The sequence below is a fragment of the Taudactylus pleione genome, unplaced genomic scaffold (genome assembly GCF_031769625.1).
Source record: "Taudactylus pleione unplaced genomic scaffold, aTauple2 ptg000842l, whole genome shotgun sequence".
Lineage (NCBI taxonomy): Eukaryota > Metazoa > Chordata > Amphibia > Anura > Myobatrachidae > Taudactylus > Taudactylus pleione.
In genome coordinates, this window is record NW_028285244.1 from 1,365,800 (window position 1) to 1,509,978 (window position 144,179).

Genomic DNA, 144,179 nt, shown 5'->3' on the forward strand with positions numbered 1-144,179 from the left:
CTGCCAGCTTGAGTCAGGTCATTCCCCTCATCAGGCTTTTGCAGAAGCAGCTGGAGAAAGTGAAGGAGGAGCTAAGACGGAGCGATTCCGCTCGGCATGTGGGACTTGTGGATGAAGCCCTTCATTCGCTTTGCCAGGATTCCAGGTTGGTCAATCTGTTGAAATCAGACCACTACGTTTTGGCCACCGTGCTCGATCCTAGGTTTAAAGCCTATGTGGTGTCTCTCTTTCCGGCCGACACAAGCCTGCAGAGGTGCAAAGACCTGCTGGTGAACACACTGTCAGCTGAAGCGGAACGTGACACGTCAACGGCTCCTTCTTCATTTTCTCCTGCAACTGGGGCTGCCAGGAAAAAACTTAGGTATCCTAAGCAACCCGCTGGCGGTGATGCAGGGCAGGCAGGACCAAGTTTGGACATCTGGTCCGGACTGAAGGACCTGGCAACAATTTCTGACATGTCTACTGTCACTGCATATGATACTGTCACCATTGACAGAATGGTGGAGGATTACATCGGTGACAGCATCCAAGTAGGCATGGCAGACAGTCCATACCTGTACTGGCAGGAAAAAGAGGCAATTTGGAGGCCCCTGTACAAACTGGCTCTATTTTACCTGAGTTGCCCCCCCTCCAGTGTGTACTCCGAAAGAGTGTTTAGTGCAGCCGGGAACCTTGTCAGTGAAAGGCGTAGGAGGTTGCTTCCACAGAATGTGGAGAAGATGATGTTCATCAAAATGAATTATCAGCTCTTCCAGGGAGACCAGCCTCCAGAAGGTACAGAGGGACCTGTGGTGGTGGATTCAAGTGGGGACGAGTTAATACTTTGTGAGGATGAGGATGTACACACTGAAGAGGGTGAGGAATCGGTGGATGAGGAGGATGAGGATGACATCTTGCCTCCATAGAGCCAGTTTGTGCAGGGACACATTAATTGCCAGCTTGTTTTGTGGGGGCCCAAACGAACCAATCATTTCAGCCACAGTCGTGTGGCAGACCCTGGCGCTGAAATGATTGGTTTGTTAAAGTGTGCATGTCCTGTTTATACAACATAAGGGTGGGTGGGAGGGCCCAAGGACAATTCCATCTTGCACCTCTTTTTTTTCTTTGCATTATGTACAGTTTGGGGCCTAGTTTTTCAAACTGCCATCCTGTCTGCCACTGCAGTTTCACGCCTAGATGGGTCACGTGTTTGTGCCGCCCACTCGTGTCGCTTAGCATAGTCATCCAGCTACCTCGGTGCAACGTTTTGGACATAAAAACACTATTGTGAGGTGTGAGGTGTTCAGAATAGACTGGAAATGAGTGGAAATTAAGGTTATTGAGGTTAATAATAGCATAGGAGCAGAAAAACCTACAAATTCTGTGATTTTAGCTGTTTTTATGCTTTTTTAAAAAAAATACAGATCCAAAACACAAAACCCAGAACCCAAAACACGGAAGGGTGGTTTTGGCAAAACCAATCCAGATCCAAAACACGAAGAAAGATCCAGATCCAAAACCAAAACACAAAACACGAAAAGTGGCCGGTGCACACCCCTAATACATACACACACTGCATACACACACAGAATACTTACACACACACACACACACAACATACATACACATAGCATACTTAGACACTCCCTAAATGCCGGGCTGCTGCTGCTGGGCGGTCGCGGCGTGAGCCTCCCTCTTTCTAGCTCTCTCTGGGAGGGCTGTGATTGCGGCACACCACCCGGCCACTGCCGCTGCACCTGCCAGCGCTTCCGCATCAGGTGGTATGAAAGCCAGCTGACGAGGAAGCACTGACAGCTGAACAGGCAGCGCCCAGGTAGCACCGATTGTGGGTGGCCTGAGGATGGTGCAGAGATGGAGACAAGGCTGTCTCCATCTCTGAAAAAAATATTTGGTTGGCCAGGTGGGGTTTCTGGGTACTTAGAACCCCCCCTGCGTGCGATAGTGCTGCTTACACAGCTCTCACACGCCAGTCTCTCCGTATCACTCAAGGATATTCCCAACACCATTCCCTGAAGAAGCTTTGGAACATTCTCAAAACCCAGGTGGCCTAGCCGTCTGTATCACAGTTCCATAGACTGACTTGTCTCAGAGGCCCTCATCGTGCAACACTCTGTGTCTAGGGTGTATAGCTGCCAGCACCGGGTTGATGTTGCTATCACTGTTCTTCTTATTTTGCACAACACACTTGATCTCTGCAAACTTGACCTTGAAGCCTTTATTTTCTAGGATGCTTATGTCAATGAGGTTGGTCCACAAGTCTGGTATAAATAGCACATCCAAGACATAGCGGGCGTGCAAATACCTTGCGTGCGATCGCCGGATTTGAATACTTTGGCAGCTGACGGCTGCGTACGAACGCATCTAGCGAGCAGGTCTGAATCAGGCCCTGAGGTCGGAATTGCACATTGTGGAATTATTGCATTCCTGCTCCAGTGCCCCCAAAGCAGACACTACTGGAGCACCACCCGAGGGCATGTACATGGATAGCTATGAGGATCCCTTCACTGGCAATCCCAACAGGCAATGGACAAAGGCACGTGTGACTGTGAGGATGGAGCCACACCAGCAGCACCCAGCGTGCATCCCACAAGTAGCAGGCCTGGAGGCCAGCAGTGCGACTAGAGTGGGTCTTTGCCAGTATGAGGGACAGAGAAGGACAGAAAAACAGAGGCTGAGAAAATAAAAGCTAGGAGGGAATAGAAAAATATATAACAAAAAGATGAAGAGAATTAAATAATGAAATTGAGGAAAATAGGGATATAGATATAGAATAGAGGAAAAGAACAGATATGAAATCAAATTCTCAGTCAAGAACTGCGCAAGTGCTTCCCTGCAAGATGTCCAACAGGCAAGAGAAACTATAAAGTTCCACAGAGCATAGATATAACTCAAAGCACGCCTACACTCCCCTCCTAACTATATCACCAATGAAAATGCAAATATACAAAAACATGCGAACTCAGCCTAGCGAATGGGTCTGAATCGGGCCCTCTGTCCAGTCAGAGTCTGCTGACCCATGCCTCGTGTATAAGAAAACACGCTGGGACATATTAAATGCCTTCTGTCACTCATCTCAGGGCTGTTCACTGTCTGGATCCTTGTGAATTTAACAGAAGTTACGTATCGTTCCTGTATATAAATAAACCTGTGATTTTTCACTTTAACTATTACTGCAGCTTCATTGGATCTCCAATGTACAAATTCTTTCACCTGTACATTTAATAACAGTGAATGGGTCCAGGGGTAACAATCTAAATGAGGAGCGAGTTAGTTTTTTGTTTTACTACTGTATGTACTGCCTTGTGTACAATATACTTAGCAAACAAAATAGATTCCCCTGGAACCCAATTTGCTCAGAAAAGAATTTCATCCAAAGCATTGTTTATGTGCTATGCTCTCTCCTGGGCAGGCTTCAGCCCAAACAGCAGGAGAGCCATGTAATATAGAGGAAGCCGGCCTGGGAGTCAGCTCCTCTCTAATTTACCAGCTGTGTCCAGACTGTACTATGAGCTATCATGGGCCAGCTCCTTCTAAACCTCACAGTTCTCTTGTTTTGTGAACAAGCATCCCCAGGTAAGAGAATCCTGTGCTAAAATAAATGCTTCCAAGCAAATGGAGTTCTAGGGGGTATACAGTCACCATATCAACATTCAAAATGGTGACAATCGTAATGGCAACACGGCAATGATGACAGTTATGATGTCGACATTGTTGAAATGTCGACATGATTCATGTTCACACTAGGAGGAGGGTTATGGTTAGGATAGGGGCAGTGTACTCACCAGTGTTGGATCAGCTGATTGCTGGACCAAAAGATACGTCTGCATCGCTGGAGCCGCTACCAGGTAAGTGATTGCCGTACCGCCAGGACACATAGGGGGTCTAAGTACTAACCCTTGGTTAGTTAGGAGTTGATTGGGTGGTACTTTATCTCCAACCACTTTATATCTCTCTAAGGCTTAGTACATAGACCTCATAGTTTTGTCAACATTCTAATCATGCAGATAAGTCATCGTTGCCGACATGATATCAACATGGTCATGTCGACTCTATGACTGTTGACGAAACAAACCCAGCCCTTCTAGGGAATACGTGACGCACAATGTAATAACTTTGACATGGGAATACTTTTCCACCAGAAGGCGGCAGAAAACTTAATTATCATAACAGGAGTGAACACTTGAATTTTAATTTTTTTTTCAACTGCAGAGATCTCTTCTAATTGATCCCGGCGATATTAATACTGTGCCATTATTATATCAGTTTCACAGCCAAACTTTTATATTAACATTCAGTGTCATGTTTTGTATAATTCAGCTCTGCCTCCTTGAAAAGAGCAGCTACTGTACTTTAGTTTTGATTAATGATTTCAGGGACAGTACACAGACGGCATGCAGGTGTAGATGTCAGTGATAAGGACTCGCTGTACCAAGAACAGCAGAACACAAACTGAGGATGTTCTTTTCTGTCATATGATGTTTGTAGACACAAAGAAAATGGATGAGATAGATGACTTTGCAGATAAATTGAATTCTCCGTCTGCTAAAACTCCAGTGTCTATGTGTCGTATTACCGGCTATATTCTTCAAATAGCTTGTAAAATGTATTGTTCCTTTTATCCAGCAACTCTTGTCCTTCATAGCGTTACAGAGTCAGAATTATACAGAAATAGAGCCAGTATAGAACACTGCAATGCTGCTTCTGGACAGACACAACAGCTCCTAGCAGGTGGGCTAAAAATAATGATAATCTAAAAGCATCTGGCATCCCAGAATCCCACGTCATGTAAGATTGAAGCTTATGGGGATGTTGTAAAACAAGCAAAGTTAAAGACTCAGGAGCCTAATTGTGCCAATGTATCACAGTGCTTTCAGATTTCTTCTAAACACATAGGGTCCTACTTACTACAATCTGCATTTAAAATGCAGATTGTAGTGTGATATTTTCGCATTGCGGATTTAGGAAATATCACAGGGATTTATTAAAAATCCCTTGCCATAAAGTTCTGTCCCTGTGAATCCCCTCCGCAATCTTTTTACCGTATTTTGAAGAAAAAAAACAGTGCGAAGGTGCTGCGCATGAACCGGCCAGCTCGCCTATCCCCCCCCATGACTGCAACTCCCCCAGGGCGGGTAGTGGTTCCAGCAAGCCTTCACCGCACGCTGGTACTTGTGGAACTACAAGTACCAGCATGCGGGGCATTAGGGCCCACTGGTGCCGCTGACCCTCCTGTAAAAGAAATATTAAACAAAAGACAGGACACACATACCATAGGATTTAGGGGGTCTTTTTACTAAGCAGTGTTAGGAGACAGAGTGAAAAGTGATAAGAAAGTGATAAGGTGCCAGCCAATCAGCTCCCAACTGTCATCTCACAGGCTGTGTTTGAAAAATGACAGTTAGGAGCTGATTGGCTGGCACCTTATCACTTTCTTATCACTTTTCACTCTGTCTCCTACAGTAACACTGCTTAGTAAATAGACCCCTATGTCTTTTATCACACATTCACTCACTGATTCACTCACTCACACACACACACTCACACTACATACTTATCTTGTCCCTAGCGCCATTCTGTTCCCTTGTTCAGTAGAATCTAATAGCATAACCTGTAAAAAAAAAAACATACTCACCAACCCCTTGGTTCAGGTTTTCGTCTTTCCATGTAGGCATGTGAGGTCTTTGGAAAACAAAAAAACAGACACCGGACCCCACAGACAGAGGACCGTCCTCTAAGGTCGGTACTTCGCGACTGGCACTCCAGCTGCTGCATATCCTATAGAAAAGTATTGGCTGAACGTTCATTGGCTGAGAGGGGAGCTTGAATTCAATAGTGGGAACCGCAGGGTTATTCAAGTTAGTGACAGTGAGATTCATTCCATCCTGCAATTATGGTACAGGAACCAAGACATTTCCATAGGGCTCCATTGTTCATAAATGTTTTATATTTATTTTTTTCATTTTGTTTTCTTTTACATTTGTTTTTCTACTGTATCTTTCACACTACCCATGTTGTGCATATGGGATGCACAATTGCAAATGAATGGTGTTTCAAGGGCATCTTCCTTTTTAAAAAAAAACTGCACTATTATAACCTGAGCGACAGACTGCCAGGTGGGTTGTTTGATTATTATAATCAGCTATACTGAGGGGGTAGCAGCGGCAAAAGCAGGATTTTGAAAGATGGGGTTTCCAAATAATTAGTTACAGAACCAATGACAAAAAAGTCTAACCAGCATAAGCCTCTAACATTCACTTTATTGTGTACTTCAAGTGTTTTAACATAAATAACAATAAATAATATAAATAACAAAGCATCTGGGCATAAAACTTGCTTATGCACAATATGCAACAGTATGTAAGAACAACATTTAAACTACCAGTGCACTTTACACCACACAGTAGTCACATGTTCATGTTATGACACACAGTAGTGCCCCTTTTACACAATACCCACATTAGTGCCCCTTATACAAAATGCCCACAGTAATAGTGTCCCTTATACAATGGCCACAGTGGTAGTGTCCCTTATACAATGCCCACAGCAGTAGTGCCTCTTATACAATGGCAACAGCAGTAGTGCTCCCTATGCAGTGCCCCCAGCAGTGGTGCCCCTTATGCAGTGCCCACAGTAGCGGTGTCCCTTATGCAGTGCTCCCTATGCAATGCCCCCATTAGTAGTGCCCCCAGTAGTAATGCACCCATTCCTTTAGAATGTAAGCTCTCACGAGCAGGGACCTCTTCCCTCATGTGCTTCTCCTTACACTTTCTTCTACTCCTTACTCCCCATAAGGGCACCTAACACGTCTCTAACAGCTCCATGCTGCTTATTGTGAGTGTTTTAATCACTATTGCAGCAATTTATATAATGTCCTTCACTGTACTGTAAGTTACTTTTTTTTTTTTTTATTATTTGTTCACTTATTAGTTTTATGTACTATGTAAGGTGCTGCGGAACACTTGTGGCACCATATAAATAAAGGATAATAATAATAATAATAATAATAATAATAGTAGTGCCCCCATTAGTAATGCACTCTGAAGTAATGCCCCCCAGTAGTAATGCCCCCAGTACTAGTGCCCCCATTAGTAGTTCCCCCAGTAGTAATGCACCCATTAGTAGTGCCCCCAGTAGTAATGCACCCATTAGTAGTGCCCCCATTAGTAATGAACCAACTAGCAGTGCCCCCAGTAGTAATGCACCCATTACTAGTGCCTCCATTAGTAATGAAGCCAGTAGTAGTGTCCCAGTAGTAATGCCCCCTGTAGTAGTGCCCCCAGTGTTAATACCCCCTACAGTAATGCCCCCATTAGTAGTGCCCAGAGTGGAAATGCCCCCAGTAGTAAATTCCACATTGGTAATGTCCCCTATAGTAGTGACCGAAGTAGTAATGCCCCCATTAGTAATATCCCCATTAGTTGTGCCCCCAGTGGTAATGCTCCCTATAGTAGATGCCCGCAGTGGTAGTGCCTCTAAAAAGATTAAATAAAATTAAAAATACAAATACAATACTTACCTTAAGCCCTGCTCCTGCATCCGCTGCCGTCCGGTCTGAGTGCTCCTCGGATCTATGGGAGAGACGTCATGACGTCTCTCCCATAGTGCTCACTGCGGAAGCCAGAGCTCAGGAGTGAGCTACATCCTCTGGCTGCTGCTGCGGGGAAGGAGCCGGGTGCCCGCTGGTAACGAAATCTCAGTGGGTACCCGGCAAATGGAGCCATCCTGCCACTGCTGGAGGGGAGGTACGGGTAGATGTAGCAATGGGCAGGGGGTGTTTCTAGGTACTCAGAACCGCCAGTGCGTGTATGGATAGCTCAAAGGTAGATGCAGTTACAGTAGTGGCTGTGAAATTTGCTGCAGCCACTACTACTTCTTAATGGCTGATGGGTGTCCTATTGATGCTAATCCCGTTGCCACTGTGTACTGTATCTGTTGCGCAGTGGTAATGCGGAAAATTGATTTTTGTACCCACCATAAAATCTCTTCCTCGTAATCCACCTGGGGGACACTGTAGTCTTGATTATGAGTAGAGGGGCTGGCACAGGAGTATATACACTAACAGGTTAGTATAGGTGTATAGAAAAAGGGTGTAGGCAGGTGCACTGGTTCCACTGTAAGGTGGAAAAAGTATTTATAAACCAATATATGAAAAGGTCAGAGTAGAACAAAACATATTCCTTGAACAATTTAGGGAAAAGGTAAGAAAAAATATAGGTATTGAGACCCGAGGTGCTCCCTAGAGCAGCAGTTAGTCACTATATGGAAAGGGAAAGAAAGCTCATTTTTGGGACACTCTTTTTGAAAATTGTCAATATTAAACTTAATGGACTCACAACACCGACAAGATTTACACAAAACACACTGGTTGGTGTGCCTACACCGATGGAGTGCTAAAATTGAATATACAATAGTTATGTGCTATGCGGTGGTGTGACCTTTGGTTAGGTAACCCTAGTATACATTATAATAACATCTCCATGGTGACCCTTAGCACACACAGAAATTATATTCAGGTGATTGACAGAAGATAGATAGGGCCTTGAGTAATTATCTATCAAGCACTATGAAATGTAGTAATAAAGGTCTAGGGGTATATTTACTACAGTGCAGGTTTTTAGAAGTGGAGATCAGATTCTACTTAACATTTATCTAGCACCTTCTAGAAGATAATAGACAGACTCTGGTTGGTTGCTATGGGCAACATCTCCATTTCAAACTATGAATATTACACTGTGGTACGGGTGGCAGCATCACAAATCACAATACTTGTATGAATATTACACTGCGGTATGACCTACAGCGTCACAATACTGGTATGAATATTGCACTGCCGTATGACCTACAATATCACAGTACTTGTATGACTATTACACTGCCGTATGACCTACAACGTCACAATACTTTTATGAATATTACACTGCAGTATGAGCCTACAGCATCACAATAATTGTATGAATATTACACTGCAGTATGAGCCTACAGCATCACAATACTTGTATGAATATTACACTGCAGTATGACCTACAGCGTTACAATACTTTTATGAATATTACACTGCGGTATGGCCAGCAGCGTCATAATACTTGTATGAAATATTACACTGCCGTATGACCTACAGCATCACAATACTTTATGAATATTACACTGCAGTATGACCTACAGCATCACAATACTTTATGAATATTACACTGCGGTACGGCCGGCAGCGTCACAATACTTGTATGAAATATTACACTGCCATATGACCTACAGCGTCACAATACGTGTATGATCATTACACTGCGGTATGAACCTATAGCATCACAATACTTTATGAATATTACACTGCGGTATGGCTGGCAGAGTAACAATACTTGTATGAAATATTACACTGCCGTATGACCTACAGTGTCACAATACGTGTATGATCATTACACTGCGGTATGAACCTACAGCGTCACAATACTGTATGAATATTACACTGCGGTATGAACATACAGCATCACAATACTTATATGATTATTACACTGCTGTATGACCTTCTACAGTGTCACAATACTTGTATGAATATTACACTGTGGTGTAACCTACAGCGTCACAATACGTGTATGAATATTACACTGCAGTACGGCTGGCAGCATCACAATACTTTTATGAAATATTACACTGCAATATGACCTACAGCGTCACAATATTACACTGCGGTGTGAACGTACAGCGTCACAATACTTTATGAATATAACACTGCGGTACGGTCGGCAGTGTCACAATATTTGTATGAATATTACACTGTGGTATGACCTATAGCGTCACAATAGGTGTATGAATATTACACTACAGTGTGGCCAGTGAATAAAAAGAATATTTCCAGCACCTGAAACTACCAATGTACTGAAACAAACCTGCTGCAGTTAGTGGAGGACAAAAATTGCCAACTCCACAAAGATACACATTAAAAAGTAAAAACTGCTAGATAGAAACAGTCACCAATTGACATACTATAATAATTTATTGTAACAATAAAGACATTTTGCTACACAGTAAAAACAACTGACTAGTCACTGCAAAAATGTATCATACAATGAACTAGCATATAAAAATAATGACAAATAAATCATACATACAGCATAAAATATGAACTATATAAATGGTGAATAAAATTCCAGCTGAATATATATAAATGAGGCAGATGAAATCTATAAGTATGGACCGGATAAGGAGAAGATGAGGATCATGTAAAATGTCAATGGACTGCTTAATGTCTGTGTGTAACATACAAGAGTTACCTTCCTCTTAGTTTCATAGCACAAGCTCCAGCTGCTTTAATAAATTCCTTCCAACACCAAAAAACTTTGTTAGTGATCATGTGTTGTTGTGGCGCTGTGCGGCAGCTCTCTGTGTTGGATCCGTCCGGGAGCTCAAAAATCCTGTGGCTCACTCTCACTGTTGGTTCCCACAGGCTATAGTACTGGGACCAAGTGCTGTAGTGGTTAGCACTAGGGCATGCAGTGTGCCAGGATCAGCAGATACTCCATGTCTTAGTGAATCGCAAACCTCAATTCAGGGTGCTTGGTGGGAAGGAAATACTCTTGAGCTCGGTCTGGACAATGTGAAGGTAAGTGAGGCAGCAACTAGTTTCATCCAATACTTTGGACTTTTGCAAGCACAAATCACAATACTTGTATGAATATTACACTGCGGTATGACTACACAGCGCCACAATACTTTTATGAATATTACACTGCGGTATGGCCGGCAGTGTAACTAAAAAATTTTTTAGAAGTGGAGATCAGATTCTACTTAACATTTATCTAGCACCTTCTAGATGATAATAGATAGACTCTGATTGGTTGCTATTGGCAACATCTCCATTTCAAACTATGAATATTACACTGCGGTACGGCTGGCAGCATCACAAATCACAATACTTGTATGAATATTACACTGCGTTATGGCCTACAGCATCACAATACGTGTATGAATGTTACACGGTGTTATGGCCTACAGCGTAACAATACGTATATGAATATTACATTGGTGTATGACCTAGAGCATCACAATATGTGTATGAATGTTACACTGCAGTACGGCCCGGGAGCGTCACAATACTACTAATATTATATTACAATGCGGTATGCAGGGCCGACTCTACCATTAGGCAGCTTTAGGCAGCTGCCTAGGGCACCAAGAGCCTGCCTAGCACAATATTAAGGAAGTCTCTGAGAGGGACATTCTTTTTGAACTAAATGCAGGTGACTGCTGTGAAACTTGTAAGATGCCGCCTCCTAACTTTCACCGGAGGGGCTGGAAAATGGGTCTTGGTGGTGGTGGGGGCGGTTCAGTAGGCTGAAGTTTTGCCTAGGGTGCCGAGGCACTGTGCACCGGACCTGGCGGTATGACCTACAGCATCACAATACGTGTATGACACTGCGGTACAGCCAGCAGCATCACAGTGCTTATATGGATACACTGGAGGGGTACGGCCTGCAGCATCACAGTGCTTATATGCATACACTGGAGGGGTACGGCCTGCAGCATCACAGTGCTTATATGGATACACTGGGGTACAGCACAAAAAAATATACATTTATTTTTTTGTAACTTATTATTTTTTTTGCTTTTTTATTGACTTTTTTTTTTTACAGCCTGTGAATGCCCTTGGATGGACAGCACACCCCTGTATAGCACACACCTGGATGGACAGTACAACCCTGGACAGCACACCCCTTGATGGACAGCAGAGCACACCCCTGGATGGACAACACAGCCCCCAGGACAGAGCACAGCACATCCCTGGATGGACAACACAGCCCCCTGGACAGAGAACAGCACACCTCTGGATGGACAACACAGCCCCCTGGACAGAGAACAGCACACCCCTGGATGGACAACACAGCCCCCTGGACAGAGAACAGCACACCCCTGGATGGGCAACACAGCCCCCTGGACAGTGAACAGCACACCCCTGGATGGACAACACAGCCCCCTGGACAGAGAACAGCACACCCCTGGATGGGCAACACAGCCCCCTGGACAGAGAACAGCACACCCCTGGATGGGCAACACAGCCCCCTGGACAGAGAACAGCACACCCCTTGATGGGCAACACAGCCCCCTGGACTGAGCACAGCACACCTCTGGATTGGACAACACGGCCCCCTAAATGGAGAACAGCACACCCCTGGATGGGCAACACAGCCCTCTGGACAGAGAACAGCACACCCCTGGATTGGACAATACAGCACACCCCTGTATTGGACAAGACAGCCCCCCTGGACGGAGCACAGCACAGCCAGACAGCCCGGGACTCGGCAAGGAAATGGCGCCGATCACCACAGGTAGGGACTTATATACAATTCAAATCCTGTGAGAATCCGACAGTGGGAAGATGATGTTGTGCCTCGTTTTAGATTCCGAGTCAGACGGGAAAACCAGAGCCAGACTCGGATCCTACTAGGATCCACTATGATCGTGTGGGTCCAGTTCTCTAAGAACTGGTCCCGCTAATCTCTACTAAAAACCTGCACTTTAGTACATATACTGTACCCCCTATTGTGTAAAAATCAATAGTCAATGCAGAGAATGGTATCTCTTTCCCCTTGCGAGAGGCAAGTGTACTCTTTTATAGAAATCAAATATTCAAGAGGCACATATACTAATCTTAGCACATAAGAAATATAAGGACAATACAAACCATCCGGAGAAAAATGTCCCCAAAATGTGTAGTATTTATATATTACTAGCACATATATCATATACACAGGTTTGTTTTTATAAAAAAAATCAATATGTCAGATATTGCTCACACAGTTATTGGCAATTACAGCAGCACATTATGCAAATAAATCAGGAGCGTATCTACAATGGGTGGAGGGTGTACGGTGTACACGGGCCCCTGCACCCATATTATCTAATACTTACCTCTCCGAGGTCCCACGTAGGGTGTCTCAGCCCTGCACAAAACGCTGGAATATGTCAGCCGCGGCCATTTTTCCAATGTTTTGTGAATGCGCAGTGAGGAAACCCCTGGGATAATGGAGGCTGCACCATTTTCCCGGCAACCTGCACATGCACAGTAGACTCTGGACTAGTGGCCAGAGTCTACTGATGCTACGGTTGCCGGTCAGCTGCGTCAATCTGCTGCCGGCCACTGGGGAGAGGGCCCTGGACAGGGAATGCACATGGGCCCTTTGCATGCTGCACAATGGGTTACTATGCTGCACATTAGACTATTACGCCATACTTGCCTACCCTCCGGGAGCCTCACGAAAATCAGGTAACACTCCCGGCTTCCGGAAAGGCAGGCAAGCCTCCCGGCAGCTACCGACCCCTCCGTCCCCCCCCTGCAGTTATAAGAGAAACCCCCGCAGCGTGGGAGGCCGATGACACGATTCACACTGATTCAATTAATTTTGACCCCACCCCCTGCTTCACAATGCTGGTAGTCTCAGCATTGCGTAGCGGGAGTGGGGCCAAAATGACACGATTGCATGGCCGCACGCCTGCTCCGCCCACAAATGCCGGGTAAGCTGTCCGGCCATGTCCCCTATGCTGGCCATGGCCCCTGCTATGCTGACCTGGCTGCTCCCTCCCGGGAGGGGTAGCCAGAATGTCCGCAACCCTGTATTACGCTGGGCATCAGTGCTGTAACACTATCATACAGTACTGTTAGTTGGCTATAAGTGGAACTGCCGGCTAAAAAGTGGACTTTAATAATGAGATTTGGAATCTACATCAGTAGTTGCTATGTAAAAATGGACTCCCAATGGGGATGATTCTCAGCAGGACGGATGTCTGCTAACTACATTATGCTAATGGGGGGAAATGAAGATGCACGCTCTAAGTATTAAGAATACTGAATATGAAAATATATATAATAAACTGTCAATTAACATGGTTTTCTATTAACCACTTAACTGACAAATTCTTTTTCCAAAAACCGCTCCAAAATTGTCGGTTTCTTTTATGATTGAATTAGGACACGAACATAATTTGAAACTTATCCATCACTATTTTATTTGAAAAAAATATTTTTTTAAAACACAGTATAACATAAAAATAGCAATTTTTATGTTATACTGTAGTGGTGGCCATTGACGGCTGTAGCATCGATGGTTCAACCATCGTTAGTAGCCATCAATTGTTTTGCGATTGGTCGAGGAGATCTGTGTAGACCACAACTGCCGATGTTTCCTAAACATCGATTGAGGGTTACCATCGATGGTGCAACATTGATGGCCACCAGCAATGACAAACCTCTTGTTTTCAGTCAGCCCATCGATGTTTTGTAACCCATCGATGGTCGGTTGCCATCCCTAATCAGAGACTCTGCGATATCCATCAATATCGAACATATATATATATATATATATATATATAAATATATCAAACATATATATATATCGAACATATATATATATAACTGCTGCTTACACACACATATATGTGTGTATACGTATATATATATATATATATATATATACACTAGGGGTGTGCACCGGCCACTTTTCGTGTTTTGTGTTTTGGTTTTGGATCTGGATCTTTCTTCGTGTTTTGGATCTGGATTGGTTTTGCCAAAACCACCCTTCCGTGTTTTGGGTTCTGGGTTTTGTGTTTTGGATCTGTATTTTTTTTTAAAAAAGCATAAAAACAGCTAAAATCACAGAATTTGTAGGTTTTTCTGCTCCTATGCTATTATTAACCTCAATAACCTTAATTTCCACTCATTTCCAGTCTATTCTGAACACCTCACACCTCACAATAGTGTTTTTATGTCCAAAAGGTTGCACCGAGGTAGCTGGATGACTATGCTAAGCGACACGAGTGGGCGGCACAAACACGTGACCCATCTAGGCGTGAAACTGCAGTGGCAGACAGGATGGCAGTTTGAAAAACTAGGCCCCAAACTGTACATAATGCAAAGAAAAAAAAGAGGTGCAAGATGGAATTGTCCTTGGGCCCTCCCACCCACCCTTATGTTGTATAAACAGGACATGCACACTTTAACAAACCAATCATTTCAGCGCCAGGGTCTGCCACACAACTGTGGCTGAAATGATTGGTTCGTTTGGGCCCCCACAAAACAAGCTGGCAATTAATGTGTCCCTGCACAAACTGGCTCTATGGAGGCAAGATGTCATCCTCATCCTCCTCATCCACCGATTCCTCACCCTCTTCAGTGTGTACATCCTCATCCTCACAAAGTATTAACTCGTCCCCACTGGAATCCACCACCACAGGTCCCTCTGTACCTTCTGGAGGCTGGTCTCCCTGGAAGAGCTGATAATTCATTTTGATGAACATCATCTTCTCCACATTCTGTGGAAGCAACCTCCTACGCCTTTCGCTGACAAGGTTCCCGGCTGCACTAAACACTCTTTCGGAGTACACACTGGAGGGGGGGCAACTCAGGTAAAATAGAGCCAGTTTGTACAGGGGCCTCCAAATTGCCTCTTTTTCCTGCCAGTACAGGTATGGACTGTCTGCCATGCCTACTTGGATGCTGTCACCGATGTAATCCTCCACCATTCTGTCAATGGTGACAGTATCATATGCAGTGACAGTAGACATGTCAGAAATTGTTGCCAGGTCCTTCAGTCCGGACCAGATGTCCAAACTTGGTCCTGCCTGCCCTGCATCACCGCCAGCGGGTTGCTTAGGATACCTAAGTTTTTTCCTGGCAGCCCCAGTTGCAGGAGAAAATGAAGAAGGAGCCGTTGACGTGTCACGTTCCGCTTCAGCTGACAGTGTGTTCACCAGCAGGTCTTTGCACCTCTGCAGGCTTGTGTCGGCCGGAAAGAGAGACACCACATAGGCTTTAAACCTAGGATCGAGCACGGTGGCCAAAACGTAGTGGTCTGATTTCAACAGATTGACCAACCTGGAATCCTGGCAAAGCGAATGAAGGGCTTCATCCACAAGTCCCACATGCCGAGCGGAATCGCTCCGTCTTAGCTCCTCCTTCACTTTCTCCAGCTGCTTCTGCAAAAGCCTGATGAGGGGAATGACCTGACTCAAGCTGGCAGTGTCTGAACTGACTTCACGTGTGGCAAGTTCGAAGGGCTGGAGAACCTTGCACAACACGGAAATCATTCTCCACTGCGCTTGAGTCAGGTGCATACCCCCTCCTTTGCCTATGTCATAGGTGGATGTATAGGCTTGTATGGCCTTTTGCTGCTCCTCCATCCTCTGAAGCATATAGAGGGTTGAGTTCCACCGCGTCACAACCTCTTGCTTCAGGTGATGGCGGGGCAGGTTCAAGAGTGTTTGCTGGCGCTCCAGTCTTCGGCACGCAGTCGCTGAATGGCGAAAGTGGCCAGAAATTTTTCGGGCCACCCAAAGCGTCTCCTGCACGCCCCTGTCGCTTTTCAGAAAATTCTGCACCACCAAGTTTATTGTGTGAGCAAAACATGGGACGTGCTGGAATTTGCCCAGATGTAATGCCCGCACAATATTGGTGGCGTTGTCAGATATCACAAATCCCCAGGAGAGTCTAAGTGGGGTAAGCCACTGGGCGATGATTTCCCTCAGTTTCTCTAAGAGGTTGTCGGCGGTGTGCCTCTTACTGAAACCGGTGATACACAGCGTAGCCTGCCTTGTAACGAGCTGGCATTTCTGAGATGCTGCTACTGGTGACGCTGCTGCTGTTGCTGCGTAAGGTGATACATCTACCAAGTGGGCTGTCACAGTCATATAGTCCTTAGTCTGCCCTGTTCCACTTGTCCACATGTCCGTGGTTAAGTGGACATTGTGTACAACGGCATTTTTCAGGACACTGAGGACACTTTTTCTGACGTTTCTGTACAGTCTCGGTATCGCCTGCCTAGTGAAGTGGAATCTAGACGGGATTTGGAACCGGGGACACACTACCTCCATCAATTGTCTAAATCCCACTGCACTAATGGCGGATACCGGACGCACGTCTAACACCAACATAGCAGTCAAGGCCTCAGTTATACGTTTTGCTTCAGGATGACTGCTGTCGTACTTCATCCTCCTCGCTAAGGACTGTTGGAGGGTCAATTGTTTAGTAAAAGTAGTGGTGTTCCTACTTCCTCTCTGGGATGATGAACGACTCCCAGCAGCAGCAACAGCAGCAGCGGCAGCAGTAGGCGTAGCAATGCAGGATCCTCCAGAGGAATCCCGGATAGGAGAGTCAGTCATGCCAGTGACATGGCCTGCAGGACTACTTCCGATCCTAACTAAGGAGGAAATTGACGAGGAGGGAGTTGACGGTGTGGTTTGCAGGCGCTTGGATACAACAGGACAACGGGATTTAGGTGTCCCTGGACTGCTTACGGTCTTAGCCAAAGTTTCTGAACTTGACAGTAACTTTTTATGAACGCGCTGCAGGTGCCGTATAAGGGAGGATGTTCCTAGGTGGTTGACGTCCCTACCCCTACTTATTTCACCTTTACATATGGTACATATGGCAAGACAGTTGTTGTCCGGATTTGGATAGAAATATTGCCAGACCAAAGAGGTGGAATGTTTGGTCTTCTGCCCAGGCATGACCGTGATGGGCTTTTTCATCCCACGGACAACAACTGTCTCCCCCGGAGCCTGATTTAAACAAACCACATCACCATCAGAATCCTCCTCGCCAACTTCCTCCTCAGCGCCAGCTACACCAGTATCCTCATCCTGTTGTACTTCAACAGTGACATCTTCAATTTGCATATCAGCAAGTGGACTGTGGGTGCTCCTTTCAGCACTTGCAGGGGGCGTGCAAATGGTGGAAAGAGCCACCTCTTCCTGTCCAGTGCTGGGAAGGTCAGGCATCGCAACCACCACCACACTTGGACTCTCCTTGGGGATTTGTGATATCTTCTTAGAAAGCACAGTTCTTCGCTGTGCTTTTGCCAGCTTAACTCTTTTGATTTTTTTAGTGGGAGGAGGGCTTCCATCGTCATGTGAAGCTGAACCACTAGTCATGAACATACTAGGGATCGACCTTAGCCGTTCCTTGCCACTCCGTGTCGTAAATGGCATATTGGCAAGTTTACGTTTCTCTTCAGCTGATTTAAATGTCTTTTTCAAGGTCATTTTCCTGAACTTTGCCATTTGGGATTGTATGTGCCCTCTACTATGACATTGGGCATCGGCCTTGGCAGACGACGTTGATGGCATGTTATCGTCTATGTCATGACTAGTGGCAGCAGCTTCAGCACTAGGAGGAAGTGGTTCTTGATCTTTCTCTATTTTATTTTTATCGGAGAAAGTTTGGTCCTCCATTTATGTTATATCGATTTGATATATACGTGCGGCTAAACACAGAAAATAATTTTTTTTTGGGTTTGGACTGGAGTGTACTTTGTGGGTTACAGCACCCTTTAACGGTCAAGCCAGCCGGCCCTTTACTTATGACACAGGCGCACGCTTGGCACTACTTTGTTGATGCACGTGCGGCTACTGCGCACACAATTCACAAACACAGAAAATAATTTTTTTTTGGTTTGGACTGGAGTGTACTTTCGGGGGTTACAGCACCCTTTAACGGTCAAGCCAGCCGGCCCTTTACTTATGACACAGGCGCACGCTTGGCACTACTTTGTTGATGCACGTGCGGCTACTGCGCACACAATTCACAAACACAGAAAATAATTTTTTTTTTTGGTTTGGACTGGAGTGTACTTTCGGGGGTTACAGCACCCTTAACGGTCAAGCCAGCCGGCCCTTTACTTATGACACAGGCGCACGCTTGGCACTACTTTGTTGATGCACGTGCGGCTACTGCGCACACAATTCACAAACACAGAAAATAATTTTTTTTTGGTTTGGACTGGAGTGTACTTTCGGGGGTTACAGCACCCTTTAACGGTCAAGCCAGCCGGCCCTTTACTTATGACACAGGCGCACGCTTGGCACTACTTTGTTGATGCACGTGCGGCTACTGCGCACACAATTCACAAACACAGAAAATAATTTTTTTTTTGGTTTGGACTGGAGTGTACTTTGGGGGTTACAGCACCCTTTAACGGTCAAGCCAGCCGGCCCTTTACTTATGACACAGGCGCACGCTTGGCACTACTTTGTTGATGCACGTGCGGCTACTGCGCACACAATTCACAAACACAGAAAATATTTTTTTTTTTGGTTTGGACTGGAGTGTACTTTCGGGGGTTACAGCACCCTTAACGGTCAAGCCAGCCGGCCCTTTACTTATGACACAGGCGCACGCTTGGCACTACTTTGTTGATGCACGTGCGGCTACTGCGCACACAATTCACAAACACAGAAAATAATTTTTTTTTGGTTTGGACTGGAGTGTACTTTCGGGGGTTACAGCACCCTTTAACGGTCAAGCCAGCCGGCCCTTTACTTATGACACAGGCGCACGCTTGGCACTACTTTGTTGATGCACGTGCGGCTACTGCGCACACAATTCACAAACACAGAAAATAATTTTTTTTTTGGTTTGGACTGGAGTGTACTTTCGGGGGTTACAGCACCCTTAACGGTCAAGCCAGCCGGCCCTTTACTTATGACACAGGCGCACGCTTGGCACTACTTTGTTGATGCACGTGCGGCTACTGCGCACACAATTCACAAACACAGAAAATAATTTTTTTTTGGTTTGGACTGGAGTGTACTTTCGGGGGTTACAGCACCCTTTAACGGTCAAGCCAGCCGGCCCTTTACTTATGACACAGGCGCACGCTTGGCACTACTTTGTTGATGCACGTGCGGCTACTGCGCACACAATTCACAAACACAGAAAATAATTTTTTTTTTGGTTTGGACTGGAGTGTACTTTCGGGGGTTACAGCACCCTTAACGGTCAAGCCAGCCGGCCCTTTACTTATGACACAGGTGCACGCTTGGCACTACTTTGTTGATGCACGTGCGGCTACTGCGCACACAATTCACAAACACAGAAAATAATTTTTTTTTTGGTTTGGACTGGAGTGTACTTTCGGGGGTTACAGCACCCTTAACGGTCAAGCCAGCCGGCCCTTTACTTATGACACAGGCGCACGCTTGGCACTACTTTGTTGATGCACGTGCGGCTACTGCGCACACAATTCACAAACACAGAAAATAATTTTTTTTTGGTTTGGACTGGAGTGTACTTTCGGGGGTTACAGCACCCTTAACGGTCAAGCCAGCCGGCCCTTTACTTATGACACAGGCGCACGCTTGGCACTACTTTGTTGATGCACGTGCGGCTACTGCGCACACAATTCACAAACACAGAAAATAATTTTTTTTTTGGTTTGGACTGGAGTGTACTTTCGGGGGTTACAGCACCCTTAACGGTCAAGCCAGCCGGCCCTTTACTTATGACACAGGCGCACGCTTGGCACTACTTTGTTGATGCACGTGCGGCTACTGCGCACACAATTCACAAACACAGAAAATAATTTTTTTTTGGTTTGGACTGGAGTGTACTTTCGGGGGTTACAGCACCCTTTAACGGTCAAGCCAGCCGGCCCTTTACTTATGACACAGGCGCACGCTTGGCACTACTTTGTTGATGCACGTGCGGCTACTGCGCACACAATTCACAAACACAGAAAATATATTATATTTTTAGCACTTGGGGGGAGCACCCCTGATGGACAGAGCACCCCCTGGACAACACTACAGCACCTCTTTAGGACTGGGACACTGCACAGGACTTTGGAGTGGACACAGCCCCTATGGAGAACTGACTGCACAACACAGTCCAGCCAGCCCCTATGGACTTTGAAGTAGTGGACACAGCCCCTATTAACAACAGCAGCACAGCACAACACAGCCAGCCCCTATGGACTTTGAAGTAGTGGACAACAGCAGCACTACACTACACTACACTACACAGCCCTAACTCCCACCCTCCCTCTTCACTGTCCACAGCCGAGTGAGAAAATGGCGCCGACGTGGGTACCTTATATAGGATCCAAAACCCGCGAGACTCGGAAGGCGGGAAGATGACGTTTTGCCTCGATTTCAGAATCCGAGTCAGGCGGGAAAAGTCGAGCCTGACTCGGATCGGACTCGGATCGGGGGGGCTCGGGGGGGTTCGGATTTCAGAAATCCGAACCCGCTCACCCCTAATATACACACACACACATTATATATGTATATATATATATATATATACATATATATACACATAACATATGTATGTATATACATATATACACACATATGTGTATATATATATATATATATATATATATACATATGTGTGTGTATATATGTGTATATATACAGTCAGGTCCATAAATATTGGGACATTGACAGAATTTTCAGATTTTGGCCTCTATTCACCACCACAATGGTTTTGAAATGAAACAAACAAGATGTGCTTTAACTGCAGACTTTTAGATTTAATTTGAGGGTAATTACATCCAAATCAGGTGAACGGTGTAGGAATTACAACAGTTTCTATATGTGCCTCCCACTTTTTAAGGGGCCAAAAGTAATGGGACTATCAACTCAAAAGCTATTTCATGGACAGGTGTGGGCTATTCCCTCATTATTTCATTATCAATTAAGCAGGTAAAACGTCTGGAGTTGATTCTAGGTGTGACATTTGCATTTGGAATCAGTTGCTGTCGACTCTCAATATGAGATCCAAAGAGTTGTCACTATCAGTGAAGCAAGCCATCATTAGGCTGAAAAATCAAAACAAACCCATCAGAGAGATAGCAAAAACATTAGGTGTGGCCAAATCAACTGTTTGGAACATTCTTAAAAAGAAAGAACGCACCGGAGAGCTCAGCAACACCAAAAGACCCGAAAGACCATGGAAAACAACTGTGGTGGATGACAAAATAATTATTTCTCTGGTGAAGAAAAACCCCTTCACAACAGTTGGCAAAATCAAGAACACTCTCCGGGAGGTAGATGTATATGTGTCAAAGTCAACAATGAAGAGAAGAGTTCACAAGAGTGAATATAGAGGGTTCACCACAAGATGCAAACCACTGGTGAGCCACAAAAACAGGAAGACCAGATTAGAGTTTGCCAAACAACATCTAAAAAAGCCATTACAATTCAGGAACAACATCCTATGAACAGATGAGACAAAGATCAACTTGTACCAGAGTGATGGGAAGAGAAGAGAAGGAAAGGAACTGCTCATGATCCAAAACATACCACCTCATCAGTGAAGCATGGTGGTGGTAGTGTCATGGCGTGGGCATGTATGGCTGCCAATGGAACTGGTTCCCTTGTATTTATTGATGATGTGACTGCTGACAAAAGCAGCAGAATGAAGTCTGAAGTGTTTCGGGCAATATTATTTGCTCATATTCAGTCAAATGCTTCAGAACTCATTGGACGGTGCTTCACAGTGCAGATGGACAATGACCCAAAGCATACTGCAAAAGCAACCAGAGTTTTTTAAGGCTAAAAAGTGGAATGTTATGCAATGGCCAAGTCAATCCCCTGACCTGAATCCGATTGAGCATGCATTTCACTTGATGAAGACAAAACTGAAGTGAAAATGCCTCAAGAACAAGCAGGAACTGAAGACATTTGCTGTAGAGGCCTGGCAGAGCATCACCAGGGATGAAACCCAGCGTCTGGTGATGTCTATGTTTTTCCAGACTTCAGGCTGTAATTGCCTGCAAAGGATTTGCAACAAAGTATTAAAAAGTGAAAGTTAGATTTAGGATTGTTTAGTTTGTCCCATTACTTTTGGCCCCTTAAAAAGTGGGAGGCACATATAGAAACCGTTGTAATTCCTACACCGTTCACCTGATTTGGATGTAATTACCCTCAAATTAAATCTGAAAGTCTGCAGTTAAATTACATCTTGTTTGTTTCATTTCAAACCCATTGTGGTGGTGAAGAGAGGCCAAAATCTGAAAATTCTGTCAATGTCCCAATATTTATGGACCTTACTGTATATATATATATATATATATATATATATACATACATATGTATATATATACACACATATATATATATATATATACACTTTATTGAACAGTGAACTTCATACACAGCGACAATAGTGCTAATTTAATAAATAAAAAACTTGCTAGGTCTATAAAATGTCAGTGTAAATGAATATAAAATATTGTGTATAAAGTGTCTGTGCAAAAGTAGTTGTCCTAAAAATAACTTCTAAACCTAATTTAAAAGTGAATATTCCATACAAGGATCAAATATAATTTATAACACACCCAATAATGATCCTTAAAACATGATAGTGAAAAGTGGCTGTGCAGTAATAAAGTGCTTATTAGATCTCCATATATCAATGGCTTATGAGATCAAAAATAATTATGTAAGACATGAACATACAGTATAAAAAGGGGGGTACAAAATGTATTAAATTAAAAAACATAGAAAACAAACCAAAAAAAAAAAGGGATAAGGGACAAGGGGCCTGATTCAGACCCACTCGCGAGCGGCTGTCCGCTCGCAAGTGGGTCGATGTTATGGACTGAGCATGCGCACGACGGAGGGAGCTCCGTCGTGCGCATGCGCCAGACGCGACGAGCGAAGGAAAGTCCTTCGCTCGTTGTGTCCGATCAAAGGGGGCGTTCTGTCAATGTTGATTGACAGCACGCCCCCTTTGGTGGGCGTGCCGGGGGCGTGCCTCCCTGACGGGGGCGTTCCCACGGGAACGCCTCCCGTCAGAAGCCGGCCCACTGACATCACTAGTGATGTCAGTGGGAGTGATTTTGGCTCTGATAGAGCCAAAATCACTCCGGAGCTTGCGGTTGAAAACCTCAACCGCAGGCTCCGGCTCGCAAATTCGATGGTCGCGATGGTCTCGACCATCGCGACCATCACAATGCACGCTCGTATAGCCTGTGGGTGGTGACCCACAGCTATACGAGCGTCCAGGAGGACGCTCCATGAAAATGGAGCCCGGCCCTCATTCAGAGCGTGCGCTCTGCTCAGAGCGTACGGCTCTGAATGAGGGCCAAGGTCAATAATAAATTCATACATATAGGGCCAAATGTAATAGGGTGAGAGTTTAGAAAATGTGAGAGTTTAGCAGTAAACTCTCACATTGGTGGAGTTTTATCTTCAAAATGGGAAAACATCTGAAAGAGATTTTAAATCGTGAGAGTTTTCTAAGTCTAAAAAAACATGCAAGGTCGCTCTGTTACTTCGTTTTTGGACTCTATTACATTGGCAAAGTTTAAAAAGTGTCAGAAACTCTCACTTTTCTAAACTCTCACCCTATTACATTTGGCCCTATGTCTCCTAAAAATTCATAAAGAATTTTTTAAAAAGCATTTTTTTAAAAAGCAATAAATATGTTTTTTGCAAAGGGAAATTAAAGGAAAATAAGTAAGAATAAAGTGCCAAATGCTTATCTTATTTAAAATTTCCCAGCAAGTTACCCTTGAAGAAGTCTAAGTGAAGGACGAAACCGTTGGAAAGCTCCACTCCTGCCCTATATGAACTTGCCTGGAAATTTTAAATAAGATAAGCATTTGGCACTTTATTCTTACTTATTTTCCTTTAATTTCCCTTTGCAAATAACGTATTTATTGCTTTTTAAAAAAATTTTTTTTTAAATTCTTTATGAATTTTTAGGAGACTATATGTATGAATTTATTATTGACCTTGTCCCTTATCCCTTGTGTTTTCTATGTTTTTTAATTTAATACATTTTGTACCCCCCTTTTTATACTGTATGTTCGCTTCTTATATAATTATTTTTGATCTCATAAGCCATTGATATATGGAGATCTAATAAGCACTTTATTACTGTACAGTCACTTTTTACTATCATGTTTTAAGGATCATTATTGGGTGTGTTATTAATTATATTTGATCCTTGTATGGAATATTCACTTTTAAATTAGGTTTAGAAGTTATTTTTAGGACAACTACTTTTGCACAGACACTTTATACACAATATTTTATATTCATTTACAGTGACATTTTATAGACCTAGCAAGTTTTTTATTTATTAAATTAGCACTATTGTCGCTGTGTATCATGTTCACTGTTCAATATCTTTCTATGCAATAGCAGCACACCACTGCTATGCCCATATCTCTTGCTTATAGCTGACACCCAGTACCAAAGGGGATAGTGTTATTAAATATTAGGTCTGTCCTATCTGTGTATAAACTATATCCAGGTGGCGCTGATTAATCTTTCATTGGTCTATATATATATATATATACACAATATATATATATATATATATATATATATACATATATATACACATACATATATATATATATATATATATATTTTTTTACAACTGTTTATATATATTTATTGCCCGATCACTGTGGCCATCTCATTGATCACTGTGACTATATTCCGGAGCCCCAGCGGGTGGGTGTCCCGCTAGCGGCCCGGAGACATAGCAGCGGCGCTACTGCTTCTGACGGTCCGGCTGCCCAATCACTGCTGGCCACAGTGATCGGGTCACAGCAGCAGCCGCGGCTACATTAGCCGTGGTTGCTGCTTCTAGGTGGGTGCCGCCGAGTCCCGATCACTGTGGCCAGCAGTGATTGGGACACAAAGGAGGGGGAGCCGCAAGTGTAGAGGAACCGGCAGGTCCCTCTGAGGTGGGCATCTGCTGGAAGTTAACTTCCAGCAAGCCGCCCACTGTGTGTTTCTCACTGGTCGTATCAGATACGACCATGTCAGGCAAAACCCACTCTGGTATGGTCGTATCTGATACGACTGTGCCAGGCAAGTGGTTAAGGTTCTTAGTACATATTTGGCCAAAGATGTTTACCCACCTACCACATTACGATGAACCTTATCAGGTGGGTCCCTAACATCCCTAATACTGACACATTGTATAAACTTATCTAGAACTTATATTAAATAGTGTCATTACAAGTGTGTACTGCAATGCACAGGACTCATACTAAACTAAAATCACCTAGGGCTGGTAGGAGAAGTGCCAGCCCAGGAGAAGGGTCTCACCTTCAAGTGTACCTTAAATACACACATACTGTACATATGAAAAAGGGGGTGGCTGGCCTGCACATCCTAATTTAACATAACAAGAGGTGCTACCATGCTGAGACCTCTAGTTCTACAGCAGAAAAAAGGGGGGAAATACAGATGCACACTAAGCACTAAGAAATAAGAATACTAAATATCAAAATATATATATAATAAGCTATCAATTAACATGGTTTTCTATTAAGGTTCTCAGGGCCTGATTCAGGAGCGCTCGCTCTGAATCAGGGCATTTTTTATTTTTTATTTTTAATTTCTGCCTCCAGGCCGCTCACTTAGCTGTGGGTGACCACCCACAGCTTGTGCGAGCGGCCTGGCGATGGTAGCGATTATCTCGACCATCGGCATTGCGAGGAGACCCTAAGGTAGGGTCTCAGCACTCGCAATGCCGAGTGGACTTCCTGCTCTAATAGAGTAGGAAGTCCACTACTGACATCACGAGTGATGTCAGTAGGGCCGCCCACAAAAGGCAGGCGTTCCTTCGGGAACGCCTCTGTTTGTGCAGCCATCCCCCCACCTGCTACAAAACGGGGCGAACTGTCGATCAACATCGACAGCCGCCCTGTTTTGTTGCGAGCCCCGGAGCGAGTGAAGTTCTCACTCGCTAAGGGGCTTGTGCACGCGCGCATTGCGTGTGCACTGGGCCACCATCGACCCAGTTGCGAGAGCTATGCGCTCGTGAGCGTGTCTGAATCAGGCCCTTAGTACGCTGATTTCAGTTGTGAATCTAATGGGTGCATGGGGTGTTTTACACATGGGCTCCTGGATTCAGGGGGAGCCAACACCACACACCTGGCACCCATGTTCTTTAATGTACCATTATCCCAGAGACCAGCATGTGCGCAGTAGACACTGGTACAGTGCGTCTGCTTGGTTGTGCCGCCATCTAGAAAGGAGGGGGCCTGGATGGAATCTGCACACAGATCCCCTCCTCACTTGGTACGCCCCTGGCTCATTGGCAGTCTATTAGCAGAAAATGAAGGAAACACGTCCACAGGTTCTCAAACTCGGTCCTCAGGACTCCAAACAGTGCATGTTTTCCAGGTCTCCTCACAGAATCACAAGTGAAATAATTAGCTCCACCTGTGGATCTTTTAAAATGTGTCAATGGGTAATTAATACACCTGGGCACCTACTGGGTGCAAAGGTGGATTAAGGCCTCATTGGGCCCTAGGCAAATTCGTCATTTGGGCCCTCTCTCTCTCTATATATATATAGTATATATATAATATATATATATATATATATCCCTATATATATATTATATATATATATATAAAATCATATATTCTAGTAATGAAGTCAGTTCAGCCTGCACCGTATCACCCCATCTGGCTGTCCTGTCTCAGTCACAGGTAGTGGAAGCCATTGTGGGGGTCTTTTTTGATGTTTTTACCTGCCTGAATTCCTATATTCCTTCTTCACTTACAGTACCTCAATATTTTTAACTCCCTAAACCCACACCTCATACTTGTTACCCTCTGTCTCTATAACTGTCTCATTTCCTTCACCACTCCTTTTCTGCCTGTAGTGCTTTCTCCTCCCTTTACACCAGCCTCTATATTTTACCTCCTCCCTCTTTACCTACATTCCCTATCTAGTCCCTCTTTACCTGGCAACGTCCGCCCTCATTCCTCTTACTCCTGTTCTTTACCTCACTAATTCCCTTTACCTGCCTAATTTTTTTCTCACCCTCTTTACCAGCATCAGTAGTTTTAGCTCCCCCCCATGTACTTGTCTCATTCCATTCAATCCTCCCACATTCCTATCACCTCCATCATCCATTTACCCCAGTGGCATAACTATAAATTTTGCTCCCCCCTGCCAAAAAAGTTTCTGCCCCCCCAGATGGCATTTTCGTAAAACAAAACAGAAAAAAAAATCTTGTGATAAACAAAATTTAATACAGTTTGCAAAATAAAAATGTGGGGTATATGTTAGATGCCGCTGGTCATCTCTGTATACAGTGTGTGGGACTATTATGGAACAAGGAAACATAAAATGGGAGTCCCATCACAGCACCACACAGTGCCAGCCCCATCACAGCACCACACAGTGCCAGCCCCATCACAGCACCACACAGTGCCAGTCCCATTACATCACCACACAGGTTGACTGTCATGTTCGGGCGATGATTGATGTTAAAAATTACCAGCGGGTCGTTTTTAACCTTTTACTGCCCGATTTGCGGGCGATTACCAAGCGATGGAGCGATAATGACCGTCGTTATCGCTCCATCGCTAGGTAGGTATGCAGCTTAAGGATTTAGAATTTAGGAGCGGTGAGTCGGCTAGTTCATATGGAAGTAATTGGGTGATTGCCCAATTGGACTCAAGTCCACTGATCCCCACGTGTTACAAAAGGCCTAGAGTTACCCTGGGGAACACTGAAGGGGACAAAACTTCTGGTTCTATCAAGATAATCTCTCATACAGCATAAATACTATTGACATTGATGCTACAAATTCATTCTGTAGCATCAATGTCAGTAGTATTTATATTTACATTACACATGCCTATACGTAGCTTGAGTTACTTATAACCCTTTTACACCAGAGCAAAAAACGTGGGTTTTTGTGGGTCTACCCGGGTCGCTGCTCAGTATAAAAGGGTCCCTGAAAAATAACCCAGGTCAAGTGATCCAGCAATCCAATCCAGGTATCTACCAGGGCCGGACCCAGGATGGACCAGGGTAATGCTGCATTGTAAACCATGCAACCCGGGTTACCCGACCTGGGTCATGCCTAAAATGAGCTGATTGGTGGTTGTCGAGCAGTCACTTCCCACTTTTTATGACATCATAAGTTTAGCAGGGCAGACCTGGGTTCAGTGTGAACAGGGCTGACCTGAGAAATACCCAGATTGATGGTGCTGTGTCTGACCTGGGTTGAACTTGAAACCATGTCTGGAAAACCAGGTCAGACCTGGGATTTTGGTCGAAAAGAGGTATTACTATAACATATGCAGAGGTGACACTGAGAAATTGGGTCCCATCCCAAGCAGCTACCCACCTGTCCCCGCAGCAGTCCGCCCGCAGCCCTCACCTCTCGCTGATTCAGTGCCACCTCAAGCCACCGGGATCAGCACTCAGTGGAGACTAAATGTTACCCCTCTGAAAAGTGAGACTCAGCAATGGACTACCCAACGGGCAGCAGCAGGTCGGGTGGGAGAAGTGAGGCAGTGGCTTGTTCGGGCAGCTAGTATGAGAGAAGGGAGGGGGCGGGGCTTTCCACCAACTTGGATCAGGGAGAGTTTTATTCCTGCATTCGTCTATCACACAGACGCTGGGCGCTGGCAGTGGCAGATGGCGCACATGACATGACTCCCTGGCTCAGCTTACCACTGTCCCTCCGGGCCGCTGCCACTGATCATACTCTCCTTCCCCCCGTGGGCCTTTAATATAAAATATCAATTTGATTGTAATGCAGTTTCAGGCCCTAGGCGGCTGCCTGTACTGCCTTGTGGATAATCCGCCTGAGAACCAAGTTTGAGAACTGCTGCGCTAGCCAATACCTGAGAGAAGAAACATCTATGAGGAGAAAGTAGTGAAGGATGGGGAGGAGATAAGTATGAAGTCTTTCTGAGGCAATATTACAGCTATTATTGTGCAGAGAGCACGGTTTCTGCAGCGTGAACAACATTTGTGCTAAATGCGCTCCATGGATTGGCAGAAGTGTGTTTTTATGTTTTTTAAATGTTGAAAAAGCATTATAGTTTAAAGAGATGTGCAGTTCAGTTCTCCAGAAATCCGGATCAACCTGAATTTTCTGAATCCGGACAGATCCGAGTCACAATTCTGATCTCCTGAGGAGATCCGGACAGATCCAAGTAGCGGTTCTGATCTTCCTGTGGTTCGGAATTTGGATTTTAAAACCGAATTTCGGATTGCAAAAATTACCTGATTTTAGCTGTTTTTAAAAACTTTTATACCATTTAAAAAAAAAAAAAATCCAAAAGCAAAACCAAAACACTTGAGGGTGGTTTTGTAAAACCAAAACCGAAACACAAGACGAATCCAGTTTCAAAACCAAACATGAGGGTCAGCGCACATCTCTAATTGTTTTTTATGTATCAATAGAGAGAATGTAAAGTTTGTGTAAGATTCCCATTTTGATTAAGTCAGCAATTTAGGGTCATTTCTATAGGTTGTGGTATAACATGTCCTGAATTTCTACATTCAGCATGTCAACATATTAAGAACGTCGACTTTTGATATGTCAGCATACACGTCAACACTGACATGTCCAAAATGTCCAGTTATGAATGCCAGAATGTAGACAAGCCTAACCCTGACCACAGACTAAGGAAAACTGCAGCCTAACCCTAATCCTAACACTAATTTCATGTGTCAGCAGTCTGACTGTTGCCATTAATAATGCTGATATTATGTCTGTATTGACATGTGTGAATGTCGACCTCCTGAATGTGTCAATATCCTGAATTTTGAAATTCAGACCATGTGTACATTATAGTGTTGATGTTCTGGTGGAATCAGTATGCAATGCCGTCGGATGTGTTCCTGGCTGGCATAATACCAACACCGGAAGCCCAAACAGTGGAGATCCCAACTAGGACTTATAAATACCCTAACTATCTCCTCTGCCACCCATAACCCTAACCCTCCCTTAGTGGTGACTAACCCTAACCTCCCCCCAGTGGTGCCTAACCCTAAGTCCCCCCGGTGGTGCTTAACCCTAACTCCCCTTCCCGCACCCTAAACCTACCCTCCCAGGGGGGCCTAACCCTGAACCTCCTCCCCAGTGGTGCCTCCTTCCCCTAGCCTAGCCCTAACCCTCCCGGGTGGGTGCCTAACCCTGTGTCCCCCCGGGGGTGCTTAAAATTAACCCTCCCCCCGTGGCTAACAGTCCCCGCTTACCTACGTTCAGGATGCCGGGTGTAGGGATTTTGGCGTCTGGCTCAAGATAGGCATTGGGATTTAGATGCCTATCTTTAGTACCAGGTCGGACTTCTAGCATCGGGATTCCGACGGCCGGCATCGGCAGAAAGTTAATATTGGCTCCTCTGTGACTCTATGGACATATATACCAATATCTGGATTTTGATCTCGAATCTCGATAACTACCATTTCTTATTGCCACATTGCGGCAATAAGAGATTAGGGGCCCCATTTACAAATGAAATATAACCCCTTTAGCGCTCGCTAAAGGGGTTATACCATCTTGCTGTAATTAGTAAACAGCGGTAATCTTAGATTACCGCTGTTTGCACAGCATCGCTCTCGCCATCTAAAAGATGGCGAGAGCGATGCGGGCCCCATTGCCGGCAATGGAGACCCGGCGGTGCCTTTCCGGCTTCAACGAAGCCTTCCAGGCACTGCCGGGTCTCCCTGTCATGTACATACGCAGATGGACCGTCGAGCATGCGCATGACCCTGGAGCCCCGTCGCTGGCAGCGTTAGGCTGCCAGCAGCCCAGCAGAGGACCTCGTCGAGAACAAGGATTCCGCTGGACTTCGCGGGACCTCGCCGGAGGGGTAAGTATTACTAAATACCAGTGGAATTTTCGTTGTATCACAGTGATACTAAACGAAAATTCCCGCTGGTATTTCCCTTCGTTTGTAAATGGGGCCCTAAGTATTGTTGGAAAAACACTGTACCTGTCTGAGAATAAAACTGATCCTTATTGTATCTTTTTTGCAGTTAATTGCAGGTATCATTTATCTCATGAGAATCCATATAATCATTATATATGACCAATATAGCTACATATGCACATGTAATACCCTGTATTGATAATAAATGAACATACTTATTAATTTTTCTAGAAATGCTCATTACATCTGCTGGGGGCAGAAACTCGAAGATGGTCAGGGGAGATAATCACTACTACTATCATTGATACATCTCCCCCTAAGTAATGAAATTTCTCTGTACAGATTGGTGAATGCAAACACTATTATACCATTAATTGAATTATACATTTGTAGGACAATAACTGACCTGCTATAGACTGTGTATAAAGAAAACTCCACACAGTGTAACCAGGAGACTTGGTGGTCTCACCAGTTCCTGAGGTAAATGATTCGCACAGACTCAGGAACCATTATTTTTGTTCACAAATATAGATTTCCACATCAATAGGTTTAGAAAAACCTCACCCAATATTAGACCAACCGCAGCCAATCAACCCCTGCCCCTATGTACAGCACTGCAGAGCTCTTGTGGCACCCTATAAATAAAATATAACAATAATAATAGTAATAGTAATACACAGACTTTCCCAGTGAACAAATTGCTGCATTTACAGCCTGGCTGAGGCTGCCCACACAGGCTAAGATTTTGGTTGGTTCATCAACTCACACGTAAGCATATTTTATCTGGTCATTGATGCAAGTATTAGACTTTGTTAGGGGTGGGCAGATTACAACTACATACATTCCAAGAGTCCCCATTTTGGACTACTGTCCACGATTAGGACATTCATCTGGATTTGCAGTGTGGTTGGGAGGTGTTACAGTGCTGCACACCATGGAGGCAGGTGTCTGTACTACTTGTGGTATAGACTAGTTGCAATTTTTCATGCCCAATGCAGGTGAGCTCAACACCCCACAGTGTGCCAAAGTCACGCCCCATCCCTCTGTCAGGACTTTCCATACTGACAGATATATTAGAAGTTATAGTAGAATGTAAAATATCATGGGGTTTATCAGGAGGCAAAATCCATTTTCACTATTTATCAGTTGTCTCATCACATTTTAACTATGTTGGAAATAGAAGAGCTCTGGTTGCTCTAAGTGCTGGGTAAGTGCATTATTTGTACAATATATATTAGTTCAGGGCTTCCCACATACCTTTAAACAGAAAAAAAAGTATCAATGTGTCTGGTACAACGGAGGAGTAGATCAGAAAATGGTCAGTTATTTTCAATTCATAGTTTTGTAATAATTGAATCCATTGATAACGTTGAGTTTTGTTTCCTTGAAAGAATTGTACACTTAAAACGGAATGGTATTGAAATACAGACGCTCTTTAGCCGCCGGTTCAAATACCACCTCCGGAAGCCCGACAGCAGGAGAACCCGACGTGACTAGGTAAGTAATCTAACCCTACCCTGCCCCCCCTAAACCTAACCCACCCTTAGTGGTGCCTAAACCTAACCTTCCCGGGTGTTGCCTAACCCTGAGTCTTCCCCAGTGGTGCCTAACCCTAACCCGCCTTCCGGCACGCTAACACTAACACTCCTGGGGAAGTGCTTAACCCTAAATCCCCCTGGGGGTGCCTAATCCTAACCACGCCCATCCCCTGGCTTACCTTCATACTTACCTGCCGTATGGACATACAGGATTCTGGTGGGATATCGGCATCAGCATTATGCCCACACGGCGGGATTGCGGCATCAGTATTTTGACTGCCGGCAACCCAACTGCATCCCTTTAAAAACATAGCTTTTATTTAATATATATATTAAAAAGGTACAGTGTATAAAATCCAAAATTTCTTCAGGTGAAATGAGTTTTAAAAATAGAATAAAGTGTAAAGATAGAATAATTGTTTTAGGCATTAGGGGAAAGGTTAAGGTTAGGCACTAGAGGGAAGGTTAGGCACTAGGGGTAAGGTTAGGGTTACGCACTAAGGTGGGAGGGTTAGGTTTAGGGTGTGGGGAGGTTAGGTTTAAGCACTGGGGCGACGTTAGGTTTAGGTACTTGGGAGGAAAGGTTAGGGGTAGGGAGAGGGGGAGGGTTAGTATGCCAACCGACATGTGTCATTATTGTATTCCTTTCGAGATGCCAGCATTGGGATTCTGGCCAGTGGGATCCCGAGTGCCAGCATCCCGTACCCAATCAGTTACAAGTGGCAATGAAAAACATCCTTCTGTTACATTAATGGTAGTTGTTACTAAATATTGATACTGTTGTATCCAAATCTCAAGGCAAATTCCCTGCTACAGGATGATCATGTTTTTCTTTCTTATCCACACTGTGTGTATATTTTTAAGTATTTATTACATGTGATTATTAGGATATAAATCTTTTGCCAATCTCTAAAATATATGGAGTATTAAATATAATATATATTTATTGATGTGCAAAAAAGATGACCCCCTAGTATATGCACATACATAGGGACTGATTCAGACCCGCTCGCAAGCTGGTCGACGGTGGGCCAGTGCGCACGCACGAGCCCCGGAGCGAGCACAAAAACCACTCACTCCTGCGCTCACATCCAAAAGGGGTGGCTGTCGATGGTGATCGACAGCTCGCCCCGTTTGGAAGGCGGGGAGGGGGGGGTGGCTGGGCAAACGGAGGCGTTCCTGCAGGAAGGTGGTAGGTCAGTAGGTGGACTTCCTGCTCTATTAGAGCAGGAAGTCCACTGGGGTTTGTGTCCACGAGACCTTACCGTAAGGGTCTCGTCGCAAGCATGGTCGTGATGGTCTTGACCACCCACAACTATTGCGAGCGGCCAGGAGGCTGCACAAAAAAAAAACGCCCTGATTCAGAGCGAGCACTCTTTCAGAGCGTCCAGCTCTGAATCAGGCCCATAGTGTGGAGGGCAGTATACAATGAGTTATATAGGGTTAAGTTGTTTGTCCCCCTTAGTATGTTTCTACTAATTGAGAGATGCTGTTACTTAGTCATTATTACGAATAGAGAGAGTCAGTTAGTTTGTGGTTAAAATGTTGTATAAAGTTGCCATTTTTAAACAAGAATGTCATAATTTGGAGGAGGTTATTTCAACATATACTTATGGTCTCAGAATCCCCCATCCTTTCTACATCCCACATACCTGTAATACCCCCATACATCTCAGTGTATCATCTGCAGTGGCAAATGCAGGATTTCTAGGGGGGGTTCCAAATGCTTGATTTTAGAGCGAGTTTGGCCAGTCCATGAAGAGGGCATCATTAACACTTAAACAGCTATAATATGTGTCATACAAAGTGCAGTGTATGTCATAATTCCGACATATACAGGGTCAGCAAACATAGTTAACCCATTAAATGTGGCACTCAGGCGACCCAGCCTGAGCTGAATGCTTTTATTTGAAATATGGGCATCATTCCAGAGCATTGAAGCAATTACTACATAAAAAAAAGGTATTAAAGGTAATATTATCATTACTGGTTGTGTTAATTATTTAATAGTAAAATTGAATTATGTACTGTTATAGAGGTCATGGTGTGGGTGGGGAGGGGGGTTTCCAGGCAGCCATAAACCCCCCTGCGTTTGCCTATGACCTGTCACTAATTCCCGGAGGCGGGGCCTGATTCAGCAGTGGACGCAATGCCCATGTTTACACAGTTTGAATCCTTATTTAGCATTTCTCATGCATGTGCTTCCCACTACGCACGCATCACTATTGCATTGTGATTACGTACTCATAGAGGATCCATTCGCAAAGTGATTGTCACCATGTCAGTGCTGTTTTATGGGTGTGCATATATAATCCAAAGCATTGGCAGCATGTGACCTCTCTGTGTGTAGGGAGAGTTGCTGTGTTTGCGGCTGCTCAGACCTGCCATAGATGCTGCATCACTGCTTTATGTGCATCGATGGTACCGACATTGGGTTGATATAAGAAGGCAACACTGAGCGGCTTTATGTCGGCTGTGCTTTGGCAGGCATTAGCATATTTTAGCAACTGTGATCTATAAGTGATTGCATTTGTGACCACTGCGGAATTAGGCCCAACTAATTAGGGAACAACTACAGGGCACACTAATTGAAGGGGCACAACTACAGGGGGCAGTGGGCACTACTTGAAGGGGCAAAACTACCGAGGCACTACTTGAAGGGGCACTAATCGAAGGGGCACAACTACAAGGGGCATTATTTTAAGAGACACAGCTACAGGGGGCACTGTATAAGGGGCACAACTACAGGGACACTACTTGAAGGGGCACAGCTACTGGGGAACTACTTGAAGGGGCCCAATTACAGGGGCCACTATTTGAAGGGGCACAATTACAGGGGGCACAACTTGAAGGGGCACAACTACAAGGGCACTACTTGAAGAGGCACAACTACAGGGGCAGTACTTTAAGGGTCACAACTACAGGGACACAGCTACAGAGGGCACTGCCTATGGGCACAATTACAGGGGGCCCTGGATAATGGGTACTACTACAGGGGGTATTGCATAAGGGGCACTATTACAGGGTGCATTGCATATGAGGCACAACTACAGGGGGCACTGTATAAGGGGCACAATTACAGGGGGCACTACTTGAAGGGGCACAACTACAGAGGCAATACTTGAAGGGGCACAACTACAGGGGCAATACTTTAAGGGGCACAGTTACGGGGCACTGCATATGGGCACAGCTACAGGGGGCACTACTTTAAGGGGCACAACTACAGGGGGCCCTGGATAAGGGACACTAATTTAATAGGTTATAAACTATGTTCCCAAAAATCTGGTTCTACATGGACATAAAAACTGTGCAACCTGTCTTGAGCTGAGGTGACAGACTGGCAGGAGCGGAGAGGAGGGTTGATGAAGTAGATCTGTCAGGGTGGGATGTAATGGGTATTATTGTGTGGCATAAAGTGTAATTGGCATTATGTGTTATAAGGGGAATAATGTATAAGGGGCATTACTGTGTGGCATAATGTAAAATAGAGGCATTATCGCATGGCATAATTTGTTATAAGGGCATTACTGTGTGGCATGTGTAAGTTGCATTGCTCTGTGGCATAATGTGTTGTAAGGGGTATAACGGTGTGGCATATTGTGTTATTGGGGCATTCCGGTGTGGCATAATGTGTTATAAGTGACATTACTTGGTGTGTCATGTGTAAGGCACATAACTGTATCATGAACATGAAACCGCACACCTTAAACGTCGTCTTTGGGTGTGTTTGTTTTTTGGGCGGGGGGGGCCTGAAACTTTTTTGGCATGGGGGAGCAAAATTTATAGTTATGCCAGTGATATAGTAATATATATACTATATATATATTTATATATCACCACAATGCCCCGGCACTCACTGTACCTACTCAGGTGCAAAGCTTGCTCCGGTGCCTTCCATGATGGTCAGCGCCCCCTCACATAACATTCAAAGACTAGAGGCGACACTCGTAATTAGTGTACCCAAACACGGGTGTTTATTGTGTGATTGACGGTTCGGGGATCGAATCCCCTTCTTCAAGCCACTGGTGGTGTGTTTGTTTTAGCAGCCAATGAGAGTCAGACAGACTCTAATTGGCTGCTGCACCCATGTCTGGAGCTGGGCTGGAGCTCACTCATGAGCTTTCCTTTCTGGCTCTCGCAGTGGGTGAAGGGAGAGATGTCATGATGTCTCTCCCATAGTGCTGAGCGGGAAGACGGAGGAGCGGACGGCGGCTGGCGCAGGAGTGTGGATTCAGGTAAGTATTGTGTTTTGTTTTGTGTGTGTCTGTGATATATGTAAGGGGCACTACTGTATAAAGGGCACTGCATAGGGGGGACCAATACTGGGGGCACTGTATAAAGGGCACTGTATAAGGGGCACTACTGGGGGCACTGTACAAGGGGCACTACTGGGGGCACTGCATAAGGGAGACCACTACTGGGGACACTGCATAGTGGGGGGTCACTACTGGGGGCACTGTATAAGGGGCACTACTGGGGGCACTGTATAAGTGAGACCACTACTGGGGGCACCACTGGGGGCACTGCATAGGGAGGACCTCTACTGGGGGCACTACTGGGGGAACTGTATAAGGGGCATTGCATAAGGGGCACTATTGGGGGTACTGCATAGAGGAGACCACTACTGGGGCACTGTATAAGGGGCACTACTGGGGGCACTGCATAGGTGGACCACTGCTTGTGGCACTGCATAGGGGGCCACTGTATAAGGGGCACTACTGGGAGTACTGTATAAGGGACACTACTGGGGCACTATTTGGGGCACTGCATAAGGGGGACCACTATTCGGGGCACTGCATAGGGGTACCACTACTGGGGGCACTGTATAAGTGGGACCACTACTGGAGGCACCACTGGGGGCACTGCATAGGGGGGGCCCTACTGGAGGCACTGTATAAGGGGCACTACTGGGGCCATTGTATAAGGGGCACTACTGGGGGCACTGCATAGAGGGGACCACTACTGGGGGCACTATATAAAGGGCACTACTGGAGGCACTGTATAAGGGTCTCTACTAGGGATACTGTATAAGGGGCACTACTGGGGGCACTGCATAAGGGGGACCACTACTGGGGGCACTGTATAATGGGCACTATTTCGGCACTACTACATGGGGCACTGCTTAAGGGACACTGCTACTGAGGACAATGCATAAGGGGCACTACTACAGTGGGCATTGCAATAGGGACACTACTACAGGGGGCATTAAGGTGCATATGAAATGGAAAGGAATGTTCCCAGAGAGAAGAGAAACGGTGGTGACATGTTGACAGTCAAGCCCCCATTTTTTAGTGGCCATGCCCTTTGTGGCTTGTGGCCATGCCCACTTGTTCAGCATGCGCACATTGTGGAGGGGCTCTATATTTCTTCTTGCCCAGGGCTTCAAATACCCTAGTTACGCCACTGCCATGGGCGTAACTATTGTAGGTGCAGGGGTTGCCATTGCTATGGCATCCCATAGTCTGAGGGGTCCGTGGATCCAGGTCATATAGTCTACCAAGTTCCCAAAGTCGAGTGCTAAACAATTGGATCTGTCTCATTTACTGGCCTAAAAAGGGGGATTTGTCAGCACTCATATAGGTGGCATCTATCCCTCTTCCTCTAAGTAAAGCTCCACACTGGTATGATCCATATTCCACACTCCCATTTAACCCTCTCAGACTAATCAGTGACTACGGTCCAGTTACAAAATATGCTTCTCCTTGATTACAGCTTTTGTTAAGTAGGCCACTACGATAGGGCATAAGATTAGCAACAGGTATCTCTCTAGAAGCATTGGGGCAGGGGCCCCTTTAAAATGTTGCTATGGGGCCCGCAAAGTTCAGGCTATGCCCCTGCATGAACCCCTATATATAAAGAAAAATGTTCTATATCTGCTGTTAACCCTCATGGGGAGACCACTAAGGGTTAATGAGAGTATAAAGAAAGAAGATGAAAAAAAAAAGAAAAAATATTGTGTGTCTACTGTATCTCCTACCAAAATTGTATATATTGTGTGAGTAAATTCCCAACAATAATGATTGGGTGAAAATATTAAAAACATATGATTCTAACCATTAAATATCAAATAATAGCATATGTGAAGGGTCCTAGATCAGAGCAAAAATCCACATATATAATTATTATAGTATTGCACACCACAGTATAACAGGGATAGGTCGCAGGAAAGGGCTCCTTTCTCAGGTGTTTGAGAAATACTTATGGTCGTGTGTCATATGCACAGTGAACAACCAATGAGAATGCTTGGACCATGATATTGGAGCCTAGAGTGCTTCTGCTGTTGGTTATGTTGCATACAACATTGTCCAATACATTGGGGTATCCGCCAATGAGAGAAAGTAAAAAAAAGGGGTTACCTTATGAGTGTACGTTTAGTGGTAGCTCTGGACACCAGAGAGAGGACCTTATTCAGAGTCGGTCGCGAGCGCTGATCGCTCGCAACCAACTTGATGTTGGTCCACAGGGCATGCGCACAACGGAGTTGGCTCCGTCGTGCGCATGCGCGAGCCCCCGCTAACGACAAGTGATCCGTCGTTAGCAGGCTCGAAGCAGACGGAGCGAGCTGTCGATGTTGATTGACAGCTTGCTCTGTTTGCTGGGCGGGCAAGGGGCGTGCCTGTCCAAAAGGGAGGTGTTCCCGCCGGAACGCTAGCTGTTTGGGGGCGGCCCCACTGACATCATCAGTGATGTCAGTGGGGAGCTTCCTGCTGAAACACCGCAGGAAGCTCCCTGGGGCTTAAGATTGACGAGACCCTACCCTAGGGTCTCGTCGTAAGCCCCGATGGTAATGATGGTCTTGACCATCGCGACCATCTCCCTTAGCGGTCATTAGAGCTGTGGGTGTTAACCCACAGCCTAACGACTGACATGGAGGCGGCCGTTCAGGATGCAAGTGGCCGCCCTGTTTCTGAACGACCGCTTGCATCCTACGACCGCCTCTGAATGAGGCCCAGAGTCCTGCCCGCACAGTGCAGGAGTCCCATGGTGTAGGCTGACGTGATTTGATCCCAGTGTCAGTCAGAGGTGGTATAGCCTAATAAGCGTTGATCACTGTGCCAGCCAGAGATGGATGCGAATCCCATTGCCACTGTGTATCCGTAGTGTAGCGGTACTGTAAAATATTTGATTTTTGTACTCGCCATACAATCCCTTCCTTGTAGTCCATCTGGGGGACACTGTAATCTTGACTATGGGTAAATGGGCATGTACAGGAGTATATGCACTACTAACAGGTAAAGTATAAGCTCTTCCCCCCTCTAACCTGAGTAGGAGGAGGACAAGAGGAATAATTTTCTCTTACATCCTATCTGGGGGACACTGTAGTCTTGACTATGGAACTTCACAAAGCTAACGTCCTTTTCAACATTCTGACTGTCAACAATCAGGACCTGTCTATCGACATTCTGGTGTCGACTTTCTGAATGTCGAATGGTCGTACCACACCCAGAAAAATAGGGACATGTCCAGTAGTGGATACCAGGAACAATGTACAAAACCTGAGAATTTAGAGCAACCAGCAACTACAGTATGTCTAACTGCAAAGTGTAACACAATAGGGTGGTGTTATATTTATAAATGTTAATAAATAAATGATAAGATGTCATCTGGATATGACAGAGGTGGCTGTTATGTGAACTGAGAACACATAAGGATCCCGAGCAATGTAAATATACCTCAAGAAGCCCCTTGCTGCTGTCATTATCAACACTGTGCATGACTCCTACAAAATTAATTCTGTAAGCAATATCATTTAAATAGGATGTTTCTCAAATTCATTTATAATAATTTATATTATAATATATTAATAGTTTTTTTTTAAATAATAGCTATTATAAGGAAAGTATTTTCATTAAAATCTGTGTGTTTTTATTTCTCCCAGAGGGCAGATTACTTATGAGACTGTCCCTCGGGCATAACATGTCATAGTGCTAATCTGTCTCTACATGGAGTGCATTGTGGATATGCAAACCCAGGTGACACTAATAGTTTTATTGTAAGGACAGTGGAATTGGATACAGCATGTTACACAGTGAGAGATTCCAATAGAACAATTTTATCTCTGAAAGTTGTAACCACCAGGTATAGCTGTGTCCCAGAGAATGAATGACTCCATTATCCACGATTCCCAATAAGAATCCTTACACGCTAGGGCTGCTGCTGCTGCTGGGTTTGAATCTTCATCACAGAAGAAGACTAAGAAGACTAGTAGTTTCAAACAGCAACTGACTGTGAAACAGTCTTTTGTGTGAGGAACTAAGTATGACAGCCGTCATCCTTTTGCACAGTGGATCACCAAAGTCTTTATGACTATGTTAGCAGGAGATTTCCATCCAATATCTGTCATCAATGCATCTGGTTTTAGATGGTTAGTTGATGTACTTGTGTCTACGCTACCAAATTCCATCTTGATTCTATTTTACTAGAAGAGTAATTCCTCACCTGAACTGGGACATTAAACAAAAAGTTATTATTAGCCTAGAGAATGCCATTGTACTGAAAATCCTCTTAACTACAGATATATGGACAAGCGGTACTGGTCAATCTAAGGACTACATGACTGTGGCAGCTCACTGGGTGGGTGTGAAACAGTAATTTGCACGAGGAATTAAATATGACAGCAGTCATCCTTTTGCACAGTGGATCAACAAAGCCATTATGACTATGGCCCTGCTTTGGAGGTACTCGCTATTCGCTTCTCCAGAACCAAAGGGTTTACAATTTCTTGCATTTGGATCACTACATTTTGGAAACTATGCTTGATCATAGGGTTAAGTCCTATGTAATGCCTTTCTTTCCAACTGACACTTATCTTAAAAGATGCAAATAGTTCCTTGCAAGCAACTTGTCAGCTCAAGTGGCACATGACATGACAGCTCCTTCTTGAGTTTCTCCTGCAAATGCTACAGCCATAAAAAATCTGATCTTTCCAAGGTGATGATGATGAGTCAACTCAGAGAGAAACATTATCATATCTGGTCATGCTTTAAAAAAATGGACACATGTATTGACACCTCTACTGTGACTCAATCTGATATAGTAAGAATCAATAGAATGGTGGAGAATTATTTTAATCATAATGTATACAATTAGCATCTGACACAGTCCCATTGAGTTCAGGAGGATAAAAAGGCAATTTGGAGCCCCTTGTACAAACTATCTACAGCAGGGTTGTCAAACATGTGGCCCTCCAGCTGCAGTGAAACTACACATTCCAGCATGCACTATCACAGTTTTGCTATTAGGGCAAGCTAAAAGTGTGGCAGAACATGCAGGGATATGAAGTAACACCCCTGAAACTAGCCAAAATCCAGTGTGTACTCAGAAAGAATATTTAGCACAGCCGGGAACCTTGTAAGCTTTCAGCATATGAGGCTACTGAAAAAAACTGATGTTCATCAAAATGAACTACAAATTGTATGAGGAAGATCTTAGTTGCCAATTAGAAGCATAAACTGTAACCATGCATTCCAATGGGGATTAGCTAATACTGTTTGATGATATTAACAACAATGATAAGGGTAATGATGAGTATGATGACATCTTGAACTGTGAGGATAATTAACACTGAAAGCCTTAAGTCCATTGGTAGCTTGGTTTAACCAAACTACCAAAATATTTTCTATTGTGGGAGCCAAAACAAAGCAAGCACTTCAGCCACAAAAGTGGCATCCCCTGTCACTGAAGTGCTTGGTTTATTAACTGTGCATGTCATTTTTAATATACAACATTCCCAAGAACTATTCTATCATGCACCACTTTTCATTATAGGCTTTGCCCACCTTGCTGTATTGGTGTAAAGACCACTAGCCTGGTACTTCATCTCCATTTACCTGTATTGGACTCGGGCCTTTTGATTTGCTAGTTTAAACCTATGGCAGCTATGGAGTAATGGGTTAAAGGGATTGCTCAGACAAATATATTTTCCCTCAATGTTCCAATTACTTAGCAGTATTCCACTAACCAAATGTTACTACTGCCTATTTTGAGTCTCTAGCCACCCTCATAAGGGTCCCAGTGGAATGATTCCCATGAAAATCTATGTGTGGGACGAGTATCTTGCTGCTAAATATAGAGCTGCAATCAGTTATAAGGCAAACCAGCCTTTTAACTGTTTTCCTCTTTAAATTTAGTAGCAGACTTGCCAAAATCACGCCAGTTCTTTCTTCTCGGAATCTATTACATAACTCCTTATATCTCTCATATAAGGTTATTCAGCATCTGGCTGAGGAGAGACCTCAAACTGCTGGCTCATTGTGATAGCAACACTAAATATAGTGAATGAGCCCAGCCGCCCAACGCCCCTTCTAATTAAGGTTTATTCGTTTTCGTTACAACCCATTTCACTTTCTTTGTTTCTATTGATAAATAAAGTTTTTTGGAATCACACACCCCTAAAAATGGAATCAGAGAGAATCCATATACTTTCAGTCATTGGTCCTAATCCTTAACAATTACAATACACCATGATTTTAGGATCTAAAATTAACATTTGCAGTATATTATTGCTACAGCACCTGTCCATGTAATGTTTTAACTGTTAATTGTTGTGCATTAAGAAATCTGCACTAAACTACAGTTTACAGAGTGACGGTGAGTTGCAATCGCCCTGTTATGGGAAAAAAGAGTATGTATAATTAACTCTATTTAGCATGACTGATTCCATTGTGAACTAATTACTCCTTTCAAGGATATCAATTTAATCCAGAAACACAGGGTAAGTATAATGGGAACTAGATCATGACAAGGGAATGGCAATGGTATTTTAAGCAAAGGTCACCAAATCCAGTGGCAAACACCGGTCTGCACATTTTCCAAATGTGGCTGCTAAAACATAAGGTCACAAAAGGTTCAGTTTGCTATCTTGGCATAAGGATTAAAATATATGGCTGTAATTTAGTATAGAATTATACCTTTAATTAGAGAGACTGAAATGTTATATATATGATCTTTCGTATCATGGTTCCTGGGCACATATATTTTTAAACTAGGATGACAGTTAGCAAAGTCAGTCATGTATACCTATTACTGCTTTATATTACAAAGTGGACTTCTTAATAAACTTTGACATACCCGCCAACATGACCCCTGCACAAGGTACAAAATGCTTCACGTGTAATTTATGAATGCAGTCACTTTTCTTATCAAGTAATCGTAAATAAAGTGGGAGGTCCAGGAGCAGAGCATTATGTACCTGGTGGAAGGGGTTTTGTTTGAGGGTCTGCTTTAGAACATACTGTACTTACCTACTCTCCTGGAACATCCAGGAGACCCACACATTTTCATTTAGTCTCATGGACTCCTGGACGAGTAGATAACCCTCCCGCATCTCGCAAACTTCCTACAGAAATGGGCAGGATGGGGAGTATAAAATCGTAGGTCTATGGGGAGAGGGTGGGGTCAATATAACACGATTCTATGAAGATTGTTATCATTTTGGCCCTGCTCCTCTTTATAGACCCGCGATTCGAGACCTACAGTAATAACAATAAGCTCCCAGCCCCGTGTTGGCAAGTATGTTTTAGGGTCTGATACCAACTTGTGTGCACACATATGCGGGAACCCAGAGTGGTTGGCATCTGACACTTGCCCCTCATAGGCCTGAATTGTGGAATGGGGAGGGAAGTAGTGGTCTAATGAAGGCTGAATACAGTAATGATGTGATCACGCAAATGCGTACAGATGCTTGGCTGATGCCACTATAACAGGGAAACTAGAAGGATGGGTTCCCCCTGATGATGTCAACCAGTTCTAGTCGAGGCTGAATTATCTAAATTAAGGTGTTTATTACAAACAAAAACACTCCCACGTACCCTCATCCAGCATCCACAAGCACTTAAGGCATATCAGGGCTTGTTGGGACCAAGAACACACACCAACAACAAAAAACCCCACATGTCACCATTTCAACTTTATTAATCCACACCTAATCTCACAAGGGGTGGAGGTATAATTAGTAAACTATTAATATGTGGACTGTACAATGATGGACTATGCAATGATGATGGCATAATGCCTGCTTGGTACGAATACTATTTAAAGAATTTTAACCGGGTGACATTATTGTCTGCACTGTAACATAGTTTGTTGCACTATAAAATATACGTGCTGACGACAGCTACCATAGTGTATTGGCACATTCTCAGAAACATATTTGTCCTCGTGAGTCTGCCGCTTATGTATAGGTCAAGTACGGTAATGGTGTGTTCAATTAATTGTGACCAGATGCATGTGCATCTGAGAAAGCTATATTACTCTGGGGCATATCTATTGACCTACCACAGCCAAGTGTTTCTCCCCAGGAGGCAACTAGCACATTGACCATGCCCATTTAATTTCTTTAACTTAATGTGTAGTCCAAAAGTATTTTTTCATTAACATATTCAAACCATTGTATGTAATCAGTAGCAGCTTTTACCTAGGGGTTGTAGGGCTTCAAAGTGTAAAATCCACCACCGCAGTGACAGCCTGGCAGTGGCAGTGACTTCCAATTGGAAGTGTTCCTTGCTAATCACATGCTTTCCTCCCGGAATGGGTATGTAATGCCGGCTGTCGGGATGCCTCCTGTCAAAATACCGACAGCGGCATCCTGATGGTTGGTATCCTGACAGGGGTTGGGTTATACTTACCCTTCCCCCTTCTCCCCTTAACCCTCCCTTCTAGTAGCCTAACCCTAACCCACCCCACCCCGCACCCTAACCCTCCCGTTAGTGACTAAACCTAACCCACCCCCCTTTGTGCCTAAACCTAACTCTCTCCCCTTAGCGCCTAACACCCCCAGTGGTGCCTAACCCTCCCCCTAGGGGTGCCTAACACTAACCACCCCCTCCTCAAAAACTAACCATAAACCCACTATGCTCCCCCCCGCATGTCTAACAGCTAAGGACACACCGGACTTACCTTTTTCGGGCTGCATTACGGCTTCAGGATTAAGATAGGCGTTGGTATTTGGACGCCTATCTTAAGTCCTGTGTCGGGCTTTCATCGTCGGGATTCAGACCGGCGGCATGCCATCCGCCGGTCTGATAACTACATCCCTTTCCTCCCCCTAGGACAACGTGAGCAGAATGCGTTACCAATGGGAAACCTCTCCGCTGCCCCATCAGACAACTAGAGGCAGCAGCTGATGCAATCCCCAGAAGCCTAAACTGTTGCAATAAATATCTTTTGTAACAATATCAGTTTAGTCCCAATACATTTGAGGTTGCTACAGTACATTACTTGAGACTGCTGAACAGTTTATCAGCATCCTTCCCCTGAATTAATAAGGTAATAAGTAAGGAAAATCTCTCAAGGAAAAAGATAGAATGCCGGCATAGTGTTGGGATAGTAAACAATATATTTACATCTAAACAGAAACTAACATTAAATATAATTAAAAAAATATTACAACAGACAAACATTTGAAGGTGAACCCTTGGTTTTTATTTTGAAACATCTTTATTTCATCTGCACTCTTTGATTTTTATTTTATCTCACTTTGAGCACATACATTGTTTTACATAATATTGCACTTTTTGTAACAAATATAAATATAAGTAAAATCTTAAGTACCATATCAGACAGTATCTTTGTTCACCATTCTTTTGGAAGTTGTGTGTCCCCAGCAGCCTGCCTGATTTGTGCACACGCATATGTCGATCAGCCCCCCGGCAAATAAAGGCAGGAGTCGTTGCTATAAGTAATTAAGGTGTTGGTGGGCATTTGCCGCACATGAGCACTAAATGGATGTCTTTTATTGTGTCCCCATTTTATACAGCACTGCATATGTAATTTCCTTAGGAGTTATGTGGCACATGCATATTATTTTGGTCCCTAGTGCACCAACTGTCCATTGTCATATTTACAGTTTATGCAAGCCATCTATAAAGCACATTACAAAATACTCTTTTGGGCATATGCAACAACTTTTCTCACCTAGGGGTACATTTACTAAAGTGAGAGTTTTTAGAAGTGAGATTTTGCCCATAGCAACCAATCAGATTCTAGCTATTATCTACTAGAAGGTGCTAGTTAAATGTTAAGTAGAATCTGATTGGTTTCTATGGACAACATCTTCACTACTAAAAACTCTCACTTTAGTAAATATACCCCTTACAGTGTTCTAAAATAACACATTATTTCTCCATATGGCATGTGCATAATTATACAAACATTAGAGTGCCACCAAATCATGCAGGTGGACACGTTCTCTCTTTCTGAATGTCTCCTCTGCAAATAACTATCATTGAACTATTCTCACTTAAAGTTTTTAATGTACCTTTTTGGTTTTTAAGTGATTGGGCACCACAACAGATATATAAATGTCTCAGATAGTGCAGAGCATTTAGATAATTAAGGGGGTTATTCAGCAAGGATTGCAATTGCAAAGCTGCATGCAGGCTATAGATATATGATGTATACATGCAGGCAGCTTTGCAATTCCATCCTGCCTATTATGTAAATGCAGCAGGAGATGTATGACACCCCCTGTATGACACCCCCTGCTGCATTTGCGATCCCAGCACTGCGACCACTGGTGGTCGATGGTCGCGATGATGGATATCGCCGGGCTGCCAGCCAGCTGAGAAAGCCTCAGCTTAGTCAGGCTGGCTGCCTTGTGAGGCCGGGACACTGCAATGGTCGACGCAGTCCCTGGCCTTGCCACTCCCGGGAAAACATTTCCGGGAACGCCGGCCGCCACCACCCCCATACTGCCCCTTAAATGCCTCTGACGGTCAATCAGGCAGAGACACAGAAGGGGCTACATGCGACTATGCAGGACCCATTCTGTACACTTGCTGAATGGGTCCTGCGCACGTGCAGATTCTCGATAATTGCTGCTGAATCAGCTCCTGTCCTGTGGATGAATGGTGTAGAGAAAAGGTACATCATTGTTATACCTTGAAGACAGCTTTGCCCCTAAAATTCTATTGATCTGGATTTCAGGTGGCACCAGAGACCCACTAAACGACCTAACGTCGAATGTCACATAGCTGAATGAACCACAATATAAGACCTTTCAATAAACTTGCTGTAAAATAAAACAAAGACATGGACAACACTGTGGTGTTTAATATGTGGTCTGTTTTTATTAAATCATAAAAATATGGTGTTGGCAGTTATTCAATGACCACTTGACTAATACATTAATGACAATCACAATTGTAAGGGGTGTGCATGTCTATGCTGAAAATGTCAATATTCACAATGTTGACAGCAGAAGGTCGACATTGATGGTGTCGACATAATTAACATGTTGACAAAATAATGTCAACACATGTACAATGTCAATATTGACAGAAATGTCGACATTGTAATAAAATCAACATTTCTTTCAGAGTTAGTGTTACCATTAGGGTTAGGGTGGAATTAAACTAACAGCACAGTGCCGACATTTCATCGATGTCGAAATGACAACATAATGAATGTCGACTCTCGTGACAACATAATGTCAACATTGTGAGGGGCCAACTACCCCTTTCTCAAAGGCAAATAGAGGGCATTACAATTTTCAAGGGACAACGATTCTGTATTGCAAATGGGAGGTATCCATACAACCCATACAAATTAACAGAAGTGCCGCTGACCCCAGTAGGGTAAAATTAGCCTACCCAGTGTACAGTACTTTTACATCTATATTAATACTACAGTATATATATATTGTGGTGAGAGGGCAGTCTCTCACCTGAATTGCCCACATTGTGGTGGGATCAGCTACCTCCAAGGGAGAGGAAAACAAGACTGGCACATTCTGCAGCTGCAAAAGTAATGTGGAACTCCATGTTTTCACAGTTGCACAGGCCCAGCTGCAACTCATCACTGAGCAGCAGAGGTAGAGTTTAAAACTCTCACATACCTGATGCTCTTTGCCCTGATGCAGACTAGCGGCCAGGTAGAAGCTACAGTGTTGTAGTGCCAGGGTCCATGGGCTATGCTGGGAGAGCATGGCCAATTGTGGCTGCAAGCCACTGCTGACTGCCAAGCTGGAACCTTTTATGTTTGTTTGCTTATTTTCTGTTATGTGCCTATGTGTGTCCAGGCCTATGCTCACATATGCTAAGGTGCAGTGTTTGCTGCCATTAAAGCCACTGCTTTACCAAGTACCTTCCTCTCTACAGTCCTGATTTCAACACCCCGTGTTACATTTGGTGACCCATACAGGGACAGCACTACTGTCTCGCAGTACATTCACTAGACGCCTATGGCATAGCAAAGGAACTGAAAAGGCAAAATGGTCGGTATATGTGAGTATGGTTGGTTGAACCAAAAAAAACGCAGTTATAATAAGGACATTGTGTAACCTGCTATGCACCGTGGAAAAACTGTTTGTGTGTTATTGAAAAAGTAAAAAAAAATTTTGCTCTCATTTTTATTACTGAGGTGCTTAAGATGCTGATTAGGATGTCCACCAGCTAGTATGTTGTGTAATCAAGTTCACCTGTTGATTGAACTGAGCAGAGCTCACATACATGTTTAAATAAACACTGTAGTGCTGAAAGAGAAAAATATTTTTTTCTGTGTTCTGTTTAACCCTTGCATTGCTGAAGAAACAAAGGCAGTGTTATCTTTTTCTGTTAAACATGAATAACAGTTGCTTTGCTGAAAGAAAAATATATTTATTTGTGTAAACTGGCTTGTCATTGCTCTTATCTAAGAGCCCCTAATTTCCTACTTATCCCTCCCACTATAAAAATGGAGGAAGTTTTTTGCACTATAGTAAATTTGTTGGCCTGTCACCAAAAGACAGGGGAACAAATGTTGCAGCTAGTGACCCAATCAATGAGCAGCACAGGTGCAGGGTGTCTGAAGAAAATGTCTGCTTCAGGTGACCCAGAGGCATATTTGTTAATAATTGAGAGGGTTTAAAGTGCCCAGCAGATACTTGGGCTGATGGACTTGCCCCCTATCTCACTGGTGAGGCTCAGAAAGCCTATGCTGGTTTGTCATCTGCTGATGCAGAGAAATATGACATAGTTAAAAGTGCCATTCTAGTTAGGTCAGATCTCACTCCTTCTTGGGAAGTGCAGCGCTTCCACGAATGGGCCCTACTACCAGGGGTTCCTATTCAGAAGCAGGTTGCAGAACTCACCAGACAGGGGTAAAGTTGACTCCAGCCATAAGACCGCACTGCCATTCAGATTGTAGGAATGGTGGTTGTTGACCAGTGTATGAGAATCCTAGGGCAGAATATGCAACGCTGGGTCATACACGCTGATCCTCAGAATTTAGAGGAATTAATTACAATATTGGAGCAGTTTGAGACCACAGGAAATATGCCAGAAATGGCAGAAAAGACACCAGGGAATGGGTGGCCTGTTAAGATGGCACCCCATTGGCCTGTGACTCCGTCTATCACTCCTCCTCAAGGAAACACAGCTGAAGATGCCAGGGTCATTTGCTATGAGTGCAGAGGGCCAGGTCAAGTAAGGCGGGACTGTCCCAGAAAAACAGAGCCTATGGAGTGTGGGGTTGCTAATAAGGGAGCTACATGCCCCGCTTTTTGTACAAATATACCCCTGGATTCCAGACCCCGTTAATGTAATAAACTGTGTTACTAAATGACTGAAACTCCCAGCTCTTATAGACTCAGGGAGTGAGCTATCCCTGATCTCAGAGGCTGTCCTGCCCAGGCCAGTGGAAACAGTGCCCGTTGAAGTACTCTGCATTCATGGATCCACAGAAAACTTCTCCCGGGTGCGAGTGAACCTCACCATAAAGGGGCACACTTATGAGGTGGTTGCCGTGGTTGGACCTAAGCTCCCCTATCCTATCATATTGGGACACAATTTCCCAGGATTTGTTGAGTTCTTAAAGGAACCACAGAGACAACGCCAAAGTAAAGTCTCCAAGGACCTGCCTCGGAAAAGGGTGGACAACAGAATACAGCCATATTGCCCCTAATCTATGACAATGGAATGTTGAATGAAATTGATGTAAGGAATTCTTTTATTATGTGAAAATGATGTGCTAACTAGAATTTATATATATATTTTTTAAAAAGAAAATATATCTAATGATTGGCATTTGGGCCCCTTTTGGGTGTTTTCTTGGGTGAGAGGGTGTTTTTTAGTATTATTTGGTACAATCCAGTATTAACAGCAAATCGAATAAAGAATCTGGAGAGAAAAATATCAAGTTCACTACAGGAGTTATATAAAGGACTCTGGCTCTATTTGCTATGAACATTGGCGTAAATTGCCTAGACTGATAAGGTTTCCTTCAATATTGACCCTTATAGGGTTTTTTACTAAATTGCGCCCCTTGAAGTATTTTTTGTGTATATATATATATATATATATATATATATATATATCTCTCTCTCTCCCATTTTCCACCAACAGTGAAAAATATTCCAAAAGGGCAGGGGGCATAGTTCAGTGGCGCCTGTAAATTTTCTGTTTATAATCATTCTCACCTTTACCTTCCTTTTCTTTGGTCCCCTGCATTTCCTGGTGAGCCCTATTTCCTTCCTGGCTCACTCCCCCTCCATGTGTCCACCTTCAGTCTCATCCTCCTTTATTTAATGCACACATTTCAAAATACTGACATGCCCGCCGCTGATATACACTCTTTCTGTACCTTCAGTCGGTGACCTACATTGCCGCCTCCAGACTTGCACACAGCTGTTCTGATGGACAAATCCTGCTGCAGGTGCAGCTTCATCAGTGCTCTACTACATCTAGAGTTGGTGCGTTATCAGGGCCGAAACTAGGATATCTGTCACCCGGTGCAAGGCAGCAATTTTGTGCCCTCTCCCTTTCCGTACCTGTATTTTGTCCTTGCTCCTCCATAAGGCAGTACACTAGTCAGACGTCCCTGGTACAGTGACATACGTTATTCCACACATAATAATGCCCATTACACATTATGCCACACATTGTAATGCCTATTACCAAAGTGCCACTTACATATTTGCCCGACACCATTTTATGTCCCACAGTAAGGCTTCTCATTACTTTAAAATGACCTGCTCGTTGACAGGGGGTTCCATGCTCGTTGCCAGGGGGTTCCATGCTCGTTGCCAGGGGGTTTCATGCTAGTTACTATGGGGTTTATGCTCGTTGCCAGGAGCTTTCATGCTCGTTGCTATGGGGTTTCATTCTCCTTGCCTGTGCTTTCATGCTCGATGCCAGGGGGTTTCATGCTCGTTGCCAGGGGGTTTCATGCTCGTTGCCAGGGGGTTTCATGCTCGTTGCCAGGGGGTTTATGCTCGTTGCTATGGAGTTTATGCTTGTTGCCAGGGGGTTTCACGGGAGAAGATGCAGTTTTCAGCATCTTCTCCCGGCACTTGCGCTGGCCTAACAGACACTAGAGGTCCAGTAGGACCTCTAGCATCTGTCTCCTCCTTGGCGACGGCCATTTTTGGATGGCCGTTTTCTGAATCTGCAGCCCTCAAGCCACCGTGAGTCAGCCCTCTTTCACCCCCTGCATTCCGGCACCCGGTGCACGTGCACCTCTAGCCCCCCCCCTAGTTGCGGCCCCGGCGTTATACAGCATAATTATTGTGTAACATCGCTGCAGCCATTGGATTCACACTGTATTTTCCACTGACACCTGCATAACGATGGCACAAAGAGATTGGTACCTCTTCATCATCATACAGGACAAATCAGATTTGTCATGCCCAGTGGCGTAACTAGGGTATTTGGAGCCCAGAGCAAATTTGAAAACGGAGCGCCCCCCTTAACACACCGATATGTGCGCTGGAAAAAATGGGCGTGGTCACATAAAAATGGGGCGTGTCAACATGACACACCCCTTTATTTTCACGCTGAACATTCCTATCCATATGCACCTTAACCCCAGTAGTACCCCTTATACAGTACCCCCAGTATGCAGTTGTGGTCCCTCTTATGCAGGCCCATAGTAGTGCCCCTTATACAGTAACCCCAGTAGTGGCCCCCCCAAATGCAGTGCCCCACGTAGTGTTCCCCTTATGCAGTGCCCCCAGTAGCAGTCCCCACAATGCAGTGCGCCAAGTAGCAGTATCCCTTTATGCAGTGCCCTTTATATGGTGCCCCCAGTAGTCCCCCCCCTATGCAGTGCCCTTTACATAGTGCCCCCAGCAGTAGTCCCCCCCATGCAGTTTTCCCAGTAGTGGTCCCCTTATGCAGGCACCCTGTAGTGATCCCCCCTATCCAGTGCCCCCTGTAGTGGCCCTTCCTATTATTGCCCCCAGTAGTGGTCCCCCAAGTGCAGTGCCTCTAGTAGGCCCCTTTCATAATGCCCCCAGTGGTAGTTCCCCCCCAAGTAGTAGTCCCCAGTAGAGTAGGTGCTCCCAATGGTGCCCCCAGTAGTAGCCACCCCTCCCCCAGTAGAGGTCCCGCCGGTAGTAGTCAACCCTGCCCCAGTAGAGGTCCCCCCAGTAGTAGCCACCCCTCCCCCAGTAGAGGTCCCCCCGGTAGTAGCCACCCCCCTCCCCCGTTGTGCAGATAGGTTACAAAAAAAAAAATATATATATATATATCTCTATAAAAATATACTTACCTGAATCTCTGCTCCTGCTCCTGATCGCGACGCCGCTCCCGCCCGGGCGGGCGCGCTCAGCATTATGGGACAGACGTCATGACGTCAGTCCCATTACCCACTGCAGGAGCCGGACGGAAGTCCGGCTCTTGCAGTGGGTGCTGCAGCAGTCAATGAGAGTCTATCTGACTCTCATTGGCTGCTGTTTAACACACGCATCGCCGCCAGCGCTGGCGGTGATGCGTGTGTTATGCACAGCCTGATCCCGCCTCCTGGGGGAGGGAACGGGCTCAGGCGTGCAGCACAGGACCGGCGCTGGAAGCCTAGCGCCGGTCCTGTGTAAATGTGTAGCGCTGACCGCACTCATTGCGGTCGGCGCTACACTGGATAACTAGGGTGGGCGGGCCGCTACCGTGGCCGGCGGTGCCCCCCCGCGCCGCCGGTCCAACGGCGCCCAGGGCACTAACCCCACCCACCCTGCCCTAGTTACGCCACTGGTCATGCCCCCTCCACATGAGGCCATGCCCCTTTTTTGGACGTGCCCCTTATGTTTCTATTTTAAAAATGAATGGGGGTGGGGGGGTTGCCAATGCTCTTTCTGGCCCAGGGCACCAAAAAGTCTACTTACCGCTTTGTACTAATATTATCTACTACATAACTTGTTTATGCAACATCCAGTATGCAGGCATGACATCACGAATCCTGAAGCAGACGGCCCTAGATCACATAGGCTCCATAAGGAATGCTGCAACAGATTTGCACAAAATGAAACAGCTAACGACCGTCACAAAGCATTTTCACTTCAACATAAAAATACATACAAAGATCTGCACATATTTGGCTTAGAAAGAATTAATTTATTAACCAGAGGAGGGGTCATCATAGAGGAACTTTTAAAAAAGGAAAGTAAGTTAATGACATCATACTTGTTGTTTTGTTGGTCGAAATCTCTCCGGTCTAGCTCATACCAATATTTCAATATCATCATGATGACTATTATTTAGATCGAACATAATCATCTTTGGCATGCAATTAAATAATAAATAACGAGCTTACAAGAATGATACACTATGATGCTTAATAGCCTTAATAAATATATAGTGATGAACAGACTAAACTATGAGCTATTTTTTTTTACCAGAAACCCTGCTTACTGGTACTGGAAACAATGTATCCTTATTACTAAGCCATTTAAGTGCTACTCTCTGTGGAGCAGCGTTGTGAATTGAACCCATAAAAGCCTCTCTGTATGGATGGGATCCATGTCAATCAGAATAAAAGCTTTTGATTGGCTATTGGTGCGTGTAAACTAAAAGCTAGGAGCATAATACATGCCTGTAATGTAACACCACTAACAAGTCAGCAATGATTGTAACAGATTAGTATATATTTATTCCAATATACCATTGGAATTAATATGAAACTACACAGTCAGCTACGAAGGTGCGTGAGGGCCGACCGACACACTACAATGGAGCAGCTTACCATCAAAATGAACCTGGGGACCACCAGATGTGTGTCTAAAATGACAGTGCAGTGAACCCTGCTGCGTATGGGGCTCCAAAGCAAACGGATGGTCACTGCACCTATGCTAACGAAGGTGCATCGAAATTAGACCTCCTCTGATTGGCGAAGGGTTGCCTTCTCCGATGAGTCACGTTTTCTGCATCATGGAATGTATGGACGTTGGCATGTCAGGCAAAAAACATCGGAAAGCAAACACCCTGCAACCATTTCTGGAAGAACACAAGCTGGTGGTGGCAGCGTTATAGTCTGGGGAATGTTTTCATGGCAATCTCTGGGCCCACTCATTCATGTGGAAGGTATCCTCAATCAATTTGGTTATAAATATATCCTTGCAGAGCACGTACACCCATACATGTTTATTGTCTTCCCTGAGGCGGATGGGATCTTCCAGCAAGACAATGCGACATGTTACATGGCTAGAAATGTCCGACAGTGGTTAGGACGAGCATGACCAAGACTTCCAAGTACTTCCCTGGCCCCCTAATTCCCTGCACTTGAACCCAATTGAGCATCTGTGGGACCACCTTGATCGTTGTGTTCTCTCTATGGATAATCCACCACGCACCCTCCAGCAGCTGTGGGATGCACTGCAGTCAGCATGGCTCCAAATACATGTGTCAACCTACCAGCACCTTATTGAGTCACTCCCAGCCCATCTAGCTGCTGTCTGTGCTGCATATGCCAGTTACTCTGGCTATTAGCTGGTGGTCATAATAATGTGAATTTAGCTTATAGCAGCTTCATGTTTGGACAATTTGAATGTCGCCTGTGCATACTAATAACAAGCTAATTGGCCTAGGCTACTGTCACTCATAACACCAAGACCTATGATAGGGTACATGCCACAACACACACCTAGCAAGTTTGCCTATGTCCAGATGTAGGGGAAACAAGGATTAGACTCTCTGTGAGCAAGCCCATGAGTGGGCGAAATGCGCATCAGCAGCTCTTACCAGCAACCTGTGGTGCACACACTGGACTTGACCAGCAGTCCCATCTCATCCACCGATAGCCACACCACACCAGGGACAAGGCACTGGTGAATCTATGCCATTACCCCTACAACTACAGTATTTCTCCTTCTGGTGCCCTCTCATCTAGCTGCCCAGCGGAGCCATCCCTGCAATGTCTTTGATACCAGGGAATGATTCCAGCCAGTCTCTTGGAAAGTAGAAGCACCTCTCACTATTTTCCTGTCTGTGCAGCCTGACACTCTCTCACCTTCTGTCCACTTATTAAACGGATAGGCAGTAGAAGTGCCAGGATCTCTGTACTTAGACTAACCTTGTCTTATATCTATTCTGTTTCACTCCATACAGTGCTACTTATGTGGTGCCTATATATTAATTATATTATTGATTGTTATGCTTGCTTGACAAATGTACTGCTGAGTTTTTATGTTCATACATATCAGGATAGAGGAATGATAAACTGACAACATTGCCATATGAACAACCATATGCCTGAAAGTTCTCTGTATTATCCACAGTATATGGTGGGAAAGAAACATAATGTGATATTAATGAATATCCTATACCATATATATTGCATTCTGGGTATATAGAAATAACAATTTCATACAGTGCTTAGACCAACTGAATTTCCAGCTGGAATTGGAAATACTATGGGGTAAATTTACTAAGAATCGAGATTGGTCGAGTTTAGTTTTTTTTTATTTCGATTTGCATCACCAAATCTTGGGTGATTTTCCCATTTTTTATCTCTCAAATTTACTAAGAAGTGAGTTTAGCTGAATGTGAGATGGCCGATGGTGAAGCAGATCGCGATATCTCCCCCAAGTTGCAAGTGAAGATGAGATTACTCACCCGAGATTGTAAGGTTTTCTCTTTGCAAATCTCTCCTGAGCTATCAGCCGGCACATACTGTATCAGTGAGATATGCTTGTGTGTGAAACCTGTAAAAGAAGGGTTACAAGGGTTCCCCCACCAAAAGCATAAACATCCCTGGACTGGTCAGCCAGTCCTGGCTCCAAAAATTACAGGGAACAAAATGAGTAGGGTTCCACCATAATTTAGGAACCAGCACCAGGCTGCAAGCCCAGTGCTGGTTTTAAATATAGGGGGAAAAAATGCATCCGGGGTGTAATGCCACAGCCAGGAGACCCTATTACCGGGTCTCCAGGACCAAAGCATTCTCACCCCAAGCGAGACAGGCCAAGCCGAGGATCTCAGGGGAGGTGGGGACCCCTGAAAGAATGGGTCCCCAATCTCCCGAAACCCCAGGCTTGGTCTGAAGCCCAGGGCTCTTCCCCGCACCCCTGGGCTGTGAGTACAGGGGTAATAAAGTGTAAAATCAAAGTAAACTATTGTATTTTGCAATGGAACTACAGGTGCCAGCATGCCTGCCCTTTGGCACTTGTGGAACAACAAGTGCCAGCAGGCAGCCGGCACCCGTACCTCCACTGTAAAATAAATAGTTATATAAAGACATAACACACACACCTTAGATAGTACAAGTTTATTATACACATACATCAATCACAAATACTTGCCTGTACCAGCCGGTCTGTCCTGCAAATAAGATTGTATACTCACCTCCATCCTGGCGCTGCTCGCCGTAGCATCCAGGGTCTTGGCAAAACAATAAAACGACTTACTCGAACCAAGCCGAACAGGGGTTAGTATATGCTGTTACATATACTTACACTTTGCGAAATGACAGATGACCAAAATCATCTGTAATTTCTCACGGGCCGCTAGCCAATCAGCGGCCGCTTTACATGTAGCGGCACTGCAGTGCTCGCAGTACTTGCGATAGGGTACAGTCATCCGCAAGCGCTGCAGTCAGATCCGATGGAACCCGATGTACCGATGGTTGTATATACTTCCTGGAGATGACATTCGCAAGTGGGCGGCTAAAGACAGGCTGGGGGACGTCTGTAAGCACAAAGTGATCGCTCACCTAGACATAGTGGGCGTGATTATGCCTTGCCGTGCGAGCGGCTGCCTTGACGTCACTTAGCTGAATTTCTATACGCTGGGAGCGAGCGGCGCATCTAGCGAGCGGGTCTGAATCAGGCCCACAGTCTGATCAGGGGGCAGTGCAGTCCCCATTCAAATTTACACCCATGTTCCCATAATAGTGGCTCTTGTCTAATAGACGCTTGTCACTGTACACCCATAACGAGGATATCCAGCTGGTTAAAAAAAATGCTGCACAATACCACCCAAAATTAAATTTTAAACATCGAGTCAACTTTTCCTTTAATGGACACAAAAACTTCCAAAATGCAGCAGATCTTTAGACCAAAAGTTTAGACCATGTTAAAGTTCTTATAATTAAATTGACTTTATAGATTCTTCACAGATGTTGCTGCAATGTAGATGTAAGATTCAGTTTATGCTCCAGGATCAGCAAGGTTGCCTGTTGTAGCACATTTCCTGCTGTATTTTCATGAGACTTGTTAAAAGAATATATCCCAATTTAGTACCAGCAGTTGAACTTCTAGCTGATGGCACGATTATAAGCCTAAATGTAACCTCGGGGTCATTACTATTTCTAATAGGATGGTGACATTTTGCTCTAAACAGCTCCTATTGATCTTCTATTGAGAAAGAATAGAAAGAAAATGTTACAAAAGACATAACCCTTTATCTAATAAATTCTCATAATAAGAGAACATGACTTTTGGTTTTTACTTTATCTTTTGAATTTATTCTTTTATCCAACTCTGACATATATTCAGGTAGTAGTGGCTTATATTATACGCTTTATATAAGAATAACATTTACAACAGTTCTTGTCTTCAATCAGTGACTTTCTCCAACCTTTCAGTGGGACAATTAGAACAATGTAGAGTAAGAAGTACAAACATAAAATCCATCTATATACACACACACACACATATATATATATATATATATATATATATATATAGTGCACACAAAAATCGCACACACCACATAGTAATCAAAGAATGTACATGTCATGTGCCAGGTTTAGATGAATAATGTATATCGCCATCCATCCTCTGCACTTGAATCCCAGTATGGTACATATCCAGCACACTTTCTTTAGATGCAAAAAAAGTTTGAATTTATTTCACCATAGAAAATATAGGGGGAACAAGCCATCCAATAGTACAAAAACATGAGAAGGAATCAGTAGTTATCCCAGATAAACATATTAGGGGAGCAGCGCTCAGTAACCCAAGATATCCATATTCTCATTTAGCAAGGAGCATATATACGTATATATATAAAAGGTCAAGAAGTGCACACTCCTTATGTAAACACAGTAGATGAAGAGTGCTTAGTCATATAAAATTCATAGCATAATCCAGTTTTGTCAGAAAAACCAGCACACCAATAACAATATCGTCAAAATAATTCATATATTGTGCAAGTTTTTCAAAATGGCATCCAAAATACACCTTCAGTCACAAATCCTAAAATGCCAAGTGCAAGCAAAAGTAGCTGGTCATCACGAGTATGGAGACAATCACGAGTATGGAGCAGTTTAGCAGCAAAAACAAAATGCATTGACAGCCCATATATATATATATATATATATATATATATATATATATATATATATATATTAGGGATGTGCAGGCTCGGATAGGTTCGAGTTTGCACGTGGAGTTTGGATTTTTCCCTCCAAAAAAACGGAACTCAGAAAGAGGCAAAACGTCATCTTACATGGACGAACATCATCATTCCTGGACAAAAGTCCAGGAATGATGATGTTCGTCCATGTAAGATGACAAAAGTCCAGGAATGATGATGTTCGTCCATGTAAGATGACGTTTTGCCTCTTTCTGAGTTCCGTTTTTTTGGAGGGAAAAATCCGAACTCCACGTGCAAACTCGAACCTATCCGAGCCTGCACATCCCTAATATATATATATATATAATTGTAATGATTAAAATAAATAAACTCCAACAATTAACATGCTTTTTAAGTAAAGTTCTTAGTACATATTTGGCCAAAGATGTTTGCCCACCTACTTTAAACTATAAACTATGGTAGCCCCCCATTTTTCTTCAGGTTCCATATTACACCAGAGAACAGAGCCGTAACTAGACTTTTTGGTGCCCTGTGCCAGAGAGAGCATTGGCGTCCCCCCCCATTTTTTAAATAGGGACTTAAGATAGTGCACCTGAAAAAGGGTAATGGCCTCATGGGGAAGGGCCAGGGAAGAGATAGGAGTACTCCTATTGCATCCAGGAGATGCTGGGGATAAAAGAAGAGGAAGCTACAAGTGAGAGTGATACTAAACAGGAACATTGACAGGCCCAAACAGCGTCCCCTGCCCTGCGGTGCCCTGTGCCATGGCACTAGTCGCACCACCCTAGTTACGCCCCTGCCAGATATATCCAAGGTTAAAGCATACAACCTTAGACATATTTACATTTTTAATACTAATTTATTTATGTATGCATTTATTTATTTTTTACATTCCCAACCTCACTCCATCTTCTGTATTCTAACAAAGGGATCAGGTACTCACTACTGTTCCGTATAAATTAAGCAATCTGGAAATTATAGTGTTAAAATTGTAACTTGCTAGAAGAAAATCTCCAAACTTGCAGACCTCTAGGGTGGGTCCATCATTGATTTACCTTTGAACTCTTTCCTTTTTGAATTGCTTAGCTTAAAAGCAATTCGACAGGTCCATTGTATGGCATTTTAGTAAGCGGAAACTTTATTTTACTTGGAAGATTTAATTTTTGCATTTTGCATTGCTAAGAGGAAATAGATCATTGCATCTGTTTTACTTTGCCTATAGGCACACAAAAAAAGAGCAGACAACCTTCACATTGCATATCTATCCCAGTATTTTAAAATCTTGGGAACAATCAGTGTTATGTCTATGTGATTTTATAATGATCGGTTATGCTGACATTTCATGGAAATTGATCAAATTGGCAAAAGGACACAGATACATTTTTACTGTTTCACGTCGTTATATCCACAGTGTTGAGGCATCCATAGCTGGTAGCTGCAAAAAAGACAGACCAGGATTCCTTCACTCTTAATTTCATATTAACCATAAACAAGGCGAAGCCTAACGATGTGATGTTAGCACTTTTGAAAAGTGCAGTTCAAAATGTTTCACCTCTCCTCAAACGTAGGCGCTCTTCTAGGTTGCAGAGAGTAGGCTAGCACCTTGGTGTGCAGTGGGCTGATGTTCTAGGCGCACATTTAACCCTGTGTCAGGCGCAGCTGGCCTGACAGACACCACAAAGCTGTTCTTGCTCACCTCTCCGCAGCAAGGGGGCGCAGGGGCCTGCCCCTCCTAGTACCTTCCTATCTCTAGGTGCTGTTTGAAACCCCCCTAGTCAGTTTTCCCGCCACCTGTGAGGAGTGCAGTAGTGACCTTCCTGGCCTCTCAGGCTCATTGCGCTCGAATTCGTCCGACTTTTGAAGGTACATATTTCTTTTTATTTTCTCCCAATTTTGTGTATTTTGCTCATTTTATGAATGAAAATTGCCAAGGTTGTGGGTATTTTGCAGAAATATGTAGGTTTGTCCAGGGCGGCCTCTTAGCACACTGCGCCTCTTTACATTTAGTATTTTTGTTTTACTTGCTTTAAGGTTAATAAATGTGGTTTTGTGAATCAGATTTCCATATATTCTCTCTTTATACATCCTAATGAAGGTCACTGATCACTTTAAGAGTGTTAGAATTAAGTTAATTAGGTGCTAATGACGATTTTATACCAGGCGCCTGATGCAGGGTTAAGGCATTTTGCTGTGCTCATTGAGGGCTTGGAGTCAGAGGATGAATCTCGCATTTCTCTCCAGACTGCGCATGTATCGAAAAACAGAAAAGGCAGTCGGCGCGTGCAATGCACGTAGCACCTGCAGCGGTAGGGAGCTCCGTACAAACCGCAATGGAGTGGACATAACCTCCTGGGAAATGGGCATTACTCAGCGGCAACTAGGTGGTTATCATGCGGACTCAGGGAACAGATGTGTCTTGTGGGAGCGTGTTGTGGGGCACATAGCCAGATGTGAACGGAGATAGGACACCTGCTTCAGATGGATATTTTGGGGTGGGTGCAAGTACTGAAGATACTATTACTAAGGGCTACGGCCAGTAAAACAGTAGGTTGTACAACCATAGATGGACAAATACTCTCATTACCATTGGCTGCCAGATATCCACACTTGTGGCTGCTTTATGTCCAACTCAGAATCAGTACACTTTGTAAATGATCTCTACTGAATGTTATAAGTTTCCAAAATAACTTATGTTAGACGACTTATTTAATGCATAATTGTTGACATTTTGGCTGCCTCCTTAAGTCGGCACTGCACGGGGCGGGGTTTGGTGGAGGTGGGCGAGTCTGGGGGCAGTGATGGACGGGGCTCAGTGGAAGTGGGAGGGACTGGGGGCATCATAACAATTGCATCGGTGCAGCCCCATCCCCTGCTATGCAATGTCAGGATGAATGCAGGGGTGGAGCCACAATGACGTGATTCAACGTGAATCATATCATCGGTTGCCTGTGCACCCGCTTCACTGGGGAAGTCACACGATTTTAGGGGAACTCCCGGCCATTCCAGGAGGATAGTCAAGTATGATGTAATGTAGGTAGGTGCGTTTTTTTTATGATCCACGTGTTCCATGGTATGGATTGAATAACCACAGTACCGTAGGTTGAAAACCTTGAAACTCAGAATTAATGTAAGCAGAAATTTACATAACTGAGCATGTGTGTGGATATACCACACTGAAAAAGAAAACCCAAAATACTGAGGTTCCAACAAAGCGATAATGAAAATAAAGCAAGAAAGCAAATTAATATATACAGTAAATGCAGTCAATATGACACATGCATTGTAATAATGAGACTTTCTTATGGTGTTATTTTATTACACGTGGTGAATTTAAATAGGATTAGTTTTCTCGGGAAAACAGCATCCTGCCATGGCTGTCTGTGTCATTAAAAAAATAATTAAAATAGGAGCAGTTTTAAAGTAGGGTAAATAAAAGTTTATTTTTCCAAGGGTTCGAGATAATGGGATTCCAGTAATTAAATACTCTGTCGCTGCTTCAGTAACTCTATTCGCCTGTCCTAGTGTTTATTGTGTGTTGTTGATAATGAATTTGCATATTGTTCATGCCGTTAAAAAGAGGAATTTCATTTTTTTTACTACTGTTCTCTGTTGTTTTGCTTCCACCTAAACACTTGTATTATTTTAGGTATTGCAAAGTCAAGACTTTACATTAATTGGTTTATGGCTGTAAATGAGATGCAGCATTTGGGCTAATAACTCCAAATAACTGTGAACTCAGAGGAGATATTTCTCTGCAAATCTCTTGCTGCCGATAATGGAAAAATGTTGCTAAAAATCTGAAGCTCATTTTAGAATATGTACTATTAACTCATAAATTAATTCTAGTTGAACAACAAATAATGAAAACCCAGAGTGGTGTTTGTCGAGTAGGCTTTTTTTTTCAAATAAATTCCTGATTGAAAAACAGATGGAGCGAATATCCTCTGGTGCAGATGAACCAGTAACATCACTGATTCACTTTGCAAACAAAAACAAATTTTAATGGGAACACTGAGGCTTTAATATATATGAAAATCAGAGAATTTGGATTTAAAAAGTATATTTAGCACATGGGTCAGGCCACAGATTTTTTTTATAACGTACTTTTGTATTGTAACATATAATTCCATCATGCATGTATTATTCGAATTTTATCTACAGTAAATCCAATTTAAGCATGTTATCACTCTGAACAGAATAATTAAACACACATTCTTCATTGCGTGGCGGAGAGGGGTCCACAGAGGAAAAAAACAAATGTAATTTAATTTAACTTTTTTGCACTAAAGAAAAAGAAGTCGCCACAATAGTACAAAACATACAGTGGGCAATTACATCAATTGGAGGTAGCAAACCATGGTTGATATTTAGGTACAGTGTTTCTCCATAAGGTGAAGCACCTTTAACACAGTCCTCCTTGTGCTTGCCGGAGGACTGTGTTAAAGGGGATGTGACCTTGGGCTCAGAAAGCCACGCCCCTTTGGTTTGTCCCATTTCAAGGGCTTGACATGAAGTGACGCCACCATTGTTATCATGCTGGTTACTTGCCTAGCGCTACGGGAGTTGCTGGGAAGTTCCCAGCCTCTCCAGACACTTGACAGATCTGATACCTCTCAATGCACAATGCAGTGATCCAACTGGATTCCTCCTAGCTTCCCCTGCGAGGTGCATGTCATACGACCAGTGGTCAAAGTATGGCTGTAGCCCATATGCATAGGAAAACGCAGGGGGAGTTTCCATATGCCTGGAAACCCCCCTCCCATGACCACAATAGAAATATAATAGAATTTTACTAGTGCTGCATGTTCTCCTCAGTATCACAAATTAAATAATTAGCACTACCTGTGGATCTTTTAACACGTATCAACCAGTAATAAATACACCTGTGCTTTTGCTAAGAGATCTGGAAAACTTGCACTGTTAGGGATGTACTGTACTGCTATAGAGCCCAATATGTACATATATGACCAGGGCAGTGCTAGGTTATTCTGCTGCTCCCGAAGACTCCTGGACTTGCTCTAATACTCTGGAATGGTGCCCACATCTAAAATAAAATCATTCAGCTCAGGCAGGATGGCCCTACTGTCGCATCTAATGGCTTACTGTGATCACTGGTCCTGTATATGCTGAAATTATGACACACAATACACTTTGTATGATGTATATTAAAGATGGTTAAGTGCTAATTGCACCCTCTTCATGGACTGGCCACACTCGCTCTAAAATCATGCATTTGGAAACCCCCCTCTAGAAATCCTGCATTTGCCACTGATATGTTGTACCACCTAACACCTTACCACCATCAGACCTGTTTCTATGTCTAACTATACAAGAAGAGAAATACGGGACAGCCGTTAGTGGGCGCCACAGTGAAGTTCTTTTTGTGCAGAAGCAATGGCGTTATGTCATGACAATTCACCACTGGACATTGACGAGGATCTGAGCTGCCAGTGAAGATGGAGCAGCATCCTCATCATGCAGCAGAAGGTAAGTATGGACTGGGGAGACACAGGTCGGGGTTGGGGGGCTGGATATGAAGACACAGTTGGGGAGACAGAGGATGATGAGACCTTTCGGAGAGACATTGGGGGCAATGATACTGACAGACACAGACGGGATGGCTGAGTGACACAGAAGGAAACGCAGAGCCACTGAGGGGGAGGCTGAGACACAGAAATGGAGAGGCTGATTGACACATAGGGGGAGGCTGAGAGACACAGAGGAAGAGGCTGAGAGACACAGAGGGGGAGGTTGGGAGGCACAGAGTAAGGATGTGACTGAGAGACACAGAGTGTGGGTGAGACTGAGAGACACAGAATGAGGGTGAGGCTGAGAGACACAGAGTGAGGGTGATGCTGAGAGACACAGAATGATGGTGAGGCTGAGAGACACAGAGGGAAGGTTGAGAAACACAGGATGTGAGGCTGAGAGACACAGAGGAGGAGGCTGAGAGACACAGAACTGGAGGCTGAGAAACACAGAGGGGGAGGCTGAGACACAGAGGGGGAGGCTGAGAGACACAGAGTGAGGGTGAGACTGAGGGACACAGGGTGAGGGTGAGGCAGAGAGATACAGTGAAGCTGAGAGATACAGTGGGGTAGCCTGAGAGACACAGGGGATGGGCTTGAGGCTGAGAGACACAGGGGACAGGAGGCTGGAGTGACAGGAGGCTTGAGTGATGGGGCAGGAGGCTGGAAAGACAGGAGTCTGGGGAGACACAAGGGGTGAAGCTGAGAGACACAGAGGGAGGCTGGAGATACAATGGGCACTGGATAAATGGGACAGGAGGCTGAAGAGAAACGGGGCAGGAGATTGGAAAGATAGGGGGCAGGAGATTGGAAAGACAGGGGACAAGAGACTGGAAAGACAGGGGGCAAGAGACTGGAAAGACAAGAGGTTGGAGCAGGGCCGTAGCTAGGGTAGTGCGGCCGGTGCCATCGCACAGGGCACCAAAGGTCAGGGGGCCCTGTTTGGGCCTGTCAAATCTCTGTTTATTATCATTCTTGCTTGTAGCTTCCTCTTATTTCATCCCCAGCATCTCCTGGCCTCCCCTATCTCTTCCCTGGCCCTTCCCCATGAGGCCATTCTCCTTTTTTGGGTGCATTATGTCCCTTTGAAAAATGAGGGGGGCACCAATGCTCTTTCTGGCACAGGGCACCAAAAAGTCTAGTTACGGCTCTGGGTTGGAGAGACACAAAGACAGGAGACTGGAGTGAGTACAGTGAACAGGAGGCGGTACAGGGGGTACAAGACTGGTTGAACCTCTGTTGTATGATGATGACATTGGTTATATTCCTACACAAACAAGCATCTTCTGGACCATGTGATCTCCTGCATGAATAGTAAATACAGACTGAAGACACTGTCTGCCTAGGGAGGATGAATTTCTGCAGAGGTTCCCTGTTGCAGAGAAACCACCATAAAGGTAAAGCATATTTAGAATGGAATGAAGAGGAATGTTCACAGAGTGATGAGAAACAGGTGGCGTATCTGTTGACATGCCCCCGTTTCAAGTGGTCATGGTCCTCGTGACATGTGTCCAATGTCCATGCCCATTTTTTGAGCACACAGTACCACGAAGACATTTTCTGTACTTGCACCATTGCATAAACCCGGAAGTCATTTCATCACAAAGGACAGCTCTCTCTGAAAGAGCAGTCCTTGCACTTTTAATCGCAATTCTAGGTACATGCCGGATCTATTAATAGTGGTATATAACCGATAAATGGCAGGATGTACCGCAATATGTAGTACATCCTGCTCTTAGTGTGGTGGCCCACTGTACTAGTTCTTGTAATTCTGTGTGCCATACTTTGACAAAAAAGGAATTCACTTTGCCTATTAATTTGCCTAAGGGATTTGATACCCAATAGAAGTACTTTGTGCGCAACCTCTAGGACATAAAGCTACCTGCAGTTTAAACAGTAGCCAGATGCTGGAAAAGAGCGAAACTTAAAACCAGTGCCTTCACAAAACACTTTGTTAAAACCAAGATGTTGTTCTGTGCATTCTCTCAGGCTATTGAGACATTTATCAAATGAATTCAACTTGCTTTTAGTGCCACCAAATGACTATAATTCACCCCTAGGCATTACAGTTTAGCAAATAACTATAGCGAAAACCACTTTGGTTTCCTGTAATATCCCATTTAGATAACCTGAGCTCAACCCTACAAAAATGTCAGTGAAATGTTTAATTTTTATTTTTCTAAATTTTTTTTATATAAAGGTAACAATGAGATTCTTTACTGCTGGTTCCCATTTCAGCAAGTTTTTTTGTTAAAAACAATGAAATTCAACTTCAAGGCTGTCATGGATTTAGGCATTTACTGTATATTCAGAATAAAAATGTTACCGAATCATTAGCAACATCCTTGAATTACATGAAACATAAAAGTTATACAGTACATTCCAGTATCTTTGTACCTAAATTACCATCAAATAGAAAAGTAAATAGGAATACAAGTAAAATACAAGTAAAAAAGGAATTGTACTAATTAAAATAGTATTAACTAATCATAAATAAATAAATATTTCAGAACTAAAATTAAATGTTACTTATTATATTGATGTAATACTAAGTTAAAAATTTATTTTAACGAGAGTAAAGCTGGGTACACACTATACGATATGTGTACCCAGCAACGGAACAATGTCATGTAACGATACATCGCGTGAGCCGTACACACTGCATGATCCGGTGTCTGACGGACCGATGTATGGTTACATGTTGTATGTATATGGTGTTGTTATTTACATCGTACCGTCTGCAATGTAGAACAGCAGATCGGTCAATACGATGAACGACGAATCGGGCGTACACTCCATACAATGTGTACAATATATTGTTCCGATCCACCATATCTCATATAGGGTCTCATTCAGACCCACTCGCAAGCGCTTGAGCGCTTGCAAGTGGGTTGATGTTGGGCTCTGCGCACACACAGTGGCCGCACTATGCGTACGCAAGCTCCGAAGCGAGAGAGAAATTCTCTCGCTCTGGGGCTCACTACAAAAGGGACGGTTGTCGATGTTTTGTAGGCAGGGTGGGGGGGTGGCCAGGCAAATGGAGGGGTTCCTTAAGGAACGCCTGACCGTTTGTGGGCGTCCCCACTGACATCACCAGTGATGACAGTAGGGAGCTTCCTGCTCGATCAGAGCAGGATGCTCCCTGGGACTTGTGGTAGACGAGACCCTACCACAAGGGTCTCGTCGCAAGCCCCGATGGCCGTGATGGTCTTGACCATCACGACCATCAACCTGACCTCTCGCTAAAGCTGTGGGTAGTCACCCACAGCCTAGCGAGCGGCCAGGAGGCCGGCTCACAAAATGGAAGCTGCTGCCCTCATTCAGAGCGAGCGCTCGCATTTTGAATGAGGTCCATAGTGTGCACCCAGCTTAGGTTAATCTATATAATTGGATGTTGTCAGTCCTGAACCGTAAACAGCTATTTGTAATGAAATGACGGCTTCTGGTCAGTGTGACTACAATACAATGGAGGGAAAGTAATTTTCAAGGATTACCCACTACACATTGGCCCTATAAATTCCATTCTGATACCACGTATGATGATTAATGGGACCATGCATAGTTTTACACATCAGTATGACAGCCGTCACAAAAAAATGTTCCTCTGGTTGGTGGAATTTGGTAGAGGGAGATACACAGTGCATTTAAATTTGGTTAAGATTACATAAAGAAGGATTAAATTAAATTAAGAGAAATGTGTTGTGGAGTTTTCACTTCATTAATAAGTTTTCACGGTATGTGTGTGACTTGGTTTTTTATTGTGCTTTTTTTTAAAGGTAGACAACAGAAATTCTGGCATTTGTAGTTCTACAAGTGCCAGCATAACCTGGCAGTCTTTAAAATTGGGTTATGGAACGGCTTGCTAATACCTGTGCTTCACCAGCAACCCCCACCCCCAAAAATTATTAATCAAGTACCTCACTCCTACCACCGAAAAGTGTAGAAAGAGTCCATGTGCTATCAGCATAAGGCTAATTTTTCCTAGGACTATGCACATTTTGTTTACAAGCACAATCTATGACTGGAATATGGCTGATTTGGCATTATGTAAGACACTGTGGGCCAAATGTAATAGGGTGTGAGTTTTTTTGCACATATGGATTCGCACCTCATCGCAAGTTTTAAAGTTGCGAGTATCACTCACAAATCGCGTATATGTAATAGCTAGCAATATTTCAGCCACTTACACTGTTCGCATGCGACGTGTTGCGAGAAAATTCCCCAAAAAAGCCACGAATTTTAGACCAACTGGAATGTTAGATTCACTTCAGTAAACAAACTGTCACAAAGAGAATCACCCATTGGCAGAGCAAAGTCCCATGATGTTGGCATCACACAACCTACAGTATATAAACTCCTGAGCCAACATTTTGTTTTTTGCTAGCAAGTGAGGAGCTAAGTGCATGAGAGGGGAAGTGTGGTCTGCAGAGAGAGTGACGCAGCATGGCAGGCAGGAGAGCTGGGGGAGCTCAGCAGAGGCTGGAGGTGGAGGAGGATCAGGAGGTTTTTGTCAGGCAGAGTCACAGTCAGCAGGAGGAGGAAGGTTTGTCTGACCACGAAGCGCAGGAGGAGGATGAAGACACACAGGTGGAGGAGGCGGAGGAGGAAAATGAAGATGAGGGGGAGGATGAAGAGGAGGAGGCGGAGGAGGCTGAGTCTGCTGGTCCTTTGCCTGCGAAGATGCGCTGTGGGTGCAATATTTGCTTCATGAGGAAAATTCAGCACTGGTACATGCTATGGTACCAGTGTTCACACATCTCCTGGGAGAACGCGCACACTGTACCCCCCCCGGCCAGAAAGAAACAAATGTGGGTTGGCATCACAGAAGCTGTTAATGCTGTCAGTAGCTGCAGCTGTGACGTTTCTAACATGAATAAACTTTTCAAGGATATCAAACATCTGTTAAAGGGGAAAATGGCGGATGAAGTTAAGCAGTCTCGCAAGACCGGTTGGTTCGTGAGATAAGCTCGGTTTCAGTGGTGTATCTATAATGGGTGCACACGAGCCCCTGGGTCCAGGGCCCCGCACCGCACACCCTGCCCCATATTTTTTTTAAACGTACCTGTCCGAGGTCCCGCGTCGGGTGTCACTGCTGCTCAGAACACTGGAAAAATGGCCGTCGCGGCCATTTTCCGGTGTTCTGCACATGCACAGTAGGCTCCGGGCACTAGAGTGTGCCCGGAGTCTACTGATCATGCACAGAACGCCGGAAAAAGGCAGCCGCGGCCAATTTCTCCAGTGTTATGCGCATGCGCAGTAGACTCCGGGCACACTCTAGTGCCCGGAGTCTACTAATGCTCCGGTGGCTGGCCAGCTGCATCAGTCAGCTGCCAGCCACCAGGGAGAGAGGAGGGGGCCCGACACGAGGAGTGCACATGGGCCCCCTCCTCTCTTAAAACGCCCCTGCTCGGTTTGTTTGTGAGATAAGGTAGCACAGAAATGCCCATTGCACTGTTATGTTAGAAACCACAGACAGTACTCTTGTTTAGTATTTTGGGCAAAATTTACTAAGCGCCGGGTGGCGGTTTGACGGTGGGTTCCAAACCCCGGGGTTTAGTGGCGGTTTGGCGGCGGCTTCTAAATGACAGCCCTGTTCTATTCTATTCTAAAATTTGTTTTGACGGTGGTTTTGCAGGGGTTTTGGCCTTAGTAAATCTGCGGATAGTAAAACCAACGCCAAACCACCAGGGTTTAGAACCCGCCGCTTAGTAAATTTTACCCGTAGTCTTTTTAAATGGTGTAGTTAGTAAGGTTTTTAGTTTCCCTGCACAAAATAGTTTGGCAATACATGTAATGGGGCAAATAATAATGTGTGGAATTGTTCCGCAGCTGCTCCAGGCAGAAAGATTTCTTCTTCAAAAAGAGCTCGTACAGGTGTGGAAGAACATGCTGCAGGTATGTGCTAAAATACATTAGTATGTACCGTACAACTAGGGGTGTGCACCGGACACTTTTCGTGTTTTGTGTTTTGGTTTTGGATCTGGATCTTTCTTCGTGTTTTGGATCTGGATTGGTTTTGCCAAAACCACCCTTCCGTGTTTTGGGTTCTGGGTTTTGTGTTTTGGATCTGGATTTTTTCTTAAAAAATAAAAAAAAAACGCTAAAATCACATAAATGGGCCTTTTTTTGTTCCTACGCTATTAATAACCCCAATAACATTAATTTCCACTCATTTCCACTCTATTCTGAACACCTCACACCTCACAATATTGTTTTTAGGCCAAAAGGTTGTACCGAGGAAGCTGGATGACTATGCTAAGCGACACAAGGGGGCGGCACAAACACGTGGCCCATCTAGGAGTGGCACTGCAGTGGCAGACAGGAAGCCAATCAGCGTTATGGTGCCCATTTGCATGTAGCACGAACCCGGGAGATCCGTGCTACATGCATCTGTGTGATTGGCACAGAGCAATGACAGGTCCGTGAGACCCGTCTGTGCTGCTGTGGTAAAAAAAAAAAAAAAAACCTGTGTAAAAAAAGAAAAAAATGGCGTGCACCCCCCCAAAAAAGAGCAACCAGCCCCGGGCATTAGTAACCCAGTGCTGGGTGTGCTTAAATACAGGGGACAAATGACGTAGGGGTCCCCTGTACTTAAGCACAACCAGCACCGGGCTAGTCAGAACCAGCGCTGGTTGCCAAAATACGGGGGACAAACGACGTAGGGGTCCCCTGTATTCTGCGCAACCAGCTCTGGGCTCTGATCCGGTCCTGGTTCTGGAAATATAGGGGACAAAAAATGAGTAGGGTTCCCCTGTATGTTCCAGAACCAGCACTGGACTTTTTCTAGCGGGGGGCTGATGCCACAGCCAGGGGAGCCCTTTCACCGGGCCCCCCAGCCGCAGCATCAACCCTGACCGCTAGTCAGCCCAGGCCGGGGATCCCTGGAGAGCTGGGGACCCCCCCAATAAAGGGGTCACCCTCTCCAGGGCACCCCAGGCCCAGGCTGATAGCCCGGGGCTATCCCCGCCACCCCTGGTGGCGGTGGGTGGCGGGTTGATTGTGTGGTGTGGTGTAAATAAAGAATATCAAACATTGTCTTTACAAGTAGAACTGCAAGTCCCAGCTAGCCTGCCCCGCATGCTGGTACTTGGAGAACCACAAGTACCAGCATGCAGGGCATTAAGGGCCCACTAGTACCTGTAGTTCACCTGTAAAAAAAATGTTTAAAAAAACACAGGACACACACACCGTGACAGTATAAGTTTATTAAACATACATACACACACACACATGTACACATACTCACCTATGTAACCTGTAGCATCGGTCCACTTGTCCGGTAAAGTATCCCTAGGGGACCTGTGAAAAAAAACATACTCACCATCTCCTATGCGAGGTTCTGTCCTCTTCGTTCCAAAGTAGGCATCCCCGGACTTGGCAAAAAAAAAAAACGAAAACGCGATCCACGAACTTAGTACCGTTCTATAGAACGGTACTTCCCGAATGAGAGCTTAGCGGCGGGGTATCACCATGGAAACCCCGCTGCTAAGCGTTCATTGGCTGAGAGAGGTCATCTCCCGTCTCTCAGCCAATGAACGGCTCCCTCCATTGTAGTCAATGGTGGGAACCGCAGGGTAAACTTTAATAACCTTGCGGCTCCCAGCATTGACTACAATGGAGGGAGCCGTTCATTGGCTGAGAGAGACGGGAGATGGCCTCTCTCAGCCAATGAACGCTTAGCAGCGGGGTTTCCATGGTGATACCCCGCCGCTAAGCTCTCATTCGGGAAGTACCGTTCTATAGAACGGTACTAAGTTCGTGGATCGCGTTTTCGTTTTTTTTTTTTGCCAAGTCCGGGGATGCCTACTTTGGAACGAAGAGGACAGAACCTCGCATAGGAGATGGTGAGTATGTTTTTTTTCACAGGTCCCCTATGGATACTTTACCGGACAAGTGGACCGATGCTACAGGGTTACATAGGTGAGTATGTGTACATGTGTGTGTGTGTATGTATGTTTAATAAACTTATACTGTCACGGTGTGTGTGTCCTGTGTTTTTTTTAAACATTTTTTTACAGGTGAACTACAGGTACTAGTGGGCCCTTAATGCCCTGCATGCTGGTACTTGTGGTTCTCCAAGTACCAGCATGCGGGGCAGGCTTGCTGGGACTTGCAGTTCTACTTGTAAAGACAATGTTTGATATTCTTTATTTACACCACACCACACAATCAACCCGCCACCCACCGCCACCAGGGGTGGCGGGGATAGCCCCGGGCTATCAGCCTGGGCCTGGGGTGCCCTGGAGAGGGTGACCCCTTTATTGGGGGGGTCCCCAGCTCTCCAGGGATCCCCGGCCTGGGCTGACTAGCGGTCAGGGCTGATGCTGTGGCTGGGGGGCCCGGTGAAAGGGCTCCCCTGGCTGTGGCATCAGCCCCCCGCTAGAAAAAGTCCAGTGCTGGTTCTGGAACATACAGGGGAACCCTACTCATTTTTTTCCCCTGTATTTCCAGAACCAGGACCGGATCAGAGCCCAGAGCTGGTTGCGCAGAATACGGGGGACCCCTACGTCGTTTGTCCCCCGTATTTTGGCAACCAGCTCTGGTTCTGACTAGCCCGGTGCTGGTTGTGTTTAAGTACAGGGGACCCCTATGTCGTTTGTCCCCTGTATTTAAGCACACCCAGCACTGGGTCACTAATGCCCGGGGCTGGTTGCTCTTTTTTTGGGGGGGGGGCACGCCATTTTTTTCTCTTTTTACACAGGTTTTTTTTTTTTTATTTACCACAGCAGCACAGACGGGTCTCACGGACCCGTTAGTGCTCTGTGTCAATGACACAGATGCAAGTAGCACGGATCTCCTGGTCCGTGCGTGCATCTGTGTCATTGAAATACACAGCAGCACAGACGGGTCTCACTGACCCATCTGTGCTCTGTGTCACTGTCAATCACACAGATGCATGTAGCACGGATCTCACGAGTCCGTGCTACATGCAAATGAGCACCATAATGCTGATTGGCTGAGAGCCGTGACAGACGGCTCTGTCAGCCAATCAGCACTTTGCCCATTAAAGGCAAAGGCATTTTTTTTAAAATGGCCGCTCGAGGCAAAACCTCGAGATCCGACAGCAGATCTCGAGGTTTTGCCTCGGGAGAGGGATCCGGGGCAGACAGGGAGATCCGAGCTTGGGCTCGGATCGCCCCGGATCCCCGAAGTTCGGGTGGGTTCGGTTCTCAGGGAACCGAACCCGCTCATCCCTACGTACAACACGTTTGTATGTACATTAGCATTTACTGTCAAATTAGGCCAAAAACAAACATGCTTTAATGTGGATACTATCCAAAGATATAAATCCACATAACTTCAAATCTCAAGTAATAAAACTGTCTATCATTCCCCCTCCCCACAAAAAAAAAAAATTAATCCTTACCTTTTTTAGATCCTTTACGTCCATCTCCACCAACTCCTGAACTCCATCATCAGGATGAATATAATGATCACAAGATCGTCTTAGTCACAGTAGATTCTGGCATGGTTATGGATGAAAATACAGAAGTGGTTACAAACAGGACCCAGCAAGTGAAACACACATCACCAGAGCCTACACCTACACCTCAACAACCGCCTTCTGTTGAGGAAATAGCTTTGTCCCATGATAGCTTTAGAACTAAGCAGGTCTTCTTTATGGAGAGACACACACAACAAATGGATTCCATAAAACATCTGTTAAAAAAACAGCTAGTGCTAACAGAGTGGCGGAGGATAGATGATTTAGAATGGCTAACAATATTGATTTAAGGCTGCTTGACCTCATTCAGGCTATTCAGTCATAGACTGCGGCACTAATCAACCTTCACAGAGAGTTAGTAGGGCAAAGGGGCTTAATAAAGGCAACATCATCATCCACTACTATGTGTATACAACTTCACTAAGTCCATCACCTACCACTCCGCCCTGGCGCAGTCTACGCACACGTGATCGTCTGATTAAAGCCATAGTTAGAGGCAGAGTAGGTTCAGTGGCCAAAAAGTATATGTTAGCCATGTCATACTATGTTAAATTGGAATTGTTTAAATGTGTGTTTGCTATGCAAATTTTAATGCAGCATATATATATATATATATATATATATATATATATCATGCTGCATTTATGGCATTCACATGGGTAAATAAGTGTCAGATTTTTTTTGATTTATGAAAGAGTCATTAAACTCGCCTATCTGAACCTGGTCTAAAGCTTTGGCGATTTTTAGTAATGTTTGGGTTGCAAATTTATAATTCGCACTCTATTACATTTGCCGAGTTTTATCTTTTACATTGGAAAACATCTGGATGCGAGTTGGAAAATCGAGACTTTGCAAAAGGTTAGAAACATGCGAAATTGGTGGTTCTTGCACCCAATTACATTTGAGAATTGAAAAAAATAGCGAGTTAAATGACAAACTCGCAATAAAACCTAAAATCGCGACCTATTACATTTGGCTTTAGTGCCTAGGGCTGGTGACAACAGGATTGGTGGAGATTCCACTCTCTTGGCCCTTCCATCACTAGTGCTGGTTACACTATAGGGGGAGTAGGGTGGAGACTCTCTATTTTTTCTTTTTTGTATTATTTATGTTTTTATTTTCCAAACAAGGTGCCTGGTCAGACAGCTATGATAGGCCAGAGGCGCCTCTACTGTTTTGTCATTTTTATCTGGTGCATTTTTGCCAATATTAACAAATGTAGCCTATTACATCCTCCAACTTGTGCCAGTGATGCGGAAAATTGTGGGTTTTTGGTGGTTTTGATACTACTCACATTCTATTACTTGCAGCAATAATCACCAGAAAATCTACAGAAACCAGTGACTTTTGCATATACAAACCTTTGACATGAGCACCTATTGTAAGTGTCAATCTGGGAACAGTAATCCCTTTGCTGCTTTGTTTCCATTTGCGCCTGCACAGCGATTGTATTGCAATCATGCTTTGCACAGAGGAGTCACTTGCAAAATGAGTGACAGGTAGTCAGCGTTTGGGGTGAGGTAATGGTGAGTGACTAGGCAAACGCAGGCGTGTCGGGACCATTTCAACTCCATTTCATAAATTAGCCATTGCGATCTCCTTTGCAGCATGACAGCTCTCTGTTTGTCAGGAGAGTCGCAGTGTTTGAGGTAGGTCAGACGTCAAAAGCTGTGTGGTTGCCCAATCTGCGTCGATGTTACTGATGTTTACGCTGTTACACGTCATTGGACGGATATGAGAAGGCAGCAGTGAGCGTCCTATATGCTGGGCTTAGGTTTGGAAGGCATCAACATATTTTCGGAATTGCAATTCGTATGAGATTCCATTTACGATTGTATTAGCGTAAATCTCAGGCCATGTGTTTTTTGAGAGGCAGTGTATATTACTCTGCTTACTGGGTGTTGTGGCCCCATCAGCTTGCACCCCAAAATAATAAAAGTGGATTTTTTTTTCTGTTTTAAAAATAAAATCTCAAGTCTTTAATAATTTCATTGACATATTTAAATGGAAGACTGTGATTTTGAGAAGCATATATTACTGTACTTACTGGGTATTGCAGCCCCGTCCACTGCGCCCCAAAATATTAAGAGTTAAAATAAAGAAATTTGTTTGTGGTTTAATAAAAATTCTCAAGTGTTTCAATTCAAATTAAATATTTACATAAGAGATTGAAATTGCATTTGCATTAGTGTAAATCTCGGACCCAGGCCCTTAGTGTTGAGATTTCATGTTAGGACTCCCCACTACAAACCATAAAGCCTGAAGAAAGAGAAGTACCCAACTCCCCCCCCCCCCCCCCCCCCCATCCACTTCAAGAATTTACGGGAGAAATAAAATTCAGAGAAAAGGGTGTTTGGGGTGTTTTCATTTTAAATTAATTATTTATGGCACAGTATGTATTATTTTTAAAGGTGCAGTACAGATCGTAGCACACCGGAATACTAAACCAGTTTAAGCATGCCATGGTTTGCTGGGACTAGTTACATGTCAGTAAATAAAACACAAACACATTTGTATTTATTGTTTTTTTTTTTTTTATTAAATAGATAACTTCTCATTCTTTATAACATTTCCAAGAACAATAAGTGGTATATCTACTAAGAAACGTGTCTGCTTGAGATTGCATTCCTGTGAGAGTTTCCCGATTCTCAAACAAGGGGATTTACTAAAGGCAAACACTAGTGTAAAATCATGATACTCTCTGCAAAACAAGGGTGAAAACACAAATAGAAAAACAATATATATATACATTTATTTATACCATTAATTCTGCACCCACCGGCCATGGGTGCAGGGAAGTGCTATCAGCCTGGGCATAGGGTATACTCAGGAGGAGGGGGGCCTTGTCACGTGTTCCCCCCTGTTGTGGTATTATCCCCCCACTAGTTGAGCCTGGTGCTGGTTCAAGGAAATATGGGTGAACCATACGCATTTTTCCCCCAGTATGTCTTTAAACAGGACTGGCTCACAGATCCCAGTGCTGACTCTATAAATACAGGTGAACCCTACGCATTTCCCCCCCTGTATTGTCTGAAACAGGACCGGCTCAAAGAGCCCAGTGCTGGCTCATTAAATACAGGGGACCCCTACACATTTTTTCATTGTATTTGAACCAGAGCTGGCTCAAAGAGCCCGGGGCTGTTGAAGCTTTTGGGGGGGACCCAAAAGCCTCACCACATTTTTTTCCTGATTTTGAACACTTCCATTGCTCTTTGCAGGCTTCTCAAACCACACTGCTCACAGGCAAGACTTTACAAGTCAGCTACAAACACAGCTGAACACTCACACTATTAAACATGATTCCATACACCATTAGAAAACATGATTCTGTCAAACACAATTCTTAGTCAATTTGAGTGTTTGATCTTGAAAAACTCTCATGTACCCTGTGATGCCAGTTGTGTTCAACCTTGGAGCAAACACGACTTTTAGTAAATTTACCCCTATGAATACTCTTTCTTCTAATCTATTGGGAATATAATTGAAATAATACATAATGATAACATGATGTAGTCAGACTGTTAAAATTCAGAATGTCAACACCATATTGTTGACAAGGTCTGAATGTTGACATTCAGGATATCGACATGTTCAGAATGTCGACATTTAACTTGTCATCATTTATAATCTCAACGCTGACATGATGTTGACATTGTCAAAATGAGGACATTATGAATGTTGACACTGTTACATTGTTGACACATGAAATTAGGGCTAGGCTGCAATTAGGGTTAGGTTTTGGGTTAGGGGACAATTAGGATTAGGCTGCAATTACGGTTAGGTTGCAGTTAGGGCTAGGTTTAGAGTTATGCCACAGATAGGGTTAGGTTTAGAGTTAGGTTGCAGATAGGGTTAGGTTTAGAGTTAGGTTGCAGTTAAGGTTAGGTTTTAGTGAGGTTTAGGGTTAGGTTGCAGTTAGGGTTAGGCTGCAGTAAGGGCTAGGCTGCAGTAAGGGCTAGGCTGCAGTAAGGGCTAGGCTGCAAGAAGGATTAGGCTAAAGTTAGGGTGAGGCTGCACTAAGTGCTAGGCTGCCATTAGGATTAGGCTGCAGTTAGGGTTAGGCTGCAGTTAAGGTTAGGCTGCAAGAAGGATTAGGCTGCAGTTAGGGTTAGACTGCGGTTAGGGTTATCCTAAAGTTATGGTGAGGCAGAAATAAGGGTAGGCTGTGATTAGGCTGCAGTTAAGGTTAGGCCACAGTTAGTGTTAGGCTGCATTTCGAGTTAGCTGCAATTAGGGTAAAGCTGCAATTAGGGCTAGGCTGCAATTGGGGTTAGGTTTTGGGTTAGGGGACAATTCGGATTAGGCTGCAATTACGGTTAGGTTGCAGTTAGGGCTAGGTTTAGAGTTATGCCACAGATAGGGTTAGGTTTAGAGTTAGGTTGCAGATAGGGTTAGGTTTAGAGTTACGGTAGGTTGCAGATAGGGTTAGGTTTAGAGTTAGGTTTCAGTTAGGGTTAGGTTTTAGTGAGGTTTAGAGTTAGGTTGCAGTTAGGGTTAGGTTGCAGTTAGGGTTAGGCTGCAGTTAGGGCTAGGCTGCAGTAAGGACTAGGCTGCAAGAAGGATTAGGCTAAAGTTAGGGTGAGGCTGCACTAAGTGCTAGGCTGCCATTAGGATTAGGCTGCAGTTAGGGTTAGGCTGCAGTTAAATTTAGGCTGCAAGAAGGATTAGGCTGCAATTAGGGTTAGACTGCGGTTAGGGTTAGGCTAAAGTTATGGTGAGGCAGCAATAAGGTATAGGCTGTGATTAGGGTGCAGTTAGGGTTAGGCTGCAGTTAAGGTTAGGCCACAGTTAGTGTTAGGCTGCATTTCGAGTTAGCTGCAATTAGGGTAAAGTTGCAATTAGGGTTAGGCTGCAGTTAGACTTAAGATGCAGTTAGAGTTAGACTGCAGTTAGGGTTACACTGCAGTTAGGTTTAGGTTGCAATTAGGGTTAGGTTGTAGTAAGGGTTAGGCTGTAGCAGTGGCGGATCCATGGGGGGGCGATCAGGGTGATCGTCCTCCGTACAGAAAGCCCAAAACCCCATCAGCTTTTACTGTCAGTCTGTAAGCCTGCAGCACTAGTGATGACTCACACATCGCTGCTGCTGCCGGCGATTCTGCTCTGCTGCCGGCCCATCATAGTGTTACGCGGGCTTCCCTCCCCTGTCTCCTCCCCAGTGGCGTCACTAGGGGGGTGAGGCCCATACAACCGGGATGTCAGCTTCCCCGGCACCACTGCCGACCCCTGCACGCCGCCGCTGGGGGTCAGTCATTCTCTCACCACAGCCGGCATCCAGAGCCACACACAGGCACAGAGCACAGAGCATCTCTCTGTGCCTGTGTGTGGCTCTGCCTGGATGCCGGCCGTGGTGACATCATCACGTACGAGGCACGCTGGCTCCGCTGGTGGTTCTGGGAGGGAGAAGAAGGAGGTGAGCGCAAGCCTGGACAGCATGAAGAGAGGTAAGTAGTACTGCACAGGGGAGGGGGCACAGCATAAGGGGCATTCCTGGGGGAGTTCTGGGGCCACTGCATAGGGGCACTACTGGGGGTACTGTATAGGGGCACAGTAAGGGCACTACAGGAGGCACTGCATAAGGAGAGCTCCTGGGGGTATTGTGTAAGGGGCACTACTGGGGCACTGCATTAGAGCACTACTGGGGGTACTGTATAAGGGGTACTGTATAAGGGCACTACTGGGGGCACTGTATAAGGGGCACTACAGGGGCACTGCTTAAGAGGCACTACTGATAGCACAGCGAAAGGGGCTCTAATACAGGAGACATTGCATAATGGGCTTTAATACAGTAGGCATATCATAAAGGGCTATAATACAGGGGGCATTGCATAATGGACTCTAATACAGGGGGCATTGCATGTTGGGCACAACTACAGGGGCATTGCATAAAGGGGCACCGCACTACTAAAGGAGGAACTGCGTAATGGGCACAACTACAGGGGGCAATGCATAAGGGGCACTACTACTGGGGGCATTGCATAAGGGGCACTACTACTGGGGGAATTGAATAAGGGGTACTAATACTGCGTGCATTGTATTCTTAAACCATCCCCCCCTAAGTAAAGTCTGGATCCGCCACTGGGCTGTAGTAAGGGGTAGGCTGCAGTTAGAGTTAGGCTGCAGTTAGTGTTTGGTTGCATTTATGGTTAGGCTGCAGTTAGGGTTTGGTTGCATTTAGGGTTAGGCTGCAATTAGGGTTAGACTAAAATTCACTGGGTGTGTGATTCAGAAGAGAGGCCTGGATAGTTTAAAGCATAACTAATATTATACTTATTTAATTGTGGGAAGTGAAATATCACGCTGCCCTTCACTGCTTCAGTTTGTCCCACAAAGAGTTTTATTTTGCTATTAGCAACTACAGGAACTTTCCTTATAAATCTTGAGGCATATAACTGGGATTTCCTTAGTTCCAAAGCAGATTATAGTTAATGTAATATGTTCTACAAAGCCATACTCAGTATATTTTTCTGGAATCTGAAGGTCATTTTGATCTATAGGTTTTCCACCCAAGATCACGTGAATACACATAACTCATCCAGACAGGGAATGTACTCTACAGTACCTACATATTGCACAAAGCTTAAAATAATTTGGCACAATGTAGACAGAGGTTGGAATATATTTAGGATAACCTGTAAAACACCAGAGAGGCCAGTGCATAAATAAACACAACAGTATTTTTTAAATTAATGATTCAAATCTCCTTCAACTGAAAAAAATCTCAATTGTGATCTTGATTTATACTCTTACCTGCAAAGTAAAACATGATTTATAGTCTTGAATTTCCAAGTATTTCATTACTTTTAACTGATAACAACAAAGAGAAAATACAAAAGAGAGATCAGTCTCACTTTCTACGTGTGTCTAAAAAACACTAAACATAAAGGAGCCTGTTTCTAAAGTATATGTTGGTTTTTCTGCATGGCATATGCTTCTGAACCAATCATATGCAAGTGCGGGCGTTGCAGATAGCAGCTGGGCTTTAATGGGGCATAAACCTACTAACAGCTAATGTGTGATTTGTTTGTGTGTGCTCACCTCTAAATAAGTTAAATGATCAGCTATTTATTGATTATAAACCAGGAATTGTATGTGGTATAGAAAGGATGGCCCCCAATCAGCGCAGCCCAAGAATGCAAACCCAACTACAACAATTGCATTGCGAGTAGTGTTGACATGTACTTAAATGGTTAAACTCTACAAGCTGTTTCTTAATTGTGCATGACTAATATGTTTGAATACACATCACATTTCTGAGTAAATATTATTCACCAAGCTTAAAGGTAAGGCTGTTTAGACTGCAGGTGCAAGACTTGTTTACTTGGCTCTATAAAAGGGCCGGCATGTGCCAGGCCTGTGACTGTGTTATTGGGGCATCACAATGCTGTACAGTACTTAGCCCAAGAGAGATTGGTACCTTCTCATATTGACTGCTGTTCATTTTCTATATCTTGTATCCTGTTATCTACAATAAAATCTACTGTGAATTGGAATCAATGTGTGGGCTAACTGCCTTGCTCACATCAACTATGCACCTCCAAAATTGTAGGCATCTGCCAAAGGTGGCAACAGCCCCATGGGTGTCTTTAACACTACACTAGGGTACTAAACTCAACCTTTCATAATGTCTACTCCACCCAGAAGATGGTTTTGCTGTCCCCATGAGGGTGGTCCAGACTGCCCAAACAATCTCTACAAAGTTAAGTGCATCCCACAAGCTAATTGCACCCAGGTTAATTTCAGCTGTGACATCAGAGTTACGTGTAATGATTTTAACAAAGTATATATAGCTAATTTCTATAAGGTATGGAGGAGGGGAAAGGCTCTGAACAAAGCATAAAATGGCTTAAAATCATGTCATAAATATATGACACAGGACTAGGTGCAGGAGGGATGGTGAACATGTCCAGAAGGGGTTGTTTAACATTTCCAAAAGTAATATGCAAAGATACAAACTGAACCAGCATTTCATCTATATATAGTAAGTACATTTCCATTAAATTACTTTTAATGAAGAGTTAAACAGGACGGTATCAGCCCATAGAAAAAAGCCGCTAGGACTCAAAAAAGAAGGACAACCTTGAAAGTCTTGCAGAACCTATTATTACATTTTATACAACTAAATGCTATTATTTATTCATGAGAGTTACAGGAATGATAACAATTGTGCAATACAGGTACAGGAATCTTTATCTATTAAGTCTCTGGATTAAGAATTTTTTGGGGGAACTTGGAGCACCATGCCTAAAGTAGGCTAAATTGCATTTACAAACATCCTCTGTTCAACTTTTGTTCCTGGCATGAACTTTCCATAAAACTAATAAGCAGTGCTCCTCACAGTGAGTATAGCAGGACACACTTGGTGATTATTTAGGTGTGAATGACATTATCACCAAACAGTGGCTAGGTGTTTAGTATGGGAGAAGCAATTGCAGCAGGTGCTCGGTGGCACTAGGTGCTCTGTGGCTGGGGAATCAGGGATTATGTAATTATTAAACTGTATTTTACCCCTCCCGTTGTACTCTGAATTGGCAGCACACAATATAAAAGTTGATTACTTATCGATCCCATGGCTGCTGTGTGTGCATGCAAGGGCATTTGCAGCAAATAGGAACTCCTCACATCCACATACCAACCAGTGGCATAGTCAAGGGGGCACCTATGCAACAAAGCCGGATTATTCATATTGTAGTGCAGGCAGCCTCCTAGGACCCTGTGGGTCCTAAGGGGTCTGACTGCCACTCGCCACTGTTTAAATACTTTTTTAAATTAAATAATAAGGATTCACTGAAGGGAGGGGGGGAGGAATTCAACTGCCAGGCTACTGCTACACAGGCAGAGATGGAGACAAGATGTTGCTTTGTCACTATAGGAAGTAGGGATAACCATGGATGGTTAGCAACAGCAGCGGCTCCTGCCCTCTTACTGCTGCAGTGCAGGGCTGGCTGGCCGGCCAGGTTAATGGTGCCTGCGCATTAGATCTGGCACTGGCAGGTGCCAGGACTGGCGCATGCGCATGCATAGCACTGGCTTCTGGGGGCTGCATCAACTGCAGGCTCAAGTAGCCATGTAGGGCTGCCCAAAAGGACTGCGCTGGCTCACTGAAGTGGCTGATTTTACAGGGGGGACTGCAGCCCTGCAGTCCCTAGGTATAATCCACCACTGGCTTGCAACCATTGATGGTCTGATACCAGTGACAAATAATTTGGCCATCAATAGATATTTACCAATGGTGAACATTGGTGGCAGGGATCCAATGGGCAGATGGCGGCTGCGGACTGTGCATATGTGACTGGGACCATTGATAGTTGGACCAAGGATCTATTTAGACACACAAAGCTGATCACAGGCACCGGCTCCCAGGTCTGCTCTACCTGTTATTAGAGATGTGCGGTTTGGTTTCCAGGGACACCAAACACACCTGAACTTAGGGGTTTAGAGTTGAACTGTGTCATGGCTCAGGTCTTCCCAACATGTTTTCAGATCTCAAAGAGCCCAAACATGAACTTCTTGGCTACTTTCTGTATCACCAGCTTCACTAAGAGTCATACCAGTGTCAACCTGTTAGAAAAACTGAGAGATGTAATAGCAAAATGGCTTACCCAGCTAGGACTCTCCTTAGGATTTGTCATTTCTGATAAGCATGTGCTGTAACATTGTGAGAGCATTACAACTGGGTAAATTTAAACATGTCCCATATTTTGCCCATGCAATAAACTTGGGGGTTCAAACATTTTTCATAAATGAAACAGGCATGCAGGAGATGCTGTCTGTGGCCAGAAACATGGACATTTTCAGCATTCCGCATCTGCATGTAGAAGATTGCAGGGGCTACAAGAACAGTTCAATTTGCCATGTCACCAACTGAAGCAAAGGGTAGTTACCAGGTGGAGTTTGACCCTTTATATACTTCAGTGAATGGAGGAACCGCAACAAGCCATCCAAACCTACAAAACATACCATGACATAGGAGTATATTTACTAAAGTGTGGGTTTTTAGAAGTGGAGATGTTTGCCATAGCAACCAATCAGATCTTAGCTATAACCTTCTAGTAGCTACTAGATAAATGTTAAGTAGAATCTAATTGATTGCTATGGGCAACATCTCCACTTTTAAAAACCCGCACTTTAGTAAAGATACCCCATTGCGCTCTGTTTTATGCAAGCTACTGAAACCAGTTGAAGAAGAAACTAATGAAATCAGTTCAGATGCTGCCAGCTTAAGTCAGATGATTCTCTTAATAAAACTACTGGAAAAGCAGCTAGAGAAACTGAAGGAGGAGATTAAACGAAGTTATTCCGCTAAGCATTTTGGAGTTGTAGATCAACTTCTTTATTCACATTTTGCCAGGATCAAAGTGCTGTCATTATCTTGTAATTGGATCACTACATTTTATCAACCATGCTTATTCTTAGGGTTAAGTTATACATAATATCTTTCTTTCCAATTGATTTAAAGAGCTCCTAGCCAGCAAGCTCAAATGGAACATGACACAACAATGTCTCCTGCCTTAGTTTCCCTTGCAAATGCTGCTGCCAGGAAAAAACTGACCTTTTCCAAGAGACCCACTGGGGGTGTGGATGATAAGTCAACTCATTGCACCTAAGTGAAACACCATTTTGACATGTGGTCCAGCTTAAAAGAATTGCCCACAATTATTGACACCTCTACCTTGATTCAATCTGATACACTATGTATCAATAGGATAGTGGAGGATTATTGTATGACAATGTGCAAAATAATATGTCACATAGTCCTTTTGATTACTGGGAGGAAAACATGGCAATTTGGAGAACCTAGTACAAACTAGCATTGGTGTACTTAAGCTGCCACCCTCCAGTGTGTACTCGGAAAGAGTGTTTGGCACAAACAGGAACCCTGTGAGCGATCGGCCTAGTAGACGACTTCCTCAAAATGTGGAAAAACTTATGTTCATCAAAATGAACTGTAAATTCTATGAGCAAGACCATTGCTGCTGAATGCAACAAAGTACAGAGACTTCTGTAATGGCAGATTCCAGTAGGGATGAGCTAATATTGTGTGATGATGATGTTAACACTGATGAGGGTGAGGAGGTTGATAATGACATTTTCCCAGTGTAGAGATGATTAACAATGGCTTCCTTTTTAATATACAATATAAGGGTGGATGTGACTGCTCAAGGACAATTCCATGTTGCACCACTTTTCTTTTCATTATGGGCTGCTTGGGGGCATTTGTGACGGTCTTTTTTGCATATACAAACATATTTATTGGTTATTGCTCTTACACATTACTCATTTGCAACACATTTTTAATCGCCCGATGCCAGCACTTATTGGGGTGGTTTTTTTGGGACCTTATGTGTCCCGAGAACAAATCCTCGAAAATTGCAGTTTTTTTGCCCTGCAAAGGCAAAAACACATAGGTATGTGAACTTATCACGGATCTTATGTGTTTTCACCCAAAATATCCTATTATTCCGTCCTAAATAAAAGGATAGGCAGAAAAAAAACATTGGTGCAAAATGGGTATATTCGTCAAAAAAATCCCAGTTTTTCGCTGTTTTGGATACCCCCTTAGTATTATTTGGTAATATGAATAAAAAGGTAAAAGGCCACATTTCAATTTAATTATTATATTTTTTAATTAATCAATTGATCTATCAGTCATTCTTTTTTACGTGCCTTCCACTACATACTCCACCTCCATTTGCCTTTACTGCCCTTGGGCCTCTGAGCTTGTTCCCTTCATACTCAGACTCTCTGTTGCAGCATGTACATGTACTTCAGGGGTGTGTTACCCAATTCAGAAGTATGGCCAGCTTCTCTTGCAACTCATGCCAGGAATCCTTGGCTATTAACATAGTATTCTTTTATGGCCTTTTCTTTTCTTAGTTGCTGCAAAACAGCTCTCACAAGGCTATATCTCCATTTTTTTAATTATTTGATCGATCAATCTTTTTTTACATGCCTTCCACTACATACTCCACCTCCATTTCCCTGTACTGCCGTCGGACCTCTGAGCTAGTTCTTGATTAATGAAAACATTCTATAACTTAGCATTGTATAGTTTATATTAAAGTCATACTTACCTTCTTTTGTAAAAGCATTGTGAAAAACAACAGGACGTTGAATTTAACAAAAACCAAAACACGGTGGTGAGCACATATCTCTTGATATTATTGGAATCAGAATGAAAGACCGCTGGACATCAGTGTGGCAGTTCAAATCCCGGTGGCGGCAGCCCGATGGGTGAAGATTCCAATGGAGGTAAGTATGAAGCCTAACCCTCCTCTCTCCCCCCTAACCCTCCCTTAGAGGTGCCTAACCCTAACCTCCCACCCTAGTGCCTAACCCTAACCTCCCACCATTAGTGCCTAAACCTAACCCCCCCTGCACCCTACACCTAACCCTCCCGGGGGGGTGCCTAACCCTACCCTCCCCTCCTAGTGCCTAAACCTAACCCCTCCTTCTCCTAGCCTAACTCTAACCTTCCCCGGGGGGGGTGCCTAACCCTAAGTCCCCCCGGGGGTCCCTAAACCTAACCTCCCCATCACCAGCTACATGTATACTTACACCCGGCAGAGGACCGGCGTCCTCTCGGCATTCCGGTGTTGGGATTAACATAGGCTTCAGTATTTCGATGCCTATGTTAAATCCCTTGCCGGGATTCTGGTGTCAAGATTCAGACTGGCGGCCGCATATCTACATCCCAATATTATCACAGTGCTTCCCCCGGTATTTTTTTTACAATTGAACATTGGTAAATTTGAAGCAGACTGCATTTCCCATTACAAGCTGCAGCACAGTCCAAAAATCAAATAGGGGATTTACACCAACTGTCCTTCCAAAAACTGACAGAACAATTGGTGTTACTCCCCTAATTGAATTTTGGACTGTGCTGCAGCCCCACCTCTCGAGCCGCCACTGGATAGCAGCTAAATTGTTTATACATGTTTTGAAGAATATCCATCAACTTTCGCATTTGGGGGCAGAATTTTGTAAGACATACAGAAAGTGTCTGCGCAGAATTCCCCCCATTTCAGGAATAGTGAATTTACAAACACAACGTGGAGTGGCCATATTGCAGAGTAATGAGCGAAAAGCTCACTGTAAATAATGTATCGCTAAAAATTTCACACCAAATTGGACAGTTTTGTAGCAAAATGCAACCACAATTTTTCCTCAATGCAATTTTCTTATATTGTAAGCAATATAAAGTATATATAGCTCCCATCATAGGCTTATTTATAATGGGTGCAGGATGTGCAATGCAAACAGGCCCCTGGGTGCAAGGAGGCCCCACACTGCACTACCTGCACCCAAAGTATACTTGCCTTGCTCCGGCAAACAGGTTCCTCCTCCTCTACAGCGCCATCTTCCCAGTGACATTTTCAGGAAGATGACGCTGCCCAGTGACAGCAAAGTCTCCGGCACTGTGCCAAAGCCTTTGCTCTCTAGGGCGCATGTGCCATCTTCCTGAATATCACTAGGAAGATGGCGCCGTTGAGGAGGGACCCACTTGACGGCGTGAGGTAAGATGTCTGTTTTTTATGGGGGGGAGAGGGTGCTGCTGAGGCATTATTATGTCCCAGCTTTCCAACGGGTTGGATATGAAATCCCGGGTGACGGAATGCCGCTGGTCACTATACCGACAGCGGAATCCCGACAGCCAGAATCTCGACATCTATAGGAAGTCAAGGTAAGTATTTTTCTAAGCCCTACCCTAACCCCTACCCTAACCCACTCTCCCCGGGGCCTAACCCTAACCTCGCCTCTAGTGCATAACCTAACCTCCCCCTCCCCGCACCCTAAACCTAACACCCCCTCCCCAGTGCCTAAACCTAACCTCCCCCCATAGTGCCTAAACCTAACCTCCCCCTCCCAACACCCTTATCATAACACTCCCTACCCAGTGCCTAACCCTCCCCCTAATGCCTAACCCTAACCTCCCCCTAACACCCTGATACTTACCTTTGGGATCCTGGCAGTCGGGATACTGGTGCTGGGATCTCGACCTGTCTGGATTTTGGCAACGGTATTCAGACCATCGGCATCCCGCACATCGGGATGCTGACTACATCCCTTTTCCAACATCTTTCGAATATCTATGCTCCATCAAGCATTCATTGTTTATTTTTATTTTATTTTTATAATAGGCACTGAAGTCGTATAGACAAAATGTCAGCGTGAACCTCATTTACCCTTTAACGTTACTTCAGCTATTTTATTCTTCATGTATTCATTAGTTAAATTACTTATTAGTAATACATAACTTTTGATTAGTGAAACAGCATGGCACAACAAAAATCAATCCTTAGCCCATAGATATTTACATAAAGGTCACATAATCCTCAAATAAAAGCATAGAAGGGAAATAGTGCTTGCCGAGCTTGAAGCATCATTTTCTGATCAGTTTGGGAACACTGCTGCTTTAAGGTGCGACTTCATTCAGGTGTAAACAACTATTATCTTTTTATCTAAATAGTCCCAGCATGTTTCATTGTTCTCTATAGTAATTGAATAAAAAGATGACCATACAGATATTGACCTACAGAAACGATTGAGGGCTTGATTCAGAGACGCACACAAAGCTACATGTAATGTCTGTGTACATGCAGTTAGCCCATTTTGAAAAGTACTGCACATGTGTCCCACTAGTTACCACATGGAGACACAGAATGAATTTGAACACAAGAGTTGTAGTTTTCAGTGGGCATTCTTGGGAGGTAAGAGGGGGTGGCTAGCCTGACGCAGATGTGATGCTGTTATGTCGCTGCAATGGCTGCATCTAAAGACACAGTGGCGCTGACTCAGGACACCATGTTCAGATGGTACAAGCTTCGATGGTGAGTCTAAAGAGGCGCCGAGACTCACAGGCAGGCAGAGGTCCAATGGAAGAGCAGTGAGTCGGAGGATCAACTGTCACACTGCACCTGCACTGACAGTTACTAACTTCCTCGAAGCACATTTTCATATGCCATAGTCTACAATGTAAAAATTTAAGGCAGATGTACTTCAAGGTCCATTCTTCAACCCGGGCAACACTGGGTATCCCAGCTAGTTTGTAATAAGTGGGCTGCTTAAAAGTTATTATACAACAAGTGTATAAGTACCTTCATTTCAAACAAATCTCTACATAGTGAATCTTTTCCTAAATTACAGGTACTTAAAACACATATTTTATTTCTGTTTAGAGATGATGCAGTACTCCAACAAAAAGTTGGAAAATGAAATCATCGCCTGGGTAAGTAATGTGTTTAAACAACAGCCAGTTTATCTATAAGCATACAAAGTCATATACAGTATACTGTAATCACTTTTTTTTCTAGTGCTTGTGTATAATTTGTTTTATTGCATTATGAATGTTTAGGGCACAACACATTTCAGCACCTGGCACATTGTATTTCATCTCTGAAGGAAGGAATCCAAATGCATTTGTAGGAGAAGTTACATCATCATGAAGAAGACGGTCATACGAAAATGAGAAGACAGGAGAAAGGTGTCTGATTAATTACAACATTCAGTAAGAAAGATGAATGGGGCTCTCTTTACCAACCAGCTGCTTTATCACTATGGATTATGGCCGTATCATTGTTTTGTACAGTATACTGTGTCCAATTAAAAGAATATATACTTTTTCTTTAAAGATGGTGATTGAATTTCAAACATGTTTACTATATAGCATAAAGATTAAAAACATTTTGAATAATCAAAGCAAATATTAGTCACATACTGTACATTGGGACATTGCTGAAAAACCATAACCACAAGGTTATTGTTATAATTTGTCAATATTGCACAATATATGATATTTGATTAGGAGTCACAATGGAAAAGGGTGTTGGGCTGTCTCTCCAGGGTGCATTTGTGGCAGTGACTCTGTTACCCCCTTGGCCTTGTGCCCTGGATGGCAACTCCCCCTCACCCTTGCTTCTTTCTCTCTTTATACATGACATACTGTACATTTCAATAAGCCACAAACAACACTGCAGTCCAAGAAACATTTTTCAAAGGAATACGTACAGTATCCTGGCACAGGGGATGCCAGCGCATAGAATATTGGTGCCAGAATCCCGACACCTGTCAGAATCCCGGTGCTGGCATCCCTTCCACCGACATCCCGAAGGTAAGTAGCGGGGTTGGGGGGAGGGTTTAGTGGCTAGGTTTAGGCTCTAAGTGGAGGGTTAGGCACTAGGGGCAAAGGGTTAGGTTTAGGGTGCGGGGAGAAGGAGATTAGGTTTAGGCATTAGGGGGGGTTAGGGTACTGACAGGCATTGGTATCCTAACCCTGTCGGGATGCCGGGTTCGTGATTTTGACTGCCAGGATCCCGAGCGCCTGTATCCTGTTTCCATCCCTTTTTCAATATATAATATGTCGCAACTCAAGGATGATAGTGTGGATGCTTACCCATACTTGAGAGTTTGACTATTCTAACATGCTGGAGGTTTTAACCAGGAACCCCCACAAGGAAGTTTGGGCTTTGCAGCACACAAAACGCAGGTTGCAGCCCTCTGTCTGGGTTCCCTAGTATGGGGCTGGTAGGCACTGGATAGGAGACAGAACAAGAGACTAGAAACATGCTGGAGCGTAACAATAACGTCATTGTAGCGGACAGACTGATCTGAGGAAGTGTTGTGGTTAGGAACAGGTTAACAGGATAGTAGCAAGCTATTAGGCAGGAATGCTGGAGCTAGGGATGAGACCTAATACCCTGGAACTAGTTTGTGCTCTGAGTCTGCCTTTTTCACATTTGGCACTCGCTTCCTCTTTAAATTTTAAACTGGTCGCGCTCCTCAGGAGTCATGGCCGCCTGCACGCAAAACGGAGGGACCAGGGAGGAGGGGCCTGGCTGCTGCATGCTACAGCACCTGCCGCAGCAGAGTCATGGCAGCCCAGGGGTAGCATCACCATCGGACCTGATAAGTGAGCTCCGGGCTCCGGTGTTCTGCGACAATGTAAAACTCAGTCTCAGTATGATGCCATGAAGCAGTTCAGCCACACCAGCCCAGAGAGCCCCGCACCCCAATACCAGACCCAAAACTGACACACAGCATATATATATGATAGGTCTTACCCTCAGTGTGCCTTATTAGATGTGCAGTCTGGAGTGCAAGGACATTATGCTTAGGGCCCCTCCCCCTATGTATTCTGTACTATGTGTATGTATGTATGTACACTGGAAGGATGAGATGCCTTCCACCTTGATTAGCACCCCTCTCACCTGTTCCTGGGTGTTTTTAATTAGCAAGGAGTCCTTGCACTCCAGACTGCACATCTGGACTGCTTCATGGCATCATAATATACACTTTTTCACTTCTTTAGTTTGTTTTTTATAGATGTAGCACTTTATACACGTTTCATTATAACCTCCTACTTATGTAGGACTTAACACATAGGTTTTCTTTATTATTCTTTAACCCTCACTCTAAGTCTCACATTATTGTGATGCCATGGGGTGGTTCAGCTGGGTTGGCCTGGGGGGTCCCGTGCCCTGTATTTGTTCCATAGGAGTGTTAGGGACCTGTCTGATAGAGGTCACCTGGACACGGTGGGCAGGCCCATAATTATGGCCATTATTATGCCAAGAACCTCTTATGCAATTTAGCAGTATTATTATTAGGTTCAGCATGGTAGAGTGTGCACTTGCATTTGTCTGTTTCTGCCTGTAGTATATATATTGGAGTGTAAAGAGCTTCCAACAGGACATTTGGCACCACATATTGTGTAGTTTGGTCTCTGCTCCTGGGTGAAGTGTCTGGAACTATTCAATTGGAGACCCACAGCCAACCCACGAGCAGCCCAGAGACAGCAGTTAACGCTGATTTCTGCTCACACCTCCGGTGAATATCTCTGGGACCTTTACCCAGGAACAGAGAGTGCAACACAACCTGTGGGAAATTGAATCTGCCCATTAGAATATAATTTCTGCTTAGAATATAATTTGTAGTTTACATATACATATTGTAAGTTTACCTCCAGCAGTTGTGAAAGGTGAAGTAGATAAAGAAATGATTATTATACCAAAGATTGCAGTCAAAGTTGCTCATTTGCCGTTTAGAGTTTCATTGATTCAGAAATCATCCAGAGCTCAAGGTTCTCTAGTTTATTCTAAGACTGTCCTAGCTGGCCAACTACATGAGGTAATAGAGAGATTCGTTGGATTGGAATTCAAACAAGAAAAATGTCTACTTTGGCTGCCAAATGTTGAATTTCATGGCTATAAGGCTGATGGAATAAGAATCCATCCTGATGATGAAAAGGCCAAAGCTATTCACAGAGCTACACTTCCAAAAACATAAATCAAAACTTTTATCAGGGATTCTGGAAAGTCAAAGCGTGGCTGAAATTCGTCATGTAACACCGGGCAAAGATTCAACTTGGATGACTACAGACATTCGTGTCAATGCTTCCAACAAATGACAAGAAACTGTTACAGTTATACATTACAATCTAAATAAACCATAAGCCGTGGAGGTAAAGGCATTTCAGCTCTGACACTGAGTTGAACTTACAAGTGTTTGCAGAGTGTAACTTGGATGTTTTCGGAATGCCCATGCACTGGATCCACTGTGTACTCCTTGGCGGAGCAATTATGGCCGATTTGTGTTCCATTCTGCAAAAGGTCCTTCATGAGATCTAAGAAACTGGAGTCAGGGTTTATAGCATGAATCACCCCTGGCAGTTCTGAGGTACCTCTTCCCTCATGTGCTTCTCTTTACATTTTCTTCTACTCTCTACTCCCCATTAGGGCACCTAACACGGGACTGCCAACTCCCTGCTGCTTATTGTGAGTGTTTTAATCGCTATTGCAGCAATGTATATAAGTCGTGTCCTTGTCCTGCACTGTAATGTACAGTAAGTTACTTGTTTCTTGTTCACCTATTAGTTCTATGTACCATGAAAGGCGCTGCGGAACACTTGAGGCGCCATATCAATAAAGTATAATAATAATAATAACAATAATAATAATAATAATAATAATAATAATAATAATAATAATAATAATAAATATACCATACCTGCCTATAATGTGTAATCAAGATAAGGAAAACAATTTGGCATGTTTCTGAATCTAAAAAATGTTGGTGGTTTTCTTTTGTTACAAACCTATTAGTGAACTTAAGTCCATTATGTACGCTCATTGTTGGAATGGCTAAAAATCATTTCAAAAATCTTTAACAGCCAATAAAAAATAAAGAGATTAAAAATTACATTTTTAAATACATTCAAAATTAAAATTTTGAATTAAATTTGTGTTTATCCTCAAATATAAAATGGGTGAGTTGAAAATATTAATATTACTAATATTGTAAATGAACATCAGGAGATCCAATCATCTCTCTAGGGGTAAATTGACTAAGCGTCGATTTTGCTTTCAATTGAAAACAGATAGACAACGTTTCTGAGCAATCCACCATTGGTGCAACATTGCATGCACCATAGACACTTGTACCAGGCCTACAGCTGGTGCAAAGTCTCCATCTGAACATGGCCCCTGGGGCTCCAACTACAAAGAAATTAACATACTATATAACTTAATAAGAACGCCTGCGTATTTTATTGTGTCCGGCTGTACTCATTATGTGATATATGAATAAAAAGTAATGGTAGTGACATCAGAGCTTAGTTGTTCCTCCACAGGTGATCTCTACCTTGTCTTTCTTTTTCTTGATCCATGGTATTATACAATGAAGAGAGAAAATTAAATTTATAGTGTAGAGCAGAGCTTCCCAATCTCCGCCATTACAGTCCAGGTTTTAAGGATATAAATGCTTGGGCACATGTGACTTAATTAGTACCTCAGTCAATTTGATTTAACCATCTGAACTCAAGCATGGATATCCTTAAAACCTGGACTGTAATGGTGGAGTTTGGGAACCTCTGGTGTAGAGGAATAGCTAACGACAGGTCTTTTTTATTCGTATATATTGTTTGAGCAAATAGTTTTGTTTTTTTTCTAGCTGCACGTTATTTGCTGAACTTAGGCCCTGATTCAGAGCCGCTCGTAAGCGGCCACTCATTCGCTCCGTGCAATGTTCGCACAACTGCGCATGCGTATGGGTTGTAATACGCATGCGCGAACCAGTAATTGAGGTCTGAAAGTGTGTGCTCGCAAAATAGCGAATGCCTGCTAATTTGAGTGACAGAATGAGGCGTTTGTGGGTGGTAACAGGGGAAGGTGCTTGAAAACGGGGGAGTGGAGATCCGAATGCAGGCGTGCCAAACGGTCAAAACGGGCGTTTTAAGGGTGTGCATAATTAACAAAGCAGCGTCATCGACCATGTCACTTGGTTGTCTTTTAGCCTGAACTGCTCGCATGATTGCGGTAGGAAAATGCTACCACAAGCACTGCGAGCAGTTCAGACGCCTTTCGATGTACTCGATTAATCTAATAAATAGCGGAGATGACATAGGATGCGAGCGGCCAGGGTGCGTTTTTAAAAAAATAGCGAGTGCATGTTTCGTTCGCTCGTTCAGACATAGAGGCGTCAACAGACCACAAAGAGCGAGCGCTCTATTTAAATATCCGGCCCCTTTTTCTGAACGAGCGAGCGCAAATAGCGTCCGGCTCTGAATCAGGCCCCTAGTTTCCATTTTTCTTTTTATTTGTACTCATTACATACCCAATTAGTAATTTAGCTAATGTAACCTTACATAGAGGTAGATATACTATGCCTTGCAGAGAGATAAAGTGGAGGGAGATTAAGTACCAACCTATCAGCTCCTGTTATTTGTCAAACACAGAACTGGTTCAGTAAAGCGATAATTTAACCTTTTCCACTCCAGGCCAATATCACAGGGTCACTCAGCTGCTATAGGGATATATTTTCACATAAATTGTCGTATCAGGGATTCTTCATCATCATGCTAGGAAAACATAAGTGACAGTTAGGAGCTGATTGGTTTTTACTTTATCTCTCTTCAATGGGCCTATGAAATAGATTGCGACTTCCAGCTGCTGTGGGAACTCCTGCGAGTCTTCCTGTATTTTTAACGCGGCAATCATTTTACAGGCAAAACCAAGTCGGTTCTCCAGAAATCTGAATCAACCTGAATTTTGTGAATCCGGACAGATCTGAGTCGCGGTTCTAATCTCCTGAGAAGATCCGGATAAATCTGAGTCGCGGTTCTGATCTTCCAGTGGTTCGAAATTTGGATTTTACATCTGAATTTTGGGAATCCCTAGGACTAAATGTTCTTATTAAAAAAATTCAGCAAAAAGCAGCAAAAATGATTAAATGAAGTAATTTTGCTTACCTGTCATCCTTAGGTTCTGTTAATTGGTGGTGGATAGGGTTGTGCTTTTGTTTGTGACATATTTTATGACTGGCAGCCAGCAGAGCTATCACATTGGCAATAAATTATTAGATTTGGTCCTGGACCACCAAACCGTGGCACTCCTGCACTACTCTTGGCACTCTTGGAAACTACTGCTCTAATTAACCACCTTATCTCCTTCATATCTGTGTAGTAGTCAGTTTTGATGAATGATGAGAGAAGTGCCAAGCCTTGGAGAGAGATAAGTACAGAAGTTGTCCAGAGCAACCAATCAGCTTCTAACGGTCATTTCATAGATAAATTCTAGATAAATGAGAGAATTTAAGTTGATTGACACTTTATGTCTCCCCAAGGCTTGATACATCTCCCCCTAAATGCAAAAACATACTTTGACCAAAATCTGAGCTTTCAGTTCCGCTGTCAATGTATGAGCCAGCAAGTTGACTCACGCCTGGGTGCTGCTGTAAAACTGTGGGAACCGGTTCGCTAAAGCGATAAGTTAACCTTTTCCGCTCCAGGCCAATATCACAGGGTCAGCTGAGTGTAACTCAGCTGCTATAGGGATATATTTTTACATAAATTGTGGTGTCAGGGATTCTTCATCATCATGCTAGGAACACATAAGCACATACTCGGAATTTATTGGGCAATATTCAGTGGACCAGTTCCGAAAACATTTCTCATCTCTACCTGCAAGTATAAAAGTATAACAAAGCATCTCTTTCTATGTATTATGGACTAATGACAATATTCTCTGGGACTTCATCCACAATTAATTATTTATCAACAAAGCGCAGTCATAAATCTCATTTAAAGTATACCTGCTCGGCAGTAAATATTCAAATGCATTGTGTTGTGGAAGTGAATAGAATCATCTTTGGTCTGTCTGTTGTTAGTGTTTCATCTATGTTCTGATTTCCTGCTGATAGTGCTACTTTGAATCCTCCGTCCTCTGAAGTAAGATGTGAGAGGAGACTTTTATGCATGTGAGCAGAGGGATGATACAAAGAGCAAACAGCAGTTCAATAGAAAATAACAAAAGTCTGTGTGACATTTCCTTTGCTGGGGGCAATTCTTACCTCCTGCCAAAGCCACTGTATATCGAAGGTTTTTTTTTTTTGTTCTGGGTACTGTACATTCTTGTTTATGTATCCAGTGAATACATACTTAATAAAACAATAAAAAAAGTTAAAGCAGATCTCTCTCTCTCTCTCTCTCTCTCTCTCTCTCTCTCTCTCTCTCTCTCTCTCTCACTTAGGGCTCTAACACATTTACATGGTTATTTATTATTATTACCAGTTATTTATATAGCACACACATATTCCACAGCTCCTTACAGAGAACATTTGTCCATTCACATCAGTCCCTGTCCCAGTGAAGCTTACAATCTATATTACCTATCACATGCACACACACATACACATTATGGTTAATTTTGTTAAGAGCCAATTAACCTACCAGTATATTTTTTGGAGTGTGGGAGGAAACCAGAGCACCCGGAGAACATGCCACAGGCTGATCACTAGTGCCAGAGAGGATGGTGGCTTGTATTGCTGACCTATGCAGTGCCTCTCTTTAGATTGCCCTTGGGGTTTTACCAACATTGGTATTTCCCACAGAGACATATAAGTACGTAAACAACATAATGACTGATATGCGTAAGGTTGGAGTTAATTCTAAATTTAAATCCAGAGTATGGGTGATTTATTGTGTCACTAGTAGACATAAAACCACATATAACACATCCCAAGCATTTAAAAAATAAAACAACCACTTTTTTAAGCCTACAACTATGTTGAATCTATATTTTTAACCTGGGTTCTATCAGTGTTTACCAGCCTATCCTTAATATTTCTACCTCTAGAATGACACATTAAGATCTTAATGTGTCAGGACAAGTTAAGATCACCTGTGACCATAGACCAATACTTTTTTATTGCTTAATTCACCATATAGCTGTGTATATTATATATTGTATCCAGACTAAAGAAGGTAATTTGTTACACTTGTGTCTAGATTTAAGTGTCTGAATATGTGGAATGGCCAGGAACCTATGTTTAGTCTGTTCCAAAAAAATCACAATCACATCCACGTTCAATAAATGTACATATCATATGGCCCATTTGATTTAACATATCAGTATAATCCCTCCAAATGCACCCAATCCTCAAAAATTGGGAATAAGCAAGCCCCAACTTGGTGGCCCTGGAATGGAAGCTTATGTAGGATAACATCATACTCCTATTAGTTTGCTTAACACAGATTGATGTACTTAATATATTATCGTTAATGGCGATTGTAACATTCAAAAAATTAATAGTCACAGGATCTGTAACATATGTGAGTTTAAAGGGACTAGATGACAGATTGTGTGTGTCATAGAGAGAGCATAATACTTCCTTGGTACCCATCCACAATAGGAGGATGTCATCAATGTAGCGAGTGTAATAAAATACACTCGCACAAATATACTCACACAAAAGAAAATATCTCTTTCCACCAAGAACATTAAAGGTTTGGTGTATGATGGGGTGATGATTGACCCCATCGCACACCCTGCAAAGGAACTGCTATAACTATCAGACCAGCTGACAAAGGGGGCTCAATTGTTTGCAGGACATTGAGGATTATAAAAAATAAACTGGTAGACAATTGTCTGATCAGAATACATATCGGTTGTTGCCCTCAAATCCAAACTCCATATTTTTAAGAGGGAACTAGTGAATGTGCTGTCTTGTTCAGTTGAAACAACTGTTATTTCATGTTAAGAAAGCATTAACTAAAGATTTTCCAGTTAAACCCTTGTTATATGCACTGCCAAAAATTATTAAAGGGTTACAGGAACCTCCGGGCAGACTCATTACTTCTGCCAGCCCATATCTACCTTCCTTGACTCATATCTGCAAACTTATGTTCAGGGTGAAAAACGTTTTTTTTTTTTTCACATTTTTATTGTCAGATTTGTAAAAAAAAAATACAAACAATTCCACAAGAGCAAAATCAGGTACAGAGTAATCAATATAAACAAATGCAAATGGGAGAGTACAATATGAAGCGACCAAAAAAACAACAACAAAAAAAAGAATGTAGGGGGAGATATAGTATGAGATTCAATAGTAGATGTTGAACTAAGAAAGAAGTAGATAAATAAATAAGGGGGGTGGGAATGGGGCTGGTAGGAGGGAGAAGAGAAAAATATGTGGGAGAAAAGGTTTGGGATCAGAGGGCCAGTGATTATTATTATGCCAGACCAGGGAGAGAAACATTTTGAAGGTAATACCAAAGTTTCCAGAATGCATGAAACCTATCCACCATGTTGTGTTGGAGGCTAGTTATATATTCAATCTTAGATACATACCAAATCCTGTTTAGTAATTCTTGAGGAGAGGGAGAGGAGGATTGCTTCCAAGCCCTAGCAATCTGGTATTTAGCTGCCCAAGAGATATGAAGAATTATACACCTTGTACGAGTTTTCTTTAATGGATATGCTGATTGAGCATTTCACTATGTTAGACCAAAGTGCCTCCCAGGTGTCCTCACCCAAAGAAGATCCGAGGTCTACTTCCCAAAAAACTTTGTGAGGGGCCAAGGGCGGATAAGCTGGGGTTAAAATATAATGGTACAGTTGGGAAATAGTGCATCTATCCAAGTGGTGGGAGATGCATAGACATTCCATTGGGGTAGGATCCTTAGGGGAAGCCGAGGAAGGAAGGGAAGAGTCAACGAAGCTCTAAATTTGGAGATATTGGAAAAAGCAGGAGCAAGGTATGGAATACCTATTGAGGTGCAAATTTGCCAGAGACATGCCAGAAACGGTTAATGCCAGCTGTGGCCCAAACAGAAGCCATGTGAGGGGATTAGCCTGGAGGGAATAATGGATGGTACCATAAGGGTGTTTGGGGAGAAGGAAAAGTACAGAGATCACATTTTGTGGCAAGAGAGTCCCAGACAAACAGAGTAAGAGCGATTGAAGGGTCCGATATTGCAGAAGAAGATCAATGCTTACGAAGAAACCAGGGCTGATATGAAATTGAGTCCACCCTACCCACCCTGCCCAAATCTCTCTCTAGGTCTACCCACCTTTTTGTCCCCTTGGGATAGTTCCACGCCACCAATTTGGCTAGGACGAGTGGCCTGATACTATTTGGAGTTGGATGGCAGGCCCAGACCCCCATCTAGGGACCTCTTGAATAGGATTTCCCTGTGTAGACGTGGCTTCCGAGAATTCCAAATAAACCTACAGTACCAAAGGAGGATTGTAGTGAAGCAAGCACATGAGCAGGGACCGCAACTGGAAGGGTTTGAAAGAGGTATAACAGTTTAGGGAGTATGTTCATCTTAATTGCATCTTTACGGCCTGTCCAGGAGATATAATATTTGTGCCATCTGGAAATGTCTTGTTCAATAAACTTAAAGAGAGGGGCAAAATTGGCTTCAAGATTTTGCCCGTGCTGCTCCCTACCTCTCCCTATCAGACTCTCCACCTCTCTACAATCCTTCAAATGGGCTCTCAAGACCCACTACTTCACCAAGCCTTCCAGCTCTCATCCTAACCCGGTGCTACATGCTCCTTTCTCCCTGTCTACCCCATCTGTGTCACACCTGTTTGTCTGCCCCTCCCCTTTAGAATGTAAGCTCTTATGAGCAGGGCACTCTACCCTCTAGTGCTTCTCTTTACTTTATTTTCATCTACTACTTACTCCCCACTAGGGCACCTAACGTTTGGTTGCTTATGGTGTTGCTACTGTATTTGGCTATTATGGTTGCTAATGTAGCAATGTATATTATCCATGTACTTGTCCTACACTGTGTTGTATTGTAAGTCACTGGTATATTATTTATTTATGTACTTTGTAAGGTGCTGCGGAACACTTGTGGAGCCACACAAATAAATAATAATAATAATAATAATAATAATAATAATAATAATAATAATAATAGAGGCGGTCATTAGTCTTGGTAAAGTGAATACCAAGGTATTTCAAAGATTCTTTCCTCAAGGTAAAGTGAAGTTTAATTGTAATAGGTCAATAGTCGACTTCGAGATGTGTAAGGGTAACGTTTCAGTTTTGTCATGATTGATTTTATATCCAGAAAAATGTGAAGAAACTCTTTTTAAAGACACAACAACTTTATTATTACTCTGGTGAGTTTGAGCAATATTTCTAATAATTGTCTATTACAGTATGTATTATTGATGTTAGTAGCCTTTATACTTCAATGCCTCACCAAAGATTGCTACCCAAAATCTAATATGTTGATCCATTACATAAAGGTCCTGAAATTGTATTATTTTTATGGAACTCCTTGATCTGGTACACCATAAAAGTTATTTCTATTATAATGGAAATCATTACCTACAACTGGCTGAGAGTGCAATGGGGTAAAATGTGACTCCATCACCTTAATGTTTTTGGAGGAAAAATATATTTTTTTGATGCTAGGATATATATAGGGAGTTTGGTACACAATTAAAGGACGGGGACTGCAATTTCAGTGGTTTTCCTCCAGCTACATAAAGAAAAAACAGAAACAATGTATTTCACCTATTCTTCTGTCTCTGGCAATCCTGTTATTTTCTTATGTTTTATATAAGTATTGAGATATATTATACAACGTATTCTTGATTCGTTGCTTATTCTGCTGCAAAGTCATGAGAAAGATTTCAAGCATATAAATCATCATGAAACAGCCACATGAGATATGAAGCAATGTGTACTCAGCAGTATGAAAAAGGCTTTTTGAAACTCTCAATGGAAAACCCTCCCAGAAATGCGCAAATATGATAAATGCTGTAATGGCAAAAAAAAAAAAGAAGCTAATTCCCATCTAACTTATGATTTCATAGAAAACAACCGTAACAAAAAGAGATACTGTACATGATTATTATTATTGTTTCATCTATATATCTATATAACTCCTCCAGTTTACACAGCGCTGAACAGAGAATATACAGTCTCTGCCACATTGGAGCTTAAAGACTACTGTATCTATCATAGAAGTAGACACAAGGGAAGCACTAGAGGTGATTTTCAAATAAATACAGTTTCATTTCCATGCAGAAATGGAATTGAAAACCAATCAGTGCTTGTCCTTGGGATGTAGTCAGTTTGCCGGTGCACAGGATGCCGACTGTTCGAATCCCAACACGGGACTAAATATAGGCGTCAAAATCCCTATGCCAGTTTAAATACCAATACCGGAATCCTGACAACCGCCATCCAGATAGTAAGTATAATGGGGCACCTTAGTTGTTAGCCATGGTGGGAGGGTAGGTTTAGGCACCACGGGGGGTTACGCTTTTGGGGGGAAGGTTAGGGGTAGACACCACGGGGGGGTCTAGGTCCTAAGGGGGGACTGTTAGGTTTAGGCATCAATGTGGGAGGGTTAGGTTTAGGCACTAATGGGGAGGGTTAGGGTGCGGGGTGGGCAGTGTTAGAGTGCAAGAAGTGAGGATTAGGGTTAGGGGGAGAAGGAGGGAGGGTTAGCATACCTAACCGATCTTTGTCGTTATACCGAGCATCGGGATAACGCTGTCGGCATTTAGACAGCTGGCATCCCAACTGCCAGTATTTCATACCCAACCCATGGTCCTTATGTGCAGTGACAGTGTGCGGTGTCCCTTTATATGCACTTTTCCTTCAGTTGTGCAGTAGTATATGAAGGACAATTACCATCATTATACTACCTATTTACTGGAGATGTGCGCTGACCCCCGTGTTTTGGTTTGGGATCTGGATCCATCTTTGTGTTTTGATTTTGGTTTTGGATAAAAATTTAAAAAAGTTTTTAGAAACAGCTAAAAGAATGTAATTTATGCAATCCAAAAGATTTAATATCCGAATTCCATATCGCAAAAAAATCAGAACCGCGATTTGGATCATCCATATCTCCTGGTGGCAATCGGCTCTAGTAATATTTGGGAAGATGGCACGTGTACACAAGAGAGCAAAGACTCTGGCACAATGGCAGAGTCTTTGCTTTTACTGTGCGGCATCATCTTCCCGAAGATTTCATTGAGAAGTTGGCACCACAGAGGTGGAGGGACCTACTTGCTGTTGATTATGCAATCAATATAAATACGCTTATGCACATTGTGTAGGTGCCACAATGGGGTTACTAGGGCACATGTAGTTCCCTCCCATATATATGGTAAAATAATGTTTTCTGTAGTCCAGGGTAAAATTGCTGTGATTGCAGGTGATCACTAGACAATAACGGATAAGTGGGGGGACTCCTCTCTTTCAAATGACAGACTCCAAATATTTTTTGCAGTATGGTGCCCAATCAAATCTACGGTGAACTTCTATCTTTTCATCAGGGCCGTTATCAGGTGGGGACTGCCGGGTCTGGAGTCCTGGGCCCAAGCAGAGAGGGGGGGCCCGCACAGGAAAGGACCTACAAGTGATGCAGCAAGTGCCCCTTGGGAGTAATGGCCTGCAGGTATCCCTGCACATAACAGATCCTATCACTGAGGATTCGCACTGCAGCTGTCAGTGACAGTGATGAATGATGATCATAGCTTCCTTTACTTTACGACAGGTGGCAATGAGGGCCTCTCAGCGCACTGACAGAGGTAAGTTAACTGGGGAGGGGAGGTGGAGGGCGCAACTGAGAGACAGCACAGGGGGGGCAATGATACAGAGGGGAATGTCTGGAGGGGGCACTGACAGACAGAGGGGAATGTTTGTGTGTCTGGGGGGCACTGACAGACTGAGGGGAATGTCTGGAGGGGGCACTGACAGACAGAGGGGAATGTTTGTGTGTCTGGGGGGGCACTGAAAAACAAAGGGTGATGTCTGTGTGTCTGGGAGGGGCACTTACAGACAGAGGGGAATGTCTGGGGGGGAGCACTGACAGGCAGAGGGGAATGTCTGTGTGTCTGGGGGGGGGCAGATGCAGAGGGGGATGTCTGTGTATCTGGGAGGGGCACTTACAGACAGAGGGTAATGTCTGGGGGGGAGCACTGACAGGCAGAGAGGAATGTGTGTGTGTCTGGGGTGGGGGGAGCACTGACAGACAGAGGGGAATGTGTGTGGGGAAAGTTACTGACAGGGGAATGTGTGTGTGTGTGGGGCACTGACAGACAGAGGGGAGTGTGTGTGTGTGTGGGGGGGGTCACTGACAGACAGAGGGGAGTGTGTGTGTGTGTGTGTGTGGGGGTCACTGACAGAGAGAGGGGAGTGTGTGTGTGTGTGTGGGGGGTCACTGACAGACAGAGGGGAGTGTGTATGTATGGAGGTTTCGCTGAGAGAGGGGAATGTGGGGGGGATTGCTGAAAGATAGAGGAGATTATGAGCCAGATCACTGACACAGAGTGGAATGTGGGGGGAGAGATCACTGAGAGGTGAATGTGTGTGTGGGATCACAGAGAGACAGGGGAATGTGCAGGGGCTAACTAACATATAGAGGGGTATGTGCGGGGATTGCTGAGAGAGAAAGGGGGGAATGTGGAAGGGATCGCTGAGATAGAGAGAGACAGACAGAGAGGGGCATGTAGAGGGGATCGCCAAAAGAGAGGAGAATGTGGAGGGGATCGCTGAGAGAGAGGAGAATGTGGAAGGGATCGCTGAATTAGAGAGAGACAGAGGGGGGCATGTAGAGGGGATCGCCGAAAGAGAGGGGATTGTGGAGGGGATTGCTGAGAGAAAAGGGAATGTGTAGGGGATTCCTGGGAGAAAGAGGGAAATGTGAGGGGGGGACCGCTGATAGAGGGGAATGTATGGGGGATCACTGGGAGAGAGAGGGGAAAGTAATGGGTGTCATTGAGACAGGGGGGAATGTGGGGGGATCTCTGAGAGAGGGAAATGGGGGGATCGCTGAGAGAGAGTGAAATGTGGGGGGATTGCTACTGCCTGGTACAATAACGTTTTTATTTTTTCTATTGAGGCAAGGCATGCATGAAGCCATTACATCATGCACGCTGCACCACTGACAGAGGATCCGGCTGCAGCGCGAAGAGGAGCAGCCAGGAGATACAGGAGAAGGTAAATGTCTGTGGGCTGTAGGGGGCAGAACAGAGATACTGGGGTGTTGGCTAGGGAGAGAGTTGCAGAAACACGGGGGAGGGGTTACCTATTTTGTGAGTCCTGGGCCCCACGATTTCTGATGGCAGCCCGGTCTTCCATAGTACACTGTGAAAACACCAAAAATACTCTGGGACCACAGCATTTGAAAGAGGATGCCCCTTAATTCGTGGAAGCCAGGTTGGGAAAGATCTTTCCCTATCACTGGACTCCATGATTTTTCATCAGTGCAGGGGGTTAATGTCTGATGATTACACTCATTATAAGAAATTACTTCTAAGGGAGAAGCTAGCTGCCTATTCAAACAAGGGCATCCTCATTTTTCCAGGTGCGAGGTTTGGAGGGACTTAAATTCAATCCTTTTTTTGATTCTGTGTCCTCTTCGCTACCTCTATCAGTTGGAGTACCGCGAGGCTCTGTTTTAGGTCCTTTACTATTCTCAATCTATACTACCTCTCTTGGCAAGCTAATCCGCTCTTTTGGATTTCAGTACCATCTGTATGCGGATGATACTCAAATCTACCTATCCTCTCCAGATTTATCTCCATCTGTATTGGTCCGTGTCACTGAATGTCTTTCTGCCATTTCGTCTTGGATGTCATCTCACCACCTGAAACTTAATATTTCTAAAACAGAATTAATTATATATCCACCGGCCAATAACAGTTACCAACCTGATCTCTCTATCACTGTTGATACCTCGACCATCCACCTCGCTCCACAAGCTCGCTGCCTTGGTGTCATCCTTGACTCTGAACTGTCCTTTGTTCCCCATATTCAATCTGTCTCAAAATCATGTTATATACATTTAAAAAACATATCCAAAATTCAACCATATCTCACACAAGACACTGCAAAAACTCTAATCTATGCACTTATTATTTCCTGCATTGACTATTGCAATAGCCTCCTTACTGGTCTTCCCAGAAACAGGCTATCACCATTACAATCCATTATGAATGCAGCTGCAAGGCTTATCTTCCTTGCAAAACGTTCTTCTTCTGCTGCCCCGCTCTGTCAGTCACTCCATTGGTTGCCGGTTTTCTACCGTATTCAATACAAAATACTTTCACTTACACATAAGGCTATTAACCAAACCACACCAATATACATCTCTTCACTCATCTCAAAATATCTCCCAACCCGACCTCTCAGCTCAGCACAAGATCTGCGTCTCTCATCCCCATGCATTACTTGCTCCCATTCACGGTTACAGGACTTTCTTCGCGCTGCACCCACTCTATGGAATAACCTACCTCGCACAATAAGACTTTCCTCTAGTCTCCAATCCTTCAAGCGTTCCCTGAAAACTCACCTCTTCAGGCAAGCTTATCAGATTCCAGAACCTCCGACATAACCTTCATAGCTTCCATATCTAATTACATCCCCTTTTACAGTCCACAAACAATCTCACACATTGTCTTTCTCTCACATCCTCATGACATTTGGCACTGGATCATGCAGCCAACCAAGAAACTGTGCATTCTGGCTGGACCAAAATGCAATATATAGCACCTATCCTTGTGTACCAATGCCTATTTCCCTATAGATTGTAAGCTTGCGAGCAGGGCCTTCCTACCTATATATCTGTCTGTTATTATCCAGTTTTGTTCTATTAATGCTTACAATTGTAAAGCGCAACGGAATATGCTGCGCTATATAAGAAACTGTTAATAAATAAAAATCCTCTCATACGTTTCATTAACTTTTTTTTTTTTGCAGAACTGACAATGGCACACATGTATGTCACATCACTATCCAGAAATTAGCCTGCCAGCTGCCACAAGTGCCCACCAGTCATCCAGACCAGTGGGGAAGGTCATTATAGCAGGCTTCAACTTGAAGCAGATGATGAGTATTATTCTTCGCCCACAGTTAATATATATGGAGATAACAGTTTTTTATCAAAAATTTGAGAAGGTGGGGGCGTGGCCTGACTGGCAAGCAGGGAAGACGTGCTTTGCTGCAGCTCCCTAAATTACCCTGCAAAACCACCTGTTCCCGCCGACTCCTGTGGTTATAGAGGGTCCTCTCCACAACCTTACCCACACGGGGCCCCACTGACCTCCTGGCTGACACCCAGGACAGAGTTACACCTCTGGGGCCTTTGCGGCCTACTCCGCCTCCAGAAGCCGCGGCCTCGATTTTGGCGCCGGGCCCGAGTTTGCCGCGATAATCGCCGATCACCGCCGGACGCTGCCACAACTACTATACCCTAACGGGACCCTCGCTGTCTGGCTGGAGAGGTGGGATAGGCAGCCTGTATCAACAGGAGACCCCTGGAAAGGCCCCTGATCGGAGTCGCAAACCTCAGGAGGACGGCATTTTAAACCCTATCCTCTACCCTGCAAGCGCTGAGTGCTGGAGGCTGCCCACTCTCTTTAGCATATACATGCTCTGTGGCCTCTCTCCTACCTACTAGCTGGGCTTCTGTGGTGAAGTGGTCGCTGGCTGCTCTGTGCTTGGCGCTATTCCATTAACCTGCTGCTGCTGCTGTGTTATATGAGGACCTCTGGGTGACTCTTCTATTTCTCTGCCGAAGGAAGGTGAAGCTGCAGGAGGGGTCTGTATTACTATTGCATTGCACCTGTAGTGTTATTACATCATATTGCACCCTATAACTTTGCTCACTCCATACATGAGGGTCTAGCTCCCTCTTGTGTCAGCATGATGTAAGATCAAGATTTAAAGAAACAGTGCCTCAGAATATATCATCAAAGATTTCCGGTGGACGGGCCAAACGAAGCGGCCCCCTTTTTTAAGAGAAGCTCCTTGTTCACTGTTGACCCAAGAAATAAATAAATCTTACTGGACAGCAACCAGGGATAAGCTCAGGCAAGGCGCTCACATCAACGCCGGCTCCCTGCTCTCTATACCCCCGGATCACGGCCTTGTGGCATATTGCGCTGCGGCCATTTTATTGTAATTTCTGGCGGCTGTTTCTCATATATTGACAGAGTGCTCAATGCGGCCAGTGGAAATAGACGGCGCCTATTTTGACTTCCTGCCCATAGCTCCTCTTCTACAGACAACGCCTTGTATTATTCTACATATATCCTAACAAGGAGCGCCACTTTAATCAACAGACACGCCAGTATCCCTTGCCCTTCTTTACTCACAAGAATCTCTCCACACTTGGTGTCTACAATGGAAAAATATGTGGCAAAAACCCCCAGAGGTCCTAGAGGCTCGCAAACTGGGCGCAATAAGGACAAAGCCTCAGCATCTGATGCTTCTTCTTCTCCAATGTCTTCTAAAAGGGATGACTCAATTGATGCTCTATTCGACACTGATAAATACAGTTCCCAATCTGTACAAAAAGCTAAAGAAATATCAGACATCATTTCGCCCTTACTTGATATAAAATTAGCACCACTAACAGAGGCAATTACAGCTGCAACTGCGCAACTCACACAACATTCCCAACGGCTGACAGAGGCGGAGGATCGCATCTCTACATTGGAAGACGAATTACATGAGGCAAAGTCTCTTCTCCAATCACATGATTCCACTGTGGCGGCTCTTCATGACAAACTTGAAGATATGGAAAACCGTAACAGAAGAAACAATTTACGTCTTATAGGTCTCCCTGAATCAGTGAAACCAAAAGATCTTCTCCACCTAGTATCTACATGGCTTCCTGAAACACTGGGTATATCATCTACCTCCTCATCCATCTTGGTGGAACGGGCGCATCGCATTGGTCCGGATCGTCAGAATACTCAACAACGTCCGAGACCTGTCATTTTCAAGCTTCTGAACTATCTTGACAAAGTTAAAATATTGGAGGCTTACCGCAAATCTACAGGCGTTTACTACGACGACTTCAAATTGCTATTGTTTCAAGATTTTTCTTTTCAGGTTTCCACAAAGAGAAGAGAATTTTCCACAGTTTGCAAGGAACTGTTTACTAAAGGCGTCCATTTTGCGCTCTTGTATCCAGCTAAATTGAGAATCTTTCACGCTGGAAAGCCACATTACTTCGACTCCCCAAAGTCAGCACAGAATTTTCTTCAGTCCCTGGGATCTGTCTCTCCTCATTCTACCCTGGATGATAATGACTGAACATTGGGAGAGTTGATAAGTATTACATTATTGTCTGTTTGACATATCCCTATTGCCTTTTCTATATGTTATCTTTATATATTATGTCATTATTACTGCTACATTTAGCTGTGGTGTATTTTTGTTACGTATTTTTGCTGAATATGTATGTTTTTCATTTATATGTATTCCGACCCTTAGGGTTGTGCTCTTCTAATCTTTTTGATTACTGGTTTAAGTTGGGATGCCCTCAGGGGCTACCAAACTGGGTTTTTCAAATATGTAAAAATTTTGATAGGTTGTTTTTTACGTGTATTTGTGTTATCTATGTCCACACTGGGTTTGCTTTGATTGTTCAGGTTATCGGTCATTATCAGGGATTCCCCGTGATTGCTCCCTTCTCTGCTCGCTGGGACAGGGTAAGGGAACCGGATAGAGAAGTTTCCTTTTTCATGTTTCCCAAAATGGGGGTTGGTTGATGTCTACTATGCCACTAACTGACAATCCTAATGTCCTAACCAAAAGATCCATTAAATTCTTATCTTGGAATGTAGAGGGGTTAAACTCACCTGTTAAAAGGAAAAAGATACTACGTCATCTTAAGAAATTTCGTCCAGACGTGGTTTTTTTACAAGAAACGCACTGGAAATTAGATGACCCTAATACTTTGAAGGATAATTGGATACAAGAGTACAAAAGTGCGTCCTTCACTACGAAAACACGGGGTGTGCTTATTTTGTTTGGTAATTCTATTAATTATAATATATTAGAGGAGTGGATAGACCCAGAGGGAAGGTTTCTCTTTTTGAAGGTGAATATTGAAAACGAGATTTTCACCTTTGCATGTATATACGCCCCTACAGGCCCTAATGCTTCCTTTTTCTCAGACATCTATGCAGCTTTACAAGGCTGGCTAGAAGGTTCCTTGATTTTAGGAGGTGACTTTAAAGTAGCATTTGATTCCTCATTGGATGTTTCAGGTGGGCCTAGACAGATCGGAGGTAGACGTGGAATGCCGTCTACTTTATCATTGCTTATAGAGTCTTTCCAACTAATTGATCCATGGAGACATTTAAATCCAGATTCTAGAGAATATTCCTTTTTCTCGCACCCACATAACTCCTTCTCTCGGCTTGACTATTGGTTGATACCAGGGATCTTATGTCATAGGGTTGAAAATGCTGCCTTAGCTGACATATTAATTTCAGACCATGCACCCATATGGTTTACTATTAAGTTGGAGGTTCCACGTTTTTCCTCTTTTAATTGGCGGTTCCCAGATTATTTGGCCTCTTCGGAAGACTTTCAACAACAACTAGTTCATCATTTTCAAAATTATTTAACAGATAATGTTGCTCATAATCAGAATATTAATCTTCTCTGGCAGGTGTCCAAACCAGTTTTAAGAGGACATTTATTAGCTTACGTATCTTTTAAAAAGAAAAAATTACAACAAAGATTCCAACAAGCTAACAATGTAACGTCTACCTACTCTGATTTATTGAATGATCCCTCTGAGGTAAATAGACAATCCTACAGGGAAGCTAAGGCCTTATATGATACTCTTTGTACGGAGCAAGCCCAAAAGAATCTGACTTATCAGAAAAATAGATACTTCCGATGGGGTAATCGACCAGGTAAATTGTTGGCAAATCTAATAAGGTCCTCTACTAACCGCAAACATATTTCCTCTATAAAAACTTCTACTGGGTCACTTAGTACTAATCCAGAAATGATTAATGACACCTTTCTTACCTTTTTTGATTCTTTATACCAAGCACCCCCTGATGAACCTACACAGGGAATTGAATTTTTGAGACAAGCGGGTCTTCATAAACTCAATAACGACTATAGAGAGGCTATCTTATCTCCTATAACAGACTTAGAAATAGAATCAGTAATTAAATCATTGCCAACAGGCAAAACACCAGGTCCAGATGGATTCTCAGCAGCCTACTATAAAATTATCTCCTCACACATTGTACCACACCTTTCAACACTATATAATTCCATTCTTGCAGGTAATTCAGCCCCTTCAGGTTTTAACACAGCTCGAATTATCATGCTGCCAAAACCAAACAAAGATCCTACTCAGGTGTCATCCTATAGACCCATCTCTCTATTAAATCAAGATTTCAAAATTTTCACAAAAATATTAGCTATACGTCTCCAACCTATTTTGTCCAAAATACTTCACCCGGCACAAACAGGTTTTATAAAAACCCGTCACTCTGTTCATAACATCCGCACATTGTTGGCTACCATGATCAAAACACACCAGCTGAAAGAAAGGGGGAATATAGTGATTAGCTGTGATGTGGACAAAGCACTTGATAGAGTGTCTTGGTCTCATCTTATTAGAATATTTAATTACCAAAATTTTGGCCCTGCTTTCTTACATGTCTTTAACAGTCTATACCAAAATTCAACTGCCTTTTTGACTATTGACTCATTAAACACACGTTCTATCTATTTATCTCTTGGTACAAGACAAGGCTGCCCATTATCCCCGCTTTTATTTAATTTGGCTCTTGATCCCCTCCTTCGACATTTCATTAAAGAGACCGGATGGCAGGGTATTAAATTTGGTCAGATAGAAATAAAATTTTCAGCATTTGCTGACGATCTTCTGCTGTACTTTGCAAACCCAAAAGTGGCTATGCCTTTTCTGGTCTCTTTATTTCATACCTTTGAATCAGTAGCTGGGTTTAAAATTAACTACACTAAAACTGAAGCACTGGCATTTTTTCCTGACGCAAAATTGGGTTGGGGGGATTCTTTCCCTTTCAGATGGGCTGCTGATTGCATTACTTATCTTGGAATCAAGATTACTACACACCCCTCCCACCTATATGTTGCAAATTACACACCATTATTACAAAAGATTTTTTCAGATTTTACGAAATGGAGATATCTCCCTTTGTCCTATATTGGTAGGTGTCACCTATATAAAATGATTAGTTTCCCAAGGCTACTCTATGTTCTCCAAATGCTTCCTCTTATACCATCAAAGAACGACCTGAAACTGCTAAACAAAGCCCTAACAAAATTCATCTGGGCAGATAAACGTCCCAGAATATCACTATTCAAACTACAACAGACGACTGATTTAGGTGGTGTCAATTTGCCATGTCTCCAATCCTATGCCCTAGCGGCTAATTATAGAATCGCCATTGATTGGATAGGGGGGGCTAACAATTATACCATAAGATCTATGGAACAAGCTTTTATTCCAGACTGGAATCTAATCTCTCTTTTACATACACCTCCACAATCTCTACCAACAGAAGTTAAAGATAATTTATTACTTTATACTACTTGTATGGCATGGAGATTGGTCCGTTCTAAATTGAAGATATCTAGATATGCATCTTTATTTTTACCTCTCTGGGGCAATCCAGCCTTTTGTCCTCATAGAACATCGCTGATATTTAAGATATGGCATGATAAGGGCCTTAAATATGTTTATCAATTTTTAAATGCAGATACTATGAATCCACTAATGCGTTCTCAATTACAAGACTTACACCCATCTATTACAATCCCTTTATTTCCATTTCTACAAGCCTTAAGTTATGTACAATCAATATTGCATGGGTTAGGTGAGAGGGACATGGAATGCGGATTGGATAACATGGTGCGCTGTAGACCTGAGAACCTTTATTCTACCTCACAGATATATGCGAACTCTCGTTCGCGACTTAATATAGATTCCGGTAATGTGGGATTATTAAAATGGAACATTGATTTCCCTGAGCTTTCATTGAAAACCATATTAGCTTCTTATGTCAAACTAAATAAACAATTAATTTCAATTTCATATACTGAAATGCATCAGAAAATACTACATAGGGCATATTTTACACCAAAATTGAAGTTCCTCATCGGTGAGTCTTCCACTTCCAACTGCTATAAGTGTGGAACCCCAGAGGCTAATATTAAACACTGTCTATGGGCCTGCCCTCAGGTGCAAGCATTGTGGATGAATCTTCAAAATTATATCAATAATACACTTAAGATTAAGTTTGTAGTCACAAAAACTTGGGCTTTTTGGGATATTCACCCCCAGGATACTGTTCATGGTCCCTCCAAAGGTAATCGTGTGTTACTTGCAAAATTGGCAGCAGCCACTAAAAAGACAATTTTATCTCAATGGATCTCATCAGATCCTATATCTATAACACTATTACACCCTAGAATTTCTTTTTTATTTTCTATGGACTGGTCTGAGGCATCATTGCATAAAGAAAAGCAGGTCAAACGGTTCTTTGACACATGGCTCCCATACATACACAATTTATCCCCAGTAATGAAAGAAAATTTGAGGAAATGTTTTCAGTTCACTTCTTGGTATAACCTGGAGGTTCTTAGTAATAGCACTCCTCCCTTTTGAATTTCAGATTGTTTTGAAGGTTGGATTGTATGTTCATTTTGGAATCTTCTAAGATATTGTCAAATATATTGACTCTGATGATGTTACGATTGGATATATTTGTGATGTTCAAGTGTTTTATAACTGTTGACCATTCTATATTGTATGATTGTATACAACCCAGATGTGTACTATTTATGTTATTTGCAAACCTATCAATAAAAATTGTTTAAAAAAAAAAAAAAAATTTGAGAAGGTTTAACAGGTTGACCAATCACTTTATGCAGAGTTTTCAGAGATTTGCAGACACGGACAACATTTTCTGTCAAGGATTAGAAGAATATGTCAGCATTAAAGTATTCATTGTAACTTGGAAGCCATGCTGTAACATCTGAGAATACCTGTAACTAATGTCATATATCTGCCTCCCATTTCTCACTAGTTATGCTGTGTTTAGTGATTGCAACTAGAGATGTACGCAGACCGTGTTTTGGTTTTGGTTCTAATTCATTGTCATGTGTTGCCAAAACCACCCTCATGTGTATTGGTTTTCATTTGGATCTATAAATAACTAAATAAATAAATTATACACTGTATATAATATATATATATATATATATATATATATTATATATAATACATATGTCGGTCCAGCACTCCCAATAAACTCAAAGTAGAGACGCCCGGGGCCCTCACAATTCAAGCTTGAAACTATAGAACCACAATAGGTGCGGCACTCGTAGCAGCAAAAGATTCTTCACACAAACATGAAATAACATTTCAGTGCTTGTTTAATGCATACTGTCATCACAATGATAATAGTGCGATTGCAATTCATACAGCTATTGCCACTGGATCTAGTGAACAGCCAGTGGCAAGACATTTTGCTACGGCCAAACACAATCTTGCGCCTCTCAGGAACAGAATTATTGACCACGTTCCCCCCATGGTTAGGGGAGGTGATCGCAGGGCTGTAACTAGGGTAGTGCGGCCTGTGCCATGGGCACCGCAGGGCAGGGGGCGTTGTTTGGGCCTGTCAATTTTATGTTTATTATCATTCTCACTTGTAGCTTCCTCTTCTTCTATCCCCAGCATATACTGGCCTCCCCTATCTCTCCCCTGGCCCTTACCCATGAGGCCATGGCCCTTTTTTGGGGTGTTTTGTCTTATGTCCCTATTTGAAAAATAGGGGGGGGGGAGGCGCCAGTGCTCTTTCTGGCACAGGGCACCAAAATTTCTAGTGACGGCTCTGGGTGCTTGGTCTCGTAAATTGTTACAGTGTGAGAAGCAATGGATTGTTAGGTTAGATGCGTTATCTCCTCGCGGGCTGAATGAGGCATTGGAGCTCCAATATTCTATTTAATCTGACTGTGGGAGGTTCTTATATGTATCTTCATTATTGTTCTGTCATTGAACTGTAGTTTTATGCATAATTTAAATTTAAACAGTATTACATGTATCATATCTTGAACAACACTGTATGTTTACTACAATTTTTTTTTCTTTGATAATATAATATAATGTACCCTTGGGTATCAGGGGATACAGTAACTGACTAACGGGATCTACTGTTACCACAAGTATGCCATAAGAGAATCTGAAAAAATATGAATTAGTCAAAACTATAATAAAAAATAAAGAAAATTAAAAAATGTGGAAAAAAATAAAAAAATTTAAAAGTGAAAAAAATAATTTTTTTTTAAAAAGTTGAAAAAAATTAAAAAATTAACCAATCTTCAAAAATTGGCCAACATAATGCCATAAGTCCAACATTGGCATTATGCCAGTCCAACTTTTACTGCTGCTCATCCCCACATTTGCAGAGGATGTGGAAATGGTGGAAAGAGGCTTCTCTAGGAGTACAGTGTCAGAAATGTCAGACTCCCACATAGCACTCATGGACACACTTAGACTCTGCTCAGGGATTTGTGAACATGCAGTTTGTTCTTCAGCCTTAGTTTTGTTTTGGGGAACTGATTTGCCTTTTTTAAAGGTGACACATGTAGACTCAAAGTGAGAAGGTGCTGCATGTAAGGTTTCAGAAGATGCCTGACCGTGTTTGGCCCCTAGCTTCTGCAATAGGCATTCTAGTGCATAAAACATCAGTATTAGTAACAACAAACTGCTTCACAGCACTCCTAGTATAAGCCGGATGGCACCCTAATAATGACGTTATATTTTTTAACACACAAATTTATATTAACATTTTTAACTGTGCCCGAACAAACAACAAACTGCCTCGCAGAACTCCTTGTGTAAGGGTGGCACCTGAATAGTAATGAAGTTATAATGTTTTTTTTTTAAAAATGCCCGAGTAGGCTTTTTAAGTAACACAGTGCTGCAGTCCATTCCTATGGCTTTTTTTGTGATTCACAATGCTGCAGCAGCACACAGTGGGCCTGATTCAGACCCAGTCGCTAAGCTGCGAATGCACGCTATGGGCGATTATCGCACATCTGCGCATTCGTATGCGTCAAAGTACGCATGCGCAAACCAGTCACTGCGGCCGGGAATCGTTCGCATATAGTACACAGGCTGGACGCTACTTTGAGTGACAGATTGTGCCGTTTGTGGGTGGTGACAGGGGAAGGTGCTTGTGAATGGGGGAGTGGATTTGCGAATACAAGCGTGTCTGAGCGTCAAAACAGTGTTTTATGGGTGTGCATAATTAGCAAAGTAGCGTCACTGTACACGTCACTTGGTTGTATTTTGGCCTGAACTGATCGCAGTGCTTGAGGTGGCGTAAGGGCTACCTCAAGTGCTGCGTGCAGCTCCGATGGGTCTCGATGTTCCCGATTAATCACACACTTCCTTGAGATGACGTGTGCTAAGAGAGACAGGTGGGCGGCTTTATACTCCTGCGTACGCTCACTGCCGTCGCCCTCTAAGACATAGAGGGTGTCCTTAAGCCAGACAGTGCGAACGCGGGACTTGCATACCCAGCTCCTTTTGGCAACGAGAGAGTGCAGCTTAGCGATCGGGTCTGAATCAGGTCCAGTGCCTCTACAGTGCCCATTAAACACAGTGGGCCTGATTCAGACATGCATAGCGCTCGCAAGCTGGTCGATGGCCGGGCAGTGCGCACGCTCGCTCCGGCGCTTGCATCCAAACGGGGTGGCTGTCGATGTTGATCAACAGCTCGCTCCATTTGATAGGTGGGTCAGGGCGGTGGCTGGCCAAACGGAGCCATTACCGAAGGTACGCCTGCCGTTTGGGGGCGGCCCTACTGACATCACGTGCTCTATAAGAGCCGGAAGCTCACTGGGGCTTGTGGCAGATGAGACCCTACCACAAGGGTCTCGTCACAAGCCCCATCGTGACCATCACCTGGCCGCTCGCAAAAGCTGTGGGTGGTCACCCACAGCTTAGCGAGCGGCCAGGAGGCTGGCTCCGAAAAAAAAAAAAGCTGACCTGATTCAGAGCGTCCGGCTCTGAATCAGGGCCAGTGCTCCTAATCTTTTTTTTTTTTTTTAGAAATAAAGTGCTCCAGGTGTGCTTTTATTTTAGTAACAAACAACACAGTGCTGAGTCCACTCCTATGGTGTTTTTTTTTTTGTGCCTCATAGAGTGCTGCAGCCAGCACACAGTACACAGTGCCCATGCCTTAACAGTGCTCCTAATTGTTTTTTTATTTTTGTATTAAAAGTGCCCCTCTACCAACACGCTATCCCTCCGGTCTCCAGTGTGGAATGGCACTCAATCACGAGGGAGGGACTAAATTATGCATTCCAAAACATGCAAGATATAGCCGCAGGAAGATTTCATTTTGCCTCATCTTGGTATCCTAGCCCGCCGGAAGCACCCGAGCCCAGGCTCTGTTCGACTTGGTCGAGTGTGCTCTGTTTCGACAGAAACCGAAAAGCACATCTCTAATTGCAACTGAAAGACTTCCTTATTTTAAGATATTTGTGGTTTCTTTGTTTATTTTAGGTAAAGGAGAAACCCAAAAATGTACACTAAGGAGTTAATCCAAATACACCCTGGGTGCGAGTTAGTGCAGCAACAGCCGCACTTTATGGCAGCCTGAACTCGCTCAAAACTGGGGCTGCAAGCAAAAATTAGCGAATTTGGGCTAAGGGCGGGCCACGAGGGGTGCAAGATGCAGTTCCTTTCCCGGCGTTTCGACGCCTGGCAACGGCAACTTGCACCCTTCACGGATAATTGGATTGACCCCTAAGCACACAGGGCCTGATTCAGAGCCGGATGCTATTTGAGAACGGTCGTTCAGAAAAAGGGGCCAGCTATTTAAATTGAGCGCTCGCTCTTTGCGGTCTGTTGACACCTCTATGTCTGAGCGAGTGATCGAAACATGCGCTCGCTATTTTGTAAAGACACCCCCTGGCCGTTTGCATCATACGTCATCTCCGCTATTTATTAGATTAATCGAGTACATCGAAAGGTGTCTGAACTGCTCGCAGTGCTTGTGGTAGGTTTTACTTCCCGCAATCACTGCGAGCAGTTCAGGCTTAAAGACAACCAAGTGATGTGGTCGATGACGCTGCTTTGTTAATCATGCACTCCCATTAAACCCCCGTTTTGACTGTTTGGCACGCCTACGTTCGGATCTCCACACCCCGTTTTCAAGCACCTTCCCCTGTTACCACCCACAAACGCCTCATTCTGTCACTCAAATTAGCAGGCCCTCGCTGTTTTGCGAGCGCACGATTTCCAACTGCAATGACTGGTTGGTGCATGCGCATTACGACCCATACGCATGCGCAGATGTGCGAACATCGCTCGGAGCGAGCGGCCGCTTACGGGCGGCTCTGAATCAGGCCCACTGTTCCATGCTTAGCAAAGAACATTCTTGCACTAGCCAACTCTTCTCATTCTAATAGTGGAAATGTAAGTGGATTAGCCAAATCAGATCATGTGACTTGCCAATAGAGGACTTTGTGGCTCCAGCTATGGAAATAACCCCTTAGTAAAATACAGTATTTCTCAAAGGTAGTGATGCAACTTTAAGGAGTTCTTACATACTATATGTATGGGAAAAACATATTTTGTTAATCTTGCCAGTTTGTACCAAATTAGTATACAGGTTGAGTCTCCCATATCCAAAATGCTTGGGACCAGGGGTATTTTGGATAACGGAATATTCCGTATTTTGGAATAATTGCATATCATAATGAAATATCTTGGGAATGGGACCCCAATATACACACAGAATGCACCAGATACCTACAAAAGTGTTCAAGAATTGCAGAGCGTCAGTGGAGAAAGTCACGCTCTAAGGCTGACTTCCTCCATTTCAAATTTATTCTCTCTTCCTACAGTGCTGCCCTGTCTCTCTCCAAACAAACATATTTCAAGAACCTCATCTCCTCCCAGTCCTCAAACCCCCGGCGTCTCTTTGCCACTTTCAACTCCCTACTCTACCCTTCCCCTCCTTGCCTTCCCTCCTCGCTCTCTGCCCTCGACTTTGCCACCTACTTTACATCTAAAATTGACTCCATACGTGAGGACATCATATCCCATCAGACCCTCAGCACTCCTCCCCCTCCTTGCCCTTACCACCCCTCCCCTTCTGTCTCACCAACTCTGACATCCTTCTCCCCTGCTTCTGGAGAGGAAGTCATGGCCCTCATCCGGTCCTCCCCTCCTTCCACCTCCCCTCTTGACCCTATCCCTTCCCGTCTCCTCTCCCACCTATCTCCTTCTGCCTGTTCCCATCTGGCTCACCTCCTTAATCTCTCCCTATCATCTGGCACTGTCCCTTCTGCATTCAAACATGCTCTTGTCTCCCCCATTCTTAAAAAACCTACCCTTGATCCTAACATACTTTCCAACTATCGACCCATCTCTCTTCTCCCTTTTGCTTCCAAACTCCTTGAGCGTATTGTCAACAACCGCCTTACCACCTTTCTTTCCTCCCACTCCCTCCTTGACTCATTTCAATCTGGCTTCCGATCTCTCCACTCTACTGAAACTGCCCTCACGAAAGTCAGCAACGACCTCCTTGCTGCTAAATCCAAGGGCCACTACTCTCTGCTCATTCTCCTTGACCTCTCTGCTGCATTTGACACTGTCGACCACCCTCTCCTCCTGCAAATCCTTTACTCTCTCGGTCTACGTGACACTGGCCTCTCCTGGCTTTCCTCCTACCTCTCTGATCATTCCTTCGCTGTGTCCTCTCATGACTCCTCTTCCCCTCCACTTCCACTAACAGTAGGAGTTCCCCAAGGTTCTGTTCTTGGACCTCTCCTTTTCTCCCTATATACATCCTCTTTAGGTGAACTCATTAACTCCTTTGACCTCCAATATCATCTGTATGCAGATGATACTGAAATTTACCTTTCCACCCTTGAGCTCACCCCTGAGCTCCTTACCCGTATCTCCAACTGTCTCTCTGCTGTCTCTTCGTGGATGTCCCAGCGCTTTCTTAAACTTAACATGTCTAAGACTGAGCTGATCATCTTCCCACCCTCTTCCACTACATCACTTTCCACAATTTCATTATCTATTGATGGCACAACTATCTCCTCTAGCCCCATAGTGCGCTGTCTTGGAGTTATCCTAGACTCCTCCCTCTCCTTTAAACCGCACATTCAGCACCTTTCGCAGTCCTGCCATTTTCACCTGAAAAATATCTCCAGGATTAGACCCTTCCTCACCCAGGATGCCACTAAAACCTTCATCCGCTCACTGGTCATATCCAGATTGGACTACTGTAACCTTCTCCTAGCTGGCCTCCCAGTCTCTCACCTCTCTCCACTACAATCTGTTCTCAATGCTGCTGCTCGGCTCATCTTCCTCTCCAGACGTTCTACATCTGCTTCCCCTCTCCTTCAAGCCCTACACTGGCTCCCCTTCCCCTTCAGATGCCAATTTAAGGTTTTTACATTCACCTACAAAGCCCTCACCATATCCTCTCCCGCATACATTTCTGACCTTCTCTCCCTTCACACTCCCGCCCGCCCACTTCGCTCAACTAATGCATGCCGCCTCTCTTGCCAACTGATTACTTCCTCCCACTCCCGCATCCGAGATTTTGCCCGTGCTGCTCCCTACCTTTGGAATGCTCTCCCTCTCCCCATCAGACTCTCTGCCTCTCTACAAATCTTCAAACGGGCTCTCAAGACCCACTACTTCATCAAGGCCTTCCAGCACTCATCCTAACCCACCTCATGCTCTTTCCTTACTATCTTCCCCTTCTGTGTCACGCCTGTCTGTCTGCCCCTCCCCTTAGAATGTAAGCTCTCATGAGCAGGGACCTCTTCCCTCATGTGCTCCTCTTTACATTTTCTTCTACTCTCTACTCCCCATAGGGCACCTAACACGTGACTGCCAACTCCCGGCAGCTTATTGTGAGTGCTTTAATCACTATTTCAGCAATGTATATAAGTTGTGTCCTTGTCCTGCACTGTAATGTACTGTAAGTTACTTGTTTCTTGTTCAGCTATTAGTTCTATGTACTATGTAAGGCGCCGCGGAACACTTTTTTGTATGAAGGATACATTGTAAAAGGTTTGGGCTGTGAGGAAGCAGTCGTAGTATAAACCCCAAAGTAGAAAGCATCATTTAACTTTTATGAGTAGAATTTAGTTTAGATACTGTATGCACCCAACAGCAATGTATTTGAAAGAAAAATAATTTTGATCAATAGATGGCGCACACAGCCCACATTATGGCAAAGAATGTCAATTTCTGAGCACATCCTTAAACTATGAATGTTGCTTTCAGATAAAGACTTATCGTAGCTTCTAATCTGAACCAGGGCCGTAACTGGTCCCACCCACTGAGCGCGCAATGTCATGACTTTGCACTAAAAAGGTCCATTACTGGCAGCTCCGGTAAGTGCGCCACTAACCGGCAGACCCATCACAGAGTGATTGACAGGAAGCACCGTTTGTGGGTGGTGACGGGGGTGGTGGTCGGGGAAACGCAGGCGTGTCAGTGCATAAGCACGCCGATGCAGGGGTGTTCAAAAATGATCCACTGTGATGCCCTAAGCAGTGTGAGGTCTCATAGCGTGCGTGGAAGTTAGCAATTTCTGAGTAAGGTCATCGCTTGTGCAAGTGTGCATGCGGCTGCGATGGTACTCGATTGTACAGATGGTTTCGCTGTTCTGCTAAGTATTACGCATGTGTGTAAGGTAAAGTGGGCGTCTTTACGTAGTGCTGAGTTTGCATTGTGATCGCAGTTGATTAACTTGCTATAGCTGTTGAACTGCGTGCGTACGCAATATTGCGATCTGTAGTGAAGCTGGCACATAGTGTGCAGGGTTTCCGTCTGGACCATCCACAGGATCAGAGCCATAACTAGACTTTTTGGTGCCCTGTGCCAGAACGAGCATTGGCGCCCCCCTATTTTTCAAATGGGGACAAATCACACCCAAAATAGGGCCATGGCCTCATGGGAAAGGGCCAAGGAAAAGATGGGGGGGCCAGGAGATGCTGGGGATAAAATAAGAGGAAGCTACAAGTGAGAATGATAATAAACAGAAAGCTGACAGGCCCAAACAGCGCCCCCTGCCCTGCGGTGCCCTGTGCCATGGCACAGGCCGCACTACTCTAGTTACGGCCCTGCACAGGAGCATCAGGCTTATCTCTCTATGCATCTGTACTCGCTGCTGGCAGGCAGCTTTCAGGTAATATTTTTGAAAGATGGCTTCGCATAGAAGATCACAAAGACTCTGACAGCATCTGTACCTAATATATAGAGAGATGGAGCTGAAGACTCGCTGCTCTGCACTCAGGGCCCGATTCAAAGATGTACATTAATGCATTCGCTGCTGCGACCCCGCACGCAGCTGCTGTGGGAAAACATGCTGATGCTGTAGCCGGCTGGATATGTATTGAGATGCCCATTAGCGACTTCGCAGATCCAAGCAAGTGCGTACAACTATGCAGCCGCCATCGCAGGTCATACGATTTCTGGCCATCTGAGTAGCCCTATTGTCATGCAGAATGGCCAACTGAACTCAGCTGACATAACCACTTTCTCTGCGTACAGGATCACAGACACGGGCTACGACGCACCCTGAAAATGGCCGGGACACACCTGCACTTTCTGCCTGTACTGCCCATTACTGCCACAAATGGTCCCTGACCTTCAATCACTTTGCAAAGAATCCTCTCTGCGAGCGGCATCACAAAAGTACTTTGGTGCGTATGCGACCATGGCGTGCGCACTCTAGATACGCCACCGTCCTGAGTACTGTACATGCATTTAGTGAATGAACCTAACTTACATTTACTGAGATGTACAGGTGCGATACCATGGGCTGGGCCACTTTGAAGTAGTGATTTAAGGGGAAAAGTGAATGTGCATTATAACATTATTTGTGTAATGTGTTAGTATATTATACTACATACATACAGTCACACTATCAGGGGCATATCTATAATGGGTGCAGGGTGTGCGGGGAACATGGGCCTCTGGGTCCAGGGGGGGTCCGCACCACACACCCTGCACCCATAATATTACTTACCTCTCTGGAGTCCCACGTCGGCACCGGTGTCCGGCCCTGTAAAACGACTGGAAAATGGCCGTGGCGGCCATTTTCCCATCGTTTGCGCATGCGCAGTACAGGGAGAATGGCCGCTGCGCCCATTTTCCCAGTGACCTGTGCATACACTATAGACTCTGGGCACAGTCTAGTGCCTAGAGTCTATAACTCCGGCACTGGCTGCGCACAGCTCAGTGCACTGCCGGGGAGGTAGGGGCCCGTGTCGGAGACTGCACATGGGCCCCCTCCTCTCTAGAAACGCCCATGCAAACTATCGTTTGAAATGTCACATGAAGTATAGTATATGTAACTGAAATTGATTTTATAGAACACTGAATCAGTGGTGTCACAAGGTGGTGTGGGGGGTGTGGGCCGGACCCGGGTGTCACCCGCCGAGGGGTGACACCAAGGTACCAGCTCCCCCTCAGTGACAGGAGCCGGGTGCTGCACTGTAGCATTAAGTGCAGCACTTGGCTCCTGTCACAGTGAGGGAGCCTGCACTGCCCGCACCTCCGGCACCCCTCACCACCCCATTGATAACCATGGGCCGAGGACAGGGTTCTGGCCACAAGGCCATGACCCCTTCCTCTGAGGCCACTCGGTGTCACCACGGGGAGGGACAGCACTGCATTGAACAATGCATCAACAGTTCATCCAAAATAAATCAATGGGATGATCTACCATGTAACCTTTTCACTATGCACCTCAATTGGTATGGTAGAGTTACAGTGACATCTAGTGGAAAAAATACACTAGCACTTAAAATGTTTCTGGAGAACAGTAGACTTCACTAACAGAAAGTGCATTGGATGAGCAGTGCATAACTCCTTCTTTTCCACCAATGCACCTACTATCTGCTCTCAGGAGACAACTGCAAACTAGGAGTGCATCAGGGTTTTTTCAGAATAACATAAAAGACAAATCTGAAAAAGCACACTATTCAAAAGTATATACATCACATCAAAAGTCCAACCACCTAACACTTTAGGGAAAGAAGAACAAAGTTAGTCCCCATATGGGCAGGAAGCTGCAGCCAGTCTCTTCCAAGGAAAAAGAGAAGTTAGCAAAAATGGTATATAAAAAACAATGTAATGAAAAGCTATCTAATCATGGAAACATAAGCATAAATTTAGTATGCAGTATGTTTATTATAATTAAAATACTATATTATATGTGGGGAGCTCATATTAAATAAGTATTAATATTGATAAGGGAAGCAAAAAGGGCGCAGGTAAAATTAATAAGAGGTAAAATACATAGAAGATAATACATCGGAGGTCATTTTGAGTTGGACTCAATACCAATGTACACGTACAGTACGTGGTCCTTTTTTCCAACTGCAAAATCACTAAAAATTCAAATGGTGCATTTGTCCCACAGTGTGTACGCACAGAGTCGCAAGACCGATTGAGCCCCATGGACTCTGGAATGTTTTGGGCAGTGACTGGGAGGTGGCTATGTAGATGAACAGAGTCATTCCTTCCTATGAACATGTTATGGGAGGGTCACGGGTGTGCCGCAGGAGTAGGTTCGGACTCAGGTCCTTAATCACATACATTGGAGACCAGAAGGTATTATTACTGGCACTGGCATTAGCATAAAGTTGCAGATGCAGCTATGGCAAAACATACTAACGTGACTGCAGCAGAGTCCAACCCAGAATCAGCCCCAATACAGTGTTGGAACCAAAAATGTCCCTAGTGGCATCACTAAGGCATTGTGCCCAGGGCCGCACCAGGCGACATCCATCCAAGGGGGTGGCATCAAAATAGCAGAGCTGCTTCGCTTTTTTTGTGTCACCCCCTCGGATGGTTTCACCAAGCATGCACACATCATCCACACCTTGTCCGGAGAGGCTGCCCGGCAGTATGACGAGAATAAGGGCGTAAAACGCGGTCATAACCCAAAACATAATTCAACAGGTGGGGCTCCTTGGGCATGAGGCCACACCCCTTTTGCAAGTGCCACCACTTTCAGGGCATGCAAGGAATCTGTAGCGGGGAGTGACAGGGTGAGTAGGCGTGCTGAGTTTTCCGGAAGGGACGAGGCCAAGGTCTGCGTGGGTGCACGCAGACTTCCTGGCCTCACAAGCTGCCAGGACCCGATCAGGCTGCGGGAAGCTTTAGCTCCCGCCGCCTGGCCAATGGGTCATTGATGGTTGCGATTGTTTCTATAGTGATCGATGGTGACCCCAGGCTGCGACCTGGGCTCCAGCGCTGGGATCACACAAATGCAGCAAGGAGGTGTGACACCTCCTTCTGCATTTGCATTTTAAATGGACGGAATTGCGCTTGTGTGCGTCTGTGCAATTCCGTCCACCTCTGAATCAGGCCTTAAATGCGTCTTATTAAAAGAACTGGACAAGGCCCAATATCTGCCACCTCAGGGCTGGTGCAGAAGTGATATCCTTTTGCAGAGTGGAGCTCATTCAGACCCAGACGCTAAGCTGCGCTCTCACGCAGCTAAAAGGGGCTGGGTATGCAAATGCCGCGATCACACTGTCTGGTGTTTGGATGCCCTCTATGTCTTAGAGAGCGACGGCAGATCAAACGCACGCTGGTATTAAGACGCCCACTTTTCTCTCTTAACACACATCATCTCCAGGAATTGTAGGAACAATCGGAACCATCAAGAGCTATCGGAGCTGCATGCAGCACTTGAGGTAGACCTTACCCATCTGCAAGCACTGCGATCACTGCAGGCTGCAAAACAACCAAGTGACGTATAAAATGACGCCTCTATGCTAATTATGCACACCCATAAAACTGTTTTGACGCGCAGACACGCCTGCATTCGCAGCATCACTCCCCCATTTACAAGCACCTTCCCCTATTACCACCCACAAACGGCGCTAACTGTCACTCAAAATAGCGTCCAGTCTGTGTACTACGAGCGCACCAAGTGATGCACGCATGCTTATATTGACGCATACGCATGCGCAAACGGGAGACTATCGCCCAAAGTATGCGTGGCTTAGCGAGCGGGTCTGAATCAGGCCCTGTGTACATAGCTGTGCGACCCCTCTACACAGTCATAAATATGACAGCAGATGTACAATAGTCTAAATGATCCTTATAGAAAAGAAATACACCCGCACTCGGTATTGTACATGGTACCAGCTGCATGCCAGATATGTATACAAAACAGAAAGACTTTTGCTATGGGCGCTATTAGCTATTTCTTTCTAGTGTTACCATTTTTTTTTTGTTATAAATAAGTAAAGTGTCAGTATCAGTTATATGTGACCCTCTGTCCGGTATACAGTATATCCCGGCCTTTCCTGCCTTCTCCTGGACTCTGTAGAAATGATAAGTCCAATTAGTTTGTGTAATTTTATTATTGTATGTATATAAGACCCGATCTGAGCTACACCAGTACTTCTTTATTTTGGTAATGTATTATAAACTTTGTATTTATTTACACAGTTGGCTGATGATTTTATTACAGCGCATGCATCTAAGTTGCACTGCGCCTGCGTCCCGGTGTCTCTATGATGTCGCTCGCAGAGAGGATTTAGGGCCGGATTCAATTAGAGACGAAAAGTGCCGTTTGGAGATAAGTTTCTGCGGATTCTGACGATTTTGCTTAAGTGGAAAATCAATGCAATGTAATAGGTGAAAAAGTTTCTCCTATGAATAGCAGGTGAAAGAAAGTGCAAAATCGCTATTTTGGGGTGCAAACTTGGGGAAACCACACAGAACCCTCGGGACAGCCCCCAAAAGGACAAATTAGCAAAAAATAAAAATAAATAAATACCTCAGAACATCCCAAAAAAGTACTTTCGTTTTGGGGGTGAAAAAGTAAAAAGTGGGGGGACAACTATAAAAACTAACGAAATAGACTTCTTGGGGTGCTGTAAGGAGGGGCCAAGTGTTTTTGGGATTGCTGGTGCATGTATGAGGGTGGTTTTTCACGTTTTTTAAAAGTTCACTTTACACCCATTTGCAAGTACCCCAAATTTGATTAGACTACTTATTTTCACCCAAAAATACTGCTTTATGTCATTCTTCACCACTTTTGCAAAGATGCTAATAATAAGAGGCAATTTAAACTACTTAAGTACCCCAAACACTTTCATTACAGCTATTAGTACACATCTACATTCATTCCCTATGTTACTGCATCTTTTTTTGGGGTACAGACTGATTTCCCCACTTCTGACAGTACTTTCTGCCAGATCCACATTCGGCGCTTTCCGTTTTTGCCTATTTAGGAATTGAATATGGAAAAAAAAGGAGACGCACGTAAAGTTTCCGCCTCTAATCGAATACGGGCCATAGATGCAAAGTGATTGACAGTTAGGGACCGTTTGTGGGGGTTAACGGAGGGGCTGTTAGAAAAATGCGGGCAGGGCGCAACTGTATCATAGGCGCGGTTACAGCAACTGCATGTTTGTACAGTTTCACTGGTCCCGACGTCTTAGTACAGTTGCCCATTCTGCACGACCATAAGCTCACTCAGGACTGAGATAATCAAATGATCCGCGACCGATGCTGCATCTGTGTACGCAGATGCTGAAACATTTTACCCAGATGCTTGGATTTGCAAAGCTGCAGGTGGGCGACTCGTTATATCTCCCGGCGGCTATGGCATTTGCATATTTTTGCATCACATCTGCATACACAGAGGCATTAGCATAATCCCTGAATCAGGACCTTAGTCACTGGAAAGGACCATTTATTACATTCCTTTCAATATTTGCTATTGAAGGAGTAAATAACCTCTGAAATGTGAATGAGAAATCCTTTTTATTTAATGAAATTACTGTATCAATAGTGTTTTTAATTCATATACTAGGATGCTTCAATAAATAGGGTAATGTAAGATCTCATTGCGTACATTTATTAAACTCGTACATATATGTGTAATATACGTGTAATCAATAGTTTGGCCTTGGTACAGCATTTGTTCCAATGGTACACCAATGCATCTATCCCGACATAGAAGAAATCAGTATCAAGGTCATAAGGCCAGGACATGACAGCTTGCTGAACTTCACAGTCGGTTCTTCCATCCAGGTGCTTCTTCAATGGTCCAAAGATATGAAATCGCTCGGTGCCCGGTCAGGGCTGTAGGGAGAATGGTCCAGTACCTAACCATAGCAACACCCGTTTGCAGTTGGCTGAATGTGGCCTGTTTCCGTGACATGACATTATTACAGTATGCTTCAACAAGTTGTTGATAAATTTCAGCTGCTGATGTGCCCTTTAGATGCAGAAATCTAACCGCACTACGGACCTCAATGTTTGACCATGTTTCAGCCAGCCCCACCATCTTACAACTGATTTTGGGACAATAGCACTGAAATAGGCGCTGCCTAATGGCCGTGAGGGGAAGCAGTGGTCTACCTGCTCTGGCCTGGTGGGATATTCGAATGAAATAGAGACCATTACACACGTGAGAGGTCTTGTTACCATACTTACTGAACCTCCCTGTGGTTTTTCAATTTAAACCCGCATGTTGCATATTAAAAATGGGGGCTGCTGTTACTATAATTATAAAATGGACTCACCCTACCGGACTACAGATCCCTTGGAAAGGCTGAAGAATTGGTGTTCGGGAATTTAGTTTGAACTAGAGAAAGACAATCCCATTTATGCATACTGTAGATGTTGACTGGATCAAATCCATTCTGTGCTTAATATACTGGCGCTGTCATCGGTATTCTATTGCTCATCGGTGGCCGACTGGGAGGCTTTCAGCCGTCTATCGCCATTCCTATGACAGTACTCTCATTCAAAACCCGGTTCCTCTAACAAACTTATTATCTCTGAGGCCTGTTATCAGTGCATTACTATGACGTATTTCTGAGCTAGGCTCTTTTGCCTCTGTTTATGTATGTGCAAATGTATTCTATTAATAAAGTAGTTTCATATTATGTGAAGTTGTCTCGTTTGGTTTCCTGATGCTCTGTAATTTGTGAAACTGAAGTGTTCCCTGGAAATTGTAGCTTAGATACTGTAAGTGAACAATAAACTTTGTATATAACATTGAAAACCATTACAAAGTAGACTTGAAGAAGTTTTTAATCTTTACATAAGAAGTGTACTTAATTTCCTCTTTTCCCTATAACTGTACTTTGATCTCACTCCTTGGATTTCCACCATTTGTTCTATATATCTCTCTGTAGCAATGGAGATCAAGCGCAGTAGTTGTGTGGTTTCCATTTAGAAAGCATCACATTATTCCTGTTATGTAAAGTGCCTATCAACCACAAGGGTGACCAAGAGATGCCCTGGCTGTTTGCAAGTGCTAGGACCCTGAGTTAACTAATGTGAGGAGAACCTCACAACAGGCGCTCAGGTGTGCACGGTTTCCACAGCAGCTGTAATAAATTAATGTAGTTGCACTCAAAGGGAAAAATACAAATAGATAGAGATACAGCGCTAATTGTAATAGGTCTGTTAATAGTTATAATTAACCAGATGAAGTGTGATTAATATGAAAAAATCACTTTTAATTTTTAAATGAATAGAATAAAAATTAAATAAATAAACATATATAAAACTGCGTTCATATAAAAACATGCAGGCCAATCTGTGGTACAACTACCCCTGTATATATGAGATACTATTATTGGATATAATGTCAGTAACTTGGAGCTCTGAGGCTCTTTTCAGGAACAAATGTGGCAAAGTACTTTAACTTCCCAATATGGATTAGTCTCCACCAACTCACGATAGATAGGGATCCAGGTATTTCCAAGACATCATTGTGCCAGTAAAATGTCCCTTGGAGTGGGGGTTACCCAGCAAAACGCGTCAGAAGATTCAACACCCCACTTCATAAGAAGATACATTTTGGATTCCATCTTTCTGCTGTCAGTCATCACTTTGGAAAATACTTTGTGGACTATACAAGTCTCTTATCTGGGCAATTATCAAGCGCCGGACGGACTCTACAGCTGTTCCCAAAGAAACCCTTTGGATATTCTTCTGTTTCACCACTCCAAGGGACATATATACAGGGGTAGTTGTACCACAGATTGGCCTGCATGTTTTTATATGAATGCAGTTTTATATATGTTTATTTATTTAATTTTTATTCTATTCATTTAAAAATTAAAAGTGATTTTTTCATATTAATCACACTTCATCTGGTTAATTATAACTATTAACAGACCTATTACAATTAGCACTGTATCTCTATCTATTTGTACTAGGACCCTGAGTGATTGGTGGACCCCTCCAATCGTACTATTGCTAGGAGGTTTATCAAACTGCTTCAATTAATTAGAGATGTGTGGTTCAGTTTTGCTGAAAATAAAACACACTTGAATTTTGGGGTTCCGAGTCCCGGCTTGGATCACTTTTGGGGTTCTGAGTATAAGCGAGTCCCGGATCTGGTCTGCTATAAGTTAAGAACTTGGATTTATAAAATTAATCTCGGGTTTTGGATTGCATGTAAAGAGGTCCAAATTATATGATTTTAGCTGTTTTTATCAATTTTCAAGAAACCCAAAACCAAAACAAAAGAGAACCAAAACACTTGTGTGGTTTTGCCAAACCAAAACAATAACATTTGAGGGTGGTTTTTCCAAAACTACAACCACACACATCTCTAAAAAATTAATTGAAAAACCCTTTAATGCTTCAATTTTGTCAATTATCATCTGGAAATACTTATATATATTTATTTTGAGAATAAATGGTATATCAGTATGGCGCTGTCACTAAGCTGCTGGTTCAAATGGAGGTAGTCAGCCTCCCAGATGATTGGAAACAAGTGTATAATGGTTAAACCGCGCTAAAAGATCCACCTATAGTGGAAATGATTGGTCTAATGGAAATCGGGCTAGATATGAATGAATGACATGGACATAGGTATAATAAACCATAAAGCATATAAACACAATAAGTTAATCAATATACGGCTTGGTTGAAGTAATCAAAATAAGAATTGAATTAAGTCATAATTAAGAATACATAATTAAAAATCAATAAAAATAGATCAACTGTAGGTTGGTCTCATATAAGAATGCTGCATATAAATGGTTCCAAATATTGGTAAACGGTGAAATATTTGGATAGTTCCTTCAATGATCACGTAAATATAGTTTGAATAAGCATATAGATGACTGTTTGTGCTTTATAGTCCCTGGTTCAATACTTAATTCGGATTCTGATCCAATTTTATTAAATCAGTGAGCACTCAATCCTACTTACACTTTACAAGTGCACATTATCACCCGTGGAAGACCAAAATTCCAAAGGATCAGCTATTGCGACTACGTAGAAATTGCTCTACTTTGGATACTTTTAAAATACAAGCAAAAGACATGTTAAGTTCATTTAATAATAGAGGCTATCCAGAACACATTTTTCAAAAAGTACTTCAACATATAAGGATTGAGAGAACCCAGAATACAGATATTGATGTTGTCAATAATAAACAATCAAATAAAGCCACTCCATTTATTTGTAAATTTAATTCCTGTCATAAGGACATTAGAGAAATAATTTTTATGGATAGTCGGATTCTCCGACAGGACAATGGCCCTCACTCAGACCCGGTCGCAAGCGCTGAGCGCTCGCAACCGAGTCCATGTTTAGGCTCTGAGCACGCGAAGCAGCCGCACTGCGTGTGCGCAAGCCCCGGAGCGAGAGAGAAATTCTCTCGCTCCAGAGCTCACTACAAAAGGGCCGGCTGTCGATGTTGATCGACAGCTCGGCCCGTTTTGTAGGCATGGCGGGGGGGTGGTTTCACAAACGGAGGCGTTCCTTAAGGAAAAGCTGCCGTTTTGTGGGCGGCCGCACTGACATCAGCAGTGATGTCAGTGGGGAGCTTCCTGCTCGATCAGAGCAGGAAGCTCCCTGGGGCTTGCGGTTGCCGAGACCCAACCTTAGAGTCTCGTCGCAAGCCCCGATGGTCGCGATGGTCTTGATCATCGCGACCATCAACCTGGTCAGTCGCTAAAGCTGTGGGTGGCCGCACTTCAAACCACAAGCGGCCGCCCTCATTCAGAGCGAGCGCTCGCTTCTTACGACCACCTCTGAATGAGGGACTATATCCTGAGAGAGCTCCTACCACCAAAACCTGTTATTATTTTAGGAAAAATAAATCAGTAAAGACAATTCTTGCACCCAGTTACCTTAAATCAAACAAATATATGAGAATTCAAGCCACACTAGAAAATATTGAACAGTGGATACCATATAGACCACCTAGTTTCCACCGGTGTTGTAAAACCAGATGTACATTGTGCACTTTCATACCTAAGAAAACGACATCTATCTTTTTGGACTGTGAAAAAGAGACATACACTATAACCAATTTTATTAACTGTGATTCTATATATATTATTTACCTCATCACTTGTGGATGCGGCCTACATTATGTGGGCCGCACCACAAGACCTCTAAAATGATGTTTTATGGAACATAGATGTAATGTCATCAACAAGGTTACAACTCACAGTTTATCTTCCCATTATCTGAATGTGCACAATCGTGATCCCACATCCCTTAAGATTGAAGGACTTGAACAGATCCAGACCACCCCAAGGGGTGGTGATAGGTTCAAGACTCTTTGTCACCAAGAGGTCTTCTGGATGTTTAGACTGGATGGTCTGCACTGAGCATGCGCACGACGGAGGGAGCTCCGTCATGCGCATGCGCCAGACGCGACGAGCGAAGGACTTTCCTTCGCTCGTTGTGTCTGATCAAAGGGGGCGTGCTGTCGATGTTGATTGACAGCACGCCCCCTTTGGTGGGCATGCTGGGGGCGTGCCTCCCTGACGGGGGCGTTCCCAAGGGAACGCCTACCGTCAGAAGCCGGCCCACTGACATCACTAGTGATGTAAGTGGGAGTGATTTTGGCTCTGATAGAGCCAAAATCACTCCGGGCCTTGTGGTTGAAAACCTCAACCGCAGGCTCCGGCTCGCAGTGGCGATGGTCGCGATGGTCACGACCATTGCGGCCATCAAACTGCCCGCTCGTATAAGCTGCGGGTGGTGACCCACAGCTATACGAGCGTCCAGGAGGACGCTCCATAATTATGGAGGGCGGCCCTCATTCAGAGCGTGCGCTCTGCTCAGAGCGTACGGCTCTGAATGAGGGCCTTAATTCATTACATCCAGAGGGACTCAGCGAATCAGTTGAGCTCATTTCCTTTATGTGATTTTGATATGTAGGATAATAGTTAGATAGGGTCCCCGTCACCTTTTTTCCTGTTCATGTCACAATGACATACTGTAGATACATCATACACAATATTTTGTTTCTGCATTAATAGATGAGAGGTTATTATATATGTTGTATTGTGACTGTCTAGATCAGTGTTGGCTAACCTTGACACTCCAGCTGTTATGGAACTACATAACCCAGCATGCACTGCTACAGTTTTGCTATTAGGGCATGCTAAAACTGTGGCAGGGCATGCTGGGATATATAGTTCCACAACAGCTGGAGTGTCAAGGTTAGCCAACACTGGTCTAGATACTATCTGCAATCAATGAATCTTTTAGAGAATGTTAGGATAGGTGGATATCAATCTAGATGTATACCCTGGAGCTTATCTAATAAGCTCTTTTTTGTCTTATCAATATTGATGTATAATATGTGATTTATTAATTAACTATTGAACTGTATTAATATTCTGTTTACCTATTATATTAGAGCTTTGAGAATTATTGTATTGAGATGAAATGTCTTTAATATTATTGATACACATATACATATGTAACTTGTTGATATATACTGTATGTACAACCTACATACTATGGATGTCATCACTTAATGCCATCCAATCTATGTGATACTTGTATATTTTCATTATTGAATATTCCCTGTGAAATTGAACCAATACAGAAGGATTAATTAGATAACCGCACTAGCATACGATTATGCCTATTGATGCGATCATTACATTTCTAGAGGGATGCAGACCATCAATCTGACACTCCGGCGCATCCTTGTTTACATCACGTGATCCAAACATTGGAGGGCACTGCCTTCTTCCCATAGTGGTCACTTATTACCACGTGATATTGTTTACACACGTGATTTGGACTTGCCCATGGAGATACACATTGTTGGTTCTAATGGCCGATGTATCTATTGTGTATACTACATGATTAAGGCTGCAACTTAGATTCAGATCCTTGTTTATACCATGTGACCCAAACATCAGAGTACACTGCCACCTCCCGTAATGGTTAACTATTATCATGTGATATTGTTTACACACGTGATCGGGAGTTGCCCATAGAAATACACATTATTGGCCATAATGGCCCACGTGTCTACTGCTTACATCACGTGACTAGGGACTGCAACGCAGCGCGATCTCTATGTTCTAAACACATTGGTATGTTTTTCTATACTTAAACCTTTTTTGACTATAATTGCCATTTAGGTGGTTTATATATATATATATATATATATATACACACAAAGACAATACCTTCAACTTGCGCTTTAACAATAAAGTGTATAGAAATTAAATACCAGTATTTAAATAACAGTATTTGAATAAGTTCACAAGCTGCTCCCTTCACAAAATCCCCTGTTAGAAGGATTGGAAAAAGACACACCAAAAGTATGAGAAAGGGCGCTAATAATGATTTATAATCTGCAAAAGTTAAATAGTCTCAGTCTATTCTTTTTGGTGATTCAATCTTTTAGTAGAGGATACGATGATGACCCAGAAATCTTGCTGTCCTCTCTTTGTATTCTTTGGTTCATAAATTGTGGGGACCCAAAAACAAACGTACCCAAAAAACTGTAGCCAACGCATTTCGCCATAAAAAGGGCTTCCTCAGGGGTAGTTTTAAGACATAGGCATAATGCCTCACCAAACAGGTAAATGGAAATATTCTGAGATCCAGACTCCAAATATTCTGGAATTCAAAACCTTGAAAAGGTCTATACAGAGCAAAAAGACTAATTTCTCTGGACAAGATGATACTAATTTTTGATAGTGTATCTATAGGACCATATATTCCCCAGATAGATACCTGGACTTGTGAATTCAGTCCTGACAGCAGTATTGAGCACATATATAGAATATTCTTTATAATGACATTTAATTTTATCTACGGCTTGGTTGATTATGTAATCAAATTGTATCAGCTGCTCATCATCTCCGTCCAGTTAAGGGTATATAACGCCACCATTTTGGTCTAAGGGAATACTGCTACTAAAGACGGTTTAGGTGATTCCACATCAAAATGCGTTTGACATTCACCAATATTGACTGCTCTTTATCTGGATCTCAATTTGTCTCTTCTGCGGACCGGCAACTTCACCTCCATTCCAGCTGATCTCCCCATTGAAACCACGCTGATTGTACATTCGCCAGATCTATATCAGGAAATGACTATCCATTGGAGGCTGGTAATTATATATTAGCTGGACATTATTCAGGATTCAATATTGAACCAGTGACTATATACCACGAACAGTCATCTATATGCTCATTCAGACTATATTTACGTGATCATTGAAGGAACTATCCTCATATTTCACCGTTTACCAATATTTGGAACCATTCATATGCAGCATTCTTATATAAGACCAACTTACAGTTGATCTATTTTTATTGATTTTTAATTATGTGTTCTTAATTATGACTTAATTCAATTCTTATTTTGATTACTTCAACCAAGCCGTATATTGATTAACTTATTGTGTTTATATGCTGTATGGTTTATTATACCTATGTCCATGTCATTCATTCATATCTAGCCCGATTTCCATTAGACCAATCATTTCCACTATAGGTGGATCTTTTAGCACGGTTTAACCATTATACCCTTGTTTCCAATCATCTGGGAGGCTGACTATCAGTGGATCTTTTAGCGTGGCTCAACCATTTATACCCATATATATTTATTTTACTGGTCATATTCAAATACTTGTACTTGTGCCGTGCGTGATGCCTGAAATCAGATTAGGAAACAGCCGTGATTTTCACTGTGCAAGTAAATACAAGTTTGTGGCCTATGGTATTAAGTTTTTTTTTTGATGAACAAAGCTCTGATATGATACAACACAGAAGATGTTCTATTGGTCAACTATTTTAGCTCTGCAAATAATACCTAGCCCTAGGGTACTGTAATTCCTAACCAAAAAAACCAAAAGGCATTTTTAGCAAATGCTAATTTTATATATTAACTATACCCCAAGTAACCTTTGTGCAGAGCTAAGTAATATACTCCTATGTCCTTGCCAAGCACTGGAACGATATCACAACAGGCTTACTTGTGGCAAATCAACCCCTGTCACTACACCCGTTGTGCCCATGTGGAATAGTTAAGAAGTGTAAAGGTGGTTATTCAGTATATGACAATCAGAGGATACTAATTTACTGTGAACCTTGCACAGCATCCAACATATCTAACCAGGGTACGTTAGATGTGTTCTTTGTAGACCTCCAAGAGCAACAAGATGAGGTCCAGATAGTCCTGTCAGTACCAGCGTCTCTCATACCTTCTGTTTTTCTGCTCATTAGTTTGATTGTACAACTTAAAGTTTGAAATTCCATCAGGATCACATTTGTAAGTGGGTAAAAATGTCTCTGCTGCAGCCAGCAATAACACTCAATGTCATTTGACCCCGGCCTGCGTGACACTTACTCAACACTATCCCTTGTTTTATTTTTCTTATAGCCTCACTTTAAATATTACACTAAGGGGAAAAAAATGACATCTAGACAATGCCAGTTTCTAACTTATGTGTGAAAACCTCGAGGCAATAAAATGTTATTATTACACAAAGCCCACTGGTGTTAACAATCATATACAAGGTACTGAAAGTGAGAAATTAAGACCAGTCTATGTATGGAACTTTAACATCTGTTTCCTGAGGCTTAGGATATTTTGTGCAGATCGCAAGGGAGGATTTGGCATAATGTTACGGTACTGAAATCTATTTTCATTCAGCATGTTATATAATGTATTATTCACAAAACAGACATACAGTGTAACCCCAGGAAGCCTTTCCATGACTTACTGTCTGCCCAATGAACAATGACAATTAGATACTAATCTTTTTGAATAACCCATTAACTGGTGTGAAGGAATTTTGAACGTGTTATTAATATTGTATATTTTAATAGGAGCTGCCAGTTAGAGGTAATGTTAAATACGGTAATGACTTTCCCTTGGTAAATAGGCAAAAGATACTTTATGAACAAAACGTAGGTTGTATCTCCTGAGCTCCAAACGTGGGGTGCAGCTTAATTTATAAGTGGTGATCACCCACCACCCAAAAACCAAAGGAAAGAGACAAAGTAGAGAGAGATAAAGTACCAACCAATCAACTGCTAACTGTCACTTTACAGGCTGAGGGGTCTATTTACTAAGCAGTGTTAGGAGACAGAGTGAAAAGTGATAAGGTGCCAGCCAATCAGCTCCCAACTGTCATTTTTCAAACACAGCCTGTGAGATGGCAGTTAGGAGCTGATTGGCTGGCACCTTATCACTTTTCACTCTTCACTTCACCTAACACTGCTTAGGAGCTGATTGGTTGGTACTTTACCTCCATCCAATTTATCGCTCCCCATGTTTTAGTGCATCTACCCTGTAGATAGACAAATTTGCAAGAGTCTTTTTGCATGGAATATGTGTAGAAACTTTCCAATATAGATTCCAAAATGAGATTTTACCTTTCACCTCTTAAATACGGAAATATTTCCAATAAATATTCATGAATGGCATACAGCGTGTAAAATTATATTCTTACTTACACATAAGTAAAGATCAATCCGCTTGTCCACATCTCCTTTCAACTTGTAAATGGGGTATATGGAACATCAATACCGCCAAATAAAATCAAATAAACAACATTCCATTTTCACAACATTTTATAACAATTTATTTATAATTTGAACAAAAAAAACAACCACAAGTGAAGGTTACTGCGCACTGCAAAAGGCCTTAGATGGGGCACATTGTAGAGCATGGAAGTAGACGGTACGTCCCAGGTAGATGCTCCCAAGTCCTGGATGTCCTTAACTGGATTCTGTGTGGCAGCAGTAGACCTTCCTTCTCACCAATGCGTTTCCACATCTTCTGTTCATGCTCAATATAGGCTAACGTGGATATTGCAGTATACTTCATATACTGCGCATGCACCCTCCCTCATGTATCAGCTGTCCTGTTTGCACATGCATCCATTAATGTAACAACGGCATAAGTGTTGCCTAACTGGAGGTGGACTCTGCGATTTTAACTTGGACTGTATGTTACCGCGCATGCACTGATATAATAGGAAGTGCCTCTGCGTTCCACCCTTGTAAAGCACAACCCATAGAGACACAAACTCCATTGTTTTGTAAAGATAAAAGCATAGATACTCCTTCAACTTTCAAACAAATCTGTGATACAGTATGTAACTAATATTATAGATAGAAATGTGCGCAGACCCCCGTGTTTTGGTATTGGTTCTAATTCATCGTTGTGTTTTGGTTTTGGCAAAACAACCGTAAGTGTTTTGGTTCAGATTTGGTTTTGGATTCTTTAAAAATAAAAATCGATTAAAAAAATCTATAAAAATCTCCCAGCTCTATTCCAGTTCATGCAATCTCCACTGCCAACACCCTCATCATCAATCTCCTCATTAATGATCAGAATTAGTCCTCCTGCATCCAATTTGCGAAGGCTAACTAACTCCTCCCCTATTCAGGATTCCACAGAAGAATCCTTGCACTCCAGGGTTGCTGTTGCTAGGGATGAATCTTCATTCAAGAAGGAGACCAAGAAGACTAGTTTTAAAAAACAAATGAAGTGAAACAATCCTTTGCAAGAGGAAGCAAGTATGACAGTCGCCATCCAGTTGCACAGCGTATTACAGAAGCCATGATGGCTATGTTAGCATTAGATCTGCGTCCAACACCCACCATCAATGCATTTGGTTTTAGACACTTAATTGAGGCCCTGTGTCCCGCTACCAAAGTCCATATCAATTTCATTTTACAAGAGCAGCAATTCCTCTCCTGTACCGGGATGTTTTTTAAAAAAACTACTTCTTAGCCTAGAAAATGCCATTGTATCCACTTAACCACAGATATGAGGACAAGTGGTACTGATCAAACAAAAGATTACATAACTGTGACAGCTCACTGGGTGGGTCTATCGCCTTCAGTAGTAGCATTAGCAGCAGCATCTAACAAACAATGACAGTTCATTCACAGGAAGGCTACTCTCTGTATCACCAGCTTCACTAAAAGGCATAATGGTGTCAACCTGTTAGAAAAACTCAGAGCTGTCATAGCAAAATAGCTTACCCCAATAGGATTCTCCTTGGGATTTGTCATTTGTGATTCCACCTTTTCCATGTACTGATGTACTGCCTTTGGGCCTCTGAGCTAGTACCCCTCATACCGAGACTCTGGTGCAGCCAGGGCCGGCGTTTCCACTAGCAAGCTTAGGCAGCTTCCTAGGGTCGCCGGCCACTAGAGGACGCCTGGCCCTCCAATCACCCCCCTCCCCATTTGCCGGGTGCCCGCTGAGATTGTGTTACCAGCGGGCACCCGGCTCCTTCTCTACCCCCTCCGGCAGCACCCGCCTCCTGACCAAACCCCCCCCTCGGCGGCTGCGGACGATGGAGCTAACTCCATCTTCCGGGTCCAGCAGTGCACTATGGGAGTGACGTCATGACATCACTCCCATAGTTCCAAGGAGCGGGAGCCAGGGACAGAGATCACTCCTGAGCTCTGTCTTCTGGGTCCTGCAGTGCACTATGGGAGTGAAGTCATGACGTCACTCCCATAGTTCCGAGGAGTGGCCACTGGGGACGGATGGCAGCAGGCACTGGAGCGGGGTTTAAGGTAAGTGTTGTTTTTTTTTAATGTGTGTGTGTATGTACGTGTGTGCGCTTACTACTGGGGGCATTATAGAGGCCGCACTACTGGGGGCACTACAGGAGGAATTACAGGGGCTGCACTACTGGGGGCACTACAGGAGCCTTACTACTGGGGGCACTACAGGGACCTTACTACTGGGGGCACTACAGGGGCCTTACTACTGGGGGCACTATTGGGAGCACTACAACTGGGGCACTACATGGGGCCTTACTACTGGGGGCACTTCAAGGGGCATTACTACTGGGGCACTGCAGGGAGCATTACTACTGGAGGCACTACAAGGGCATTACAACTGGGGGCACTACAGGTGCTTTTACTACAGGGGGCACTGCAGGTGGCATTACAACTGGGGGCACTACTACAGGGGGCATTACTTTTAGGGGCATTATTACAGGGGGCATTATTACTGCTTGAGGCACTGCATAAGGGGCACCATTACAATTGGTATTGCATAAGGGGCACCATTACAAGTAGGCATTTAATGTTTTAGGGGAACTACTACTGTGTGCATTGCATAAGACCTATGTTAAAATGTTGCTATGGGGCCCAAAAAGTTCTAGTTACACTCCTGAGCTCCATCTTCCGGGTCCCGCAGTGCACTATGGGAGTGACGTCATGACGTCACTCCCATAGTTCCAAGGAGCGGGAGCCAGGGACAGAGATCACACATGAGCTCCGTCTACTGGGTCCTGCAGTGCACTATGGGAGTGAAGTCATGACGTCACTCCCATAGTTCCGAGGAGTGGCCACTGGGGACGGACGGCAGCAGGCACTGGAGTGGGGTTTAAGGTAAGTGTTGTTTTTTTTAAATGTGTGTGTGTATGTATGTGTGTGCTTGGGGGGCTTACTACTGGGGACATTATAGAGGCTGCACTACTGGGGGCACTACAGGGGGAATTACAGGGGCTGCACTACTGGGGGCACTACAGGAGCCTTACTACTGGGGGCACTACAGGGGCCTTACTACTGGGGGCACTACAGGGGCCTTACTACTGGGGGGCACTATTGGGAGCACTACAACTGGGGCACTACAGGGGCCCTTACTACTGGAGGCACTTCAAGGGGCATTACTACTGGGGGCACTGCAGGTGGCATTACTACTGGGGGCACTACTACAGGGGGCATTACTTTTATCGGCATTATTACAGCTTGGGGCACTGCATAAGGGGCACCATTACAATGGGCACTGCATAAGGGGCACCACTACAAGTGGGCATTTAATGTTTTAGGGGAACTACTACTGTGGGCATTGCGTAAGACCTATGTTAAAATGTTGCTATGGGGCCCAAAAAGTTCTAGTTACGCCCCTGATACTGTGTATATATATACTTTGCATAGGTGGAGTGGCGGATAAGTTTTGTGTTTTATTTATATATATATATATATATATACTGTATATATGTGTGTATATATACAGTATATATATATATATATAAATAAATATTTATTTTTAACATTATGTTTTATTTATATATATACTGTATATATATATATATATATATAAATATTTATTTTTAACACAAAACTTACCTGCCACTCCACCTGTGCAAAGTAATTTTCACCTGAGGCGCTAAATGAGTATGGGGGGGTGCATGCAGAAGTTTTGCCTAGGGTGACTAGAAGTCTAGCACCGGCCCTGGGTGCAGCTCATAAATAGGGGTGTGCTACCCAGCTAGTCCAGCTTCTCTTGCAAACCTTGTCTGGAATTTTTGGCTATTAACATTGTATTCTATTATGACCTTTTATCTTCTCAGTTGTTACAAAACAGTTCTCGCAAGGCCACATCTCCATTTTAATATTTTTTAATCAGTTCTTATTTACCTGCCTTCCACTACATTCTCCACCTCCATTTTTCTGTACTGCCCTTGGGACTCTGAGCTAGTTCCCCTCATACTCAGACTCTCTGGTGCACCTCATAATTGTACTATAGGGGTGTGTTACCCATTTAGAAAGGGGGTAGGAGGAGGGGGGAGTATGGCAAGCTTCTCTTGCAACCCTTGTCAGGAATCCTTGGGTATCAGCAGTATATTCTTTTATGGCCTTTTCTCTTCTTGGGTCATTCCATGTGACTCACCTTACATGTCATGTTACTTTTTTAGAAGTTTAAATGCACCACACACATGAATGAAGATGAAATTCAACATTTTAAAAATATGATAATAATATATGGGGTTATCATAATAAATGCTTAGAAACAGAAAAAAATGTGTACTCTTTGGGGTATATTTACTAAAGTGCAGGTTTTTAGACGTGGAGATGTTGCCTATAGCAACCAATCAGATTCTACTTAACATTTATTTTGCACCTTCTAGAAGATAGTAGATAAAATCTGATTGGGCAACATCTCCACTTCTAAAAACCTGAACTTTAGTAAATCTACCCCTTAGTAGTTACATTTTATTGTTTATATGCGTGATTCGTTACAACAGAATGGACATAGGAACTGAGGGAACTTATGTATTTATTTAAACCTGCTCTCCTAATTATTTTTACAAAATGATTGTTATACTGTACACTTATAAGACCCTAAACTTATGATTGATACACAAGCAAAAAAAAGAATGTTAACCAAAGTATACTTAAAGTCAATTTTGACATGTGACTCATGTTACATACTAATGTGACTTACATTACATTTCTGTCCTCAGTCAAAGGACTCTGATACAAATTACTCAAACCTGTAGAATCCATGTGAATTACTCAATGTAGGCCTGTTTATCTTCCTGATTACCTGTGAAGATGTCTAAAATATTTCATATGGTGATGATGGCCATTCCAGTTGCTGCTAGCTTGCTCTATTGCGCTTACTAAGTATTCACCACCTCTGATGTCCTTGTTCTCACTTGGGTAACTCTGTCCATCATATTCAACATATAACCGTTCACCAACGTTAACTACATCATCTGAAGTCACTGTGACAGTTACATTAAGTAGAAAGAAATGAAGGTGAACATTTCTTGGCATCTGCTGTAATACAATTTAATACTACACCTCCATTTCCCTGTACTGCCCTTGGGGCTCTGAGCTAGTTCCCCTCATACTTAGGGGTGAATTAATTAACATTCGTGAGGTCCCGTCCCCCCCAAAAGGCTAACCAGCCCTGGACTTGCCAGCCTGTCCTGGTTCTTAAAATTACAGGGAACAAAATGAGTAGGGTGCCACCGTAATTTAAGAACCAGCACCTGACTGCAGGGCCAGTCCTGGTTTTAAATATAAAGGAAAAAATGCGTGAGGATCCCCCTATAACTAAAACTAGCACTGGACACTTTCTAGAGGGGGCTGATGACACAGCCAGGGGAGCCCTTTCTCCGGGGCCCCCAGGTGCAGCATCAGTCCTGACCGCTAGTCAGCCCAGGCCAGGGATGCCTGGGGAGTTGGTACTCCCCCAAAAAAGCAGTTCCCTTCTCCAGGGCACCCCTGGTCTAAGCTGATAGCCCGGGGCTATCCCCAACACCCTAGGGCGGTGGGTGGTGGGTTGATAGTGTATGTAGTGTGTAAAAATAGAAAGAACAACATTGTCTTTACAGTGAAACTACAGGTCCCAGTAAGCCTCCCCTGCATGCTGGTACTTGAAGAACCACAAGTACCAGCATGCGGGGCATTAAGGGCCCGCAGGTACCTGTAGTACACGCATAAAGGCAGAAGCCGCGTCTGAGCATTTAATTCGGGCGATATCAACCATCCTGGTTGGTATCTGTTGCGTGGGTCGGTATTTTCGTTTTTTGCTATTCTGAGGACCTTGGATGCCTACTTTGGACAAGGGCTGCACTCCTGGTAATGTAGGTGAGTTTGTGTGTGTGTGTGTATGTGTGTGTGTGTATGTATGAAATAAAACTGTACTTTCACTGTGTGTGTTTTTTTACACATTTCTTTACAGGTGAACTACAGGTACCAGCGGGCCCTTAATGCCCCGCATGCTGGTACTTGTGGTTCTCTAAGTACCAGCATGCGGGGGAGGCTTGTTGGGACCTGTAGTTAAACTGTAACAACAATGTTGTTATTCTATTTTTTACACACTACATACACTATCAACCCACCACCCACCGCCCTAGGGTGGCGGGGATAGCCCCGGGCTATCAGTCTAGGCCAGGGGTGCCCTGGAGAGGGGGACCCCTCTATTGGGGGGGTCCCCAACTCCCTTGGCCTGGGTTGACTAGTGGTCAGAACTGATGCTGCAGCTGGGGGACCCAATGAAAGGGCTCCCTTGCCTGTGGCATAAGCTCCCCGCTAGAAAGAGTCCGGTGCTGGTTTTAATTATAGGTGGACCCCTACACAATTTTTTCACCCTATAATTAAAACCAGGACTGGCCCTGCAGCCTGGTGCTGGTACCTATTTTACGGTGGAACCCTACACGTTTTGTTCTCCGTAATTTTAGGTACCAGGACAGGCTGGTTAACCTTTCGGGGGGAGAACCCACGTTAATTTTTTAAAACAAATTTAACCCTAAAAAGAAAAAAAAAAGAACAAACAGTCTGCACATATTTCAATGATATGTGCAGGCTGCTTGTTCGGGAGACAAAGTCGGCCGCTTTAATCGGGGCTTCAAATTGGACAGGATAGACCAAATACACCATCAATCAAACCGATCCTGTCAAAACCGGGACCTTGGTAAATTCCCGATTTTAAACGTGTAAAAAGCAGCTGTTTTTGATCGATCGAAGCCGATTTGAAAAACGGAACAATTCACGAATGTTAATAAATTTACCCCACAGACTCTCTGGTGCATATCATAAATGTACTACATGGATGTGTTACCCAATTAGGGAGGGTGAGGGGA

At 43.7% G+C, this 144,179-nt stretch overlaps 1 long non-coding RNA gene across 1 annotated transcript; it reads left to right on the top strand.

Moving 5' to 3' along the window:
* Window positions 1-3,484: 3,484 nt before the first annotated feature.
* Window positions 3,485-89,914, top strand: LOC148474466 (uncharacterized). Its single transcript, XR_015872879.1, has 3 exons — window positions 3,485-3,573; window positions 89,616-89,665; window positions 89,792-89,914. It is a non-coding gene; the product is annotated as an uncharacterized LOC148474466 (long non-coding RNA).
* Window positions 89,915-144,179: the final 54,265 nt, after the last annotated feature.